Source organism: Sebastes fasciatus, chromosome 8, assembly GCF_043250625.1.
Source record: "Sebastes fasciatus isolate fSebFas1 chromosome 8, fSebFas1.pri, whole genome shotgun sequence".
NCBI lineage: Eukaryota > Metazoa > Chordata > Actinopteri > Perciformes > Sebastidae > Sebastes > Sebastes fasciatus.
In genome coordinates, this window is record NC_133802.1 from 23090337 (window position 1) to 23206226 (window position 115890).

At 41.8% G+C, this 115890-nt stretch overlaps 5 protein-coding genes across 8 annotated transcripts; 3 read left to right on the forward strand and 2 right to left on the reverse strand.

The window, feature by feature from the left end:
* The first annotated feature begins 18723 nt into the window (after positions 1-18723).
* tmem9 (transmembrane protein 9) lies at positions 18724-23219 on the forward strand. Its single transcript, XM_074644397.1, has 6 exons — positions 18724-18876; positions 19008-19152; positions 20760-20851; positions 20944-21052; positions 21389-21520; positions 21644-23219. The coding sequence occupies exons 2-6, from the start codon at positions 19060-19062 to the stop codon at positions 21782-21784; spliced, it is 567 nt and encodes a 188-aa protein (XP_074500498.1). The 5' UTR covers positions 18724-18876; positions 19008-19059; the 3' UTR covers positions 21785-23219.
* A 1477-nt stretch (positions 23220-24696) lies between these two features.
* On the forward strand, positions 24697-48017 carry cacna1sb (calcium channel, voltage-dependent, L type, alpha 1S subunit, b). Its single transcript, XM_074644399.1, has 45 exons — positions 24697-25180; positions 26635-26740; positions 29495-29634; positions 29814-29947; positions 30663-30815; positions 30964-31169; positions 31329-31432; positions 31536-31681; positions 31761-31839; positions 31924-32084; positions 32182-32407; positions 32495-32702; positions 32876-32996; positions 33286-33400; positions 33480-33579; positions 33686-33755; positions 34205-34337; positions 34459-34588; positions 34677-34736; positions 35253-35359; positions 35489-35576; positions 37024-37131; positions 37237-37289; positions 37380-37526; positions 37797-37998; positions 38130-38288; positions 39250-39360; positions 39448-39531; positions 40221-40268; positions 40854-40880; positions 40976-41101; positions 41187-41252; positions 41375-41466; positions 41554-41713; positions 41800-41927; positions 42055-42151; positions 42456-42558; positions 42650-42751; positions 42838-42971; positions 44815-44940; positions 45190-45398; positions 45482-45546; positions 45689-45735; positions 45827-45901; positions 46443-48017. Exons 1-45 carry the CDS (start codon positions 24999-25001, stop codon positions 46743-46745), a joined length of 5541 nt encoding a protein of 1846 aa, XP_074500500.1. The 5' UTR covers positions 24697-24998; the 3' UTR covers positions 46746-48017.
* A 1293-nt stretch (positions 48018-49310) lies between these two features.
* LOC141772909 (structural maintenance of chromosomes protein 1A) lies at positions 49311-64258 on the reverse strand. Its single transcript, XM_074644400.1, has 26 exons — positions 63872-64258; positions 60403-60591; positions 59775-59887; positions 59207-59410; positions 58664-58902; positions 58307-58565; positions 57766-57906; positions 57598-57680; positions 57388-57487; positions 56810-56917; positions 56497-56682; positions 55818-55997; positions 55508-55654; positions 55169-55306; positions 54962-55078; positions 54763-54869; positions 54515-54656; positions 53914-54059; positions 53660-53813; positions 53459-53566; positions 52361-52517; positions 52059-52213; positions 51758-51909; positions 51608-51677; positions 51344-51454; positions 49311-50203 (listed from the first exon to the last, which is right to left on the reverse strand). Exons 1-26 carry the CDS (start codon positions 63978-63980, stop codon positions 50123-50125), a joined length of 3696 nt encoding a protein of 1231 aa, XP_074500501.1. The 5' UTR covers positions 63981-64258; the 3' UTR covers positions 49311-50122.
* A 1339-nt stretch (positions 64259-65597) lies between these two features.
* On the forward strand, positions 65598-70384 carry ribc1 (RIB43A domain with coiled-coils 1). The gene is made up of 8 exons (XM_074644405.1): positions 65598-65809; positions 67076-67294; positions 67441-67658; positions 67734-67848; positions 68122-68240; positions 68870-69106; positions 69828-69994; positions 70173-70384. The coding sequence occupies exons 2-8, from the start codon at positions 67096-67098 to the stop codon at positions 70252-70254; spliced, it is 1137 nt and encodes a 378-aa protein (XP_074500506.1). The 5' UTR covers positions 65598-65809; positions 67076-67095; the 3' UTR covers positions 70255-70384.
* A 1490-nt stretch (positions 70385-71874) lies between these two features.
* Positions 71875-115639, reverse strand: l1cama (L1 cell adhesion molecule, paralog a). 4 transcript variants are annotated; one of them, XM_074644403.1, is made up of 28 exons: positions 115478-115639; positions 94159-94522; positions 92749-92763; positions 90988-91090; positions 90260-90462; positions 88069-88191; positions 87435-87605; positions 85583-85697; positions 85196-85380; positions 84385-84516; positions 84146-84292; positions 83374-83485; positions 82860-83020; positions 82280-82439; positions 81315-81439; positions 81103-81204; positions 80465-80662; positions 80304-80374; positions 79989-80214; positions 79764-79879; positions 78134-78350; positions 77685-77807; positions 77278-77451; positions 77049-77162; positions 76776-76925; positions 76261-76392; positions 75273-75345; positions 71875-73469 (listed from the first exon to the last, which is right to left on the reverse strand). In XM_074644403.1, the coding sequence occupies exons 2-28, from the start codon at positions 94292-94294 to the stop codon at positions 73229-73231; spliced, it is 3825 nt and encodes a 1274-aa protein (XP_074500504.1). In that variant the 5' UTR covers positions 94295-94522; positions 115478-115639; the 3' UTR covers positions 71875-73228. The 4 variants fall into 4 exon arrangements, with proteins under 4 accessions (XP_074500504.1, XP_074500502.1, XP_074500503.1 ...); XM_074644401.1 differs by having other exon boundaries at positions 71875-73459; positions 75251-75345; XM_074644402.1 differs by lacking the exon at positions 115478-115639 and adding an exon at positions 108952-108969 and having other exon boundaries at positions 71875-73459; positions 75251-75345.
* Between the last annotated feature and the right edge of the window lie 251 nt (positions 115640-115890).

The window sequence follows — 115890 nt, forward strand, 5'->3', positions numbered from 1 at the left end:
CTAGAACAGTGCTCAGGGGTCTTGAGCAGCATGGGGCAGATAATCATTGCCAACAGTCAGAGGCAATATGCTCAGGATTGGATTTTTAAAGCCTGTTAAAATATTACTGAGGTGATTAATATTGAAATATGCGCATGTCTTTCAGCTGTCTGTCTCCCTCCCTCCCTCCCTCCCTATTCTCTTCTTGATTTGTTCCCTTTAGTATTCACACTCACCTAAAATTTCAACATTATGCATTATGTTGATGAAATGTTTTTTTTTTTTTAATTCAGTGCAATTGCTTTATTGTGTCACTTGCTCTGACTTCACTTTGACTCACACGGTCTCCACTGTCACCAATAGAAAAAAGGGCCATAGGAGAATCAGTGCTGGGCTGTTTGAATAATTAGTTTGTTTAATAATTAATTTCATATATTATGACACCCCAAGAATAAATCTCTGTCTTTTGTGCACACGCCTGCATAATTCGAGCTTGAGCTTTTCTCTCTTCTGTTCTGTGTAAACAAGTGAGAGAGGAGCAGGAACTTATTTATGGCCACATTACTCATGTTGTATTTCTCTTCTGCTATGGCTGGTTTGTTTCTTAAAGACATACTAATTCTTCAATTCAGCTATTCACAGCAGTATTTAAATAACTCTCTAAGTTTTTTCATTTATGAAATGCATGGCACAAAACAAATGTTTCTTACAAATGGAGGTGTAATCTTCGCCATCTCGGTCGGTGATAGGTATATGTGACATATTGTGTTTTGTTTTGAGATAGTGGCACTGTCACACAATCCACAACGGCACGGGGAGTGTGCCCAAACTGAGCATCAGCTCTGAGGGATGATGACATATCGTCCCCAAGAGGCGAGTCGCTGCCAGAGGGCCGTAGCTCCCAGGGGACCACTGCTCACGTCTTCCACAGTTAACACTGACGGGAATCCGGCTATCAAGCTCCCATTCTTTGCAGTGAGAGATTGCTCTCTTGTAAATCAATTTAGAGGTCATTAGGGACATAAAGAGGTGATTTGGGGCAAGTCTAAAATCAGGGAATTCACCAGAGCTGTACAGCTGAAGAAAAAGACGCTATATTGCTGCGTTTACCGTCATGTCTGTACATGAAGAGTAACATGAAGATACCTGTGATGACCCTTGAAAATAAGGCTGCTGTAGGATATATCATGGAGTAAAAGGAAAAGAGGTCTTCGCAAAAAATATGTCACACTTCTAACAAGAGAACATGAAGTTTGCATGCGTTACATTTTTCTTGCACCCTGACATGGAATGTGCTATGTTCTCCCTGACTTACCTGAGCATGTGTGTTCTACTGTACAGTAGATTTGTAAGCAGGGTGCACGGGTGGTGGATGTGTCTACATCCTGGCGCTGCGCTGTTTCATTAGGCTCTGATTATGGGGCCTGATGCAGAGTGACAGTGTGCAGATTGAGTTGCACAGCCACTCTAATTCTCTCTATTAATAACAACCCTCCACACTGCTGTCCTGAACCACATTTATTAATCACAATTTGTCATCTGTCCTATGCTCCACCCTCTCCTTCTCCCTTTCTCCCACCCTCCCTCTCTTTAGCTGTGTTCTCCTCCCTCCTTCCCTCCCTCCCTCCTTCCCAGCAGGGCCAGTTATCCCCTGCACCTCCCCACCCCCACCTCCTCACCCCAGCTCCGCTCGCCTTCAGCTCAGAGACATGGTCCAGCATACAGAGGGATGTTCTCACTCTCCTCCCTCACGCTCTCCTGCTCGCTCACTTTAACTGCACTCTGGAAGGAGTCTGATTAATCAAAAGCTCTCCAGCTTTAATCGGCCAAATAACAGTTAACAACTTGGATTGTATAGACTGTTTTGTTAACAATCTACTGAAGATTTATTATAATAAATGCTCCTCGCAGCACGAATAAACCTTGTACAGCGTAATGCATCATTATAGAGATGTTCAACTACTCGCTGGGATAGCTTGCAATGGCCTTTTGCAACACATTGATTCTTTTTTTTTTTGCATTAATCCCAGCCATCTGGAATTTCTGTGAGCACAAAACGTTGGCATTTAATCAATAAGTATGCCGGGATATGCACAATGTATTATTGCATTATTGGTGAGAAAATATTCCGATGACTAAAATCACATTTCTGCTCATGTCTCAGTCAAACGGCCCTTGACCCCACTCAGAAAGATGATTTATGAGTCAGCTAGTCCCCTAGGTCCTGCTCTGCCACTCCAAGTTTCAAGCTGCGTTTATGCTCATTATATTGACACTTTTAGGAGATTAATTTACCATAAACTGCAATTTCACCACACGGCAGAACTTTTCTCTTAGTTTGTTTCTTCAGGAGTTTAGTGAGTCGGATTGTTCACTCCTCAGCCGCGCATCTAAAAATTCCTCTGCACCAACCCAGAGTTACCCACCACAACCCAGAGCCCCCATCACACAGAACCAGGGTCCCTCTAATGTTTCCTTTGAGCAGAACGGGTGTTTGGGGGAAACAGAGGCGATTTTCATGTGCAAATGTCAGTCAGTCCGCTCCAAGCAATCACAGGCCCGTCTCCTCCAGAGATCGGGGCTTGAGACACAGCCTGAATAATTTAGCAGCTCTGTGCCACCGTGCTTTAGGGTCGCAACCTTCTAAAGTGATGACAGAAAGACGTTGGCTGACTTCCCCTCCCATTCACTCCCATTACCACTTATTTACCGTTCCTGATTCCAGGCAGACAAAGCAGAAGGGCCACGCTTGGGGGGTAGGAGAAAATCATCGCCGCTGTATAAACTGCGTCAGAAAGCAGAGCACAGCCAAACAATGACATTTTCCGAGCATCCCCAAGTCGGCGGCGATCCCCTCCTGTGCCACGCTGCGAAATAAACACACGATCACCCAAGCCAGCAGTCACAGACAAAAGAAATGATGGACACATACGCAGAGAAAAGGTCGAGAAGTGACACACAGCGGGGACAGATGTCAGAGCGAAAACTCTACCGATGTATGAAAGGTGTGGATTAAGATTCAGATAGTGATGGAAAAAAACATCCAAATCTTCTATTTGAGGGGAGAAGAGATTACAGTGATTTTCAAGGTATGACAAGGGAAAGCACGGAGACATATAGAGGACAGAGTGAAAGAAATTGATCCGTCCTTCAGTACAGACACACTCTACATTTCTGTCATTCAGAGGGAGACAGACAGCGCTTGCTCTGACGCGGGTGGTCATCACTCGTATACAGCGGGGCTTTGACAGCAACATGACGAGGATGAATGGACTGGCCAGCTATCCCAACCAAGAAACATGCTGTTGGGGATAATGATACATTTATCTGCCTCATAATCTCTTTCAGTCATGATTAAGTCCTTCGTTTCCTGCGTTCAATTATCCTTCAGTTCTTTCACACTGGCTAGAAATCATGCAATCAGGAACTTGTTTTTCTGTAACATTTACCCCCATATCGTGTGATATATTGTCATTCTGTAGAATTCATATCCACTGACAAAATTGGCATTGATCTGCGGTCTTATCTCTCTATAAAATAGGTGGGAATCACACAGTTACAGCTGGTTCTGAGTGTCTCCACAGTACAGGAGGATATTATTGGAATGTGAGGAAACTGCAGTGGATTGTGTATTAGTGATGCAGTGGGACGTTCCCATGGAGATGTCAATTGTGATAGCCTCTTAGTCTAGCCGGCGAGATGCAGGATCGCTAAGAAACACAGGGAGGAATGAACAACGCGCCCCGCTTTTTCCCTCCACCCCCTTCCTTCTAACCTGTTGTCATGCACCGCGGCGATACAGTCAGTCGAGTCAAACCCGGTCTGCTCAAACTGCATTTATGAAGAGTGTCAATGGGCATGTGGTTTGACCTTGTGTTATGGGAATGCTTTGCAAGGGCAGGCAGAGGGGAAGGGAGGACACCAGAGATCCCTCTGAATTATTGAGAGTGATTATTTGGTGACTTATGGTTGGTGGCTGTCAGGTGCGGCATGATAAATAGTGCTGAGCAAGAATTACACTTTCTCATTTCTCCTGCTGTCTATTTGTCTGCCTTTCTGTGCCTGACCACCCCCTCTTTCCCGTACACTCATCCCTCTACCGCCTCTGTCCTTGTACTAGTAAGTTCTCAGAATGACTTTTGGAGCATCATGTCCTCAAAAGTCATTCATGGATGGCAACATAGGGCTGTCGGTTGGTTAGTTGGTCCGTTGGTCCACCACTTTGGGCCACACTGAAATATGTCAACATCTATGGGATGGATTGCCATGGAATTTGGTGCAGACATTCATGGTTTCCAGGGGATGCATCCTACTGATAACTTTTTCACTACCGCCCTCCTGAAGTTGACACTTTGAGTGTTTTTTCGACCGCTATTGTGTGGATTGCCATGAAATTTGGTTCAGACATTTACGTCCCCCTTAGGATGAATTGTCATAACTTTTGTCATGATTGATGATGGCATGTTTGAGCTCGGCACGGCTCAGCGTGCTAAAACTGGTAATGGAAACACAAATCAGCACGGCATCGTTTGACTCGGCGTGGCAAAAAGTGCTGTTGGATAAGCTCTAGTTGTCTGTCTGTCCGTCCCTCCTCGCCAGGCACATTTCTAGTTCCCCAAATGAAACCACTGCCATATCCCATCCGTCCACCAGATGCCCTCGGACGTTCCCTCCTTTCCCCATCACCTGACTGCCACACCCGTCCACACACCCGTCCACAACACTGTATTGCTTTGCTCCGGTGTTGATACTCCTGTCTGTTTCTCCAAGCTGGGGGCACACCGACCGTCATCTACTGTAAGTAATACACCTACTATGGATAAGTACCTCATGCAACCCCACTTCAAAACACATGAAGTATCCCTTTAACATCAGCATGTCAGCATTGTCAATGTGATCTGTCCATGCATTTGGCTGACAATCTCATCCAGAGAGAATTCCTTTGCTGCCATCATTACAATGAAAGCAAGAAACGGGACCAATGTGACCTGACAGCACTGTTAAACTTGAAGAGTCACGATACTGTGAGAAAGATATAATATAAGAGCTAAGAAGTGAGATAAAAGCAGTTATTTGCTCTGAAAAAAAATTATTCATTGGGGGTATGGAGATGCTTGAAAACATGACTTTTCAGTAAATGATGGACGACGAGGTGTGATTCTGCTTTTTAGACCAGAGAAGGAAGGTCATTCCACCTTCTGGGACCCAGCAGGGACAAGAGCGGTGACCATGTGTAAAAATGACCGGGAAAAGGAGAGCCAAATGGCTAGCAGTGGCCGGTGCATATAGCCCTGGCCTTGGGGTACGGGAGTGTGGGCTTTAGACCAGCACCAGGTTTTTAATCTAGTTACAAACAGCCTGCGGCAGCGAGTGAATAAACTGCAAGAGGACAGGGACAAGGGTGATTTGGTGAGGATGAAAATGAGGCGGCAGCATCATTCTGAATGAGCAGCGGTGGCTGGAAGAAGTGTTTTGGAGGGAGAAGTTGCAAGGGAAATGATTAAGGCTTGAACATGGAGCTGAGTTGATTCCCCGGTCTGATGCAGTGCGCATTATAGGTGGAGTTCACTTAGCGAATAGATAAACTGATGTGGACGCACGGCACAGGGACCATCTTGACTTTGGTTGAGCCTATTAAAGCTGAGAACTCGGCTTTCGGTAAATAATCTCCCAAGACCATGAAGTTTGGAGTTCTTCAAGACTTTTCCTGGCCTCCTCTTACTTCTCCTTGAGTGGCTTTGTTTTCCTTCTTATTGTGCACATACCAGGAGACCCATTTCCCCATTTCTAATTGACATTCCCTGTTGCATAATGTTTCTAACTGACTGATCAGGTATCAGAGATGGAGTTCTTTGTGTAAATGCAGTCTGAATAATTCATACAGGGCTGTCAGAGAGAGAGAGAGAAGGGGCATTTTGGAAATCAGCGCGCCAGGCCCCTGACCATGAATAATTGATCTGAACTGATTAAAATTTGCCGTGATTACCCCTCACCTCCCCAACAGATAAAACGCCACACCTGTGTTTGCTGTCTCTTTACTCATTCTCCTCTTTCTCCCCTTCCTCTCAGTCAAACATGTTTCAATTAACCACATACGGTCACACACTGTGTGTGGTGGAATGTAAGACACTTCAGTATCGCTGCCGTTTCAAATCGTCAGTTGGATTTCCGGCTACAAGTTGAATTTCCTATCTTTCATGTGCATTCATAGACGTGCTCAAGCTGAATTCGGTTCATTAAATGCCGTGTTTGTATTCAGAAAACAGTATTGTGCAACTGTTCTCCGTGTCCTGATGAAAAATACAATTATGCTCTAACTGCTATTCCAAATATTGATTAGCTGCTGTTGAAGCGCCAAAAAACACATTTCTTCTCCTCCTCTCCCCTCAGGCGGTGGATCCGCAGATAGCCGTGGACTCTCTGTCTCAAATACAACTCTAATTGCAACAGGCATACTGTCTGATACGCTGTAACACCTAAAGATACTGTGCTCCCAGATGAGCCACCTTGATCAACTTGTCTCTATACCTGCTGCACATCTGCACGTCACATCAGACACGCAGACACATGGCGGGCTCATTCTGCACTGGGCTTCTCACTTCTCTTAACCTTCAAAGTCCAACTAAAGATGGCACTTTGATCTGTGTTCCAGAGAAGAAAGAGGCGCATGACAGAGAGCGACTTGAAGGAGGAGAGAGGCAGGGAGCGGGAGGAAGTGTGGGAGAGTGACAGCTAATGACAGTAGCTACAAGCTGTGACCTTTCGAGCGATCACACAAGCATGACGAACCAGGCTCAAGGTGACAGAGAAACGGGGTACTTTGGGAGAGGATGTTAAGGACAACAAAGCTCTGTGTGTCTGTGGTTTAGCAGTCATGGTGCAGCAGTAGTAATGGAGATTATAGGTACACAGGTGATCAATAACACTGTCATTTTTGTCAGAGAACAATGGTTAACTGCATGCAAATGCAGTTAAAGATTAAATGTTCACTGTGTGGGAGGGCAGTAACATTATCCACCTTTTTAACATTTATTTATCCAGGGAAATGTGCACACATGCTTTGCTTCACAATACCGGTAATACAGGCCGCTAGTCACACACAACTTTTTGTGTTTGCAACTGAGCTGCTTGGGAATTGTGTGCAGATGTTTTAACATTCATTTTCACCACCTAAATTTTCCACTGTGTTCTGGAGATTTGAACCAGAAACCCTACATCTTCTAAGGACTATACGAGTGTTTTTGCATTATTACCCCCACAACCGTTGACAATATTGCTGACCATTTTCTACAGATTTTTGGATTGATTTCTGACTTTCCGGGCAGCCTTTGTTTTCCATAAATATCATTGTTCTAAGAAAATATCAATGTGAAGCTTGAGATTTGCATAGGAAATCCATCACTGTTGATCATTCGTCACCTTTCTTTTTGTCAGAAGTATTGTTGTGTAGAGTGCAAGTAGGCCAAGGCCCAATCCCAATGTCCACGCTCAGACATTGAGACGCGTTCCCGCAAAGTGCATTAGAGTTAAGGGCTGTCCCACTGTCACATTGTCAAGTCCTTAAGGGCTCTCTCACAGACATTTTCAGCCCTTTATGAACACTTTCTGTAAGTCTGCATTTCTGCAGACTTTGCCTGAGGGAATTGCCCACAGTCCATAGCATTGTGACGTTAAATACAGGGTTACCACGGTAACCAGGGGAAGCCCTGAGGCATAAGAAAAAAAAAAAGGTAAACAAAGAGGTCGCCACATGGATGTTCAGCCGGGCATATTTAAATTTATACAGAAACATTAACATTAAGGATTTAAGATGGTACATAAAAACACATGAAATCAGAGTATTGTAGGCATTAGACTGTAATACACACCTGGTTTATTCATCAACCACTTCTTTTAACTTTGCTTTATGAAGTTTGACAAAAACAAGTAAATAGATTTTTGGCAGTTACCTCTCGTCTCATAAGGCAAGAGCCTGGAAGTGTATAAATATACAGTAAAAAACTAAAATAAAAACCCACAATTGGCATCATCAAGGTAACGTGATATGTAGCCACAAAGGGCTGTCCCATTCATATTTATACCATTTCAAGCAGCCTCTCACACTCAACCATTGACCAGGTGACATCAGTCAAGTCCCTGAGAGTTCAGGGCTTAAGGCTTTAGGGGGGACATTGGGATTGGGCAGATGTAAAGTTTACCATATTCCCCATCTTAGTTTAGTGTACTGGCCTACTAACATTTGCTAATTAGACCTAAACACAAAGTAGCCTATAGCTGAAGCTGATAGATGTTTTGCATATATGGTAATAAAACCACAGTACTGGTCTACCAACATTTGTTTCTTGGGAGTTGCCAGAGGCAAACTTTTGATGAAGGACATAACCAAATTTACATTTTCCATCACGCAACATCCATGTTTGTTTCTCATTTTCCCCCTAAATTAGATTTTTCTGACACTAACTTTGAAATCTCGTGTGTTGAATGTATACAAGGAGAGCTTTAGAGCTGGTTCCAGCTGCATGTGAAGATAAAATTGTAAAGTTCAGAAATTAGGTTAATTCATATATTTGAATTAATGGTGAGTTATGTTAACACAGTTAATTATTTACATATTTGCATGTTGAAATACTTTCGTCAGTGACTTTAAAACGGTTACTATAATCTGCTGAATCTACCTCTGTGGCTTTTCTCTCATTTACCACGGTCTAAGTCTACTTCTGATTGGCTAGTTCGGTCACATGTGACTTAGGAACAAGGAAGTGTTGTTGGTGAAGCTGATTTAGTGTAAAGAACAGTAAAGTGCTGCTTAAGAAAGTTATCCATTTCCATCCGGCTATTTCTTCTCAATAAGAGTGATCCACCACATACAGTATCGAATCCTCATGTTACATTTGGTGGCAGCAGAAAACCTGCCCAGTGTATTTGGATGATGTCTTCATTTACAGCCTCTCTGTCAGCGAACATCTCCAGCAATCCTCTCCAGATTTCAGTCAAGTGGCCTCAAGCTAAATCCAGATCAGATTTGATTTTTGGGCCATGTTGTATCCAAGAACGGCATTCAGCCAGACCCACGAAATGTGGAAAGTGCTCAAGACTGACTCCACGTTCGGCAACAGAAGTAAGAGCATTCTAGGACTTTGTTCATACCGCAAGTCCATCAGAAACTTTGCACATCGCAGTATTTCGCTACATGCACCCTTCCAATGGACTTCTTAATGTCAGGATGCATTCACTTAACTGAAACATGCACTCTCAAATCTTCCAGTGGTTTCATTCCACGATTTCACATTGCCATTCTCCCTCTACACACATGCTTCAGGCTCTGCTATTGGTGCTGTGCTCGCTCAGAAACAGGGACCTCAGGAGAAAGTAATTGCATATGCTAGCCATGTTCTCACAAAAGCAGAAAGAAAATGGTCAACCTAGAGAGAACTCTAGGCTATTGTCTTGGCGGTACGACATTTTCACCACTACCTCTACAAGCAGCCCTTTGTTATTGTCGCAGACCACAAACCTCTCTTGGGTCTCAGGACGATAAAGCCATTGGCGAAGACAGAACTGGTCGTTGTGCATGCTGGGCTCTTGAGCTTGATCCTTTTGAGTGGACTGTAATTCATAGAGATGGCCACAGTCACCTCAATGCAGATGCAATGTCCTGTTGACCTGCTGACACCAGACCTACAGAGCAAAGCGCCTCCTGCACACCGGCATCCACACCCCGACAAGAGAAACTCCAGTCCTGTGAGTTCATCTTGCCCTGTCAGTTCTGTACATCACCACAGCTCCTGCGATACCAATCCAAAGCCATGTTTCCTGGATTAGACCACAGGCTCCTGGTCCAGACTTAGTGTCTCCTCTTCATGCATGCTTTAACTCACTGAGAATGATCTGAAAAAGGAACAGCAATAATACTCCATCCTATCAGAAGTCATTAGCTGGAAAGCTAAAGGTCAGAAACCACCATACTGACACACAATATAACGCACACCTGCTGAGAAAGCACTTTGGCAAGAGTACCACAGACTTACCTTTCATAAGTTTGCTTTGTTGTAAAGTTTTTAATCCATCCACTAAGTCAGGCAGTTTTTCGGGTTGATTTTTCATACTGTACTGAAAGAACCCAATGGCAACCTGTGAGGTAGGAAATAAATTTGAAAATGGTCCAACATTGATGTACAATAAGCAATCTGTAGTTAATGTGCTGAAACACTGAAACTCACAAAAAACATTGAGCGAATACAAAGAAATGAATACTTCAGACTGAATCAAGAAGACATCTTAATTGTTTGTTTCATCCCAGCGCCCTCCTTGGTCGTCAGTACTCTCAGGTCCAGTCTGAAAATAGGAGGTCCATACAGTATTGACCATTGATCAGGTTTTTGTTTTGTTTTTTTTAAAAGAGGGAGGGGAGAGGAAAGGGAGGTGTAAGGGGAGGATGTGTCCAGTTCAGGTCCCTAGTGGAGGTTTTCAAGTGGCTGGGCGCTCTGTCCGTCCTGTCAGGCCTCAGCAAACACCCCATTCTAAAAATGAAGAAGAGGAAAAAACACCCAGCTAGCATCACACACGGCTGGCCAGGGCCTCACTAGTAGTCCACTTGTCTGCTCTCCCCTCCGCAGAGCCTTCACAAGAGATGGGAGGAATACTAAGAGAGCAGGCATAGATTTTCTGCTGGGGGGGTGGAGGAAGAGAGGGAAGGCTGTTGGAGGGTGGTGGGGTTGACTGCCCACATCAAACTCCCCTCCTTTTGTCTCACCCCTCTCCCTTTCTCCTCCTCTCCTTCTCATCTGCCTGGCTCTGGAGGGACCCTCTGTTTGTCAGCCAGGCAGTGGAGCGTCTCCCTCTAACCCCACCTCCTCCTGGTTTTCTGTCTTTTCCCTTTTCTTTCTCTCTCTCTCTCTCTAAACCTCCACCTCTCTCGCTCTGCTTCCTTTGTCTTTTCACAATCCCTGTTTCTTGCTTTCCTCAGGTCTGTTAAACAGCCTCTTCACTCCTCTTTTAAGGGAGAGTCTATATTGATGGAAGTCAATAAAGTCCAGAGACGGTGAGATACGATAGAATGTGTTAAACAGGGTGGGGTAGCTTTGCTCCACCTAAGTGCAAAGCAGTGGGAGAGATGACTGGAATTAATTTGGTGCAAAGAAATTCTTTGAATTTGGTTGGTAAAAAATGCACTGAATTACTGATAGCGAGCCGGCGAATGAGAGACACTGCGAGTGACTAGTCAATAAACCAATGCAAAGTCTGTGCAGCATTTCAAACATTATAAAAATGTAAATGTAGCTTCATTGCATTAATATGTTGCACTGAAATGCGCTGCAGGTGTGTCCATATGTAGCCTTGTAATCCATATACTACCTTTGACTGTATATAAGAAGTGGACGTAGTCACCATGACGTCACCAATTGGTTTGTGGAAGCCTCGAGTTCGACATTGTGGCCGTCGCCAAAGCATGGATAGCTCAACCCTCTTGTGTCACTTCTGGTTGCAAAAAACCAAGATGACGACGGCCAAAATGCTGAACTTGAGGCTTCAAAACGGCAGTCCACAAACCAAAGGGTGACGTCACGGTGACTACGGCCACTTCTTATATACGGTTTTCACAAGGAAGAAGAATGTATGGAATACAAAAGACAATATCTCCATATGTCAAAATCGATTTTGATCCTTTTTTTAAATAAAACGTCCATCATGACTCTGAGCATTTTATAGAGTGCAATGCTAAATCTGTGGAGTAGTCTTTTAATGGCTCAGATCACCTATATTACAAAAAAAAAAAAAATTATTTACCCTTAGTGATATCTTGCCATGCAGATAGTTTCGGTTTTATTTGCCCATGATTTGAGATATCTGAAGATATCAAAATTTTTTGTTTGTGTTGCTCACAGCATTGGATAAAAATGTAGTGCATTTCCACTCTATTAGGGGAGAGGCAGCAATATCAAAGATCACTATCCAAAATCCTGGACATAAAGAAGAATGGGAGAAAATATGTTTTTATTTTTCTGTAATTTGGGCAAAACTACCCCTTAACTTCAGCCTCTCATTTCACAATCTGAATTGATGAAACGCTCACTCTCTACCCGACAGACGTCCCCTTCCTCGTTCTTTGCGTCTCTTCCTCTCTTCTCTCTGTGCCTGCCTCCTGTACTTCTCTTTCTGCTTCCCTGCGTCCTTTTCAGGCCAGCCTAAGCTCACTCCACACGTGTGCCGAGATTAGAGGGAGAATGTGGGGCTCTATTGATTTCTGAAGCTGTGAGATGACAAGTTGGGTCTCAGATCCCCCTGTTTACATCGGATTCACCACAAGCCACTTGAGGTCTCGGAGAGAGAAAAGGCACCAACATTTCCCTTGTCTAAAGAAGATGGTTACGTTTTATTCTGCCGTGCTGCATGTACTCTATACTATAGAGTCTATAGTATCTATGTCTTACTATTGTCTCGGGTTTGTGAAAGTGCCGGGGGCTAGTCCATTGTGGCACACCACTGAGCTGCCAGGTCAGATTGTAGTAAATGCCGAAACAGAGGAAGGTGAGTCACAGTGGCATTTGGAGGAGGAGGAGGAGGCCCCTGTGGACGAAACCCATCATGCCTGCAGATATGGCCTGCAGCTGGGGCAGGTGGATCCCAAACTGCCACAACAAGGGAATCACTGGAGATAGAGTAAGGGAGAGGCATCGACTAGATCACTACATAACACATAACAACGCCCCCCCCCCCCCCCCCCCCCCCCCCCCCTCAAACAGACGGGAGAAACTATCTCTCTCGGAAGGATTAGACTTGACAACGTTTTCTGATCTGTCACCGTTTTGTCAGACAAACCCCAGACACTGTGTGACCTTTGACCGCTTATAGCTTGTTTCCCCTTATTCTCTGAGGCAGCTGACACAGAAAGAAGTGTCACATATGATTTCTATATGGCTCTGTGTCAGTGAGACATACGTAACAAACCTGCATCTGTTTTGTTTTGTCCGCTGTCTTGATCAGCCAGGTGTGTAGCGTTTCTATCTTTTAAAGATTCTGTGCATCACTGGATGTATAAATCAGTCGCTCACTGGGCGCTGGTGTCACTGAAATGTGGACATTAATGGCTGACAGTCTATTGACTGGCCTGCCAAGCCTTGTTAAAGCAACTGGCAGCTTTTTTCCGAGACCAAAGCCTACATCGCATCCTTTTATACCGACAACAAACTTCCTTCCTCCCCTGCAGTTATTTATCTACCTTTCAATTCATGTCACCTTTCATTTCTCGCTATTGTTTTCAGCTGTCTTCTCCGCTGACCCCTGGTCTCCCTTGAAGGATGCATGTGGATTTCTGGCAGCTTGCTTTTTTCCTACCAACATGCCATGATTCTATGATTGGCCTATAGCTCTCTTTGAAGCTTCCCTGCATCTCTCTAAACATCTTGGGCAGCATCAAAGACCACACATTACAGGGGGTGAGGGTTCAACTGGGAGGCACCGTGATCCAAGCATCATCTCTGCTTTCCCTTTCCCCCCCCTCTTCTTCAGGGGTTTCTGTGCAGCGCTGCGTCTGAAGGAGAGGAATAGCGAGCAGGAGAGGGGGGGAAAAGGGGGAAGGAAGAGGAGGCAGCTTCTCTCCCTGCGTTTGTGTCCATCATGTGTCATGGCCGCTCTTGGCTTTCATGTTCTGTCTGGCTGAGTCTCCTGCTCCAGCAGTCTGTTTCCTTGCTGAAAATCTGTGTCCCTCAGAGGCAGGAGACGCTCTCTCCTCTGCATCCATTTCAGCTCAGCTCAGCGTGGCCGGGCTCTGCTCTCACCTTGCTGACACCGGCTCCTCAGCAGACACCTCTTCCCTGCATGGGCTCAGCTGGCTGACAGGCAGCTGTCCGTACGGATAAAGCAGGAGAGGACACACACTGTACTCTGAATCACCATCACTGCCTACTTTTCTAACACCTTTGCTATTGCCACCTCTTTGATTTAGACACTTGAAGCATCTCATGCTACCTTAAAAAATATCTAAAGTGAAGGTGACACAGGTTATATTTTCATTCTTGTTTTTGTTTTTTTACTTCATGTTCAAAGTAAACAGCGAATACCCTCTTCATCGTTTCATGTTGCTGCTTACATAGAATAATAATGCTCGCTGCATCCCAAGTGTGGCTAATTGTTGAGCCTGATATAGCAGACTTTGACTCAAACACTTGAGAAGTGGTCTGTGTTTGAAGGAAAATTCAGTCGCAGGGGCCCAAAACAAGCCAGTGGCTGATGAAGACAAATGTGCAAACACATGTTGGCAGAATTGCTTTTTGGTTGAGCGTGATCGGCTACGCTCAGGAGGGCGGAACCAGGAGTTGTGATTTATAGTTTTGTGCTGTCCCTGGACCACCACTGTCTGCTGCCTCCCACTACTGTAATTACCATGTGTGTCTATTGGAATAGTCCTGCTGCCCACAATGCATCGCCTCAGCCGAGAGGAAGGAGAGGAGAGTTAACACGCCCATAGATATAGTCTTGTTATTCAAACAGTGTTCTCCACAAAAGCATGATACAGAGGAAGGGTGGAGAGCAAAAAGACACTGCAGATGATGTGATAAAGGTCAAAAAGAACAATGCCGAAAGGCTGAGGGCTGTATTGGAAGTGGGAGAATAAGGACGGACAATCTTCTTTCAGTAGGACATGTATGACTTTATTTTAGGGCTGTCAAAGTTAACGCGATAATAGCTTGTTAACGCAAGTTTGTTTTAACACCACTAATTTCTTTAATGCATTAACGCAACTTGCAATATTGAATTAACCTCTTGAAAGTCCGACGCTCCAAATTTACGCAAAATTTAGGTGAGGAAAAACTGGCATTGCCATATTCAAAGGGATCCCTTGATCTCTGACCTCAGGATATGTGAATGATAATGGGTTCTATAGGTACCCAAGAGTCTCCCCTTTACAGACATGCCCACTTTATGATAATCACATGCAGTTTGGGACAAGTTATAGTCAGGTCAGCACACTGACACACTGACAGCTGATGTTGCCTAGTGGGCTTGAGTTAGTTGTTTTGTGTTGTTAATTGATTTCCAATAATTAACATATACAGCAAGCATATTTGCCCACTCCCATGTTGATAAGAGCATCAAATACTTGACAAATCTTCCTTTAAGGTACATTTAGAACAGATTGAAAAATGTGTGATTCATTTTGTAATTAATAAATATTTTAATCGATTGACAGCCCTACTTTATTTGGATGTAATAAACCCCATACAATTTTAGCTACAGTTCAGTATATATACACAATCATCCACACTAAAAGCTCTTCAGTCACTTTGTATTCTGTAGTGCTACAGACCTGCCTTAATGTAATTTAGCTAAAAATTTAAACATCAATGTTGTTTTTATGTGCTTTTTTTGTAGCTTCACCTGTGGATTTCACAACATATTCAATCTTATTTTACATTACATGTCCTCCTACATCTCATATGCATCCCTCTAGACCACTCCAAAGTCTGCTTAAACCCAAGTCTGCTGGTCTGCATTCAGTTTGCTTTGCCTTGGGCCTTATAGCATCTCCTAGTGGGTAAACTAGCCTGCTGTTTTCAGTCCCATGAAAATTGATACTTTGAATAATGTGATTCAGTCAATAACTTCAGGTACCTTGACAAATAAGAGAACTTGACGTCTTCTGAGCTTGTTTATAAGGTGGATTTCTCTGCAGTGTTTCCATTATGGATCATTTTCCTTTGCTGTTTTATAGTCAGGTTGTGTGCGCAGACCCCACAGACTTTGTCAAAACATTTGTATCCGTCTGCATCAATTACAGGTGTGTTTAGCTAATACACTTATTTTACATAAGGTAACTAGATTTATTTTCTTTCTCAAATGAATAATATTTGTTAAGTCCACCTCCAAACTAAATAAATCACCTTTTTTCTTCTTCATGAGAACTCTGAACCGATAATGAGACCTGGCACTGAGCCCCAGCCACTGTCATTTATGCTGTAATTGGCCTAAGGGTGTAAAGGGCAGCCATGCATCAGAGAAGACAGAGAACTAAGTGGCTTACAATGACAGGACTGAGAGAATGAAATACAAGTAGAGGGCTCGCAAACTGAAGAGAGCTTATGAGCTGGTTTATGAACATACATTATGGCTACAAAAAATACACGTTGATTATTACACAGATTAATAAATGCACGCATTATTGAATGAATGAAAGAACGGTAACCACTGCAGTTGTTTTAAATGGTTGAATCGAGGGTCACATGCATGATTGGGGTTACACAGAGAATTGGGGTTGTGCTGTTCACACTGATATCATAGCTCATTAGAGAAATAACCACGGTCTCAATTGATCTCTGTGACCACAAGCTCAAGTGGTTCAGGCTGAATTTGTGAGCCATTGATTTCTATGGCTTATTAAAGGTGTGAGTATCTTACTATACAGAGAGATATGAACACAGGATTACCAGGAAATAGAGGTATTGATTGGGTCAAGAAGCTCGGGGCTTACATTTCAAATTCCACCAGGGAGACACGGTTTGACATAAAAACAATGTTGACTGAAAGATATGGGAAAATATTCTGATGACTCACAAACTCCCTGGTCATGTGTTTGAAACAGTACAGAATATTATTGTTATCTTATCATAAATGTGATTGATAAACATTATACAGATGATTTCTACTCCATATACTATAAAATAAAATAAAAAATCCCTCGAGGTGTGTTTCTGTGTGCGGAAGAGAAAAACAGTAAAGGTAGTAAAATACCACAATGTACAAATACTCCATGACAAGTAAAAGACCTGCCTTCAAAATGTTAAAGCACTGAAATATCATCATCAAAATGTACATAAAGTATTAAAAGTGCTCATATCGTAGCAGAATGGCCATGGTCAGTGTTATATTATTATGTATTATACCGAGGGGTTCACAAACTTTTTTGGTCAGGGACCCCTTCCAGGCAAGAACATTTCCCAAGGACCCCCTCATAAACGTCACACCGATTAAGCATATGTTCAGTAGCATTTGTTCTCTTAGATACCATTGGAACTATTTGTAGTCTAAAAATGTTCAACCCAAATACTTAAGATCTGTTTTATAGTGATAAAAAGAATCATATTTCAATTTGAATCATATGATTATGAGATGAGATAATCCTTTATTAGTCCCACAGTGGGGAAATTTGCAATGTTATTGAATGTTAATACCACTTATATACCTTTTAAACAGAGGGAGATTTTATTGAAATTGCATTTGGACTCAACTTGACAGCATTTATAGCCCACACTTCAAGTAACTGATCTTAGAAGCTTTCAGAAAATGAACAGTATAGCAAGACTAGCAAAGTCCTAATAAATCCAGATCTTTAAATTTACCAGTCTAAAGCTGACATTCAGTGCTTCAACTTAAAAATAATAAAGTTATTGCTGTGTGTCACAATCATATCAGAGTTTCTACTGGCCCAAAGCTGACGAGGGTGGGATTTATGGACACAAAATGCTTGTTTTATTGGCGCAAATGGTCCCCATCTGTATATGCACTTTTTTATGATGCAACACAGTTTTATAATTTATAGCAAATTATTTTGCGGATTCCCTGACAGAGTTTCACGGACCCCACTATGAGAATCACTGTATTATACTATTGTATTGAATGAAACTCTAGAAACTTAAAGGCAAAATCCATATATACACAAAAAGGGTAGTCCCAGTAGTAAATCAGAGGATTCGAACATGCTGTCAGCTTCAAACTGATTGACTGCTCTTTATACAGGGAGTTTATGACATAAATATTCCTCAGATATGTGTGTTTATATATTAATATATGTTCTTGCCTTCTTCTTTACCATCATCGTTTAGCAACTTCTTTAAATCTAATTTTCAAATTCATTCACATAATACTAGACAGGTTAATCATCTTCACCTGACTTTTTACAAAACAAAACATGGCCAGTACTCCCTCAGATATCGTGGTGTACAAATATGGAACACCAAAAGACACGTTATCAAGAGCTCGAACATTTTAAAAGGAAATTATCATCACATTTAATTAATGATGTCTAATTATCTTATCTTATCTTATGTTTAGATAAATTTTTTTTTCTCTACTGTTTTTTGTATGTATTTAATTGTTTTTATTGGATTGTTTTCCACTGTTTAGGTTTTCTGCACATTTTGTGTACTACTTGTTGTTGTTTAACTTTTGTTGTATTTCTAAAATTATGTTAGTTTAGATCTTTCTTCCTTTTTTGTTATTGTTTTTTTTCTCCTGGGGTTGGGGGGGAGGTCCTTTGTATAAGCCTGTGGCTCCTTGACCTCTCTTGACACATTTCTTGTTTTTTTTTCATTGACTGGATTTTGTGCAGTTTTATATATCCGCAAATAAATACAAAATAATTTTTTTTTAAACAATATATTTATTGAGTTTTTTCCCCTTTTTTCCCCCCACAAACGATAGAACACAATCAATACGGACAGCAATACACATTGATCCCCCCAACCCCCGACGTAAGATAATTGCATGAATAAACTTAGCATACATGATGAAAAAAAACAACAGTAGTCACAATTGTGATAAATACAAGTGAAGAAAATAAAAAAAAGAAATTAAAAAAAAGAAAAAGGAGAAAGTTAAAAGAATAATAGAAAAAAGGAAGAAAGTACATATATATTCATATATATACATATATACATACATACATACATACACATGCAATATTTTTGCATTTGTGACCAGTAGATGGCAGTGTCGCTTCATGGCTCATCCTGACTCACGCATGCGCGTAAGACGATGACGTCATGACGTCAAGAAGCCCAACATTTGATTGAGCGAGCTCGAGCCGAGCGAGCGAGCTTAGCATCTATTGACACAGCAAGCTAGTGCGCAGCTACATCCTGAATGCATAACAATAACAGACAGTCCAGCTACTATTACAACGTGAGTTTACTGTATTACTACTTTTGTTTCATCATTAGATTAGCATTTAACTTCAGTGTTTCCGCAGTGAAGTCCTTTAGTGTCTCTGTGTTTTCCTGCTATCTGCTATCTGCTGTATGTGTTGTTGACAGAGCTCTGCTGCAGCTGCACCGTCGTGCAGAGCGTGCTGCTGCCTGAGGGAACATGTCGCCCAGCAAGGAAGGATACTGGAGCTTTGTTTTACCCGCAGTGGTTACCTTGCTGCTGCTGGATGCTGTTGCTTTTGTACAGGCGAAGGTAAAACATGATGCAGCTCCACACTTGATGCATACTTTCAGAAACGATCAATAGTGAACAGTATGTCCCCTTTCCCCAAGTACGTTTTTAATTTATCTGCACTGTAAGTATTTAGAGAGAGGAGGAATAAAACATCTTGTCATTTCATTTTTATTTTTTATTTCAGTAACCTTCTATGTGTGTCATATTTTCCTGTCTTATTTTCCATTAAACTTAATAGACCCTTTTCACAGCAGACATTTGTACTTGTCCTAACAGGGTAAACACAGGTGTAGTTGATAAGACTAATTATGGTCCCCTTAGTGGGCCACAGCCATTCCAGTGTGCCAGCATGCACAATACCAGGGCCCTGGCCCACCTAAATGGAACAGGGCCATAATTAATATTATCAATTACACCTGTGTTTACCCTGCTATCACATGTTAAAATGGCTGTTGTGAAAAGAGCCCGTTGAGACCGATATAGCAAGTAAAGCAAGTAACCAACAATATAACTACTGTACTGTATATGCATGTACATGTCTTGAAAACCTTGTAAAGCTTTTGGGTGTTAAAGGTCCCATATTATGCTCATTTTCAGGTTCATATTGGGTTTTTTGTTTCTATTAGAACATGTTTACATGCTGTAATGTTCAAAAAAAACTTTATTTTCCTCGTACTGTCTGCTTGAATATGCCTGTATTTACCCTCTGTCTGAAACGCTCCGTTTAAGCGCATTTTGACGGAATGCAACAGAATTGCGTTGCTAGGCAACAGCTTGGTTCCATGTGTACTTCCTGTCAGCTGATAACATTCACATACACTGCAACCAGGAATAAACTGGGACACATTTAGAATGTTTACGTTTAAAATTGTGTAAAGGGTCTAAGTATTGTATATTCGTGACATCACGAATGGGCAGAAATCCTGACAGCTTGTTTCAAATGCAGAGTTTCTGAATACGGGTTGTGTGTATTTCCCTGTGGATTGAGTGTTTCGATACTTTCACAGTATTTATATAGGACTAAAGCCTGATTTATAATAAAAAAACATGAAAATCTCACTTTTTTTAATAATATGGGACCTTTAAAGGTTTTAGCAGTTTTTTCTTGATACATTCAACTATAGATGAAATGTATTGTTTGACATAGATAATAGTTTGGCTTCTTGCTTGTAAATTTGCATTTATGAATATGAAATTTGGTTCAGTTCCTGGAATATTCAAACAATACATTTTTTTTTCTTAAAGTAATGTAAATTGAGGGTCGATAATATCAGAAATAAATTGTGACAGTTTCCACAGTTTTGTACGCAGGCAAGACCAAAAACAATGCACAAGTTTTTCTCTTAGTTCCCCGCGGAAAGTAAAGTTGGCATTGAAGTGTTTTAAGTTTCAGTAAATAATGATTGCTTATGTAAAATCTGTGATATTTTACTTTACCAGGTGCTTCTCTAATCCAATGTAACAATGTCAATTGCTGGAATAATTGGAACTTTTTGTACAACTCATTTTTTTAAATAAGGGATAGAAATGGCTAGTGCTGTAGAGAAAACAGATAGATAGGTGAGCTACAATATTCAAGTAAAAAGTTTGGGCCCACTTTAACCAAATTTTCTTGACAATTACAGAACTTTGAGGATGTTCGCTGCAAGTGCATCTGCCCACCATACAGAAATATCTCTGGCCACATATATAAGGGAAATGGGTCCCAGAAGGATTGGTGAGAGAATCTTTTTATTTAGACTTTCAGTCATTTTGTTTTTGTCCTGTAGAGAAACATGATCCATCCTGACACTTTGATGTGTTTTACAGTAACTGCCTCCATGTAGTGGAGCCCATGCCGGTGCCTGGACATGACGTGGAAGCTTACTGCCTGTTGTGTGAATGCAAGTACGAGGAACGAAGTAGCAACACCATCAAGGTACCACCAGCTTTTTTTGGAGGGGGGGGATTTACTCTGACATTTGTAAACATATACCTCCATTCAATCTGTAATCTTGACTCACTAACCAACAGGGATGGTGGTGTGATAATATAACCTAGTACTTTATTTATCCCAAGTGAAATTGTTGTGCAGTACAAAGTAAGAAAGAGCGCAAATGTATAGTGTGCAAATAAAACAAAATCTAAACAATAAAGATTATTGTATGCCACACAACTTGAGTTATTTAAATCATTATGAAGTCTCGTTTGTCTGCTTATCAAAAATTCAAATTATGTTGGTATTTCTAAATGTTTTCCGTTATGTCTGTCCCAGGTAACCATCATCATTTACCTGTCTGTTGTGGGTGCTCTGCTGCTCTACATGCTGTTCCTGCTGCTGGTTGATCCTCTTATTCGCAAACATGACGCCTACACCCAGCCACTGCACAACGAGGAGGACTCTGAGGTAACCATTCAAACAAATAACACATGTGATCAAACACATACATGCCTTTTATTTCATTTCAGTTGAATGTGAAGTCCTTAATTTTTTAAAATGTATTTTTTGTTTTTGTGGGTGTATGTTCAGGAGATGCGTCCGCCAGTGGACAGTGCCCAGGCCAAAGGAAATACAGTGCTGGAGCGGGTTGAGGGAGCACAGCAGCGCTGGAAAAAGCAGGTCCAGGAACAGCGCAAGACAGTTTTTGACCGCCACAAGATGCTTAGTTAAACCCTATAGCTGACTTCAAAACAGGATTAGAATAGGTAACTTCCCTGGGCTCAGCGCTCTCACACTGTCACCAGGTGCACTATTACTAACATCTTTCGTCATTGCTGTGCACTGCACCCTCCGAATACGTATTTCATCATTAAGAAACATTTTAACACACTGATCTAACAAGCAGATGCTTTTTTTTATTTATTATGTGTAACATTTTAGCCTACGGTGCAGTTGTGAAAAAACTGCATGTTTGCAAAATGCAACAGATTTTTTGAATGTCTTTCTGAAGTAGGAAACTTTTTTTTCTCTATTTTTGCCAAACTGTAAATAGCTTTTAATATTCCTCATGATCATTTTACTTGCTTCTTGTGAATTTGGTGTAATATTAAGCTGTTTTTCTTGTTACATAATGAAATTACCTCAGAAAACAGGTAAGCTTTATGTTTGTAAATGGGCAATTTATTGGGCAAGCTATTTGGGTAGAAAGAGTACCCTACCTATGCTATTGTCTAGCATTGCACATTTCCTAGTTCAGCACTAATAATATTTATTTATTGTAATTATTATCATTTATTAGTCCCCCATTGCTGGGCACAGTAACCTGGGCATATTTAGTATAATTTTCCCTAATAGAGTAATTAAAGAATGGTCAATTTTGGGCTTTGTAATTTTAAAGCTTTGACGTTTGCTACCAATATGGCCCCAGTATGTCCCTTCTGTTTCTCTCCTTGTGTGGGTGAATGTGTTACAGCAAATTCCCGTGCAAAACGTGGCTCTTCATGTTACCATTTCACAGCTTGTAAAACACAACAGATGGTAAGGTCTACCCATACATTTTGGTGGGTATATCGTCCACCAAGTATTAGTTGTTTGTGTAAATTAAATGTGTTATCTTGAATTTACGCGTGGAAACTAATTGGAAAAAGGGTTGTCAGTGAGCTACGCACAAGGCAACAGTTTTGTCTTGTATTTTGCAGTCGAGTTTTCCCATGCAAAGACAGAAATGGAGAACGGAGCATATAACAGAGCTTTAAAGCCATCCTCAGTGTAATCAAATCTCTCCCACTGGAGAATGTCCTAAATCAGTAAAGCTGCTGATAATGCGTTTAAGTGTGGCAGAATCAGGATGCGTCATGGCCCTCATGTGCATCATTATGCGTTAGTGAATTCCCCCTCGCATCCTCCTACTGAAGCTCCCTGGTAGGGAAATTTGAATACGCCACGGTGACTCACATTACCTCATGCGCAATGTGAACTACTGAAGTTTATTTGTGTGTTATGGTTTGTTTTATCTTTGAAGTGTTTTTGATTGATTGATTTTAAGTATAATTTGATATCACTGGTATCAGTGTTTTGTATTTATATTTATCTCCAGTCTAACTGGAGTATTGCACTGCTCATGTCTATACATTCGGCTTGATGTGAAATAAAAAAAACAAAAATATATTCTCTATAAAATAAGTTTTTTTTTCATGTTCCCCTGGGTGTTTGCTATAGAAGTCACTATTGTTGACAATAGGGGGCGACAGAGTGCACAATATGTGGGCTGGCTGCATGTACTGTACACAAACACTGCTATATCATTAAGTTAATCCTCACATTTGACGTGGTGTTCAGCTTTTGGGGAAACTTTGAACAATTTCACCTCTTTTATACATTATGTTGTCAGTTTGCAAAGTCGTAAGCTGTTGTATCCTAAATACTTATTTTTTTTCCAAAATCACATGTAGCACTATCCAAACTCATTTCTTTAGGGCAGGGCGATAGTTTAATATTAGCATTTACTTACTTTAATTTAAATTGTCGTGACGATAAGAGCATATTTTGATATCCTTTTACAAAATCCTGCTGTCAAAATCAGTGATACTGAGCACTTTTTTTTCTTTTTTGGACATTTTGCCTTTATTTGAACGAGGACAGTGTAGAAATGTGGGAGAGAGAAGGGTATGACATGTAACAAAGGTCCCAAGGTCGGTATCGAATCCGGGACTTTACGGGGTTTACTGCTTGCACTGTAACCACTCGGCTACCAATAAGCTCCATTCTGAGCACCTTTTCATTTTAAGTTCTCAAAATTAGGTGTTGAAGTTCTTGATTTAGATCTGGAGGGAGAGCGAGTTGTCCACTAATCGGAAGATCGGCGGTTCGATCCCTGGCTCGTCATGTCTGCCAGTCGAAGTGTCCTTGGGCAAGATACTGATCCCCAAATTTCTCCCGAGACTGTTGCTATGGGTACAATTTTAATGTTGGACTCTGGCGGACCCGTTTTTGTGTCAAATTATTGATTTCTTAAGAAAGTAGCCGTGTAATAAGCGGGATAATGTACAGCTAGCGGGTCGTTGTTGTGAAATAAACCCCTTCAGGGCAATGCAAGACCCCTGTCAGGGATTATTTCACAACAATGACCGGCTCGCTGTACATTATCCCTTACATAATGTAGTTGTACCCAGACATGAGGACATTGTGTTTATTAATGTACAGTATTTATCAGCAATTATAACCTCCATTGAAGGCATTCTTTATATTATTACAACTGTGTTTTCATTCAGTATCTGTTGACACACTAGCCTCCATGTGTGGGTGCCCACAGGAGGAGTTACTGTATAGTTGTTGACAAATAGACAAAAACACTAATGCTTACAACTACATTATAGTGTGTAACATCCATGTGTATTTTCCCTTCCTCTCTGCTCACTATTTTCACATTTTATGGTTCAACACCAGCATCGGAGTCTGTTTTGAAAGGTAGAACAGTTACAAGGTGCTAGTGGTGATATTCTGCTACTGCAAGACCCCCCCAAACTATGTCTCTCCCCTTCTCTGTGCTCTCGTTTGCCACTGCTGCCCTGCCCCAACCCCCCCTTTTGATTCCCCCCCACTCTCTTAACCATCCCCAAGCATGGCCTGTCAGTGGTTCACAGTCTAAATTTAAACTACAGCAGGGCCAACTGCTCCTCCAGCCACTCTGGGCTCCTGTTCGTTTTCCCTGCCGAAGGGGTTTTTTCTGTCAGAGGCCCTCAGCCAGGAGGAGAGACCTGTGGCTCTGTGTGAGGGAGACAGAGTAAGAGGAAGACAGGGCGGCGGAGGAGCGCTCACAGGATCGGCAGGTCTGGAACCCAGGGCCTTCTCAACAGGGAGATATAAAGTGCCTCGGTTTGGGATTATACAGTGAGAAGACACATTTCTACAGGACTGGGAGCTTGTCTCAGGTGAAGGCGTCAAGATGGCGGCCAAAGCAGATGACAAGTTGGTCATCATGAATGAAGAGGAGCTGAAGAGGAAGCAGAGGGAGAAGCTGAAGAAACTACAGGCCACAGGGGGAAACCCTCGACCTGCCAGAACCCTCTTCCTCTTCAACCTCAAAAATCCCTTCCGCAAGGCCTGCACTAGCATTGTGGAGTGGAAGTATCCTTTATATCTTACACACACACACACACACACACACACACCTGCCTACATTATACACAACCCACAGACTTTTGTGTTTGTAATGTTAAGTGGACAATTGACTTTAAATGGAAGTATTTTACTCCTGAATATACTAGTACATATGATACTTCGGGTACTGTATGTAGGGCTCTGGTTAAGAACACTGACAGCTACAGGAATAAGGTGTCAGCAGGCCAGTTAATTATCAGCCACACAGTTCACCTATGGTAAGCACGCCATAGGCCAAGTCTCTTTTAAATCTGTTAAGGCGATCCCTGAAGTGTTAAGACTTTTGTTATGCATCTGGCAGCCCTGTGTCAAAGTCAACTTTGTAGCCTTCGTATTTTCATCTGCAGAGCTTCTTAAGCCAATCCATTTACATCCGGCAGACAGATGTAATTAATGAAGCTGCCCGTTAGTGTCCTGATAGCTGACATTCTGCTTTTAATGTGGAAATATCCGCTCTGACATGTTGGCACTCTGTGAGGCTTGAAGCCTGAACACAAGGCAGACTGCTGAGTGATGTTATGGCCCCTATAGGGGGTTTCCTGCTTTTAGCCTGATGTCCATTCCTGGATAATACATATTTTACATCCAAAATAGAATGCACTAATCATATCTATCCAGGGACAGCCCTGTCGTCACAATCGAACTTACAGAGTTGAATGTGAATAACAATATGGTGTAAATAATTATAATTGTTCTGAAGTTTCACTGAGCTGTGTCTCCATATGCTCAGCCAGATCATTAGTTTTTATTGCAACAGTTTAATCACATTGATATGTGATTCTGTAACACAGAGCATGGGTGCTATTTAGAGCAAAATTACAGAAATAGACTCCACTTAAAACCTTCTTATTGTTCTTTTAAAAAGTATATCAATGCTCACAGATTTTAGAATAAATAAACGCCTCATAGAATAACCACACAGCTTTATTTTCCTGATGAGTAGTCTGTGTTTAAATGGTTTGGTCATATTCTTGGGCTGTGCAGCTGTCCTGCGGCATCACAGGGAGACATGATGCTGACCAGGCAGGGGAATTCTCCTAGAGAGCCACCTATGGGCGAGAATGAAGCAGCACAACAGACAAGATTACATTTACTGTGACCGCTTCGCAGGCTACCCGATGGGCTGTTATAGAGATGATGTTTCAAGCAGCATTTAGAGGCTCTGATCAATGTTACTTTGTAGAGCTGTTTGATTTGGTTACATTAAATCACAAAACATACACAGATTTCTATCAGTGTTTCTTACCCACCCCTTGTTAGTATTTACTGGATATGTACATAGTTAACTGAAATACTATCATCAATCATTATGTTATTCCAAGTAAATTGTATCCCTCTGTTGATATTCCTTTTGGTGTTAACTGGGAGTTTACCAGTCCTCCATGTGTGTTGTTGTTATGATCCTGAGTTTCCCCATCCAGAACCTTTGAGATCATCATCTTACTGACTATCTTTGCAAACTGTATCGCATTGGCTGTGTTCCTGCCCATGCCTGAAGAAGACAGTAATAACACCAACATAAACTTGGTGAGTACGAGTGTGAACACAAATCCTGTCTTCGATGTATGACTCAGGACTCTCTGAGGAGTTTTGGCTTTTTTAGATATGATATATCCAGTATTTTACCATGACCAGTAGACGACTGTGCAGCTGCGTTCATCAAATGAATATGACCGCTTTGAGCCAGCAAAGTTAAGACCCTTCATATCTAACAGTTCCAGCTGGTCACTGATCTGAGTGCCATAAGCCCCATTAGACACAACTCAGTTCTTTATTTGGAATCTCATCAGCGTCTGCAGAGGAACATGTCATCACTCAACGGTGCTATTAGTTGATCCTTCTCTGATCAGAAACTGGCTATGAAAGATCAGATAAGATAACCAGTCACACAGCAGGGGAATTTTGCAGGATTACAGCAGCAAAGGGGTACAGTGCAAACAACAAAAGGCATCCGTAAAAAACAAAGATATAGTCAGTAAGGAAACGGTAAAAAAAAAACACATAAAAAATAAACTGAGTGGGTTCACATTATTGCACATATGAATATGAAATGTTGATATTGCAAATGAACGAGTGATTGAATGAATTGTCAGTTTTTTGGTGTGTGCAGTGTTGGTTGTAGAGTCAATAGTACTAAATCATGAGAGATAACTACTAATATGCGGGATATAATGTGTGTTGAACTTTCACCTGCACGGATACATTTACAGAATACAAAGATAAGTGCCGAAATGTCTCGTGATGTCTGTTTTTATGTATTTATTAATTGAAATACCCTCAAACTGGTTGAAATATAACTCCCTTTAAAACTGTGATTTGATTTGATGATCTGAGTGGATGAGTTTTTACGGTTTGCTTGGCTTTTTTTTTTTTTTTTAAGAAATTAGGAGGCCTAAGAGACTCCTCAAGTCACTCATGTTAAAGTGTATAGTGTTGTCACAACACTGTAATTTCTAACTTTGATACAATACCTTGAAAAATAACGACATCCGAGTGTGTGTCAACTCACTGTCGGAGAGAAGAGGGAGCAGAAAGTGCAGCTGGTACCCGTGTATCGATACTGCAGAAAATGCATATTGAAACCGTTTTAAATATTCATTATCGATATTTTTGACAACACTAGTAGTATAAACTATCGAGTGGCAGGTGTTTGACTGCTGGATGCTGCCGTTGTGTTTCCAGGTGTTATTATATTTCAACCTCATAGATGTGTGTTTACACTGCTGTGAGGATATGGACAGTGTATTAAAGGTGTGCCGACTGAACAAATACAACCCAGGGATGATCAAAGTGTCTATTTGTGGTGTGGTGAGCGAAAGATATGTTTGCTCTTGCACAGTGCACACATCTAGCCAATGTCTGGGAATCTGGGGTTGTATTGACACTGGTGTTATGGTACTGATGAGGTTCGTTGTCAGAGACTTGATATGTGGATCACTGTCTGTGAGGCCTGACATCCAGCTCAAATGTCAGTATTTAGCACCCATAGCCAGCCATCACTAGCTTTCCACCATCCAGTCAATAAACTCCATCACTAGCTATCAATCTTGCTGGTACCTAAATTATTGACAGTGAAATTCATCAAGTCATCAGGTATCTGGACATGTAACTGACCCCACTTCTTAACTATCTTTGCTTTGGCCCACTCACCAGCCTTTTTCCAAATCCTCCTTACTTCTTACTGTGCCATTCCTCAGAGGTGAACGATGTAAGAAGAGCTGGTCAGTTTCACCCCCCTGTCGCTGTTAGAAGTAGGTCGGCCCAGGCAGTGTCACTTCACTGACGCAGGTGGAAAAGGAGAGTCCACAAATGTTGCCTCATGTAACCGCATTTACTGTACACTCATATACTAAATATGATGGCGTGCAACATTGATATACTACAACGTAGATGCACAGCTCTACTTGGGGCCCCTCTCCGTTTAATTTGAGAAACATTTCTTGAGTTTTAGTCTATAAATGTATGTATTATTGTTGTTTCTAATTGATTACGGTCTTGGGGACTGCTGCTGGATGGTTCAGCCAAAAATGAGTGACCTGATTTGTTTAAGATTATCAAAGGGAAATAAACAACATATCATATATCATTTATTTAACGCTGTGACTCAAATGAACTCTCTGATTTTAATGATACATGAAGTTGGGAGCTCTGTCAGACTCTTCTCATATTACAGCTTCTTCTCCTACAACATTTGTATTAACGTCGGCAATAAAGAGGAAAAAAGAAGAATTTCAAGCTGCTTTTGAAAGCAAATATGTGTGATGCAGTGTTTTGGTTGTAATGAGGCTACCCTGATGTTGCGTGAATGTTAGTCTTTGTTTGATGTCAGTGGCTGTCACTACTGAGGAAAACCATACTCAGCTCTGTGTCCGTCTGCTGTTTGTCAAACAGCTGATTTTATCCAACCCCTCTGATGTTTATCTGTTTACCACATCTGAACCAAGCATTTAAAATCTCTGGCAACAGTGCGTTTCATGTTAAACCGTCAAACAAAGCTTGTTAAATTGTGTCTTGTTTCATTAATCACAATGTGACTCAAGGGCCACCCATCTGTTAAACCGTCTGAGGTCGTTTTTAATCTGCGTCAACATTAGCTAAGAGGTTATGAAAGCTTATGAGTTCATCTATTACCAGCAACGTCTACTGTTATTCCCCCTAGCAGGTGCTTAAATGCCAAAGTTGTCATTTACTCCAATCATCCTATATTTACTAGAGAATTGAACCTGGAGGTTGTGAGCTTTATTAAATGTAATTTCCTGGTTTGTGTTTGTCTCGCTGCAGGAGAGTTTGGAGTACATCTTCCTGATCATATTCACGTTAGAGTGCTTTCTGAAGATAGTGGCGTATGGGCTCGTGTTCCATGAAGGCGCCTATTTACGGAACTGTTGGAACATATTGGACTTTGTCATCGTCTTCATGGGGTAAGATGAGCTCTGAGCTGCAGGTGGATATCTCTGCCGCAGCTTCCCTTTGACCACATTGGCACTTCAATTTGAATAGTTGAACATTTTATATCTCATCGTAAAATCAAAACTGGAATATTGTTCTGCTGAATCATTTTGTTTCTAGGCACTTATGGTTGTATAATCTTCTCCTACAGTCTCTTCACCTTTGCCTTGGATACCATCAATAAGATAGCAGGTGTGCCTATGGAGAAGGGTGGTGGGTTTGACATGAAGGCACTGAGAGCCTTCAGAGTGCTACGACCCTTACGTCTCGTCTCTGGAGTCCCCAGTAAGAACCTCCTCTATAATCCAAAAATACTGCAGAAAAACCCTGCGTCCACGTCACACTGTGTGATTAAACAGGACTTATTATGCTTTTGTGCTTCTTTCCCTTTCCTTTAGTGTGTTATATAGTTGTTTATGCATGTAAAAGGTCTGCAAAGCAACAATGCCCAAAGTCCACGCCAAAGGAGTTACTCTCTCCCACAGAAACACTGCTCCTGAACTGCCTGAAACGCCTTGTTTGAAGTCCCGCCTTTTCTTCCGTAATGTGGTGATGTCACCATGTAACACATTTGCATAATACCTGCCTAGTGGCTAGTTTGGCACGCCCTCAAACAAAGCTAGTTAGAGAGGAGCTGAAGCAATGTCCAAAGAGTTTGGTTTGTTGGTTGACCAATCACAACAGTGGGCCAGCTGACCAATCAGAGCAGACTGGGTTTTTTGGGAGGGGCGTGGGGGGGCAGGAGATCAAACAGAGCGTTTCAGACAGAGGGTGAAAAGAGGTGCTACAACACAGCCTGTATGAGAAAATTAAAGCGTTTTTGAATATTAAAGCATGTAAACATGTCGTGGTAGAAACCCCAAATACAAGTATGCACCTGAAAATAAGCATAATAGGTCCTCTTTAATGTGGAAATACTGTTTATGTGAAGAAAGCTTTCTGGAGACGCTGCTGAGAATTTGTGCTGTTATAATGTTTTGATTTCACTGTTCCCGTTCAGGCCTGCAGGTGGTGATGAACTCCATCCTCAAAGCCATGCTGCCTCTACTGCACATCGCCCTGCTGGTCTTTTTACTGGTCACTATCTATGCCATCATGGGACTGGAGCTCTTCAAGTGCAAAATGCATAAAACCTGCTATTACACTGGCACAAGTATGTATAAGAAAGGGCACAATCAGACACTATTTCACCTAGACTTTTCTATATTTTGTCATTTATAGTCAAAGCTGATGTATTACCAGTTATAACTCCCTGAAGCTACAGTTAAAAATGATATGCATCTCTTCTCTTTTGCCCGCAGATATCTATTCTACAGCAGAAGGCGAGCTACCTGCACCCTGCGCTCAGGCTGGTAACGGACGTCGCTGCATGATCAACGGCTCTGAGTGTCGGCCAGGCTGGGAGGGTCCCAACAACGGCATCACCCACTTTGATAACATCGGCTTTGCCATGCTTACAGTCTACCAGTGTATCACCATGGAGGGATGGACCAAAGTGCTCTACTGGGTCAGTGACTGCTTGAACATCGTCTAGGTTGTTTTTCTGTTTCAGTGTTGGGGAATTTGAGCTCTTGCCAACAAAGCCTTTACATTTGTCTACATTTCAGGTATTTATTGTGTTAAAACAGAATATATTGTTTGTGGCTGACCTGGAGTTGTCTTTCAGATTAATGATGCCATGGGAAATGAATGGCCCTTCGTCTACTTTGTTCCCCTCATTCTGCTGGGTTCCTTCTTTGTGCTCAATCTGGTTCTGGGCGTGCTCAGTGGGTAAGACAACTATTATCTTCTATCCTTTCTACTGTCTGCATCTAGTCTCAAACAAAAAATAACCACATGTGCTGTTTTACTTTTCTTTTGTCTTTCCACTCAGAGAGTTTACCAAAGAGCGAGAGAAGGCCAGGTCACGTGGGGAGTTCCAGAAGTTGCGAGAGCGTCAGCAGCTGGATGAAGACGTGCATGGCTACATGGAGTGGATCACTCACGCTGAAGTCCTGGATGCCGACCGAGAGGGCAAAGGTCAGCTCTATAAACCGCCACAGCAGCACCCATCCCGTGTAGAGATACTGTTGAATTACAACTGTTCTTCTCTTGACAGGACTCCTGCCTTTAACTAGTGACCCTGACAAAGACAGTCTGTATGACCTGGAAGGCAAGAGTCGAATCGTCTACTTTTAGTGAGTTTGCAGTCATGTAAATGCATAAACATGCAATATTCACAGAGACTCGGCACAGTAAGCCAGGGTTATTTTTGTGTTTAGCCGCCTGGCCCGTCGCTGGAACCGTTTCTTCAGGATGAAGTGCCTGCTGTATGTGAAAACCAAGGGCTTTTACTGGCTAGTGATGTTCCTCGTCGGCCTCAACACCCTGACCATAGCAACAGAGTACCACCACCAGCCTGAGTCGCTCAGTTCCCTACAAGGTTGGTTATTATTATTATATTTATTATTGTGATTTTGTTATAAATTCTATTGCTCCCAGCTTCATCCAATCGTCTCTCTCCTCTCTTATCTCAACAGATGTGGCCAGTCGTATACTGCTGGTGCTGTTTGTCATCGAGATGTTTGTGAAGATGTATGCTCTCGGTCCCAGATTATATTTCATGTCCCTGTTTAACCGTTTTGACTTCTTCGTGGTGCTATGCGGCATCCTGGAGATGATCATGTTCTCTGCAGGAGCCGTGGCACCGCTGGGTTTCTCTGTACTCAGGTGCATCCGACTGCTGAGGGTCCTTAAAGTCACAAAGTAAGTAAAGTCCCCTCAAAGGATCGTGTTACATTACATTAATTGTGATTGTCATTTGACACCTCTCTTCTTCCAACTGTTTTGCAGGTACTGGACCCCTTTGAGTAATCTCGTGGCATCTCTCCTCAACTCTGTACGCTCCATCGCCTCCCTGCTCCTTCTTCTCTTCCTCTTCATCGTCATTTTCTCACTCCTGGGCATGCAGGTGTTTGGAGGGAAATTCAACTTTACCGACCACAGATCCAGTCGCAGTAACTTTGACAACTTCCCGCAGGCCCTCATCAGTGTGTTTCAGGTGAGGCTAGACACTGATTCATCGATGCTCTGCTTTAAAGTCTTAACAATTTCAGCTTTTATTTTGTTAAACCTTTCTTGCCTGATTTTGATGATCCATGGTGTAAATTAAGTGTTTTCACAGTAGCAGAATACCTCATTTTCTACCTGTTTTAACACATTGCTATCTCTCAGATTCTAACAGGAGAGGAGTGGACCACCATAATGTACAATGGTATTATGGCCTATGGAGGGCCCGAGATTCCTGGCATCCTGGTCGCCATCTACTTTATCATCCTCTTTGTCATTGGAAACTGTATCCTTCACAATCACTCACTTTTTTTATACTTTATTGCAGACTGCAGAAGTTAACATACATTTACACTTGCTTACATATGATGTTATTCATACTTATATCATTCCTATAATATTTTTTATATTTCATACTGAAAAAGTAAAATTGATTGTAAATAAGAACAATAAAAACAAGGTAAAAAATTAAAGAATGAAAAAAAATCAAACAGAAAAAATCAAAACAAGAAAAGAAATCAAATTAAATAAAAAATTAAAAAAAAATTTTGTTTTCCTGAACTCAGCATAATCAGATATCCTCCTCAATGTCTTCTTGGCCATCGCCGTCGACAACCTGGCAGAGGCTGAGAGTCTAACTTCAGCTCAGAAAGAAAAGGCAGAGGAGAAGATGAGGAGAAAGCTACTAAGGTGAATAAAAGAATAGCTAACCTAAGTGTGATGATCTGCTCTGTCTGGTCATAGCTAATCTCTACTCCATTCCCATCAGGTCCAAAATGCCTGAGAAGACTGATGAGGACAGGGAAAGGATAGCTAAGAAACTGGCAGAGCAGAGATCCAAGATAGAGGGCATGCCCACCACAGCCAAGGTTAGTATTATTTCTGGTATCATATTACATATTTACTATTGGCAATGATGTATTAATCTGGAGCATACGTAGCTATAATACACATATGTTTTGGTTTTTTTTACAGCTCAAAATTGATGAGTTTGAGTCCAATGTCAATGAAGTGAAAGATCCATTCCCACCTGATGACTTCCCAGGTAACAGGTCTACTTTTCTTACATCTCGAACTCTTAAACCTCTACCATTTCTCAGCGATAGTTGTGGCAGAAGGAGGTCACTGATCACAGGAATTCATATTCATTACACTGGCTGTTTACCAGTGCTGCTCTCTTGGCTATGTTACAGTATAAGTATAGTAACCCCTGTCATTATAATTAGACTCAGCCGAGTTTATAGCAGTGTCTAAAGTTAGGCTTTTTTCACGCTACTCTGGTGACGACCATATAAAGTCTATAACATTATTCAGAGTAGAGAGATTTCCTTTATTCCAAAAATATTAGTTTGATTTAATTTGCTGGATCTTTGCTTTGTTTTTTCTCTTGTTCTCGCTTAATGCTGCAACACGATTACCACCAACCAATCAGTTAAGTGAGTTAATTTGTCATTGAACTATAGAATTTGGAGTCTGTTTTCTTCCACATGGTAGGTGATGATGAGGAGATAGAGCCTCAAATCCCCATCAGCCCTCGGCCCCGACCGATGGCCGACCTGCAGCTGAAGGAAGAAGCCGTTCCATTGCCTCAAGCCAGCTCCTTTTTCATTTTTGGCCCTCAGAACAAGTAGGAACCAGACATACTAACCTCAGAATAACAGAGTTGTTATATTTCAGTGTTTTTCTCATCATGAAAACTCATCAATTGACTGATGACCGCATGTCTTTGCGTATTCGTTGATGTCCAGGATCCGTAAGCTGTGCTACAAGATCATCAACGCCTCTGCCTTCACCAACTTAATCCTCCTGTTCATCCTGCTCTCCTCCATCTCCCTGGCAGCTGAGGACCCCATCGATCCCAAATCCTACAGAAACAAGGTAACAACCAGATCTACCACTACACTTCGGACATTATCTATTGAAAGAAGGACAAATTTGATAGCAACCCTTTGTGCTTTTCCTCCAGATCTTGGCCTATGCTGACATTGTCTTCACAACTGTGTTCACCATTGAAATTGTACTGAAGGTAATATGCTGTGTATTTTATGCTCTGCCCTATTTGGGCTTGACTGATGTGATTCTTTGAAGTCAAGATACCAGAAAACGTATATACCATATACTGTATACCATATATATTTTGGCTCTGAAGCTGATCATATTCTATGTGTATAAATTTGAGCATTTTGTGCTAGAAATGACAAAAAAACGAAACAATACAAACTCTAATTTTATTCTTGGCAGAGAAATAGCATTACATGTATCACTGGCCACTTGAATCATAATAATGAAATTGTTTTATGAGGGGGAGAAGCATGTCGGACCAGGGTGAGACTGGTTTCTTTGCAGGTCTTACATGTTTCCCAATTCACAATCATGGTATATATTGCCGTACTGAATTGCAAACAATAAAGTCAGTGATCTGTGTGTCAGTTCTATTTGACGTTCAATGCGACACATGTTCCTCCGACTAAAAGACGAGCTTAAACACAAATCAGTTTTTGATTCAGTATTCTGGGTGTGACTGTATGTGTCTGACTGACAGATGACCGTATATGGAGCATTCATGCACGAGGGCTCCTTCTGCCGTAACTCCTTCAACATCCTGGATCTGATTGTGGTCACAGTCTCTCTGCTTTCCATGGGGATGGAGTGAGTAATCATTTTTGAGATTGCCATATTAGATATAAAACATCCCTATTGTTTTTGTTTTCTTTCCTCAATTACACATTTAAGTATTCCCTCCTATCAAGCCTGTTTTTTGTCATGTGTTGTGTGCAGATCCAGTGCTATTTCCGTGGTGAAGATTCTCAGGGTGCTGAGGGTGCTGAGGCCTCTCAGGGCCATCAATAGAGCCAAGGGGTTAAAGGTACAACACGTGCATAAATACAGTAATTCCCCCTGGGGAAATGTCTATGTTTCCAGTGGTGGAAGAAGTAATCAGATCCTTTACTATAATAAAATCAATCAATACAACAATATGAAATACTCCCTTATAAGTAAAAGTCCTGCAAAATTCCTACTTAAGTAAAAGTATCAAAAGTAAATAACTTGTTCTGCAGAAAACTGGCCTCTGTGACTCATATATTTGTCATTGGATTGTTAATACTGTTGCATTCATGTAGTGGTTCCCAACCTATTTTCTATGAAGCCCCCCCCCCCCCGTACTTGTATCTGAGAAAAGCTGAGCCCCCCAACCCCATATTTTCTGATGACAAAATCTTCAATTTGAATAAGGTGATTCAGTTTATTAAATTAGCTAATCTTTTTTTTTTTATTAAATCAACTTTCTTTAATGAATATAACTCGTCAGTTTCGTCAACATAAATAAAGTGGTGGCGTCTTGATGGATTCCCCAAGCGAATGCAGATACATAATATGACCTTTTTTTGTAACGACTTAATGAATTTACTATAATAGTGTTGGAGCCAAAATAGATTTTTTTTTAATTTTGATTAAATACATGGTGTTGTTAGATTTGTGTGCGGCAAGCACCAAATAGTTTATTTACCTCAGTGAAAATGTTGTTTTTGAAATGCCAACAAAAATGGATTGAAGCTCAATATTTCGTTAGATGGAAACATGTTGTGAATTATTTAAATTATTGCATCTATCTCTTTAAAAAAAAAACACATATTTTTAAATAGTTTTATATACATACTATTTTATAAAACTATTTAAAAATGTATCCAGTAAGTGTGTTATTAACCTCAGAGCAGACAAATCCTGGCACACCCTCTGTGATCCTTGGTGCACCTTAAGGTTGCCATAGTTGGAAACCACTTCATTAATGTATAAGTAGCATTTTACTGTTGTAGTTTGTCGAGGTGTGGTGGGTTTACCTACTTTTAGTTTGGAAATTTAGTCAAGCGTTTCCCAACTATAGCAGTCGGGCCCCTCCATATGTTCAAAAGTTAAATCTGAGGGGTCGTAAGATGATTAATGGTAGCGGGAAGAAGAAAACTACACAAATTAATTTTTCAGACTTTTCTCTAATCTTCTTGTTTTTTTGTGAAATATTTGATACTTTCACTTCTATGGGCCTGGGACAAGATTTTTCAATTAGAAACCACTGGTATCTTTAGCAATGCATTAATTTTATAAGCTCATCAAATGTTTTTCTATAAAATCGTAATCTGAATACTTACTTGAAATTATAAGTGTTTAAAATTTCCTTCTGTTGTATGTAGTGGAGTAAAAGTATAAAGTAGCTTAAAATGGAAATAATCAAGTAAAGTACAAGACTTCAAAACTGTACTTTAGTATAGTACATGTATTAACAGTATTAAGTGGTTATTGTTTGTCTCTAATGACAGCATGTGGTCCAATGCGTGTTTGTGGCCATCAAAACCATCGGCAACATCGTCCTAGTCACCATGCTGCTGAATTTCGTGTTTGCCTGTATCGGAGTACAACTCTTCAAGGTAACTTTTTTTTCTGTAAAGGTCATATTTCCAGATGAATCTAGTATAACTATAGATGCCTGGCTGCTTATGTATTAAATGTGTCCCTAATCCTTTCCCTCCAAGGGTAAATTCTACAGCTGCACAGACCAGTCGAAAACGACAGGGGAGGAATGCCAGTAAGGCAAACATCTTTCACACATCGTAGATTTCATCTATCAAATGTGAAATGCTATTTAAGAGTCACCGTTCTCTGTGTCTGCTCTCAGGGGATACTTTGTGAAGCACATGGATAATTCCCTACAAGATGAAGTGTTGGCTAAGAGAGAATGGCTCAACAATGACTTCAACTTTGACAACGTGCTCAATGGCATGCTGGCTCTCTTCACTGTTTCCACATTTGAAGGCTGGCCAAAGTAAGCACGGCATCAATTTTGATTTGATGAATTGCATTTTCTTTTTTTCATCATATCTGTTTGATTGAGTTAGAAGACAGAATATCTTATTACGTTGATATTGAGTTGGAAGTAATTTGATTTCCTGGAACCAGAGATGGTAACAGAGGCAATATATCCTTTTTAATCTGCTGAATTATACATTTCATCTGTACAAATTAGCCTTGTGATCTTTGATCTCTGTCCTGCCGGTTTCCCCTCGTCTCTCAATGTCACTCCATTTGTTCCCAGACTGTTATACAGAGCCATTGATTCAGACACAGAAGATATGGGTCCTGTCTTCAACAACCGCGTGGATGTGTCCATCTTCTTCATCATCTACATCATCCTCATCGCCTTCTTCATGATGAACATCTTTGTGGGCTTCGTCATTGTCACTTTCCAGGAGCAGGGTGAGCAGGAGTATAAGGACTGTGAGCTGGACAAGAACCAGGTACGCTAAGACACCTCAGAGATGAAACTTAGGACAGTGAGAGAGTCCCATCATTTCCAGTAATATCTAAAATATATTACTCAAGTGTCAAATTATGTTTTCTTCAAACCCACCTTCTGCCTCTCCTTCAGCGTCAATGTGTGCAGTACGCCCTGAAGGCTCGACCTCTGAGGTGCTACATCCCCAAAAACCCCTACCAGTACAGAGTCTGGTACATCGTCACCTCCTGCTACTTTGAATACCTCATGTTCTTCCTAATTATGCTCAACACCTTGTGTCTGGGGATGCAGGTATGTCATGCTGCAAGCTAAAAACATTGAGATTGTATCAAGGCTGCTGAAAGATGATATTCAGTGTCTTGAGATTAACTTTATTTAAAAAATATTGGACATTACAAGTTTCCAGTGAAATCCTTGACTAATTATTTTTTTGGGGTGGATTAGGTTTGCATTAATGCAGGGTGACATCTTTTTTGTCAATTAATTTACACAACCTTACTTTGCATGTCAATATTCAAAAAAACACTTTTTTTTATTCTAACAATGGTAAGAGAGGAACAGACGAAACACTGAGGTTGAGATCCCATTGTTAAAGGTCCCATATTGTAGAAAGTGAGATTTCCAGTTTATTTCAGGCTGCCGTGTATGTGAACCATAGATATAAAACATTTTATAGTTTTATTTTTATTTTTTTATTTATAAAACTGTTTTATATCTATGATGTGAACAACATCAGCTGACAGGAAGTAAACATGGTCCCAAGCTGTTGCCTAGCAACACAACTCCATTGCAATTCCGTTGAAATGCGCTAAAACAGAGCGTTTCAGAGGGTAAATACAGGCTTATTGAGCCAGACAGTATCAGGAAAATAAAGGGGTTTTTGAACATGTTCTAGTAGAAACATAAAATACAAGTATGAACCTGAAAATGAGCATGATATGGGACCTTTAAAGTTTCACTATAGGCCTAATTTATTTAATATTAAAGGCCAATTCAATTTTATTACAACTTTAATCTTATTTTTTGTAGGTTTTTCCATGATTTCTTTTGTTTATGATAACATGGTACTCACCAAAAAGATGTACAGCATGTAATGTAGGGCTGGAGGTGCTGATGAACACATAATCAGAAATAACTAACCTCAATTGTTTGTGGTATAAACCGCACGCCCAGCAAAACTATAATCAAGGATCTCCTTTTAACGCTGTCAAGAGAAATGCCTAAAGATATATTTGCTTTCCACTTTGAACAGCACTGTAACCAGTCGAACCATGTGACCAAGCTGTCAGACACCCTGAACGTGATCTTCACCGTGCTCTTCACTGTGGAGATGATTCTCAAGCTCATGGCCTTCAAAGCGAGGGTAACGACTTCACACTTTGTGGTTCAAATGGTTATCCTACCTATCCGATGTCCTACTGTGTCAGCAATGCTTTATCTGTCTGTGCAGGGCTACTTTGGAGACCCCTGGAACGTCTTTGACTTCGTCATTGTTATCGGCAGTGTCGTTGATGTGGTCCTAAGTGAAGTCGATGTGAGTATTGACCGATAGAAATTATATATTTTCATGTCTATTCTAATGATTTCCACAGATTTCAGATTCTCATTGCAAGTGCTGTGTATGAAAGTCCCTGGTGTTGTCTTAATGAGACATTCCCAGTCAATAGTGTGATTCGATTTGAAATGGCTGAATGTATTTATAAGATGCTCTGACACAGAAGCATATAAAGGTGGCCCATCAGCTGATTGTTTTCAGCAGAACTAGCTCACAGGATGTGGTCAGTACTGTCGTTGGCCATTCCCGCCCCGCCTTGTGCAACCTCAGAAGCATCGCCATTTCCATCACCAAACCACCAAACATTATTCCCACAATTATGCATTACAATATATCTTCAATGATTCGATGTTTGTGTGTTGTCTGAGCACTTAAAATTAGAAAAGCACAATATCAGTAAAGGGTTTTATTGATCTTGTATGTGGTTATGCTACACAAACACAGTGTTCCTTTTCTGGCAAGTCACTGTTGTTTCTCTCCACTGTTTCACTGCATTGTCCTCACCTTTTTCATCCACAAAACACAAGCTTGTATCAATTTCTGTTTTCTCCATCTAATTTTCATATCCTCTCCTATTTCTTCTTTATCTCCTATTCTCTTCTTTTTTTTTGCTTATTTTCCTTCTCAATCCCTCTGTCCTCCACGCACCTCACTCCTCATCTCCACAGAGCGCCCTGGCCGCCAGTGGAGGACTGTACTGTCTCCATGGTTGTGCTGTAAATATCTTCACTTCACTTCACTGCACTGCACTGCTGCATGAGCGTTTGCTGTGTGAGCACCCCACTATGTTCTCGACTAAACTGTAGTACTACTGTACTGAACCGTGTGTGGCTCAAACTGCTGGTGAAACATCTGTGTTTCTACTGTCTGTCTGTCTAATCTTACAGAGCAAATGTAAGAGAAGACCTCAACGTGTTTGATATATCGTGTTCCAGTATGCCTCGAATACTTTATACACAGGGCTCAACACTACTTTATACACACAATATATCAATACAACTACTAATGGTCGTTGGATTGACTGAAAACTGTTAATCCTTTGACAATAAAGTGTGTATATAGTTTATTTTGCATGAGTTAGAAATTACAGTTCTTCTAGACCTGGAGGCTTTGTAACTCATCATAGGTGGAAACACTGCTCTCTAATATTAACCCTGATTTATGATTATAAATCACACCATAATAATATTTAACAGGTCAGTGCTATGTCTGCTATGTGCCTCTTATTAATGACATTATAACTTCCAGTCAACATAACTCGCGTAACTACAGTATGTCATCTTTTCATCTTCTTTGTGCAGGACACAAATCCAATGCAAGCAATTGCGGTAAGCCTAAACTTCCCCAATATCAAAAACCAGCAATGTTTTTCTCTTTTTTAAGTTTGCTTTTCCTGAAATCCTCTGGATCTTTTTGTCTATAGGCGTCTGAAAATGCCTCAGTTTCCATCACGTTCTTCCGACTCTTCCGTGTCATGCGTCTGGTCAAGCTGCTGAACCGTTCGGAGGGCATCCGCAACCTGCTGTGGACCTTCATCAAGTCCTTCCAGGTCTGTCATGCTGTGGTCATCAGTTTTTATCTCCACTTTTAACGTGCTTTTTTTATGACCTAACTGTTTGTGTTTGTGTCTACAGGCTCTCCCTCATGTAGCTCTGCTCATCATAATGCTCTTCTTTATCTACGCTGTCATCGGGATGCAGGTACCCCGAGTCTTCACTTTTTATTTTCTGGATGGAAACATTGTAAACCTCCGTAGATTGTTTTCTAAGACAAGTTTCTGTTTTTGTCACCGATTTTGACTGTGATTTTAACAACCCTTCAGATCTTTGGAAAGGTATCCTTAGCGGATGGCACTCACATCAACCGCAACAACAACTTCCAGACATTCCCGCAGGCCGTTCTGATGTTATTCAGGTGAGTCTCCAAGTCTCATTGGTTAAAAGCTCATTGGCTGCGAGGTCAAAAAGTGAGCCAAGATCTCGTTGTTGTTTACGTATCCAGGTGTGCTACTGGAGAGGCTTGGCAGGAGGTCATGATGGCTTCAATGTACGGGAAGAAGTGTGACCCCAAGTCTGACTTCCTGCCAGGAGAGGAGTACACCTGCGGGTCCAACTTCGCCGTCTTCTACTTCCTCAGCTTCTACTGTCTCTGTGCCTTCCTGGTGAGCAGCAACATTTAGCTGCATTAGTATCTGTTATATTTCAACAATCATTTTATAATTTGTGTCTTTTTTCATACCTACTTCAGATCCTCAACCTGTTTGTAGCTGTCATCATGGACAACTTTGACTACCTGACCCGTGATTGGTCTCTTCTTGGTCCGCACCATCTGGACGAGTTTAAGAAGACCTGGGCTGAATATGACCCTGAAGCCACGTAAGCCCGAACACCACTCATGACACTTTACCCTTAAATTTATTTATGCTCAGTCAGCACAAGAAATAGGCCAGATTCCAGTTGGTGTTTCTTAAAATAATTCTAAGATGTTTCTCTGGTCTAACAGGGGGAGAATTAAACATCTGGACGTGGTGACGCTGCTGCGTAGCCTCCAACCTCCACTGGGCTTTGGCAAGTTCTGTCCTCATCGTGCTGCATGCAAGGTACATACAGTATAATCATGAACAGGGTCAAAGACCATGTGGTGCATGCTTATATATATAACTCATCAGACGGGCAGTTAGAAGGGTTTTATGTATGTTGAATGATAACATGAACAATAGATGGATGTTACTATAATAGCATACAAAGACAAAATACACAAAAGAGAGACCATAATAACATATTTAATATATCCCAAGTAAAACTATTAAGAATGTACAGGTCTTAAAATGTAATTTGGAATATTTTAGAAAAGATTATGTTATGCTCTCTGTTGCCCAAATTCTCTCAACTTCCCGCCCACAGCGCTTGATTGGCATGAACATGCCTCTCAACAGTGATGGCACCGTCACCTTCAATGCCACCCTGTTTGCTTTGGTCAGGACTGCACTCAAGATCAAAACAGAAGGTACAGAGCATCAAAAATTGCATTTGTGTTTGCTTCAACTTGATATACATACCGTAGTTCCATTTAATGTTTTATGGATTGTTCTGAACAGGTAACTTTGAGCAGGCCAATGAGGAGCTGAGAGCCATTATAAAATCAATCTGGAAACGCACCAGTATGAAACTGTTAGACCAAGTCATCCCTCCTATAGGAGGTGAGTCTATCAAGTTAAACAATTTCACCTTTACAAAAAAGTCCACTATTTCTCACACTGAAACACTGTGACTTGTTTGGTTACAGATGATGAGGTAACTGTGGGAAAATTCTACTCCACCTTCCTGCTCCAGGACCATTTCCGTAAGTTCTTGAAGCGTCAGGAGGAGTACTACGGCTACCGGCCCTCTAAGAAGAACGCCTCAGGCCCAGAGATCCAGGTGAGCGGTCATTATGGGGTCAAAATCACATCATTATTATCATGTTAAAAATACAAATTACTGCATAACAACGCAAAAACATTTTTCAGAATAGCATGCTTTGCAAAATTGTTATGCATATTGTTTCTCTAAAGCAATGTGTCCGTGGGGTCTTAAAAAGTATATAAGAGTTGATGAATTAATTTAGCAACAATAAAGGCCCTTAAAAAGTATTAAATGTCAGCTTCGGGGTTGTGAAATTTTGTAGGTTGTTTTCAATATGTATATTTCTCTGAAGAGGTCGTATGCTGAAAGATGTGTGAATTAAATCATTACGTATGATCATTTTTATGACATACTATACTACAACGTTTTTTGACATTTTTAAACATACTATGGCTTTTTATTACATTTTTTATAGCATAATATAACACGACTTATTGTGAAATTTTTTTTTTTACTTCTTTTGACATACTATCCTATGTCTTTTTTATCACTTTTTTTGACATACTATACCATGACTTTTTCATAATTTTTTTCCGAGATACTATATGTTGACTTTTTTTTATCTCTTTTTTCAACATAGTATGTTGTGACTTTTTATAAGGACATTTTTTGACATACTATACAATGACTTTTTTTCAGGAAATTTTTCGACACTCTATACTATGACTTTTTTTCAGGAAATTTTTCGACATACTTTACTATGACTTTTTTCACGAAATTCTTCGACATACTGTACTATGACTTTATTTACAGGACATTTTTCAATATACTGTACTATGACTTTATTTCATGAAATTTTTCGACACACTGTACTATGACTTTATTTACAGGACATTTTTCAATATACTGTACTATGACTTTTTTTACAGGACATTTTTCAATATACTGTACTATGACTTTATTTCATGAAATTTTTCGACACACTGTACTATGACTTTTTTTACAGGAAATTTTTCGACATACTATGACTTTTTTCACGAAATTCTTCAACATACTATACTACGACTTTTTTTTCAGGAAATCTTTCGACATATTATACTATGACTTTTTTTCACAAAATTCTTCGAAAAAAATTCTTCGAAAAATGTCCTGAAAAAAAGTCATAGTATAGTATGTCGAAAAAAAGGTCATAGTATCGTATGTCGAAAAAGGTCATAGTATAGTATGTCAAAGAAAGTAAAAAAAGTGATAGTATAGTATATCGAAGAAAGTGAAAAAAAAGTCATAGTATGTCGAAAAAAGTGATAAAAAAGTCTTAGTGTAGTATGTTGAAAAAGGTCATAGTATCGTATGTCGAAAAAGGTCATAGTATAGTATATCGAAGAAAGTGAAAAAAAGTCATTGTATAGTATGTCGAAATAAGTCATAGTATAGTACGTTGAAAAAAGTGATAAAAAAAATTCATAGTATAGAATGTCAAAAAAATGTATAAAAAAAGTCATGGTATAGTATGTAAAAAAAAGTCATAGTATAGTATGTCGAAAAAGGTGATGAAAAAGTCATAGTGTACGAAAGTCGAAAAAAGTGATAAAAAGTCTTAATATAGTATGACGAAAAAAGTGATAAAAAAAAAACATAGTATAGTATGTCGAAAAAAAGAAAAAAAAAGTCATAGTGTAGTATGTGGAAAAAAGTGATAAAAAAGTCTTAGTATAGAATGTCGAAAAAAATTACAAAAAAAAGTCATGGTATAGTATGTGAAAAAAAGTCATAGTATCGTATGTCGAAAAAGGTGATGAAAAAGTCTTAGTAAAGTATGTCGGAAAAAGTGATAAAAAAGTCATAGTATAGTATGTCAAAAAAAGTCGTAGTATAGTACGTCGAAAAAATATTTTGCACATCCTCCATGTTTTTCTAGGCGGGCTTGAGGAGTATAGATGAAGAGGTGGCTCCAGAGATGCACAGGGCCATTTCAGGAGACCTGCAGAATGAGGAAGAGATGGACAGAGCTATGGAGGAGGCTGGAGAAGAAGGCATCTACCTGGTGAGAAACACTGACAAAACAGATATACAGGCAAAATTGCAGTTTGTTTGTTGATCTCTAAATTTTTGCCATTACTACTACTGCTGCTATTACTTACTGTTGTTTGTATTCATCTGATCTTGTTTTGTTGACCACTTTAGGCTGTGTCTTTGCATGAAATGTGCTATACAAATAAAGTTATTACTATTATTATTAAAATACAGTGTATTCGGAGTGACTGGTCAATTCCATTATCTGTGTAATTTCCAGCGCACACACGGTCTGTTTGGTAACCGGGTGGACCCATTCTCCGAAGAGCCCGTTAACATTCAGCCCCAGCAGTTGACCAACCAGCGGCCCCTCAAGTTCTCGGAGAGCCAGACCGAGTCTCCACCAAACTCTGCTGACTTCGTGCCCACTAACCAATTTTTCCCCACAAACGCCCCGACAAGCAACACTAACAACAACGCCTTTGCAGAGTGAGTACCAAACACACGCAGACTAGATGACATATGCTCGGGGTAAACATGTCTAATGGCTGACAATTTTTTTTGTCTTTCAGATTTTCATTTGATAGAGAAGGCAGTCCCGAAGAGTTTTACAATCCCAGTGAGGATGCAGATCCAGGTAATTCAAAGTTCTTTACAGGTGACCAACTTAACTCTAAAATCTGGTAAAGAAGTAGGAACCGTGCAGACTGAAAACGGGAAGGATTTATTGGTTTCTCATAAATATTCATTATGTTTTTTCTATATTCTTCCTTGTTTAGTTAACCTGCGCTCCTGGAATGCCAAAGTGAGAACTGACAAAACGCAGGTAATATGTTATCTAAGGATGACTCAACCAGTGTGAATGATGATGAACAGCTTATATAGACAAAATATGGATGCATATCTTGTCTTCACAGTTCCCTTATGACCCTAATTATGGTGACAGTCACAGTCAGAGCTCCCATACTGCAGCCGACCAGCTAGTCCAGGAGGTAAGTGAGAAAAGCTCTCCGACTGTCCGCCTCTTTTATCACACACTAAGTAATTAGCACCTATATCAGCAGGAAATGTCCTGATCCACTGTCAGATCTGTCGCCAAGCTCATTTCCTGGACACAAATTAAGCCTGTCCTGGATTGAACTAAATTTACTTCTCCTTAAAAGGTCAACCGTTAAGATTTAGTTTTGTGTCATAAAAAAGTCATAGTATAGTGTGTCAAAAGAAAAGTCTTAGTATGTCGTGAAAAAAGTCATAGTATAGTATAGTGTGTCCAAAAAAAGTCATAGTAAAGTGTCAAAAAAAAGTCTTGGTATAGTATGTTAAAAAGAGAGTAAAAAAAGTCTTGGTATAGTATGCCGAAAAAAAAGTCATAGCATAATGTGTAAAAAAAAAAGTCATTATAGTATGTCGAAAAATGTTGTGAAAAAAATCCTCATAATCTGAAATTGCTGCATAATAGCAATATAACTTACCTGTGGGTTTATGGTGTTACCGTTTGTAAGCAAGGACACTACATGTTGTTTTCTTTTCCAGGCTCTAGTAAAGGGCGGTCTGGCCTCCCTCGCCAGAGACCCGGGCTTTGTCTCTGTGACTAAGAAGGAGATGGCTGATGCCATGCACACGACAGTCGATGACATGGAAAACGTGGCTCAGGGCATCCTCAGCGAACGAGCCGGCAGCGTCATGTCTGTCAAAAAGAGACGCCCCATCCCTGTCCCTCGTCCTGCCCTTGCCGTGGCAGCACAGGAAATGGACCAGCCAGATCCGTCTGTGAGGAGGAAGAGGCGTCCAATCCCTTTGATTCCCTCCGTACAGGAGGCCGACTCCAACGTTTAGAGGATGTCACTTGAGTTTACGTGGTTATCTTGTGATTTTTTTACACTAGCAGGTGGCTCCACCTCACCTCGCTTTACCAAGCTTGTTGCCCCTGTAACAGTCTGGATCTACTAGCCTGGCTCAAGGCCTAAAGGCAGGTTGGCTCAGGTTTAATTTATTGTCAAGTGGGGTTGAAACTTAACCAAGGAGACACAATATATCTGATGATGAAACATCTTCTTAATTTTTCAGATTTATTGAAAGTAATAAAAATACTAACTTATCTCAGAGCGGACAGATTGACGCACTTCTTTCTTTGTAGCGTTTGTTGAGGTTATCCATTCCATACCACTTATGGGACAACCATGTGAGTGAGCTGAGTGTCTTATTAAAGTCTCACTGAAGACTAAAACAACTCACTGAATAAAGGGAGCAGGCAGCCGACTTTAGTGTGCTGCAGTTCAGTGAGGACGGTGGGAACGGACTCCACTTTGGGGGGGAAACGAAGACTGAGTTTCTGTGCATCCAGACCCAGAAAAGTTCAAGTTCATGCTTTTAAAAGGGCTCTGGTGCTACTATGACAATGCAAGTTAAAGCATTTTTTCTTTGTTGGTAAAGCAGCGTCCTCTGATCAGGATTTGCTCTCTTTTAATCTTTTACTACTGAGTTTTCTCCTGCTCACCACTGTTCTTGTGTACGGTTGGTATTAGCAGATTTTATAGAGGAAACTTTTTTTAAATTTTGGACATAGAGGTACATTTAATCTCTTAAATAATTATCCAAAGATGTATTAAAGTATTTGTTCAATTTAAAGCCATGTTGTAGTCAAGCAGTGCGTGTGATTTTTTTCCAAGTCACTTTAAGTCACTCTGCTGCTACAGGCTGTGTTTAATATACATGAATATGTCAAACCTTTGAGTAGGGACACTTAGTTTGACCCATACAGATAATGTATCTTCAGCATACCTGGAGTATGGTGGATTTAGCTTTACAGCTCACCAGGGCTTACAACAAATTGTCTTCATAATTGCATGGGCATAATTTATTGCACTTCTTACATGTTTTGTGCCTCAATGCAAAACAGTGACGGGCCCTACAGAGGACTTTCTTTTTCTACATTATCTTCTGATCAGCCTGTGTTTTGCTGTCATACATACACGATGTTACACTATTTTGGAGGTAGTTTGAGTTAACTTTATAGCTCAACCTCGAGTCTCTTTCACTTATGTCATTATGGTTGATGTCACTTTGGTTGTTTTCACCACAGCAAAAGAAATAAATCATCCAAACTTTAATTTCTGTGTTAGTTTTCTTTCTACAAACAAACCAAAGCCAGACATCTGACTAGGGCTGGCACAATAACCGCAATATTGACAAGCCAAACGCGGGGGATGGCAAGCAACTGCCACAACTGCTATGTTCACATCTTTCCTTTTTTGAATTCTTTGCAATGCGAGTGCCGTTTCTGGCCCATTTTTTTCTGGTCGTCGAGAGTTGAAAAATGTTCCACAAAGACCAACCATCACATCCTACATGTGGGCTACAAGTGCTGGACAACAACAGTGGAGGAGAAATTAATACACAGACCAGCGGGTCCGTCCTCTCTCCCTACATGCTTCAGCCTTCCCTTCATCCAGAGCAAGTACTCTACCTTGTACCGACGTTTTGATATTCTGTATCATAGCAACCAGAACCGCCCTTCTTTATTCTGCATTTAACAATAAACAAGTATTTTATCTTTTTTATTTAAAACTGTCATCTTTATTATTTAAAAAGCAACAATATACCTAATTATAGCCTAACAATAAGGCTCATTTATATAGCGCTAAAATCAGGATAAATTAAGTAATTTGCAAAAGAAAAGTTGCAATAATACCGCATATCAAGCAGGGGGAATTATTTCACCACAACAGCCCTACATCTGACAACACAAGGTTGTTAATGGAGAAGGAATGAACCCTCTCACACAACAGGTGAGTTTGCTGCATTAAATAATAATCAAACTAATGATAGAACTGCCCTGAACGGAGCCATGACGTTTTGGACGCTGCCCCGCAGCAGAAGTTACAGTATGAAAACTGAGACCCTCTAAAAATAGTCTTGCCCTAGCAAAGCACAGACTCCCCGTCATGGAGTGGAAACTAATGCAGCAAGATGCATTCTGCACTATAGGTTCAAATAGGTTCTGTGGCTCAGAGGGTAGAGCAGGTTGTCCACCAATCGGAAGGTCGGTGGTTCGATCCCCGGCTGCTCCGGGTCACATGTCGATGTGTCCTTGAGCAAGACACTTAACCCCAAATTGCTCCCGGAGGCATAGCCATCGGTGTGTGAATGAGTATTTAGATTAAATCCTGATGGGCAAAGTTGGCACCTTAGTAGCCTCTGCCATCAGTGTATGAATGTGTGTGTGAATGGGTGAATACTGACATGTAGTGTAAAGCGCTTTGAGTGGTCGGAAGACTAGAAAAGCGCTATATAAGTAAAAAAAGAAAAAAAAGAAAAAGAAAAAAAAACAGATGCATAAATCGGTCAAAAGCAGCACCTGTTGCATGTTTGCATTAAAAAAAAAAGTAAACCAAAAAGAGCTTAAATAATTCAAATTTTATTTATTGAAGCAAATCAATCAATAAAACAGACCTGACAGAATAGTCTCCTTTCCGTTTTCCTAAAGCTGATTCAGAATATCACTCAAGGAATATAATATAAAGAGACGTCAGCATATTTCCTTTGACATAATTTTCTGTTTTGACAAAGCTGCATGATCTCATTATAGCACTGCCAGGTGCAGCTCACTAGGGGGTTTCTTTAGCTATCACACACGGGAATGTATCCACCATACTGCAACAACAGTTTCCTGATTAAGCTTTAAAAAACAATGTAGCACATGGAAATGCAAATACATGTACTTTGAGTACACACGACAGATGACAGGCAAAGTATTTGAAGCACACCATTAAAAAGAGAGATCAGTAAACGGTATAAAAGCTCTGAGAACAAAGACTTGCTTCAGGTAAAGTCGACACATTTTACCACGCGATACAAACTCTACAGCCGGTTAAAAAGGTTTGATTCCCTCTCATTTTCACTGGATTATAATTCATTTTATAGAATATTATAACCACTCTTGTATGGCCAAATTGAGAAAGGGTGGGGCTTTTATAAATGTACATACATCCTGGTTGTCGCCGTCTATAAAGAACAACCCTCCACAACTCAAAAACAAACCTCACTAATTCACTACTCTAGCATATCCAAAAAGATACATAAAAAAACAATAGGAAATAACATGTGGGACCTAATGAATACAAGATCTGTGACTACAGTATACGTTAGCAACCCAGAGTGAGAAGCAAATGAATGTCCAACTTGACAGAATGCCGGTGTTGGGAGTGCTCGTCCTATTCATTCGGATTTGGGTTGGCATCAGGATACTGGGAGAGGTCGAAGGTAAGCACTTTACTGATGACACAATCTCCTTGCTGTGGATGGAAGAGAAAGAAAAGCAGTTAATACTTAAATCATATGTACTGTGACGGCCCCTTTGTTTGGATCCTCTGTTTTCTACCTGCAGGGATGCAGACATGTGGAGTGTAATCAGCGGCACCTGGGCCCGGCATGCTTAACAGCCTGAGCATGCAGCAGTCTGCTGCTGGCAGATCTCCTCTCACCACACATCACTGTGCTCTGGCTTTTGGTTGCTTTTCCTTGTTTTTACAGCACAACAACCATGCAGCACATTTCCACGCATCCACTTCCTACACTACTGACTTTACAGATTCCTCCAATACATTAATTTGATTTATTTTAACGTACTTTTGGTGAATAAATCACTTTATTTGTTAAGCTTATCTGTGACAGTACAGCAGACGTTTCCAATGTGCATTTTGCAACAACAGCTCAAGACGCTTTTTTTATTTTAGCAGGTTTCTGCTGGATTCTGGACAGGATCAGGCATATGTTTTAATGATGCCATGTTTGAAACTGTACATACCAGATATTACTATATGACAGATATGACTATTATTCCAAATATATAATACACATTTTCTGCAGTATTTACCAAAATTCATTTTAAGACTTTTTAATACCACATAGAATGCAATTTAATACCTTTCTCAAGGTCATACAGGTCAAAACCATTAAAAAAATAGTAGGGACAATAAGGCGTATTATTTATTATGTACATTCATTTATTAAAAATGTTCAACACTTTTGTCATTACTTCCTAGCTGTATATAACAATTTCTAGTTATATAATTAATAAATTAACTTGACTTGGACCCAAAGAAGTCCACAATTGATGGATGGATTAACCAATTAAAAAATCATTAATTTGCTTTTGTTAATTTAAGTTTTTTGCTAAATTGACCTGCATGCACAATCCACTGTCGTACCAATCTCACTTGTGGTTATAGATCATCATCTCTCAACAGCCTGTGACCACATGAAAACATATTATACCGAATGTATGAAAAAAATATTCAAGACCTTTGTAAATAAAAGGGAACTGAATTCAGTGCTTTTTAAGACTTTCCACGACCAGCAGATCTAAGCTTAATGGTTGTGCTTTATTTTGCAGTTTGCACTGTATTTTGTTTAGACAGTATGGAAAAACCCACCTCTGGATAAACACCGATGAGTGAGTCTGCCTTGGTGTAGAATTCCTCTTTCAGGGAAATGACGATGGCCTGGAAGTTCAGCACCGACTGGTCTTTGATATAATTTGCAACCTTGAGGGTACAGAGGGAGATTAAGAGTTGTAGTTTGTATTTAATGTGATGAGTGGCATTAATATATATATATATATATGTATATATATACAAAAAAGAAACCAACATTGATGAAAGGCTGAAGTCACTGAAACAAAATATAATTTTACAGACCTTGCCGATGTTAGTGTTGTCCAGAGCAGCGTCGATCTCATCCAGGACAAAGAAGGGGGCGGGTTTGTAGCTGGAGACAAGCAGGAGAGACGTTAACAATATTCCAACAGGGCAATGCAAATAAATCAAACATTTATTAAGACTCTGTACCTGTGAATAGCAAAGAGCAGAGCCAGGGCAGCAACAGTCTTCTCTCCTCCAGACAGGTTGTCCATGGGTCGGAACCTCTTTCCTGGAGCCACACAGTTATAGTTGATGCCATCTAGATACGGCTCCTCAGGGTTTTCTGGGCCCAGGAAAGCCTGCAGGAGAGGGACACACTCATTGTAAAACATACCAAATACAAAGTACATGATCTGTGACTTGTGTTTTACTGTCATAGCATAAACCACATTTTGTACAAAGACATTGAATTTATGTAGGTCATTGTAAAAACTAAATTGAGTCATACCTGGGCACTGCTGTTGCGTGAGAGGGCCTTGTAGATCTCATCAATGTTGGTGGCCACTGACTCAAAGCACTGATTGAAACGATCATACCTTTCCTTCTTGATCTGCTCAAAGGCTTGCTTGGCCTTCTTGGCTCTCTTACGAGCAGCCTCAAACTCTGAAGGAAAGACAAAAAACAAAACCGTGAGATCCCACAAAGGGATAACCTTAGCAAGAGCTCTAGAAAGGTACTGTAGCCTGCATCACTTCCTTTCTCTCTCTCTCATTTAATCCCATCCTCTCTAACATTATCATCCCATCTCACCGTCACTGGTCTCTTGGAACTTGTCCCTGACACTCTCGAGCTTCTCCATGGCCTTCATGTTGGGCGCACTGATCCTCTGCAGGATACTCTGCTGCTCGTTCAGACGCTGCTGCAGTGTGTTCGTCTCCGCCTTGATCTCTTCCTCTGACAATGCATCCTGCAGAACGTCAAACAGGACTAAATAAGTACACCTTAAACTATAGATGTCACACCTCTTTACATTTCCTCTTTTGTGTATTGTTAAGCACTTTTTAACTGTGTAGAGAAAAGTGCTATATTATTATTATCACCGTCAACCAGAAAACCAAATAACACAAATCCAGAGAGCTGACGTCACATTTAAATAAAATGAGGTGAGGAGGTCCAGTTGGACTGTTTCTTTCCTGAATCCTTTGAACTCTGCGATAAAGATGGTCCGCTAGTGCCTATATTGGTATTTTTGCTTATTGTGATGTCATTTCTTAGAGTATCTTTAAATTCTTCATATCCCTAAAATCTGTACAGCATAAGCTAAAAGGTTGTGACAGTCAATAAACCATAATAATTGACAAAACTGTTGAAATTGTGTCATAAATACAAAAAAAAAAAAAAGTTTTTTTCATAAAATGTTACTAAATAAACATACGAAACGTATTGATCCGAAAGATTTCTAAATGTAGAAACATGAACAAAATATTTCTTAATGCTTGATAAATTATTTGAACTAAGCACATTTTTTAGTTTTTGAGATATACTCATTTTAATGAGCAGAACAAATGCAAAGGTGTTTTGATAGTTGTTGCGTTCCGCACGTAACGTAACTACGTCATAACAAGCGTACATTTTTCCGTGATGACGGGAGAGACAGCTACCTTGGCTTTCTTCTGCAAAAAGAATGAATGCTCTGGCTATTATGGTTTTTATTTTACATCACTTTAAACAGGATTATGTAAACAGCAATCTTCCGCTGGGAAATTTTGTCACTACGTTTTGTACCGTACGTAACGTGATGACGGAAAGACAGATGCCTTGGCTTTCCACTGCAAAAAGAGTGAATGCTCTCGCTATTACTGTTTTATTTCACATCAACGTTTTGTAACTAAATCTAAACTTTACTACCTTAAGGTCTTCAGTCAGGTTGCTGTAGTCGATCTCTATGAGAGCCTCTTTAGCGAGAACAGTGCTGGACGTCCTCTGGCTGCTGGTCTCCTCTGGCTGGGAGCTCCCCTGGATCATCAAAACAAAAACAAAAGGATCTCATTTTCTGTTTCACTCTCAATAGTAAAAAGTTAGCGCCTGTAGGAGTGTGTTTGTGAGTACCTCTCCCTGGCTGATATCATCCATAGTTCCAGAACGAAGAGGCAGCCTGATGTCCTGCATTTTGCAGGCTTGCAGCAGGTTGTGACGGTCGCTGCGCTTCTGCTCCAGTTTGGTCTCAATGGCTGTGACCTCCTTCTGGAGCTGAGTCAACTCCCTGGAAAATGCAAAAACAACATTTTTAGCACAACGGGTAATATTTATATCATATGACGTGAAAAATATAAATGTTTATGTGTGTGTTTGCAGCCACTGACTTGTTGGCTCCACCCAGTTTCTTGCGGATGTCCTCCATGTCGTGGTTCTTATCATTGACTTCAGATTTCTTGGTGAGGTGCTGGTTCTTTAGGTCCTGCAGTTGGGCCATCGTCTCATCAATGATCTTCATGTGTCTGTGCTCCTCCTGCAGAAAGATGACAAAAAGACAGTGTGTCAGTGTGCTGACTTGACTATGACTTGCCCCAAAACTGCATGTGATTATCATAAAGTGGGCATGTCTGTAAAGGGGAGACTCGTGGGTACCCATAGAACCCATTTTCATTCACATATCATGAGGTCAGAGGTCAAGGGACCCCTTTGAAAATGGCCATGCCAGTTTTTCCTCGCCAACATTTAGCGCAAGTTTGGAGCGTTATTTATTTATTCCTGACATGGTTGGTACCAATGGATTCCTTAGGTTTTCCAATTTCATATGATGCCAGTATCTTCCCTGTAGCTTTAAAACTGAGCCTGCTACAACCTCAAAGTCGCAAGTTGCGTTAAAGAAATTAGCAGCGTTAAAACAAATTTGCGTTATCGTGTTAACTTTGACAGCCCTTATTATAAGTCAAGTTTTCATCCTTCTCTTTCTGTTTTTACCTTCTTTAGTCGCTCTATTTCAGCCTCGTCCTTCTTGACGGTCTGCTCCCACATCATGACTTTCTCCTGGTCCTCCTTCAGCTGATTCTTCTCATAGTCTACCTGGATACCCAGACGGGTCTTCTGGGTCTCAAACTCAAGACTGAAGCGAAAGGTTGCGTTTCAGGTTAGACAACATAGGAAACAGGACAGCTTAACTAACAATGTGGAAAGAACTGACACTTAAACGGACTCAATACTAAACTCACCGCTTCTTTGCGATCTCATTCTGCCTCTTCACCTTCTCCTCCTCGAACTCTCTGATGTTCCTCACTCCAATCTCCTTACAGAACTCAATAAACACCTCATCCTCCACCTGGAAAAGAAGAACATTTATATTGACGTTACAGCAATGCCACATATTCATAGACAGGCTTGTAAATGGACCTCACTGTGTGTCAGTCTCACCAGGTTCATGCGGTCTCGCAGGTCGGTGATCTCCTTCTCACGGGAGTTGATGATCCTCTTGATGTCGTTGATGCGAGGACCAAAGTTTGCCAATTCACTCTCGAGCTTAGACTTCTCCTGCATGACACAAATGAAGCAAGTTTTAATACAACAGTCACTATAGCAATAACAGGAAGAGGGAAATACTGAGGTGTGACCAGGCTGTACCTGCATGTTGAGGGAGAGGTGACGGGTTTTTGTCTGTTCCAGATCACTCTGGGAATACTTGAGTCTCATCTGCAGACCGTGGGCCTGAGACTGCACCTGACGCAGCTCGGCCTCCTTCCTCTTGGCCTTCATTTGCTCCTACAAAGAAAAACATTGTTTTGTGTTGTGAATTTACTTCCAATTCACAATCCATCAAACTCCAGTCAAAAATTCACATTTTGAAGTTATCCAGGGGTTTCAACTGCAGTCCAACAAATATTTTGACTCAAAAAACTTTTCAAGATATCCTGATAACTAACTAACAGACAGACAGAGAAGACCAGTAATGATCAAAGTTACCTTGAGCTCTTCAGTGAGTTTTTCTTTCTTCTCCTTGAGCTTGTCCACCGCCTTCTCATCCCAGCGCCTGGCCTTGGCCTTCAGGTCGCTGGCTCCTCCAGAGATGACTCCAGACTTCTGGAACAGAGTTCCGTCCAGGGCTACCGTCTGGACACGGGGGACAAGTGGAGGTTAGGAACAAGAATAGACTAAATTCACATCTACCAAATCATTAGGTGGACATCCTAGCTTTCACAACCCTTCCATATTCATGACACATATATGTTGATAATATATGTAAAAGTTAGTGTTCCTAAATGAAGTAAAATACCTTGTGTCTGTACGGCCCTCCGAAAGCGATCCTTCGTGCATCCTCTACGTTCTCGCAGACCAGGGCGTTGCCACAAGCATACTGGAGGGCTTTCTTGATGTGGGGGGGCTCATAGCGAATCACATCAATCACCAGTTTGGCTCCTCGCAGCTCTCTCAGTTTCTCATCTGTTGGTTTCACCTTTGATAAGACAAGAGAAAAGCACATTTAAAATTCCCATCAAGTCTTTTTTTGAGGGCCATTTCCAGTAGGAAACTGGAGTCTGAGTTTAAGCAAGAAATGAATAACCTGATATAGCCATCTGTAAAAGTGTAGCTTGTAAACTATGCACACAAATTAATGATGTTTCAATTAGTAGCTTTGAAATGAACAAAAGGCTACAAATTAGGTGGATGTTCATAAGCACCGTCAGAGTGGTAAAAGATGCTTTATGGTCAATTAAATCTTGTTTTTTTCATTTGACAACAGTAGGATTTTCAGTTGAGATTTGTCTAGAGCTGTAACGGTCTGTGTATTCGTACCAAACTGTCAAAGTACAGCAGTCACACTATGTAGATAGATGCAGTGTAATGTGGAACCAAAATTCACAAGCGCGAGTTCCAACCGGATACTTTTAGCTGTAGGGCGTTAGCAACATATGCAAAATGTAGAGCTACCATCTGTACTTTCTAGTATTCACCTCAAGGTAGTCGAGAGGCAGGAAGGTCTCGGGTTCTCCTCTCTGCTCCTTGATGTACTGAATACAATCTCTGCCAGTCTTCTCTGAGTCAACAATGATGGCGTCCATGTTCTTGCCCAACACTTTGGTCACAGCAATCTGATACTTCTTCTGAGTGGGCTGGCACAGGTCGATTAGACGACCATACTGCAGAGAGAAAGCTTATATTTACCAATCTGAATATATTCAACGCTTAAATAAATGAAGTAGAGAAGCACAAAACTGTAGACTTGCATGCAGGAGATCAGTAGATAACATTGTGCTGAATACTTACCACAGAGCCAGGGTAGAGTCTTTTGATACTCTCCATGATCTCAGCCTTGCGCTGCTGGCGACTGTTCTCCTGCCTGTCGATTCTGGCGTCTCCCAGTTGCTCCATTACCTACAGCAAAATCCAATAATAATGGGATTCATTATAGACTTTTTCATTTGTCAAACACGGGAATAACTAATAACATTATCAACAGGAGTGTCAGTGTCAGTGCCAGGCCCCGGGATTGTGCATGCTGGCGCACCGGCTTGGATTACTGGCACACCTAGCCGTCATTTATGTTTTATTGGTCACACTTGTGCTTTTCCCTGTGGAAATGTCTGCAGTGAGAAACATCTATTGATTCACAGGGAGAAATTTAGTTTTCTCCTGCTCACTTCCAGGGCACAGGTTAGTTACACAGAAGATGCAGCTTGAAGTATTGCTTCAAAACACTGTTACAGGGCATGCAGTCATGAACTCAAGTTCTTCCAGAGAATGATCTCTAACAACTACAGCACACTGAAATCATTGACAGTAAGCTAAGATGACAACATTTGAAGTCCTTCGCTGTTCTTTCCCTGTGTGGATGTATTAAGCACCTGGTTGAGCTCCGTGTTGATCTCATCGATTCTCCTCTTGGCCATCTCCACCTCCTCCGTCAGCTCCTCCTCCATGCGCTTCTGCTCATCCAGCGACTGCCTGAGAGGTAACAGGACAAAAGCGTGAATATGAAAAAAACCTGGGAAATCAATAAGCTGAACATATACAGTATCACTGGTCGAACACTACAAAAAATGAGAACAACATACCTGCTGGTGGTAATGTAATCCTCTAATTTCTCAATACGTTTCTGGTTTTCCTCAATTTCACGGATCTTTTGTTTGATTTTGGCCTGGAGAGAAGCAGCGAAATATATGGTATATTTAAAAATCCATCTAGTCTGGCGAAGTCAAAGCTGCCATCATTATCTTATTTACCTCCGTCTCCACTTTCTTCCTCTCCTCCAAGTCGAGGCGGTCCTGGTCGGCCTTCTGGTCGCGGTTGAACTTCTCCAGCTCCTGTGCCAGGGTGGCAGCACGTTTACTGGCCTCCTCCTTCAGACGATGGTACTGCTTGACCTGGGGGGAGAGAGAAACAGTGGGTCGTATAAAGCCATCTATAATTTAAGATCGATCTGATTTAATAACATCATCACAAAAATTGGAGTTTCACACCGAAAACCTGTGATTTGTATGTTTTAGCTTTCAAATTGTACCATAATCTTAATGTGAAACCAAACCATGAAATTCATTTTAAGAAGCCAAGAGTGCCTGTGCAAAAAATACATAGTTGTATTGAACACTATACAGTCAGTTAGGATGTTAGTCAGATATTTTTACTTTAATCTTAATACAGTTTAAATGACTCCCTGAAGAATTAGTACCAGCGTACCAGTACTTCAGTTGTATCTACTAAATAAAATCCAGTAAATAATAAATGACTGATTCTTAATATATTATGAATCGAGGGGCCTCAGACCTGGTTTTCCTCCAGGGTGAGGTCCTGGCCCTGGCTCTGTGCCTCCTCCTCCATGCGCTCCTCAAAGTCTTGCTTGGCCAGCTCCACCGCCTTCATCTCTTTATCCAGCTCATCCATGTCCCCCTTGCGTTTCTTGTACATCTTCTGGGCATTTTGCAGTGACTTGCGCGCCGCCTCGAGCTTCTTGATCTTGTGTGAGGTGTTCTCTTTGGCCTTGATGTACATCGGCCTCTTTTGGTTCAGCTCAGAGTCTTTCTCTCTGTGGGCAGAGTCGAGTGATTAACCAACAGCCCTGGGTTTTAAAAGGCTTTAGTCATACAGTAGGTCATCTGAGAAGTACATGTCATCGTCACTTACTTGATTTCTTTCTCAATGGTCTGCTGCTCCCTCATCAGTCTGCCCAGCTCTTTCTTCTTGTCCTTCAGCTCCTCCTCCACGTGGTCCATCTTTTTACGATCCTTATCGATCTCCTTGTTCCGCTGGGCCAGCTCTTTGTTCAGCTTCTCAATCTCAGTCTCGTTGTGGTACAACTTGAAAAGCTGCATTTGGACACTAGCCCTGGCCACTTCGTCTTTCAGACGTTGGTAACGCTCAGCCTGGTGGAATGATGGGAAGACAGACAGACAGTGTGATATGCTATATTATAGGTGTTTTGCAACACTGAGTTTAAAACCTCCATGTCAAGAGTGTCATGGCGAAAATAGGCAGCAATAACATAAGACAAACAACACTAACTATGCAGCAAATCAACATGGGTAATCAAATTGTAAAACTAATCAGAAGCATATCTTAGCAACTAACCCTAACTGCGAGTCAAGGGGCAAAAGTTACATGAAGCATTTCATTTCCAATCCGAGCAGGACACAATCACATAGAAGTAAATGTAACTCGAGTACATACCTCCTCTTTCTCTTGCTTGGCTTCTTTTCGCTCAGCGGCAATATTCTTCTTACGATGGTAATTAAACTGTGTGTCCTCCTCTGCTTTCACCATTTCCTTCTTCCTGCGGTCGTACTCCTGGGCCAGCTCTCCAGAACGAGAGATTTCCTCAAACAGAGCTGTACGCTCCTTTGGGTTCTTCATGGCAATAGACTCCACAGCCCCCTGGAGGCAGAATAAACAGGGAACAACGGTTAACACAAGACATTTATATTTTGGGTCTCTCCTCTAATTGGCCGAGTCACATTCAAAGCTGTGATACCCAGTGAAGGTGCCTGTATGGCATAAAAGAAAACAAAGCTAACCTGCTACCAGGGTTGTTTATCAATTACTTTTAATCATCAGTGATCCAATATTATTTATGCAATCTTCATCTTACATATGCAAATGCAATAAGCAACTTCAACTGATTCTTAACCGTACTGAAATCACTGTAACAATTGTCTGATTGCAGACCTGTGGCTTAGTACAGAAGAATTATGAAATTGTAAAATTATCTTGGAAAAGATTTTTAGGATTCCAGTCTCACCTGGAAGACCAGGAAGTTCCTAGCCTTGATCAGAATGCCAAGTTTTTCCAGCTCTTCGCTGTATTCAGGCAGGCCCACCACCTTGCTGTTGATGCGGTACTCAGATGAGGAACCTGATGCATGCACACACCACACACACATTAAAGGGGATAAAACATCAGAAACATTAGCTCGTCATAGCAAATACAAGACGGCTGCTTTCATTAAAGTTGTCCAATTGACAATCTTACAATAAACATATACAGTATATACATAATAAAATGTGTTGCCTAACTAGCTTTGATAATGTAATGACAAAAATAAAGTTCTGCAAAGCAAAGTGTGACATCTCAGACTGAATAATTGAACACGAGGTGCTTTTATATGCAAAGAGTACTGGCAGGATTTTAAGGCAATGCTTCAAAATGTTAAAACTCATGGTTGTGCGGCTGTGCCCGGATATATGGGCGTATAGAAGCACTGATGCAACAATACACTATTTATTTTAATGATGCACAGTTCATGCCTTCTAATTTCAGGCAAAAGTTACAGAAGAAAGTTATTAGACCGGCGTTTTTCATTTCACACATATAAGCATTAATGAAACTGAAGCATTCATTCTAACATGAGTGTCAATAGCGTTTCATACCAATGATGGCCCTTGTGAAGGAGCGTTCCTCTCCGTTATCCTCCTGGTACACCATGCTGACAAAAGCTCTGTTGGCAGCTGGCTTCCCTACTGGTGCTCCATGGATCAGATCCTTCAGCGTCTTCACACGCAGGTTGCTGGTCTTCTCTGCCAACACGAAGCTGATGGCATCCATGAGGTTGGACTTACCTACAACAACAGCAAGCAGATTTTTAGTAATAACCTATACAAACCTGTTTCAAGCTTTGTTTATTCTTTAGAAAACAGCATTTTATCAACTCAAGGCCACCTTAACCCCTGCAAGAGATGATTACAGTAGCCTGTAACTACAACATTGCATGCATTTACTGTACTTTTGGAATGAGCTGTGTGCAAAAAGCACCAAAGTCGAGGGGGAGTGCAACAGAAAGTGATTGTTTCTTCCTCTTGGAATGTGCAAAATGATGTTAAAAATCAAGGATTGAGAGTCACGCTGGACATAACCTATATGTGTATCACAAAGATGAGAAACTATAACTTTGCAAAAAAAGAAAATGTGATAATATTAAACATTTACACAGAGGAAAAACAAAGATTGATCACGTACACAACAAATGAATTACTATGCACACATGCAGCATTGTTCATGTTGATAAATCACAGATTGTAACACCAAAAAAACATTGAAATAAACAAAAACAGAGTGCAGAATGGTAACGTTAGGTGGTAGGATAATTGGTACGACATGTAGTCAAACTGTTACCAGATAATCTAACACAAGAAAATTTATATTTTGGGTCACTGCTCTAATTGGCTGAGTCACATTCAAAGCTGTGATACCCAGTGAAGCTGCATCTATGTATGGCTGTAATGGAAAATTACATTGTATGTAATGATGACTCTTTATGCAACAGTGGAAAGTTACTGTCTGTGTGCTCTTCCCTCATGTAGTGGGAAAGTACTGAGTGTTTACTTTTACTGGGACACTGTCTGTGCAAAACAACTCCTTTTCTCACAGTCCCTGTTGTAGATTTCTATATATATATATATATATATATCACATTGTAATAATCTCCTGCAGTGCACTCTTCTGCAGACTTTGTGCAACTCTGTATAACCAGTGCCTCTTCTTGCAAGAATAAAATACAACAAAGACATTTCATCTGTTTGAGATCCTTATTTCAACGTTCATTAAGACGCATCCTGGAATATTGACAGAATTTCCATTACAATTGCATAAAAGAAAACAAAGCTAACCCACTACCAGGGTTGTTTATCTATTACTTTTAATCATCAGTGATCCAATATTATATGTGCAATCTTCATATTAGAATAGAATAGAAAGCTTTATTGTCATTGTATTAAATACAACGAGATTTCACAGTTTGCCACTTCTGGTCAGTGCTTTAAAAACAAATACTTGACAAGACTAAACGAGGCAGATAAAACATATAACAGGTAAAACACATAGTTAACATAAAATAAATAAAATAGGTAAAGTTGATGTAATAAATAAATATAAAAAGAAGTGTTACACTAGAAGAATAAAATATATAAAATAAATGTAATGTAAACAGACTTGCACTTGTAAAACTACATATGCAAATGCAATAAGCAACTTCAATTGATTCTTAACCGTACTGAAATCTTGCTGTCCAGCCAGTCAGACATATATAACTCTATATAAGATAAGATAAGATGAACCTTTATTAATCCCCAAAGCAGCAACATCAGCAAACAGAGTGAAACACAGGAGAGGTAAAAGGTATACAACAATTATAAAAACAATAATAGAGATATAAAAGATAGAGTGAATGGGTGAACATAGTGTGTACAGTCCTTCAATAAATACATGTAGCATGTGCAATAAATAAATGTAATATGTACAGTGCAGTCTATAAAGTGGTATATAGGATGTATAGTGTAAAGTAAGTGTAAAGTGTGCCAGTGGTTAGAGTCCAAGAGGGTTGCAGATATAGTGCACGTTTAAAGGTAGATATGGTGCACGTTTAAAGGCAGATATGGTGCACGTTTAAAGGCGGATATAGTGCATGTTTAAAGGTAGATATAGTGCGTGTTTAAAGGTAGATATAGTGCGTGTTTAAAGGTAGATATAGTGCGTGTTTAAAGGTAGATATAGTGCGTGTTTAAAGGTAGATATAGTGCGTGTTTAAAGGTAGATATAGTGCGTGTTTAACGGTAGATATAGTGCATGTTTAAAGGTAGATATAGTGCATGTTTAAGGGTAGATATAGTGCATGTTTAAAGGCAGATATAGTGCATGTTTAAAGGTAGATATAGTGCATGTTTAAGGGTAGATATAGTGCATGTTTAAAGGCAGATATAGTGCATGTTTAAAGGCAGATATAGTGCATGTTTAAAGGCAGATATAGTGCGTGTTTAAAGGCAGATATAGTGCGTGTTTAAAGGCAGATATAGTGCATGTTTAAAGGTAGATATAATGCATGTTTAAAGATAGATATAATGCATGTTTAAAGATAGATATAATGCATGTTTAAAGATAGATATAATGCATGTTTAAAGGTAGATATAATGCATGTTTAAAGGTAGATATAATGCATGTTTAAAGATAGATATAATGCATGTTTAAAGATAGATATAATGCATGTTTAAAGATAGATATAATGCATGTTTAAAGGTAGATATAATGCATGTTTAAAGATAGATATAATGCATGTTTAAAGATAGATATAATGCATGTTTAAAGATAGATATAATGCATGTTTAAAGGTAGATATAATGCATGTTTAAAGCTAGATATAATGCATGTTTAAAGGTAGATATAATGCATGTTTAAAGATAGATATAATGCATGTTTAAAGGTAGATATAGTGCACGTTTAAAGGTAGATATAATGCATGTTTAAAGGTAGATATAGTGCACGTTTAAAGGTAGATAGTGCGTGTTTAAAGGTAGATATAATGCATGTTTAAAGATAGATATAATGCATGTTTAAAGGTAGATATAATGCATGTTTAAAGATAGATATAATGCATGTTTAAAGGTAGATATAGTGCACGTTTAAAGGTAGATATAATGCATGTTTAAAGGTAGATATAGTGCACGTTTAAAGGTAGATAGTGCGTGTTTAAAGGTAGATATAATGCATGTTTAAAGATAGATATAATGCATGTTTAAAGGTAGATATAGTGCACGTTTAAAGGTAGATATAGTGCATGTTTAAAGGTAGATATAGTGCACGTTTAAAGGTAGATATAATGCATGTTTAAAGGCAGTGATCCAATATTATATGTGCAATCTTCATCTTACATATGCAAATGCAATAAGCAACTTCAATTGATTCCTAACCGTAGTGGAATCTTGCTGTCCAGCCAGTCAGACATGCCTGAACCAGAGATGAACCAGAGATGAACCAGAGGTTGTGCTCTCTAAAGACAGCAGAGCAGCGCTGCACTGTGTTTACCGTTAGCCGGTGCTAGCTTAGCATTAGTGAACAATCATAACATACCAGATCCGTTGGGTCCGATGATCGCAGTGAACTTGTGGAAAGGTCCAATGATCTGTCTGCCTTTATACGACTTGAAGTTCTCGATCTCTATGAGCTTTAAATAACCCATCTTCGTGATATTAGTGTCGCTGTTCTGCAGTGAATGTGAGCTAGTACGATGCTAGCTGGCTAATGCTAACAAACTGATGTTTACCCGAGCAAAGAAGTCAAAGACGATACGTGAAGTGAATGACGCTCTCTGTTCTGTGTTGTTCTGTTAGGCCCTGTGCATGTGTCACATTATGACGTGCATGTTTAGTTTAATCGTCTAACTAGCTTCATAAGCTTCGTCGCGGCGGTGACAACAATGCGCCATTTTACAATCCGACAGGAAGAAGACTCGAGCGCGCGAGACACGAAATCTCGGAAAAGATATCGCGAGATTTAACGGAGTTTTGTTCTCACTGTAGTAGATGGGAATTCCGGCTCTTTGTTAGTGAGCCAGATCATTTGGCTCAGCTCACCGAGAAGATAGATAGATAGATAGATAGATAGATAGATAGATAGATAGATAGATAGATAGATAGATAGATAGATAGATAGATAGATAGATAGATAGATAGATAGATAGATAGATAGATAGATAGATAGTAACTTTATTAATCCCGAGGGAAATTCAAGTTTCCAGCATCACAGTTCCATAGTGCAAAACATGTTAGTAAAAAGGCAGTAAAAAAAAAGTTAGAAGTGCAAAGTACAAAAAAATATACCAGATATAAAAATACAAGGAGATGAAGAAAACTGTTAAAACTGAATATAGTGCAGGGTAACAGCTGTGATACACGACTATTAAAAATGTGAATATAGTGCAGAGCCGGTTCTTTCTTTTTTGTTTCCAACTGTCACTCATCTTGTCTGCTATTTGCGCACCGCACTCCTCTCTCTTTCTCTCCTCCTCTCCCTCCTTCTCTGTAACTGTAGACCGTCACCTCCGCCCCTCCCTGCTTGATGGTATGATCCTTGTCTGTCATCACCTGATTGGTCGCACGGACGTCATCAACACAACATTCTAGCCTCCGTGCTTTCCACGCTCCCCATTCATTGTCTATGTAAGCAGCCGTGCAATGCATTCGATGTAGCGTGGCATCGCGCTTCGAGAAACGGAGCGTCACGACGCCCGCTCCTCATTTGCATAAAGTTGAGGGCTAGTCTACTTTATGCAAATGACGGGCGTCCGACGCGACTCGCCGCCTCTCGAAACTCCCGAGAATCTTTTAAAATAAACGTTGTCGATTCAAAATAAAGACAGATTTAGCAACTGCATGGCTTATTTCTCGCCTCAAATGTTTTCAGAAACACATTTCCGTGAACTATTTTCGTGAAATAAGAGAAGAAAGTTTCCAAACGAGCCTCCATACTGGTTCCGGTTTGAAAGCTGGGAGCAGCAGCCCACGGAGGGAAAGCGTTCATCCAATCAGGCGGGGAGAGCCTTGTGTCTAGAGACAGCCCACCAAGCCTCCAATGCTGGGAAGCGGGGCGTGCCCTCGCGATAAAAAACGCCCCTGTGGACACGTACCATTAACGTTCACTTAAAAGAGCCGGCTCTTTGAACCGGCTCGTTCTTGACCGACACATCACTAGTTCTCACGAGTCACGACTTCAGGATTAATTGTGCCCCTTTTATTCATTCCACCACTATAATGTTAAAGTAATCTGAGTTACACACTACATTATGTTAGTTTCAGAGAGCCTTAATGTTCTGGGTCTTTTATGATTTATGTCAAACAAAACACAAACTGTGCATCTGTAAAATAATACCATGAGTTGCCATGGTTACTAAGGGGATCCAAACACAAACAGGATCCTACCAAAGGAAACAGCTTCATCCACTGAGGTGTTAAAGGGGTCTAAAAAGTCCACAACTGCTGCAATAATTTAACCAAATCTGTAAAGTCAGAGGTAAGTGCTACTTTAGATCTGTGATCACTGTCTTATCTTTAAAGAAAATAAGTTGTGATATTCATACTGTGCAATATTTTCAGGTGGAATTTAATTTTATTCTCACTGTGCAATATCATTTTCCACTTGTGCAATTTTGTTAATAGTCTGTTTATTGTCAATACTGTATATACTGCTCCAATTTTTATACTTCTATTTAAATGGTTCATATTTTGTTACACTTTGTTTAGCTCTTTTTTTTTACTGTGTTAGCTGATGCATCTTGTTTTTTGCACTATCCCCTTTGCTGTTGTACACTGCAAATTTCCCCACTGCAGGACTAATAAAGGAATATCTTATCTTATCTTATCTTATCTTATCTTAAAATACAACTGAACTGAAAAAACATCCAATACAGTCAACAAAGCCTCTACAGGTTTTGGTGTGATGTTGTCAGATCATGATAGGATCAAATCTGGCAAGAAGATGAATGCATTAGGGTCTGATAGTTCATTTAAAGGTTCCATATTTTGCTAATTTTCAGGTTCATACTTGTATTTTGTGTTTCTACTAGAACATGTTTACATGCTGTAATGTTCAAAAAAAACTTTATTTTCCTCATACTGTCGGCCTGAATATGCCTGTATTCACCCTCTGTCTAAAACGCTCCGTTTTAGCGCATTTTGACAGAATTGCGACAGAATTGCGTTGCTAGGCAACAGCTTGGGTCCATGTGTACTTACTGTCAGCTGATGACATTTACATTCACTGCAACCAGGAAATAAACTGGGACACATTTAGAATGTTTATGTTTAATTCTGTGTAAAGGGTCTAAATATTGTATATTTGTGACATCACAAATGGGCAGAAATCCTGACAGCTTGTTTCAAATGCAGAGTTTCTGAATACGGGCTGTGTGTATTTCCCTGTGGATTGAGTGTTTCGATACTTTCACAGTATTTATATAGGACTTAAGCCTGCTTTATAATAAAAAAACATGAAAATCTCACTTTTTTATAATATGGGACCTTTAAGACAATAATTCCTTTCCAGCAAAGATATCAGCAGTGGTGTAGTGGTCATTGATGAGGTGGGTGTACTATTAGGTAGATGGGTAGATACTCTCCTATGATATTCCAATGGCTTTTTGGCTGATGTGTGGGTATACTGTAAACCACCAGAAAAAGAGGTGAGTATACTCCGTATTCCTGCGTATACCCTCCACTACACCACTATAGATATCAGCCACAATACTCAGCGTTGTAATGCTGTGTCTCTTCCCTGCAGGCTCATTAGAAACTGAGAAAATGTACAAAGTGGATTTGCCTGTAGACCAGTCCATAGAAAAGGCTGCGGAGAGGCGAAGGTCTGCAGAAACAGCACGCAAGGCCCGGATCTACAACACCCGGCACCGTGTGATGGGCCTCGACCTTGATGCTCTCAACAAACAGGTCCAGGAGAAAAAACATCAGCAAAACATGGAGCTGCAACGCGACAAAGCTTTCGGTAAACTATGGGCATGATGAGAGCCAGGGAGGGGTCAGAAAATACTGAGTCCAAGAATACTGCCTTAGGCCATCTCCCTTTATGAAATAACCTTTCACCAAGAATGAGCATTGATCGCAGGTGTCTTTATGTTTATTGCACTGCAGACAAGCTGAGAGAGTATCAGGATGAAGCACTACTGCAGCAAGACAATGATGAAAGAGAGAAGCGAGCAGCTTTGCACACTGACCTGACCCAGTATTGGGCCACTCATCAACGTGTAGAGGACTCACATGATGCTGATCTCAAGTGTGGCCTGAAGGGGGCATTTGAGATCACCATTCCAGAGGCCGAGCTGGGGCCTGCCAGTATGAAAATCTTTCAGGTAGGTGTGGATCAAAGACCAGGTGGAACAAAATCCAGCAATAAATAATCCCGTTATACTGTGTTTCATGTGTAGGGGGAGGATATCGGAGAGGAACAAAGGAGGCGAGAACAAATGAAAAAGAGAGACAGAGATCTGCGAGCACAGAAGGAGGACAATGAGAGAAAGCACGTGGGAGACAAGCACAGAGGTGAAAAGAGACTCACTGTAATCACTGATGAGCTAACATGGTAAAGCCTCTGTAAATCACACACATGCTTCATGCTTTCCTGCACAAACAATCACACTCCTACGCACAGCCCTTATTGCCAGGTGGCATTGATTGATGCTCATCCCACAGAGCCTTTATATGTGTGTGTGTGTGTGTGTGTGTGTGTGTGTGTCGTTGAAGAGCTTTGCACAATGGGTAATGCAGGTGTGAGAAACACACTGTATTTCCAACTTGTGTGTGTGTGTGTCACAGAGATGCTCGTGAGCAGAGAGCTGGTGCATCAGGACCTAAGGGGGGTTCAGCTACGTGCACTAGAGGAGGAGCGTAAGAAAGCTGCCCGCGTCACACTCAACAACTACAATCAAGCTCTGGTACAGTACACGCATGTGCACACACACAGATGGACACACAGATGCACACACACACCTCCTGCTGATGTGGATGCTCAAAGAGAAATCCACTGGGGGTTTTGAGCCTTGACACGGTGTTCTCAGGTGGGATCTTGATATTAAAAATTGCTAATTGAAAATGTTAAGTGATGCGTACACACACACTTGCTGCAGGAAGACGGCCATCATATTAGTTGGTACCCAGCAACGTGGATGGTTAAACTGCTCTGATGTATGCGTGGGCCCTGTCTGTTTTTTAAAAGCCTCCGCTTAGCTCTCCCCTCATTTGCCTGAACGCACTCGGCTGAATCCTCCATTGGGAGGCATCATTATAAATCCTTCAGGTCACGGTATTTTTCATGACAATTATGTGGTTTCTCTAATAACCACTCACATGCACGATGCACAAGCAAACACAACTGACTGAGTGGCTCTCTCAGGAGGACGTTCACCATATGGCTCACTCTTGGCTCCATGCGAGAGAAGTAACCACATATTTAGAGGTTGGGTTTCGTGAAGCTCACTGCTATTCTAACCATCAAGGGAATGATCAATCATAGCTGTCCCTTGGATCGGCGGTGAGGCCTCACCATGTCCTGCTCTCCCAACAGGCTGCAGAGCGCACAGAGACACTGAGGGAGCAGCACAGGAGAGAGGAGAGGGAGAATCTGGCAGAGATGCGGCACACCCTGACATCCGACATGATGACAGAGTGCGCCGAGGCAGCGGATAGCATGATGGGGGGAGGGAGGCCGCCACGGGTCCTGATAGACAGGTGGAAGGGGATGAGCCCTGAGCAGCTGAACGCCTTCCACAGGGAGAGAGAGGAACAATGTCTTCAGAAACAGGTACTGGAGTCACTCTAAAACACAATGCAACTCTATAATACACACAGTAGGGCACCAGGAGCAATTTACGGTCAAATCATATCCTCTTCTGTTCTGCAAAATTCACTTAAAACTGTGTTTCAAAACCTTTTGACTTGAAATTAAACCACAGATGGGTGACACCTTGAAGGAAAGCCATTCTTCCAAAATGTATTCCCTGTGTTTAACATGCTGGTCTAAAATGGCAAAACCAGCAAACCATTCAGTGACCCTTTGTGCCCTGTATGGATCTAAGTTCATTGTATTTCTCTACTAATTTATTTAGTTTTTTTCCTCTAATTTGTCGTTCATCTCTTTGTCTACTTGTACACCTCTCTTCACAGGTTGCATATGTCTAAAGGTTGTGACCAAAGAAGTATAATTTCTTCTCAGAAAAGTATTTCTAAAAAATGAAAATACCTTTTGGATGCCTTAAGCGAAAAAATCCTCCAGTGCTTCAAAAAAGAAGAAAGTCTAAAAATAAACCTAATTTTGCATAGCAGAAATCTGCTTTCTAATCCTATATGAACCAACTTGGAACCCCTCAGATTTATCTTGCAGACTTTGGTCATGTCCTAACCTCCAGGTTAGGAACCACTCCTTCATAAGAAAGCATAAGAAAGAAAGTTTTTTAACCCAGTATCTCACATAACAGTTCCTCTCAGGTTCAGCATTTATTACCTTTATTTATTACCATCTTTAGAGACAGCGTGACGCTGAGAAGATTCAGGACGCAGCCTGGGATCTTCAGCTCCTGAAGATGTCCAGAGCAGCGGAGGAGGAGCAGAGGAAAGCAGAAGAGCTGAGGAGAGAGAAGAGGATTCAGACAGAGCGTTACAACATGCAGCTGGCCGAAGAGCAGCAGGCACAGTGAGCACGGCACACACACACACACACACACGCACACACACACACACACACACACACACACTGACTATTCAGCAAATATATTTTGGGTGTAGGTGATGAAGTACTCTAATGTAGGATAAATAACCATTTTTGGAAACAGTTAGTCACTGTTGTGTTTGTGTGTCTCTGTGTGTCCCAGTCAGGAGTACCTGAACAAGAAGCTGTACACCAACAAGCCCAGCAAGGACTACTTCTATCAATTCAATACCAGCTCCCGCTGACCCCCACACACCTCCCCTGTGACAGTGATCTATTGATTGTTATACTTGATTGTGAAATGAATCCAGTGGTGGAATGTAACTAAGTACCTTTACTAATAAATAAACTAATAAATTCTGATGTATTATTATGGATTTAGCTACCCAGCAGTATTTAAAATGAGCTCCACCTTTACCAGCTGCAACATTAGTGATACTAATTATAACCCAGTGATATGATGTTTCTTTCTGAAATGGGAAATTCTAGATAATGAGTACTTTTACTTTTGATACTTTATGTATATTTTGATGCTAATACTTATGTACTTTTACTTAAGTACAGTTTTGAATGCAGAACTTTTACTTGTAACAGTATTTATATACTGTGGTATTGCTACTTTTACTGCATTGATTTTCTTGGTAGATACTGATGACAAAAAAGGGACCCTTTTTTTGGTACAGATTATTCCACGTATTTTATTCTTCAGTCATAAATCCAGTTACAGTGGTAGATTCATAATGCAGTTACAGTTATTTTAGCCCCCATGTGTGGTACACGTCCCCCCACCTCCTGTTGTTCACCCACATAGATACCATCAGTCCCATAGTGCACCCCACACACCACAAAGAGGCCCATGGACACACACTCCCTACTCCTATACTTCCTCCCCTCTTCCCTCCCACTCAGGCATTGTTGTTTAAAATCTGTCTGCTTTTTTTCTGAAGCTAAAACCAATTCACTTTTTTTTTTTGTATCTTTTTAAATATTAAAAAAGGGGGAAAACAACAGTGGAAAAGCAAAAGGCCAGCTTTCCCCTTGACACATGAAAAGCAAAGAGTGAGTGGCAGTCGAGTGAGTATCTGTGTGTGTACACTCATTCTTCATTCAAAGCTAACATTTGCCACCAACACTGACAAACACAGATGTTTAGCAGCAGATAGTCAAGTTAGAATATTGGCATATTTTTGCGTCATTCATCTCTCCTGTATGAAAATAGATTTTTATTTTTTTAAAAGCTTTATTTGTCCTGAGTGTGTCAACAGGGAGCTCACACACACCTCCTTCAGTGCCACTGGCCTGTTTAGACATCCCACATAGCTACTTTACCTCAGGGACCGTCAGGTGGTGTTTGGCCAGTGTCAAGCTTTTATTTGAATAGGGAGAACTGAGGCAGCAACGTTGCATATAGTAGGTACTCCCTGTGGTATGCACAAACCGGCTCGCTTTCAGAACTGCATCAGACAAAAACTCCACAGATATTCACTGCGCTGCAATGCATTGCAAGATGGTTGTAGGCATGAACGCAATCTTAGCTTTCATTGTAATGGAACTACTACTATCACTAAATGACACTAATGTACTTTTTTTTTTTTTAATTTTGAAATGTTTGCAAACATCTACAGATTTTTTCCCCTTTTAATTTTTACCCCAAAACTATTTTTAGTCAAAAAATGGAAAGTTTGAATTTATAGCAATAGTACAAACAACTTGCAACACTTTAAAATTAAGTGGTTTCAAACCTGCACATTTTTCACATTTTTATATCAAACATGGTTGGGTTCATCAAAACAATCTTTAAAGGTTGTATTTACATTCTGTGGAGAAAAAAAAAAACAAGTTAGTCTCATAACCACTCCAGTACCTTGTAGCTCAGATTTTTTTTAATCAGTAGCATGTAAATACAATGTCTGCCCAGCTCTGAAAAGAATACATTCTCTGTGTTTGATGTAAATACCAACTGCTTGCATTTATTTTACATCAACTGGCAATCATTCCGCCTGTCTGCAATATCAACTTGCATTGATGAGGGTCTGAAAATAAAACATGAGTGTTTGCTCCACTCTCTGATCTGTAAATATACATAAATACTGCTCCTCAAACAGTTTTGCGAAGTATGGAGATGGACAGGTATGAAAAGGTTGTTAATTAGAGACAACAATGTTTTTTAATACAGTGTAGAAAGAGACAAAGACAGATACAGAAAGCTACACGTAGGTCTCGACACGAAAAAATTACATTATCATTTCCAATAATGACATTACACTTCTGGTGGGAAGGCGAGAGAGTAATGACATCAATCTGGTGCTCTATGCAGACCCAGCAGGCACAGGAACTTATAAGGAGCATGTACATATCTATAATACTGTATTATGGCTAAATAGATAGATGTAGATGCAGCTATATACACCAGATGCTACTCAGCATGTTCACAGCAAGTTCCCCTTATGCATCCAATGTTATTTATAGTAAGAAACTTGGCTTCGCTTAGTTTCAATGAAAGCATCTTGATCTGTGAAATATGTCAATAAAGAGAATATAAATAGTGTAGAAAACAATATGAAAAAGTGATGATATAAATAAAAAATGGCAGATAACGAAAAAAGAAAGTTTTGTATTCAAACACATTTGTAAAAAAAAAAAAAAAAAATGTCACTGGCAAGTACAATCTGAGACATCAAATGGCATTAAACATACAAATGTGCGAAATAATATAAGGCATGATAAATATCTAAGACGTTTAACAGCAACATGTGCTGTCTGTTTCCCAAAACTAGGCTCTACCTTCATCCTCCTCTTTCAATCCATCTCTAAAGAACCGCACCTACAATCCCTCGGATAGTTCTACCTGTACAACATTCTGTCTTTATCTTTCTATAGAGCTGTTTGCGGAGAGAAAGAAAGAGAAGAAAGGGAGATGAATGAATGTTAGTCGTTAAGATATGTTGTAAACTACACACAGTTAAAAGGAGGGGGAAGGGAGGGTCAAAAGACATCTTCAGGTCAGTCAAACTTGTATCACATTGTCCACTACTTTGGACACTCCTTTGGTCAAAACAGTCCAGTCGATCAGATGACTGCCAGGGGCATCTCAATAGTCAATATATTGATTGTATATTAGTCGTTAAACAGATCAGCAAGTCAGTGGGGAACAGGAGCGTATGGGCACATATGCGTTGACATGTTTTGGTCTGATGGCCCCCGGTGGACGTGTAGGGGTTAATCGAGGATGGTGACTGAGTTGGGCATGCCGTTGGTTGCCGGGGAGACGGAGGGAGGGTTGAACGGGGAGTTGTCCGGCAGGCCCTCGCTGGGCCGACTGTACTGGCTGACCAGAGACTCGTCCATGAGCTCGGTGGTTATGGCGCTGCTGCCGTTGAAGTCCAGGTTGTCCTCGCTGCACAGCTTGCTCTCCTCGCCCAGCGACGGCAGGCTGGCGGTGCGCTTCTCCTCGAGGTCACTGCAATTCAAATCAAACGTTATTTCAGACTCACAGGAAGGTCCATAGCAATAAAAGAAAATAAAACATACGAGATAAAACCACAGCAATTCATCATTTCACCTGCCCCTCACTACAGTGTGCAAGAGCCCAGAAGAGGTCAAAAGCAAGACACATTATCATAAGGCATAATAAACAAAGAATTATTCAGCAAGCGTTTTCTCAAAAAACATCCCACTATATGCCAACATGCAAGCTGAACATACATAATACTAGAACTGAAACCATATGTTGATTCATCGGTTAGTTAATTGACTATTTTGATAAACGACTATTTTTTAAAGGTCATATTGATAAAAAAATTTTGTGGACCAATATATTTTTTTAAATAATACATTCACAGAGTTTTTAGAATAAAAGTATGGCTTTTCCTTAAAAAAAATTAAATATGATTGTGAGTTAATCATTTAAAAAATGTTACTGGTCCAAAATGAATGATTTGTTTATCTCTGTGGAAGATATCTGACGTTCGGTTCCCACTTCTAACCAGGCTTGTGAGCCAAAAGTATAACGACGTTGGTATCATGAGGTATCTCTGTGTCGTCAGTGATCAAGTTGCCAGTTAGTGTGGAAAAAACTTAGTTGTGTCTCCATCGGGCTGCAGAATACGTGGATATTTACTGTGACAACAAGTGACAACTTGTCTTATCATAACTGTCCGAACAACAATAACCCATCAAATTACAATTTGGCATATTCAAACAACTAGCAACAGCCATAGTCCTTACAACCTTAACTAATGTGTTGTTACCGGTTAGATTGTCAAAATGAGAAAAATTACAGCTTCAATCCCTGAGGAGCTACGTTAGCATCTTAGCATTAGCGACGGTTACGTCCAGTTATAGTTCCCTTAAAACAATGTATAATGAAGAAGCGCATCAGAGGGGATTTAGAAGTGGGTGACTGAACCAGAGTTGGTGATTGTTGGAAAGACTAACCAAGACGGGTTTTGGTGAGTGTTATTTTGTTTCTGTGGAGTTTGAATGAAGTGTGTTTTACAATACTCCGCCGCTACATGTTCCAAAATTACTTCATTACTGTACCACAAAAAGATTCATCGCTTGACATTACGGTCTGTCTGAGTCTCACTCCTCTCGACCATAAAATATGCAGGTTGTGCAACGAACTGGCAACCACTTGTTATGAGGTGAATGGAACGGGGGAGGGAGAGTGTGACATCTAGAGACTGAATGTTATCAATAGCACCTTTAAGTTAGCAAAATGCCAAAAAAATGATAGTTCTAGGTAAGTACGGTAAGGAATATAAGGTAAGTACATTTTGTATTTTGGGGTTTTGGACTGTTATACGGACAAAACAGACCTTTCATGAGGTCACTCTAGGATATTGTAACAGGCTTTTTCCCTGCTTTCCAATGTTTTGCAGACCAAATGATTAATCGATTAATAGAGAAAATAATCAGCAGATTAATTAATTAATTATTTGATAAGGAAAATAAATTGCAGTCAATATGTACAACATAATACATTATACCAAATGTTACAGGGAAGTCAGTAGGTGAGTAAGGCATTGGCAGGGGATTATGAATAAGTGGGTTTGGGAAATCACATCACAGCATACCTTTCTAGAGATCTGCATAGCGGGGGCAGGCATTAGGGAGAAGAGGGACAATGAAAGGAACACACAGGGTTAGGAAAAGCAAACAGTGACGAGGGAATCAGGGCTGCGTTAGGAGTTAGAATTTAAATGATCTACAGAAACATACTGTAACATCCAAAGAGACGACGTGCATGCAGATGACAAACCTATACTCTCCAAAAGTCTCATCCTTCATGGGCCGCGCTTCGGAGTCCATCGGACCCTCTTCTTTATCTTTCACTGTGAAGGAGATTATCGGATTTTATTATCATTACGATCTCAACCATGTTTCTCTCTGAGCCACTGTCTCAGACATCGATAATGACATTCTGTCACACAACAAGATAACACTTGAGTGTCTGCGGAGCGAAAAGATTTGGACTATCTGTAGACAGAATCTGTTTATTTATGTGTGTTTGACTTAATTTCTCAGCGTGATAGAAACCACTCTGAATATTACTGTTAAAATTCAAAATAATTTAAATAATAAAGAAAAGACAAGGACGGCACTCCAATTAGATTTTTTTTTATATTGCCACAATTTAAATAATTAATAATAAAAAAAAAAATTTAAATAATTAATCCTCATAAGTATAATGCCAGTGGGTAAGGTCGGATGTATTATTCAATTAGACCTTGCTTTTAGCACAGACAATTAGGTCTACTTTAAAAGGAGCCGGACACTTGTTTCTCCCTCGTGTGGGAAGGGGATGAAAGGCCGGAGCTTTTCTCTGACCAGTCAGACAGAGGCCTGCAGGTTGCAGTTACTCTCGCGGTTTGAGATTATTATTTCACAGTCCTTTTCAGGGCGGAGGCTCTTACTGTCACAGTAAGGAAGTGTAGGCTCAGAGGTTTGTTTCACTACGTGTTGGATGTGAAGGCTGCGGGGGGAGAAGCTTGGCCAAGTGAGAACTGGTCAGTTCTCTGTAAGGATCACACACACACTGAATGTTAAACATGGTGCCGCCTTATTTCTTCTTTCCGGTAAGAATGACCTTGTTTACTGTGGTGCGTTCCCGTAACTGCTTGGCTTCGTGTCATTTTCATTATCAGACAGCTTTATGGCTCCAGACTGTCTGGTGTCGCCCGCAACGCTCCCGTAGACCGTGACACAGTGATGAATGCTTAACACTTATCATGACGGGCTGCACTTGCCTGAGTACTTCCCCCCTTTACTCCTCTTGATGAAGCAGAGGATGAGCAGTATCAGCAGCAGCAGCACGATGGCGCTCACGACGCCGATGAACCAGCCCTGCGTTGCAAAGCTCGGCTGCACCTCCGTCACTCCTTCAGAGGGGAAAGAAGAGGGAGGTGGGGAGAAGACAGCGTTTTTTTTTGTAATGGGGATGAAAGTACAAGAGGAGTGGAAAGGATGAAAAAGGTAGGAGAAACGAGATAAAAGAATCTAGAGCGAAAGAGACAGGGTGGCATTGCACTTGGGAACCAAAGACTACAGAACACTACGCCAAACAAACACAAGTAATGGATCATTTCATATGGCTAACCAAGCTCTCTTTTCACAGGAGTCTTTGAAAGCACTTCACATGCAGTGGAGAGAACTGCAAGACTCTCTCTGCAGGATCAGGCTTCATATTTAGATGTGGGAAGCCCAGAGGAGAGAGCAGAGAAGATGAAAGAGGATGAATGAAGGCAGAGTGCTCATAAAGTACCTGTTCCTTCTGTATCGATGTCATCCTTCCAGAAGGTGGTGTTGCTGTAGATGAATTCTACATGATAATGAGAGCCAGGACTCAGGCCCTGGAGCTGGTAGAAAGACTGAGAGGAGTTCACCTTCTCTGTTTTCTTCCAGTTATCGCCATCTGCAGAGACATGACATAAACCTAGGATTGTGGAAACTATTCCCAAGATGGACTAATGGCTTTAAAAGGTTGAATATAATGAGGTTTTCCTTCCTTATGCACTTATTAGTGTAGATATTATACCATTTTTTTTGAGGTAGCGGATCTGGAAGCTAACGTTCCTCTGTCTCTTCTTGGTCACCCAGCTGAAGTTAACAAACTTCTCCCCAGCAGAATGGTCGATTTGGTCAGGAGGCTCTGCAACACATTCAGACAGAGGACTCAAAAAGTTTGATCTGATTATACAATCTGACCCTGTCTGTGTCAGATCTGTGATGGCGAAGATTAAGAGCGCTGCGAATCGGCTTCGTACCTCCATCCAGCGTGGTGGCACCCTCCCTCATTATGGGCTCTCCCTCTCCTGCGACGGTGCGACCCCTCAGGAGGAAGCGGTAGTGGCTGTGGCGGTCCAGCTTCAGAGTGATTTGGGCGACTGAGAAGTCGTCTATTCTCTCTACCTGCATGGGGCTTTCATCACTCTCCACAACTGGTACAGCAGAAAAAACACTCAATCACAGCTTGATCTTCAACACGTCGTTATGTGTGACACACTGACTGACTGATGAGCGTCATTAGGACGCTATGCTTTGACCTTTTTTTTTGTGGTATTGATTTAGCTGGAAATGTATCGTGTGGTGTCACTCACGATGTTTTACTTATGTCTCAGAAAAATGTATGTGCCTGATGTTGGTTGTTTTTTGTGGGATAAATGATGCTCACTCTGTTGGTACTGCAGTAGATATCCAATGAGGGGTCCATTGGGCTGGTCAGGTGGCGTCCAGCGGAGGGTCATTTCTGTCTCTGATGGGCTGTCCAGCATCAGGGACATGGGAGGACCAGGAACTAGCAGCAACATAAAACAGGCCTGATTAAGATGCACTTGGTTTAAAAGGAATTATTAAACTATTTTGATCTACGGTCACCTATTCCCCCCCGCCCCCTCCAACAGCTCAATAATATCTATCAATTTCACCCTGCTTCTCCTCACTGCCCTCCACCCACTCAGTCTCTGGATATCATCTCCTCTGTTGTAATCCACAATCCATCCCTCCCATCTTTGTCCCCCCTTGTCTGTAATTAAACCCACTTTATCTATCACCTTCCCCCATTTCAGCTCTGTCGCCCGTCCCTCTTCCGACCCCGATTTTTCCTCCCTTTCTCATTCTCACCTCCCTCACGAGTCTTGAAGGGCACCGGCTCAGAGGGGGGTCCCTCTCCCTTGCTGTTGAATACGGTGACGGCCAGGGTGTAGTGGGAGTACGGTCTGAGATCGCTGATCACCTTCTTCTCCTCGCCGGCCCCGGTCTCCACCACCACAGTGCTCTCTGGCTCCCTGGACCTCCGGCCCCGGTGGTGGTGCCTGGGGCCGGTTCTGGTCAAGTAGACCTGCAGCCACAAAATCAATCAGTCATGATGAAATGACTAACTAATAGTTATCAAAAAAATGACTTGCTCCCGCACACACTTTTCTCTTGCTTTATTATTTATTAACTAATAGTTATCACCATAAAGCTTCCCAAGTTGATTACTTATATTAAGACAATTATTTTTTGTATTAAGATAAGATAAGATAATCCTTTATTAGTCCCCAGCGGGGGACATTTGCAGTGTTACAGCAGCAAAGGGGGGACAGTGCAAACAGCAAGAGGCATCAGTGAAAAAACAGAACAAGATATACAAAAAAAAGTAAGTAAACAATAAAGATAGTAGACAGACATTATTGCACATGAAATATGAAATGTTGCTATTGTACAGGATATGGATATTGAATACATTGGTATACATTACATGTTTTCTGAAATGTTATGTTTAAGTATGCAAATAGGGCATTATCTTAAAATTCTTGTTTCATTTTGTTGATATATTAGTCAAATGTTTTTACAGAGGGAATTTTGGATATCTCTTTTTATTACTCCATAAATCAGAAAAAACAGCCATAAAAAGAAAATCCATTTTCACCATGTTTTTAGGAATAAAATGTTCTATAAATCAGGCTATGAATGATATATGAACAAACCCTTCTGTAAAGACCTTCAGAATATAGATATGAATGAAACTGAAACATTTGGTTTATGTAAGTGCTACTGAAGTGGAGATTTCTGACTCAGAGTCTGAGAAAAACAGCCTTTAAAGAGGTATTATACTTGACAATTGACACTGCAGGTTTAACTAATATATATCACCATGAAACTTGTTGATTACTCACATTAAGACAATTACTTTTTGTATTACAGGTTTTCTGAAATGTTATGTTGTATTATGCAAATGAGGCATTAACTAATGTTAACTTTGGGTGAATTTAGGAGAAATCTACAGACGTAAATTGACAAAGTGGTAAAATAAACACCTAAATGTGTATTTTGGAGGTTTTCTTTTCACAAGTCTGAAAGAAGACATGACAAGCAAAATAGCCCAAAATCTCAAAATTGGCCAGTGCATGAAACAATTCATACACTTCTTATAATTAATTCATTTCATATCAAGAGACATTTTCTTATGGCATTAAAACTGGGTTTTCTTAAAGCAGTTTTAAAAGGATAAAGTATGAATGATGCATCAAAGACCTAAAAGAGAGAAAGGGAAGCAGTGCGACTAGAGTGTGATTCATTCTGAAGGTGAGATCATCTAAAGTACTAAAAAAAAAAAAGGCTCTTCTCATCACAACCTTGAAACTAAAGAGACCTCTGCAGCCTTTGCCAAGCTAAGATCTGGCTGCCTCCGCTGTAAACCCCAAATATGTTTTATTCATGAGGACAGGGGCTGAATATGTTAGAGGCCAAACGACAGAGGAGACAGTACCTTGTATCCCAGCAGGTGTCCTCTGACTGTGTTTTTGTCTATTGCTGCCCAGTTCACCCTGATGGTAGTGCTGTTGATTGGTTCAACAGCCACATTCATTGGAGCCTCCAATGGAACTGAGAGACAATGACAGACAGGAGGGTGATAGGTGAGAAAGAATATTGAGTAGAAATATTCCCAGTAAAAGAAAAGCTGCTGAAAAACAACCGTTTTAAAATATTTTACCATCTTCTCCTGAGTAGCCAATGACGGGGTCTGCTTCAGGTCCCTCCCCTTTCTCATTGACAGCCTGAACTTTGATCTCGAAGGCAGAAAAGTTGCCAATGTCGTTGATGGTGAAAGGCGGTGTGGTGGTGTAGTTAATGTGCCAGTTGGGCCCGCTGCCCACCACTCGCCTCCACAGCACCTGATACTTGAAGTCAGGTCCGTTGAAGTTACGTCTGTCCATTTCCTGCAGTGACAGCAACAGCAACCGTTAAATGCACAAACCCTTTTTCAAATTAGCTTCAGATAATTAGTACATTCAGGTAACAGATGTACCTCCCAGGTGATGACCAGAGTGTCTGGGTCGTTGGACTCACTCCTAACATCTTCAGGGTTATTGTCTGGAGCTGTAATTGGGGGGGGGGAAAGTAAATTGTCGTCAATTCCGGGTTCACTTGGAGAATGAATGTTTGTGGTTACAAAACACCGGCTCAAACCTTCAGCAGGTGTGTTGTGGATCTCAGATGGCTTGCTGGGGCCGCTCTTCCCCACATAATTGATGGCAATGACCCGGAAACGGTAGGACACGTAGGGCCACAGAGGGAGGCTGACACGCTCCTTGCTTCCTGTTACTCTCTTCAGCTCTTCCCAACCCCTCTCCTTTGAACCTTGATCCTCAAACTCAATCACATAATCTGCAGAAAGAGAGAGAGAGTCAAGAAGTGATGGAGAAGGAAGCAATAGACACATAAATAAACACTCTGTGGCGATAAAGTCATACCGAGACACTTTGAGCTTCACAATAGTCTGATGCTGCAGATCAAAAAATAATCCTGTCCAAGTAATGAAAACAGAGCAGCCTTTCATTTTGCCAGGGGGAGATGAGTGATATGGGTTTGTTGCTCTGAGTATTGGAGTTACACAAGATGAAAAGTTTTATATTTGCATTTTTGTGTGTGTATGTGTCTGAGTCAGTGCATATCCTCACTTGGTGGCACTATTACAAAACACAAAAATCAAATCACTATCCATACAAAAGCAGTTTTAGCATTGAGAAGAAAAACAGAGGACCAAAGAGACAGGTGTGTGCAGATGTGAATGTGTCTAAGTTTGAGTATGTGTGTCTGTACTAAACCTAGCACAGGGCTGTTGTGGTCGTCTCCAGGAGTCCAGCTGAGGGTGACTGCACGACGCTTCGCATCAGAGATCTGGAGGAGGACGGGAGGGTCTGGACGATCTGAGGGGGACAACGATAATATCATCACCACAACTACCTGCACACTGCACGTTTTAACAAATAGGGAAAAAGATAATGAGCATCATACAGTATATAATCAGTGATCTTACCCCATAAAGTGAGGGTGCCGCTGGCTTCAGCCATGTCGAGCTTAGTGATGACCTGACAGGTGTACACGCCCTCGTCATCTGTATCCACATTAGTTATTTTCAGGTCTGGTCCATCAAATGTGTATCTGAGGAAATATGGTCATAATTGTTATCCTCATCTTCCTCACACTTTTTAATATGACTACCTCCCTTTATTAATGATCATTTCTCCCCTTGTCTACTATTTTTTTTTCCACCATGGTAAGGCCCCAATCAGACAGAGTGTGTTTAAGCAGCCTGTGGTGGCTTTTTGTAATTGTTTTCAATGAGTTTGAAGCGATTTGCATGCTGCTTTTGCATTGCTGAGCACCTTGTGTTTTTACAGGAGCGCCCTGAATGCTTTGAGTTGAAAAAAATTCAGCTCAGAGAAGTGCGCGACATCATTAGCATTTTTTTCTCATTGTGGTGACTTTTGACTGGATACCCGGAGTTTTATGACTTTACCAACTGTAGTTACCATGATCTGAACACAAAACAGCAGGAGGCAACTTGAAATTTCAGGTAAGTTGTTTTCATTTATTTAAACTGTAACTATTAACTATTTTAACTATTAACTAACTATTTACAGTTCATGGTTTGTAATAAGGTACCGTTAGCACTCATTTGGTGGTTGCCTAGCAACATGTAATATAAAAAGATGCAGTGAACAGCAAAAAACACTGTCTGATTGGGCAACAGAAAGGCAGTGCGGTGCGCCAAACGCACTCTGTCTGATCAGGGCCATGATCAAGTCATTTATTTGTTTGTTTAAGCAACAGGAACAATACACATTCTCATTACATGGACAAAAGAAATGTAATGTATATAGGGTATCTACCTCCTGATTAGGCTTAAAACAACTAAACAAACAAATGGATAACCATCCTGTTATTTCTAATGTTATCCTCACTTTTGCCAGTTCTCTAATGCATAGAATTTAGTCTTACTTCTCGTCACTGTGGGACTCAAAGATCTTTTGATCGTCCTTTCTCCACTGAATGAGGGGAGAGCCGAGTTTGGGGTCAACGAGGGCCAGACAAGTGAAGATGGTTGTGTTTCCACGCTGCGCCTTCAGAGCCTGTGGAGGCGACAGGATCACTGTCCTGTCTGGAGGAGAGAGAAAGCAGACACACAATGCTGAGACTAGCTGCATGAGGTGCAACTAACATCAGCTGCTAAGGGACACAGTGTGGGGGTTTGTGTGTACCAACCACTCCTAAATACCATCTCAGAGCTTGGTTATAGGTGCAGACTACTTGTTTTCATATTTGGCAGCCTGGGACACACTCACAAGTTGGTTGTTAGAGGGCTTCAAAAACTTGGGGTGCCCAAAAAGGGGGCTAAACTTACTTGCAAAGTACTGCGCTGTCTCTGTTATCAATGGCAGCCGCCATATGAGAACTGAGTAGGCCTTTTGTGAATGTATTCTATGGCACCTTTAGTATTTGTGTCCTTGTATCATTCTTCTCTATGCGGACATAAATAAATTGTTTAAATGTGTGTGTGTGTGTGTGTGTGTTCACTCACTGAGTACTTCCAGCTCGGCACTGACAGACAAGTTGGTGGTCTGTACGGAGCATGTGTAGAAGCCTGTGTCATCGTGGGTGACGTTAAAGATCTCGAGCATCCCGTTGGTAAGCGGGTTCACTCTGGGATCCGCCAGAAGGGAGGAGGTGCTGGTGCTCTCCCTGAGAAAGACACACACATGCACCCAAAAACATTAAACATTAGAAACTTGGCAAGCAGACTAAGAAATAAACCTTTTCAGCTACTGCAGGGGCTAATGAATTCACCAGTTCAATTGCCTATTTCTCCAAAAAGAGTCTGAGCTGAGCAGAGCCTGGTTGGACGCCTGCCACGCTGACAAAATTCACAGTCACAGCCCAGATATAACAGTGTTTGGCTGTTAATTTATGCACATGAAGAGCTACCTACGCAATTATATCACATCTGTGAAATTTGTTAAAATGAAAATCTGCCCAATACACTAGAATACATAATGCAATACAATGGAATAGAATAAGGTGGTTATATGCCTCACCATATGACTTTAGGTTTAGGAGAGCCAAAGGTCTCACACTCCAGTACCGCCTTCTGGCCCTCTGTGAATGTGTAAGTGAGCCCATCCTCAGTAAGAATTTGGGGAGGCAGCTCTGAAACAACACACACACACAAACAGCAATGAGACACACACAGACCTACACACACCAGTGTTAATTTCGTCAATGAAAACTATGACGAAATATGTTCGTCAACGACTTTTTTTCCATGACAAAGACAGGACGATGACACCTCAATCCTGACAATTGTGCTACTATAATGCATTAAGTTGGCAGTTTGCGGGTCGGGTTCGGGTGGTTGAGTTACGCATATTTTTACATGTTGGGCGGGCGGATCGGCTCTCATAACGGACCTGTGGGTGCAACTGAACCGTGCATCATTAATGAGCAGTCAGGAGGACTCTAACTAACTGCAAAGCTTCATTCTTAATCATTCAATCTGTGTTTTTCATCAGATAATGATAAGATAAAATTTTATGTGAAATATGTTTGACTAAAATGACAAAAATGTTCAATATAATCTGATGACTAAACAGGACTAAGATTAAATAAAAAAAAAAAAAGCTAACAAAATTACGAGTAAAACATTTTGACTAAAATCGAGTTACTCCTCGGTGACTAAAACTGGACTAAAAATATGGAGGATAAAAATGACTAAAATGTGACTGAAACTAATAAGCACTTTCATTTTAAAACTAAGACTAAATCTAAAATAGCTGCCAAAATTAACTCTGTTTAATAAGTGACATTCACCAATGACATAGACGTTGGTGTTGGTGAGGATGTTCCCATGCTTGTTGGAGGCCTGGCACTGGTAAATGGCAGTGTCTCCAAAGTTGACATCTCTTAGGATCAGAGATCCGCTCGCTGTCAGAGAACGTCTGGGGTCATTGTCGGTTTCTGTTAAAAAAACAAAAAAAACATGCAGTCAGATCATGCACAGTGCCCGAGGCTGTGTGTTGAGGTATTTGCAGTTGGGTGTATGCACTGACCTGAGAGAGGGATCCCGTTGATGGTCCAACTGATGGTGGGAGAGGGGATGCCGTCTGCCTGGCAGTCCAGCCTGACAGTCTCACCTGGGGCGTATAACTGACTGGGTGGCTCCTTGATCCAGTAGGGAGCCGCTACAAGGGTCAGGATATATTAATTACACACAGTACTAGTAAAACAGTACCAAACCTTTACATAAGACAGTACTCAGTGAGGCTGAGGGGTTGAGATTGATAGGTCACACCCTACAAGTTGTCAAATACTTTATAAACCTTTTTCTAATAACAAAGCTAACAGGTGACTGATAATGATTTTGCATTAGTTGCTAATTGTGAAGCAGGTTATATACCTGGCACCTGGCTAAACTTAATGAATACAAGATACAGTAATGTTATCAACTGTGAATGTGGATTACTGTAGTTACATTATATAGGAAAATCACAATGAATGCTCAAATCATCCTTATTTCACATGCAAACTGCTAGGGCTGCCCCATCTTAGTCGATTAGTCGACTAGTCGGTCGTTTTGGTCTTAGTCGACTAAGATTTCTTTAGTTGATTAGTCTTTTTTTATGCATATTTCATGCTGAATGACTTATTTCCAAGAAACTTATAAGCACATCTCTGGTAAACACAAGATGTAAAGTGGTGCTTTTGTGTGATTCTTTGTGGAGAAACTCATCTTCACAGATCGATTAGTCGACAAAATTGTATGAGTGTTAGTCAACTAAGAATCTTTTGGTCGAGGACAGCGCTACAAACTATTGTATGTATGTATGTGTGTGTGTGTGTATATGAGTGGGGGTGACATACCTTCCACAGTCACGGTGTAAGTGTGTGTGGCCTTCCCTTGGGAGTTCTCAGCTATACACTGGTACTCGCCCCCGTCGCTCTCGGAGATATTACTGAAGCGCAGGCGGCGGTTGAACATGTCTTGAATAACCCGTATTTCAGACATCTCGCCGTCCTTCCTCACCCACGAAACTGTGGGAGTTGGACTGAAGAGGAGGAGGAGAGAGGAGAGGAAGAGGTACAGCAGGGATGGGAAGGACGGAGGGATGCAACAGAAGAGAACAGAGAGAGGTGGGAGGTAAGAAGAGGGGAGAGAGATGGATGAGAGGCAGATAAGATTGATTAAAAGGTGCGGCTCAAGTTTTCTGATTGATGGGGGCAGGAACATGTGTGCACGCAGACACTCACAGGCCTTGGACGATGCACTCAAGCTCCATGGTCTCGCCCTTGAGGGTTTGGTAAATGCTGTGGCTTCCAGTAGGTCTCATCATGTGGGGCCTCCTGTTCCGCAGTACGGAGTTGGCTGGAGAAAGAGCGAAGGAAACACAAAGACGGAGGAGAGAGAGATTCATACATATGTATGGGTAATTTTCAAATTGCCGTGCTGCTGACACAGCAGCCACTTTAGAGACTCTGACACACACACACACACACACACACACACACACACACACACACACACACACACACAGATGCAGGGTGTGGAATCATGTGGAGAAGACTTTACCTTTCTAACAACACATCATCGTACAGATTCTCTACACACACAGAGGTCTCATGTTAACATGTGCTCGTGTTTCTGACCTCTAGTTGAGCCACAGATGCTGGGAGCCACATCTCAGTGTGAGCTGCATCTCATTACCGCTGGGCTGAGGAGGTGATGGGCCCCCCGTCGGCTCCGTGGCCGTCTACTGGAGACGGTAGTGCTTTGGTCAGCACAACATGCCACCACATGGGGGGAGTTGACTTTGGTTTAACTATGAGGCCTCAGGGGTACTCAACTAATTTTCATGCTGACTATTTGTCATACTGTCTGTGCCAATTTGATATACAGACCTATAAAGTGTTTTCTGTAACAGATTTCTCTTATATAAAGAAAACAAGTGACAAGACAGATTTTTAAAGGATGTTACTGTCAATCCATACAGGCCATCTTCCAAAATGAATGTGCTAAACAAAACAAAATGCATGTATCAAGGACAGTGTAAACCTGATCTTAAAGTAGGGCTGGGCGATAATTCAATATGATTATTGATATCATTTATCGTCTTTCAACGGAATCATATCATGATGAAATCATATATCGAGATATCGTGATGCACAATTACGTTGTCTAAATTGATGATAACAAGCATGTTAACTCAAATTTCAATCTGAATTGATAAGAATTTTGCTCATGGGAATACCCCAGTGTAGTTGAATCAATCGTGATTTATTACACAACTTTGTTGAATACCCGATTCTGATTGGTGAATCACGGCGTTTTACGGTCTTCCATTTCTTTATAGCAGACCGTTGCTATGTATAACAGACCGTTGCTATGGGCGCAGTTCTGATGTCGGACTCTGGCGGACCGTTTTTGTGTCAAATAATTGATTTCTTAAGTAAGTAGCCGTGTAATACACGGGATAATGTACAGCTAAGGGATCATTGTCGTGAAATAAACCCTTTCAGGGCGATGCAAAACCGTCCACAATGCAGCATCGCCCTGTCTGGGATTATTTCACAACAATGACCGGCTGGCTGTACATTATCCCTTACATATATCGTTACCGAGATATGAAATGACCTATATCGAGATAGAAGGTTTTGTTAATATCGCCCAGCCCTATCTTAAAGTTTCGGTTCACCCAAATGACAAAGATGATATAAATAACCATGCAGGCAGCAGCATGGCTCTAGGGATGGCAATGCTTGTCTGTCGGATGGTTGGCCTATCCACCACTTTGGTTCAGACTGAAATATCTCAACAACTTTTGAATGAATTGCCATGACATTTTGTACATACAGCCCTGGTTCCCAGATAATGAATCCTAAAGTCTTTGGTGATCCTTTGACTTTTCTTCTAGTGGCACCATGTAGTTTGAGAGAAATGGTTCAAAAGCTATTTGATGGATTGCTATGAAAATTTGCCCATCGCATTTTATTGCTTTAAAATCTGAATAAAAGCAGTCGTAGCCTAAAGATGCATCTCTGGAACTCAGATCAGTCTACTGTCAGTCTACTGTGAGCCAATCAGTTGATCCGGAGTAAAACTCACAGGGGTTTACAGTCAGAGTGATGGGCTCCTTTGCCAGAATGGTGCGTGTCGCCAGGTACTGGACATTGCAGGTGTAGTCAACCCTGCTGTCCTCAGTCGTCAAATGGGCAAAGTACAGGTTACCATCCTTCCCCACCACCACCCGATCACTCAGCTGGATATGGCGTAGCTCTGTAGAGAGAGGGAGAGAGGAAATGAGAGAGACATTGATGATAGATAGAAGCTGTGGGAAAATGAGAAACAAGGGAGAGAGACTGAGGAGCTTAACAAGAGGAGAGGAAATAGAAGAGGGAGGCATAGAGATACAATAGGATGAGAGAAATAGAAAAATGATGATAAAGAGATATCGGTGAATAGGGGTATGAATAGACTCTGCTCAGCCTACAAAAGGTACTGAAGACATTTAAAAAAAAAAAAAACTAAAAAACATCCAGGACAGATAAATGCATGAAAGGATATTCTGTACATTGAGAAAGAAAGAAAGATAACTCAGACAATAAATAATCAACTACCTCACTGGGATGTGAGTGGACAATAAAAGGATAGATAGATAGATAGATAGTCTAAGTAGCAGATTCATCAAGGAGACAGGAAGGATGTAATGGAAGGAGAGATGGAAAGGTAATGTACTCACTCCAGTCCATCCAGTGGATGATGGGCTCCATAGAGCTCTGCGGGGGGTTACACTCCAGAACGATACTGTGTCCCTCTTCAGACTTCGCAATAACCTTCTTCTCTTTCTGTTGGGATGGGAGAACTAAAGGGAGGCAAGTGAGGAAAAACACACAGCTGTGAGTCTGCGTAGACACTAGGGGTGTAAGAAAATATTGAAAATATTGAGTATTGCGATATTATGTTTTGTGATACTGTATTGATTCTCTAAAACACTGAATCGATTGTTAACTAATAGTTTACATGCAAAGATGAACTCAGTCAATACTTTATTTCATATGCAAAGATATGCACCATCTCAGTGTATGTGTCCTCTCTACATAGTGCTATGATGTTGGATGTTACAGGGAGTGGGATAAATGCAAATGCAGATCCAACTGTTCTGATTGCATTAGAAAGTGAACTTTTTTTACTCTGATTTTATGCAACTGGCGGTGTGTTCTTTATGACAGTTTTTCCTAAAATTTGTTTTTAAAAATCGCAGTATATCGCCTTGCTTAAAGCATCGCAATATATCGCAATTAGGGCTATCAACTTTTACACGATAATAACATATTAATGCAAATTCGTTTTTTTAACGCATTAATGCAGTTTTAAAGCTAGAGTGAAGATACTGGCATCATATGAAACTAGAAAAACCTAAGGAATCCATTGGCAAAGGGGGCTAATTAACACATCAAAATTACGCTAAATTTGGGTGAGGAAAAACTGGCCTTTTTCAAAGGGGTCTCTTGACCTCTGACCTCAAGATATGTGAAGGGAAATGGGTTCTATGGGTATCCATGAGTCTTCTCTTTACAGACATGCCGACTTTATGATAATCACATGCAGCTTTAGGCAAGTCATAGTCAAGTCAGCACACTGACACACTGACAGCTGTTGTTGCCTGTTGGGCTGCAGTTTACCATGTTATGATTTGAGCATATTTTTATGCTAAATGCAGTACCTGTGAGGGTTTCTGGACAATGATTGTGCATTTGCATAAAGCAGCATATTTGCCCACTCCCATGTTGATAAGTTTTAAATGCTTGACAAATCTCCCTTCAAGGTACATTTTGAACAGATAAAAAATGTGTGATTAATTTGCGATTAATCACGATTAACTACGGACAATCGTGCGATTAAATATTTGAATCAACTGATAGCCCTAATCGATATATATATAATTGTAACCCCTGTATCATGATACGTATCATATCTCCAGATTCTTGCCAATACACAGCCGTAGTAGATACACACACGTGTATACAAACATGTACACAACCTGTGCACACATTTACGGTGTCATGTAAAGATTTCCTGAGGCAATCCGCATCACAAGTCAACTTAAACACACAATGCAGTGAACAGGGAGTTTGTAAATCCCCATTTGAGGAACTTTAAGCGTGTGAGAAGGCGCCAGGTTGTCTTTTGCCTCGCAGAAGTAGAATGATATGATTTGTGATTCATATGTGCCCCCCCCCCCCCCTCCTCCCCTCTGCCCATTGTTGATAACCCCACAGGAGCTACTGAAGAGTGCTTCACATGACATCAACTCAAGAGCGTTTCTGGGGAAACCGTTGTCAGGGAAACTGTGAAGGAAGGAGGTCGCCCAGGAGAGCGCCAGTCACACAGGTGGATGGATACACAGAGGTGCTCTTTACTTTTGCCCAGGGGCCCCTGTGTGTGTGTCTGCATGTGTGTATATGCTGATTATCATGTTATTGCATGTAATTATGTTTGGTGGCGGTTCTCGGAGCTCTCGGTGTGAGCCTCCATCTGCTAACAAATGAGCTCTCTATAAAGAAGGGCAAAGGAAAGGTTTATACGCCGGCTCCGCTCACAGCTTTGTAACTGCTCTGTTATTGCTGATAAAAAGCAACAACAACACAGCTCGCTTCTAATCTGGACCTTGAAGGCATTCACAGGAGCTCTAACAGCGACACTGACATCTATAAAAGACGCATAACTCCTCTGATGTGGTGCAATTTATTTGAAAACATATCAGAGGAGGTTTGATTAGTTTGATACGATTTAAAATGGTGTGATTCGCCTCTCAAGGCTAAAGCAAAATGATTACCAATCAGCAAATGCTCACTGAGCATGACGGAATTTGAATATTCAAATTAGCTGTCTCAGTAACTGGTCAGTGGCTGTCGTCAGCGTGTTCTTACCATCAGTGTTGAGTTTGGCCTCGTTAGAGACGGCCGTCCCCAGCTCGTTGGATGCGTAGCAGACATATTTGGCTTGGTACTGCTTCAGGTTGTCCATAGTGTTACTGAGTGTGTAGAATGCGAATGAGCCAGAGCGCTCAGAAACCTTCAGCTCTGGGTCACTGCCTGGGTCAAACTCCTCTCCATCCTTTGTCCATCGGAAACTTGAGCGAAGAAAAAAAAAGAAACAGTAACGCTGATGGGAGAGTGTTCACTCAAATATTATCAAAGTAAAAAAAATAAAATCATTTCCATGCCTTTGAAGAAGCAGGTTTCTTTAACCCACACAAGATGTCCTTACATGTCACTGGATTTGAGGCCGCACATGAATTGATGCAAAATGTACACGAGATGCCCCAGTGGGACTCATAAGCTTGTGCTGTGTAATTGCGATATTCATCTTTTCCTTGGCAATTGGAGCAGTTTTCCACTTCAGAGCCGCTAAGACACTCTGAAAAGATTGCTCGAGGGCTTAATGACATTCATCCCTTGTTGAAATGAGAACTCTGACTGGGAGAAGCTGTGCTCTCATGTAATACTAATGTGTAGATGTCAGCTGAACAAGGAGAGGGAAGGTCACCGTCTAAAAAGATAACCAGTGGCGAGGCTCCTCCCTGACTAATATAGCATCCTCAGACTGGATGTGTTTGTGTGTGTGTGTGCGAGTGTGTGTGTGTGTGCTGACTAACATGGGTAGAGGGTTGCCGGTGGCTTCACAGCTCATGACGAGGTCTTCAACGCTAAACACGGTGACAGACTCCGGCTGTGTGATGATCATCGGAGGCCTCTTGACTGCAAAAGGACCAAAAACAGAGTCAGTGCTGTCACAACAAATCAGAGGTGCATGTTCTCTAACATTCCTATATGGTTTAAATAGACAGAGACACACTCAGAATAGCGCTGCAGTCTTCACATGACCTGCTTTCATGCTGCTGTAATAACTCCAGCTGTGACACACACACATATATCATCCCATTGTAACACACACATCTCTACGGCTCTCAGCAAAGAGCACGGAATAACCAGAGATACAACTCATTTAAATAGTTTAACAGCTGCCGATAAGTATATTCAGTCAATATCACTTAAAAAGACTCCCCAGAGAAAGAGATGAAATGTAGGCCGAGGGAAAGAGTGAGAGTAAGAGAGCGGGCAGAGACAATGGGCTGAGATGAGAGGAAATTGATATAGAATAATGTAAGAGGGAGAGTTCATGTAAAAGAGATATATGGCACAGTGAGACAGAGAGATAGGCCGAGGGAGGGAAAGAGTCTGTGGGAAAATGAAGCAGGGATTTCGAAAGGAAAAAAAGTAATGACCACCAGACGAGGTTTCACCCTCTCTGTCGCCACTGTCCATAACAGCCATAAAGCAATGCCTCGATAGCAGACTCATAAAAGCCGACACGCTGGGATTCGCTGTGAATACTAGTATTGAACCAGCATGTTTGATTTTCCCATTCTTTACGGCCCATGTCGTATTTTTATGTTCTGTTTTACAATAGTTATAGACAGAAGTATAAATCCTTTTTCTCCACATGGCTTCAGTGACTCTGTTTGCGGTGGAATAGAGGTCACAGCTTGATACTTGTTGGTAGAGTCTTTACATAATTTGACTTTGAGGGAAAGAGACAGAGCCCGAGATGAATTTACATTATGTAGGTGAATGGGTAAAGGAGGACACAGGATGGGCGGAGGGGGGGCTGGGGTAGATGAGGAGAAGGCGGTGGAGGTGGAGAGCTGAGCGGACAAGGGGAGATGGATGGAAGTGCAGCAAAGAGAGAGCACATGCAGAGCGCCAGAGAAAGGGAGACAGAGGTAGAAGGGGGAAAAAAACAAACAAGGGGTAGATTCACGGAGATTTAGAAAGAGACCGATAGGAAGAGTGAGGGAATTTAATGAAAGAATTCCCACTGATACAGGAAATAAGCCCATTTCCGCAGCTGATCAAATTGGAGTTTGGGCTTGCGGGCGCAGCTCCATTATTGGCAGAGGAGGAGGAGAGGAGCCGGTGCTTAGTGCCTTAACTCCTCTTTATTTCCCCGCGTCTTTGATCTGACAGCCCTGCTGCCTCCGTACAGACAGCAGCTCCTCACACTTCCTCCTCCCTGCTCCTACAGGGATCTCACCTACTGGGAGCCGATGAGGCTGAACACACATACAGAAACGTGTTCACAACATAACACACACACACACACACACACACACACACACACACTCACGTGCATGACACTGAGACAGACGCATAAACACGGACACACACATGCAAGCATAATAACACTGCAAATGCACACTAATGCTTGATTCACTAAAGTGCAGCACAGTGCGACGGGACTTTTAATGTGCGCTGGATGGAAAATAACCTCTCTGTCATAATGAAAGTGTTTACAACAAGCTTTGCCAGCACCTGCATTAAGACGGATAGAAGTCAATAAAGTTAAAAGCACTTACGATCACTTATGTGGTCTGTTAGTCCACAGGGGAGGCCAGAGAAAAGGCAATGAGGGAAAAAATATTTTAGTTACAGTAAACAAGAAGGAGAAAAGATAGTTAATATATAGACAGGCTGATAGATAGATACAGTAGATAGATAGATAGATAGATAGATAGATAGATAGATAGATAGATAGATAGATAGATAGATAGATAGATAGATAGATAGATAGATAGATAGATAGATAGATAGATAGATAGATAGATAGATAGATAGATAGATAGATAGATAGACAGACAACCAGACAGACAGATAGACAGATAGACAGACAGATAGACAGATAGATAGATAGGTAGATAGATAGATGTTTCACTGATAATTGAACAACAAGTATGATTCATGGACGATAAAGCAGTGTAATGTCTCCCGTAATGGAGCTTAGCTTTTAACCCTGGCCTCCTTGACACAGATTCTAACGCACATCTCCTGTATTGATCCTGATCACTGTCCCGGTTCCTCTCATTGACAGGGCAGAGGCTCGCTAATTGAAAGGCAGGGGACACCTTGACCTTTTACATCTGTGACCTACTCCCCCTTCCTTACTCCTCCTCATCATCCTCCCTTCATCCTCCTCGGCCCTCTCTCACCTCTGTGTCACCTCCCTCCCTTTGGGAATTAGACTGGGCGATTTACTGCATTTCATCAACATTTACAGGTCATGCATGTGTGTGCGTGCATGAGCGATATCTTGTTTGTACACACACTTTTGAAGTGTGTGTGGGTGGTGAAGGACTGTGACTCACTGCGAGTGCTCTTAGATAAAGAGTGAACAACAAAAGCAGCAGTGGAAACAATATTCCCTCTCTCTCTATTGGAGCTCTGTGGGCAGGCCGGCAGCAGCCGAGGAGATGAAGATCAATTTCCCTGCAGGGCCACGAGCTCAGCTGTATTTCTAATGCCCACATATTGCATCGAGGAGGAGGAGGAGGAGGGAGAAATGAGAGAGAGTGAGGAAAAACCTTGCTGGATTTTTTTTGTTGTATAACTGGATTGTTGATTAAATTACTCCCCAATCAGATTCTGGTTTGCACCAAGGAAACCAGATCAATAGTGGGACTAATCAATGCAGTATGAGGGGATCAATTACAAAGTAATTAGACACACCACAGGCACAGATGAGCGCTAACCAAAGGAACCTCAGACAGCGTAGTATTTCAAGCATAATGGCGCAATCCAACCCTGAATATTGAGGTTACTGAAAGAGAAACACGTGTTCATTCAGCTCATTTGCACTAATTAATCATGATGAAAGATCATTATTAGCGTGCTTTGATGAATCAACAATGTAATTAACACAACAAATAGATCTTTGAACCTGATGGAAGCATTCAGCTATCGTGACTGGTGCGATATGAATCCGTACTCACAGTTGGCGGGTATGTGTATGGCTGCTTGGCTGGGCTGGGCAGCGAGGGAGAGGAGGATGAGGAGTGGGAAGAGGAGGAGGAGGCGAGAGGAGCACTGCCCCCTACTGCCAACCTGCTGTCGCTGCGTGTGAGGCATTGCTCACTGTCCCATCAAAGTCCCACCTGCTCACACACACGTACAGTAAAACGCACGCAGAGGGCAACCTCACACACACACACACACTTGTGCAGAGGCTTTGTTTGTTTTCCAGGAGGCCTCGGCTTTGCCTCGTACGTCCCTTCTTGTCTTCTCTCTTTTTTTTTCCTCTCTCTCCTTTCGCTCTCCTCTATAAGTCAGGTCCACGCCCTCCTGCTGGTCTCCTCTCTGAAACATAAAAGAGAGGGGGGAGGTGAGGGGAGGAGAAGTGAGAGGGAGGGGCAGAGAGGGGCCATGTGTCAGAATGGAAGAAAAATTACCCTGCACCATGTGGTCAGACCTATACACAGACTGAGACATGGAGTTAACACACCAATCAAGGGTCATCCCAACAAAAAGCACCAACAATGCCTATCACTGAACCTGTTCCTGCAGAAAAAAATCTCCATTTGGTTAATTACATGACTGGTGGCCCATATGGAAGGGCCAGTCAGCAGGACAGATGGACAGAATACCACAACAAGAAGCTGAACAGAGCCTCGCAGCACCCAGATGGGCTCTGGACAGACGAATGCAGATGGATGAAGTGTCAAATCAGATAATACGCAAGACAGACAGACAAATAGTTGATAATTAGGTTGACTGCGTTGCACGAAACTGCACAGTCCGCGGTGTTCTTGGGTGATAGTGCAGCGATAAGTGTGCGATAAAGATGCTATCAGTCATGGCGAGCGAGGCGAACCACCCCTGCTAGGAGTCTATCCGTTCTCCATCTGTACCCTTGGATCTGGTCCTCGCCACAACGCGCAGGCTGTCCTCCCCCGCGGCACCACGTGGCGCAGCCCGCTGACTGTTTACACTACTCAAGTATCACACGCAAAGAACTGTTTTAGCACGCCGTGATCAAGACGTACATGTGAGACAAAAGAAAGTGGCGATAATAGAGAGAGAGGAGGCTTATATTTGGCAGCTCTGCGGTAAATGGCAGCCCTGATTGAAAGAGTTCTGGCTCTGCGCGCCGCTGTTTGTTGGCATTGCCACAACGGAGTGACCTTGGAGAGAGGAGGAGGAGGTCAGAGAGGAGATGGAGATGATGGAGAAAAGTGGAAGCTGAGAGGAGAATGGAGCGATGTCATTATCATTCGTTTTCTGTCATCGAGTGGGTGGCCAGTTAATTACGGGGGATATTTCCATGTCACTCAGTGAAAAACAATATCTTAGAAAGACAAACAGGGATATGGGATTTGTGCACATCCACAGAGCCGACTTAGATTAAATTAAAGACCAAACAAGAGCTGAGCGCTTAATAACGCAGTTTAAACTAACAGCATTAGGATTAAATGAGCCACTACATTAACTTGCTGGCTTTGTCAGAAGAATGGCACAACAAGCACATAAAGATGGAGGAGAAGGAGGGGTGAAGTGGGTGGAGGACTTAATGGGGACATGAAGAGGAAAAGTGGGTTTCGAAGAGGAGGTGGAGGTGAGGGAGGAGAGGCAGAGAGGAGGAGGTGATGGGTGGAGTGGAGGGATATGGAAGGAGAAGAGGAGGAGGAGGAGGAGGAGGGGATGACAAAGGGTGACAGCTGTGACGCTAATCCCATCCATCCACTTGCACACATACACACACATGTGCAAGCTCTTCCAATCAGTGTGCATCATTTGTTCACTTTCCTCTTCTTCTGTTCCTCTCCTTTTATCAGCAGCGTTAGTGGTTGTTGTTCTCTGGAGACAGGCGGCCAATTACGAGTGATCCGGTTCTTAAAACCGGCCTCTCCAAAATGCCATTAGAGTCAGATGAATGAAGCGAGGCTAGTCGGGGTATTAGTACTTGTGTTAATGTGATCTAAGGTGGGAGCTTGCCTATCAGCGCCCCCCCCCCCCCCCCCTCCAACGAGACGGTGAGGGAGAGCGGAGCGGAGCAAAGCAGGACGCTGATTAACGATGTGGCGCGCCGTCGCTTGTCACGGCGCCAATCACAATTCACCGAGGGAGTGTGCTGCGCGTGCACACACAGGTACACACTCATAGGGAAGCAACAGTCATACAAAGAAGCGTACGATGCATGGATAGACGGACAGAAAGGAAGACAGACAGACACCTCGAGTGGTCTGACAGAAGAGATCAGACTGATAAAAGGGCATGGTCCAGTGGGCTCCAGTCAGGAGGTAGACCTTGCCAAAGAATATTCCAGTCATGTTGAGTAGGAGCAGTAAAGGGGAACACTATAATGGGTTGGGAGGGGAGTGTCGAGGAGGAGACTGAGACAGACACAAAGAGAGAAGTGGCATGGAAGGTTGCCATGTAATGAGGCTAAGCCAGCCACCCAAACATGCTGAGAGCACAGACTGATGTGGCCTGACACTCTAGCACACACATGCACACACACTTCCAAGCTGTGTGTGCACGGCATGGAGCTCCCATTATCACAGGGGCGAGAGTCACTGACATCGAGGCAGATGCCCGATTTCACTTCTTCAGGGTGTCCGCTGTGCAGCTGTCAGCGATCCAATCCCAGCCCTGTTACCTGCTTCATTGGACAGGGTCAGAGGTCGCGCCTGGGAAGTCTGCTTGCAGCTGGGCTTGAGATGACCCGACGCGATGTTTCTGAGTGCCTTTAAAAACTATTATCATCACTGAAACGTCAACGGGCGCCATCAAAAGTCGTTCGATCACGGGGAGATTATAGAGTGAGCAACGCCATGTTGAGATTTCAGGGCGTGGTCGTTTTTTTTTTTCTCACAAGAAAGCCCGACTGCAGAAAATCAGCCGCCAAGAGGCCTTGTATCAAACGAGCCAAATCGACCAAGTCAATTTTGCAACTCCTTCAATTATTCATGAATTCCTGCTTTGAGGCGTTTTGCTTACAAAAACACAAACATGTTGTACTATGCTGTTAGTGTTGCTATCATTAGTAGAACTTAATTGCTGCACGCCATTGTGGCGCGTACCCCCCTTGTCATCCATTAGATAGAAAATTGCACCCTTCCTTCCTCTGCAAAATGTAGTAATTAGCATTAAGTAGACATGTTGGGTGTTGCCAAGGACTTTGAATGCTGAATAGGCTCTCTTATCAGTAGAGGAGCAACACACACAAGATCAAACCTCAAGAGTCAAATCATGTTTTGAGTTTCACACATATTCTAATCCCCATCGTGCCAACCACCCACATATAAAGTACATGAGAGACTTTTTCGGTTTGCTTCATATCCTCACGTATCCGCGTGAGGAGCTGCTATGTTGATGAATGCAGCCTGGTAGATTTTTCTCTCAACGCAGTGAGTCAGGCAAAATATGAATTCAGAAAGCGTCTCTGTGCTTTGATCAGATGCTCTACTGGACTCGTGTGTGTGTGTTTGTGCATGTTCAAACATGTGTGCAGGTCTTGTGTCCTGTCATGCCTTTGCTTTTAAATATTAACAACCTCCAGCTGTGAAGATGTGTAGGGGGGAGAGGATGCGGGGACGGAAGGAGGGAGGGAGAAAAATAAATGAATACATGCCCCCCCTTTACTCCCTACTCTTCCCCCAGGGTTCGTCTGTCTGAAGAAACATCGGGCTGAAAAGAGACGGACGGAGGGACAGGAGGGAAGATGGAGGGATTTAGACATAAAAACAAAGAGAGCACTCACTGAGAGAAATGGCATTACAGTGAGAGATTATAAGGGTCAACGGATGGTAAAAGTGAGAGAGGGGGGTCTGAGAAACAAGGTGATGCCGGTGGGGGGTAGATGATGAGGCCCCCCACCGAGTGAATTATTCATAGCAATCCCCTTCCTGTCGGCACAATTTGCCCTAAATTCACCCAAATTCATAATTCATTCCCAGCCCTCGCCATACATTTGCTTTGGTCCCAGTGTGATGCTGTCCATCTATACCTGGCGTCTTTGGTGAGGCTGTCTGGTTCTCTCCTCCACCCCCCCCTCCCCTCTTCCTCTCTCTAGCAGGGTCATACTTAATGCATGAGCCTGTTGCAGTGAGACAAGTCTCAGATCCACTTTGTCGCCACGGCAGAAAAATACCACAAATCATGTGAAATAATCCTGGCTACCTGTTTCTGCTCCGCTCCACAATTCACTTCGCAACACCGACATGTCTTTCATCATTCGTCCGCAGCGAAGGTTGCATTTCTTACAAGCCTTTCTCACGTTTTCTACTTAGGAGCCAAACCCTATAATAGGAGCTGTCCAAGAACGATGAGTGCCCATTTTTCCTGTCACCTTTTTATCAGTCTTCTTCTTCTTTTCCCCTCCGAGCCCCCTCGGTAGCTGACACTAAAAGCTTTCTTCAATTCCCCTCCGATCACTTTTCACAGCACATTTTCAGAAGTCCCTCTTCCTCCCCTTCTCCTTCTCTTCTTACTGTATTCAACACCTTTCACTCTTGGCTTGGACAAAATGCGGCTGATTAATTAAATATTTTGCTTCTTTAATGGAAAAGGGGCTTTACAGCACAGCACAGCGGGAAACCAATATCTCCCTCATGCCGGTACTCTTTTTGTAAAAGGCCAAGTAACATGTGTTTCAAGACCGATGATCCATGGTCAACTCTAAATGGAAATTTACCAGCGGAAAAAAGCTGCAGAGCTACAGCTTATCTGGAATCAGGGTACACAGACAGCACATTTATCAATACCACTATTAGCATAAGCTTGGCCGTTAGATGCTCAGCTACTCCCACTAGTGTCAAACGCGGCGATAGAATGCACGCCGGACGCCATATTTCTTCATTTTCCAAATGCACCCCCCCCCCCCCACTCCCCACCCTCCTCCGTTCTGTCAAGGGTTAGGGGTTAATATCGGAGTGACACAAAGCTGGAGAAAATAAAGGTTGTCAGAGGAGCCGTGAGGGCAACCGCCCACTCTCTCTCTCTCTCTCTCTCTCTCTCTCTCGTTCTCTCTATCCTGGTTGCCATGACAACAAGGTCTCCACACAGCATCCCCCCCTTGTACATACAAATTCAGTTATTCACACACATGGACACTAACGGGTTTGCGGTATCACTTACATATGCACACGCACGTACGCACGCTCACTCATCGGTTGCCGCACACTGACAGGCCCTACCTCAAACACACACACACACACATGTTGTGTTTCCATCACTTTAGAGGACATTACATTGATTTACATTCATTTCCTGGAGACTTACACTAATCCTAACCATAACCGCTACTTGCCTAAACCTAACCCCTACCCTAACCTTAACCTAAACCTAACCTCACCCTAAACTTAAACCAAGTCTTCACCCTAAAATGTAATGATTCACGTTATGGGGACGGGCATTTCGTCCCCAAAAGGAAGGCAACTACCCAAAATGTGACTGTGTAAACAGATATATGTCCCTAACAACATGAGTAATACATGTCCACACACACACACACACACACACACACACACACACACACACACACACACATTCACACGCATGCATTCACATTCATGTATAAGTACACATACTGGATATCTTCACCTCTATACTATGTACAGACCTGTGGACACACATAGCACCTTGACTTTGCAGAATGTGTTTAAGTTACTCAAAGATTTATAAGGTGAAATCATTTACAGAGTCATCCAAGTGAAAGTTAAAATACAAAACAGAAGTACAAGATTCCCAAAGTCCCATACAAACCTCTACTCTCCCTCTCTCACTCTCTCTCCTTTGTACACCAATAAACACGTACACAGTCCTCCCTCCTATTGCTAAGACTACAAAAGCAGCTACCTCTGGCCGTGATTTATTTATTGATGTTTTTCCCCTTAAGACACGGTGGGAATAGTAGAATAAAAGAAGTGGTGAATAATTGAAGTAGAAAGGAGTGGACTCATTAAGACATCCGTGAGGACGAGGAGGAGAGGTGGATGGAGGGATGGAAAACTGACAAAGAGAAAGAAGGGCAACACCGGCGGGAGATCAAAGGGGGGATTGACAATAATGTCAACAACAAAAAAAGTCTGAAAAATTCATAAGGTGTGAAAACAAAGAGAGAAAAATGTGGGATGGAAAGAAGAAAAAAGATTTTTAAAAAATGACAGATGTGAAAAGGGAGAGATCTGGTTATGGGATCACTGACCAGTAAAAGCTCTGTAACGATCAAAAACTGGGGTGTTACCCCTAATGTAATGTATCAGATTTCCCTGCATGTGTGTTTGCGTGCACATGAGTCCATGTGTGTGTTGCAGTGTGTATCAGTAGAGATCAGCCCTGTGTGTCAGCAGGTCAGCTAATCTCTCTTGTCAGCTAATGGAGCTGGTCTTGCAGATGGAGTGCCGCCTCTGGCTCTCTCTCTCTCTCTGCTTGTAGCATGTTAGCTGCTGCTCACTTAGGCCCACAACTGATAAGCTAATTTGCTTATGGCTTGCCTGTCAGTCAGTTAGTCACGGGAAACGGAGATGTATGGTATGAATGAACAAAAAAAAGGAAAAATAAACAGAATGGAGCAGAATGGTAGGTTTGTGTGTTTGGGTAGATAAAATCTGACTTGGATAAATGGACAACATGTGGGCGGTGCTGCGATATTGAATCTCTTTTTTCCTTTCAATTCACCTTTAATCTCAGTAAATACAGAAAGAAAACAGACTCATTGCAAAAATAAAGAAACAAATTGAATCGTTTTCTGTACGCTAAATGACAAACATATGTATTCTGTATGTACATACATTCACACATAACGTATGCACACACACACACAAGCATAAAGTCTCCTCATACTGCTGCACTGTAGCCTGTGGGAGTCATTTGCTTCATTAGCGGCAGCATCAGTCAGATTCTGTGCCTGCAGCACAAAGCGCGGTAATTGCGGACACACCCTCCGTGTCATGCAGAAGATATAAGATGCGATGCATGCAAGCGCCCCCCATGCACGCCGCACACACCCTCACAGGCGCATTGTTATGCACTCTGTGTGCAGCAGCAACATGCAATGACGAACACATACAGCTTACGAAGATACTTTTTAGTGTATACAGTAGATAGTTAATGGCGTTAGCTCGAGCAAATAGGGGCAATTATGACATTATGAAATTACGTGGTGGAGCTATTAGGAGTGACCTTCTCTCTTTCCCCTCCCTGCTTCCTTTTATGTCTCCTGCTCTGTCCTACAGCCCCGGCTTTCTCTCTCTCTCTCTCTCTTTATCTCTCGCAGTCAGCCTCTCCCCTTTTCTCCTCTTCCTCTGGAGCCAACAGCCTCGCTTGTGTTTTTTTTTTTCTTATTTGACGTGCATTTTGACCTTCACTGCCACTTTCTTTCTTTTTCTTCTCTACCTTTGTGACGACATGCGCTGTTTGTGCGAAGCGAAGCTCAGTGGAGATCCTTCAGTAAACGCGTTTGTGTGCCGACATTCATCCCTTGGAGAGAAAAATTAGAGGGAGATCAGACGGGTGAAAGGGAAATTTTTATGTGTGTGCGCGCTAGTAAAGCCTTTGGGGATCAAGCTGGAGCCAGGCGGGCCGGTAAAAAAGAAGCTGACATCAGTATAGTATCTATCAGTGTTAGCCCTGAAACCAGACGTAGCAGCTTAACACTGTTGGAGATGACAAACCAGCTACAACAACACAAACAGTATGCAACAGCGCCGGAGGGAAATAAGCCACTGACGCACATGCTTGAATAACTATACCATGGCATATGTGTGAGGGCGCAAAACATAAGCATTTACATGACTGTATTTTTCCAGTCAGCCATGCATAAATACAGTATAGAGCAGCAGAAGAGAAAGCTGTATGAGCCTCAAAGAGAAGGCTGCAGCGCTACGGTTATCTGGTGTGAATGGGAGCATATGTGTGTGTGTGTGTGTGTGTGTGTGTGTGTGTGTGTGTCTGGGTTGCAGGTGGGGGCAGGTTTGTGTTGGTTGCTGCAGGTCGTGAAGTCTGAGGAGGGGCTGTGCAGTCAGTCACTCAGCAGACAGAGAGGAGGAGGAGGAGGAGGAGGAGGAGGAGGGAGTGGTCCCTCGGGTTAGGTGATAAGTGGCCCGTATAGCACTGGAGGACTCAGTTGCCAGCGCCAGTGTGACACGCAAGGACACGTGGCCGCCTCCACAGGGACCATCGGCACGCCACGCCCCGAGGAGAGAGGCGGAGTGTGTATACGTGACCTACGACCTCCATCACAACAGGTTAGGCATTTATGTCTCAGAGGAAAAAAAAGCACGCTTACTGAAGAAAAAAGAAAAAATTTACCTAACGCGAAATTGTGACATTTCTGTTCAGGTGCTTAACCGCCGGTACGTTTTCATAACATTTCAACAAGGTAATTTTGAGCCCTTCGCTTCCCTGCAGACAGCTCATTGCCACGATTTAGACGTTGCCAGAAACAATAGTCAAGGTCTCCTTAGGTTGGATGTAATCCTGTCTTTTCCACCACTTCAGGGAAATGAGCTGCTGGCAGGGCAAGGTCACACATAGTGCTTTGCTAACACATTTGCATGGAAGTGCCCCAGTGGCTCAACGACTGTGGGAAAGTGGCTGAATCTTTTTTTTTTTTTTTCTAGGCTCATGCTGAACTTGTGGAGATATGAATTCATACATGGAATTACAGAAAGTCTGTGCATGAAAACATACATCAGACATGCTTATTTACCCATGCACAGACTGTACAAACACGCGCCAGCACTGCTACATCAAATCAAAGCAATACAAAATAGAGAAACATAAGCAATTGCAAATTCTCTACAACAAAAGCAAACCAAAACAGCTCTTGAAACAGCACTAGCACAACCAGTCAGACGTCACAAGTTAACCGACTACAGGAGAGATGGAGGAAAACAGCTCACAGCTACCAGGTGATTCATATCTTAACCAGGTCAAACAAAAGCTTCTTGGCAATCCCATTAACTTTGTTAAAAGTTGCAAAAGCAGCACTTCCCCTTAAGTGCTCCTCATCTAATCAAATACAAGGTCTTCTGGGGATGAGGCAGGAGATGTAACGCGCCTCAACAGCTAGTAAATGTCTATCGAGTGGAATCAGAGAGGAAAGAGAAGAGGACGATGTGTGAGGATGAGAAGGAACAAGAGAAAGAGTGAAAAGGAAATACCGTAGCTCTCTTCAAACTGTCTAGTGTCTTATATTTCTTTATAAAATGATCACATTCTCATAAACCGTGGGGGAATTTAACCTAACTCCACCTCGTCAGCACCCTGTCTGCTGTTAGGACGCAACTAAAACCACATTTTATATAAGTGCTAACATTCTGAGTGAGCAATTGTATTGATTTGTTTGTTGTTCAGGATGGAACTCTTTTTTTTTCTTCCTGCTGTGTTTGCACTTTGCTGTATTTCTTTTATGCTTCACAGTCTCTCGCCTCACTGCAATAATCAATCTTTCAGATTTATCTGTACCAATTCAAGATGTTTTCAGTCAGACTTGCGGAACTTCTAACGTCAGTAAAGTTCACATGAATCAAGTCATCTTAGTAAAAAGCTATTCTCTATAAAGGCGCTCTAATAGGTCACAGTAATGAACCTCTATTCAGTCCGTATTCTGTAAACCTTGACATCAAATCCTCTGATGCAAGGAAGTGAGAAGCTTTTCTTTCAGCAGTAACTGCAGTTTGGAGATGTGCTTATTTTACTGCAGTTTTGTTCTGCACAAGTTTTGTGTTTTAAAAAAAAAAAACAATATACAAATACGAATCATTATTATATAAGTGTGTGCACTGGCTCAGAAAACTGTGCCCCACTGGAGCTGCTTCTTGTCTCTACATCAGCTTGTTTCTGCCTCTCTCATCTCTCTGTGTCATCAACACACAGGAAAACCACGAATATGTGAAGACTCACACACACCGTCGTTCAAACCCAGCACACACACAAACATGCACGCAGCAGCAGACTGACGGTTGGTTTAGGTAATTGTCTGGCAAGACAAGTCAGTTTAAGGGGATTTGCCTGCCATTCAAATAAGGCTGAGTGAGGATGAAAGACAGCAGAGAGACACGGGAAACAGAGTTTGCATGGTGATATGGCTGCTGGGCTTCATAAATGGTCTCAGTGTATTTGTACGCACCACCTGTGTGTGCGCCTTGTTGGAGAAAGTGTGTTTACTTAGGGTGTGACAGGTCAGTATTGTTATGCGTGACTCATTTTGTTTGTTGTAGTGTGTGTCCGTGTGTGTGTGTGTATGTGTGTGTGCAGCGTCTAGGGATAGGTGTCAATACCCCTGCCTCCCTTTCCTGTTCTCACCCCGCTATCACCATGACAACCTCCTGACTCCAGCTCAGCCGCACACAGAAAATATTTCTCTCCCCTCCCCCTCCAACATGTTCATCCTCCTCACCCTACCTCCCCCCCAACCCTCCATACCCTCTCCCCTCTCTCATCTATCTGTACTTTATACTCTCTACCTTCATCTCTCGTCTCCTGTGTCTCCATCTCTTGCTCTTTCCCCATCTCTGTCTTTCTCCAGAACCCCTGTTATGTCTACATGCTACCCACACTTGAAAGAGTTCCTCCTTCCTGACTGCCGTCTTTGCTGAAAGTCTGTCTTTTATTTGCGTCTTCTATCTCTTTTACTTCTGTTCTCTATTCTGTGCTCCCTGCTGATTGCCTCTCGCTCCTTATATCAGTATGAAACTCCCCATCTCCTCTTCCTGAACTCCTTTACCCCACCCCTCCCTCCCTCCCAGTCATCCCTATAGAAAGCAGCTTATGGAGCACTGTCTTCCATCTGTGCTGCACTACATCTTCATTACAACCTCCCAGCCAACATCATACACAATGCAATTACAGGTAGCGTTCTATCAACCTCTGCCATCAACTTTTATCCAGCCTGAGAGAGACCGGTCCAGTCTGAGGGGAAATTTGCAGGCTGGCACAGCGTCGATACAATCCCTCGACCCTAAGTGGCTGACTAACTCCCATCGCATCTGTTATCATTATCATCAGCAAACCATTTCTGCTCTGTAACTAAATCCAATCATTACCAATGGAGTCGGCGGCGGAGATCTATTTGAGGCGGAGCGGCTTGTGCTCTCCAACAGAGGAAGGGCCAAGCTCCATCAAAGGCTGCGGCGTTATCTGAGGCGCACAGACCCTGTCTCTGCTGCAGACCCCTGTCTCTGCAAATCCCCCCCCTCCCCACTCTCTACATAGCTCCAGCCCCTCCACGCACCAGTGTGTAGTGGTGCAAAGAGATCAAGGACGTGACATTTTTCCGGAACGAGCGTCAATTTCCAGCAAGGCGCAAATATGAAAGAGAGTAAACAGACAACCTGTTCCATCCCGCCATCAGTGTGTGTGTGTGTGTGTGTGTGTGTGCGTCATCTCCCGTCAGACGGTTAAAGGGAGTGACAAGTATATCTGGCTTTCTATTGTCTATTCAAGGAGAGTGAATAAGCAAAAAGGAAGCGGTTTCATCTCCTCTCTATTTATATTGTTTTGTCACTGCGTCTCTCCTTCCTCGCTCCCCTCCTCCGGCAACATCTTTTCTTTCCCCCTCCGCTTCCTCCTGGGGTACAGCCTCGTACACAGAAGCCCCAGCTGTGGCCACAACTCCACCGCACACTCTCATCTCTCTTTCCCTCCCGTTTTGCTTCAGTTATGAGAGATGACAGAAAGGGTTCGGCCTCAATTCCAGCGAGAGAGAGAGAGAGACAGAGAGAGAGAGAGGGAGAAGAAAACCAGATAGAAACTGAGAGTGGCCACAGGGATGCATAGGAAGCTGTGGTGACCTTTCCCTGCGGCTGAACAACCAGTTGATGAGCTTCTCATAGAGAGTTAGGCCAACAAGGTCTGACAATCCAAATCTATACTGTAGATACACGCAAAACAAAGATGCTCGCGCCAAGCTGTTGATTCTCTTGTGAATACTCCCATAGTCAAATATATACACACCTTCTCATGGAGAAACTAAACCAGTGGCATTATTCTAGCACACTAAACCCCCTGCTATAGTGGCATGTATCTTAATCATCTCCATCCCATGATAGCAGGGCTTAAAAACATGCTGATCGTGCTGGTTCCTATATAGGACAACCACACAGCACGTCAGCAACTCCTGCCAGCGAGCGCCAGCCAAACAAACACACAGCTTTCGCATGACAACATTTCTCGAACACCTCAGAGTCTCTTTTTCTTTTATTCAAACTGAAAGGAGAAAACCGGCTTTTCTGACACTTGTGGAGGCGGACGGGGGGGGCCCCCCCCGCGGGCAGGTTGAGGGGCCGAAAACACAGCGTGCATGACGGCCGCACGGCTAGAAACAGGCCCTGTCGCTAACGTTTACTGTTGGATTGTTTGTCCCCCCTCTGAACCACGGGCTGGTCAAAGCAGCGTTCACTACACAGTCGTAAATAAAACACAAACTGTCTGGACTACTGGATGAGGGAGGGACAGACATAAAAGACGGAAGGGATGGTGGGAGCGAAGGAGAGAATGAGTTATGAGGACGTTTAAAGATGGATGGCACCCAACGAGAATGAAGTCATCCCGGCTGATTTGATCTTGTCTGTAGGCAGTTTGTACTATTTGTGTTTGGGGTTGAGCTCCTTATTATATAATAAGAGTCACGGAGTCACTCTGTACACAGCCTGAGAAGATGCAGGTGAGCTGCATATGTGTGTGTGTGTGCTTGGCAGGTGTGCATCTGCCTCTGCATGCCGTTGACATTTTAATCACCACAGGATCTCTGTCCTTTACCCTCCCACCTCTCTCTGTGCTCCCTGTAGCCTCTTCTCTTTATCTTCCCACATTGTCCTCCTATCTTAACCTCCACGCTCTCACACTTCCTGCTCGTCGCCCTGAGCTGGATCACACTCTAACGGCGCAATCAACATTATTAAAATGTTACTGATAATAAAACGTCCTTTTCCGTTCTCTCCCAGTACTCCACCTTGTCTCCTGCTTCCCCTGCCCCACTCGTCTGTGTAAGGCCTGGAGGATGAGCTCTTTCCTTATGTGTATAATTACCTCGTTAATCTCGTTAATAATGTCCGGGCCCTCTGTCTATACTCTCCTCTTTCTCTCTTTATCGCCATGTGGTTTGTTGTTTCTGCTCTTCGTCTCTTTCTCTCTCATCTCCCTCCCTCCCCCCGATGTGACATCTGCACCCTTGAATAAATCTATTTTTCCGTCTTGTTGCTCCTGTGTTCTCTCATGGGGATTGCGTCTTTTATCTTTTCCTCGTATTAACAAGAAGGCTCACCCCGTGTCTCCTTATCGCTTCCTGCTACATCAGTCAGTCCTCTCTTCGGCACAGATTTCAACAAATGATTTACAAAAAAAAAAAAGAAAATTGCTACACCAAAGCACGCCCTGCAAGTTTGGCCACAAAAACATTCAATTCTTCCCGCTGTGCAACAGAGCGTGATGTCTGATGTAAACAGACAGTTTTATAGCTAAATATAGAGGCTCATTATTGCAGCTCGGGCACTGTGCGAGGCTCTCTGTAGCGCCATGCCCAATTACCCCTGATCAATTCAGGGAGTAAACTCAAACAACTCCAACACCAACCTGATTTAAAAGTCTGCATTCAGAAGAGGATAACAAGAACAGATCCACTGTCAGACACCTCTTCAGGTAGAGGGAGCAGGTTAGCATGGCCTGATTTATTCCGGCTATGAGCAGATAAGGAGGGATGATGAGAGGGATGTAGGTCATAAATAGTAAAGAAAACAACAGAATAAGTTATATAAACCCTTACTTCGCTGTCTCCCTGACGTGCAAATTATTTGCAACTTGGGCCAAATAAGTTTAATGAGATGGGGAGGCATCCCAAAATATACTAAGCACAAGACCCACCGGACAGGTTTCATCTTTTTCAACCCAATGATGGTGAATAAGTGGGATACAGGGCGCAGACTGAGTAATAACATACAAAACAGGTGAAATAAAACACACTACATGTAATGCCAATAATTATGATTATGATGGTGTTAATGAGAAAGCAAGAGGCGATAATAATCTGTGTTTCGTCGACAGCTGAGGCATTCTACAGTCCCGCATCGGTTGAGAAAATTACATTGATCTTTAGGGTCATGAAAATGTTTTCCCCCTCTCTCTCTCTCCACATGTTTCCTGTCAATCTCTACCGTCACTCTTAATACATGCTAAAATGCCAAAAGAAAAAATCAACAATGTGACATTTTAGAGATACCCAGTTTCTTGGGTTTAGATTCTACATGCAAGAAAAGACGAGGCTGCCCACTCAGACGGGAGAGAAGCAACACGACTGTTACTCATGAAAACACACTTAAAGAGCACACCTCTCTAAATCCGTCTCCACTTTTGTCTCTGACATTTCTTTACTCCTTGACATTTACTGGTTCTTTCTCTGTACTTGAATCTCTCTCCTGCTGCTCATAATCAATTTCCCTCCTCTGTGGCTCTTTTCTCACAATCCTCCCTCTTTGTCTCCGGGCCTCCTCTTGTCTGACATTACCCTGTTTTAACCTTGCCTGCTCTCCTCCAGCCAGCGCCATGCGCGCATGTGGTGGGCGTAGTGTGTAATAGGATGGCACAGTAGGTGAGATTAAATTAGGGCCAGTGTATGGGGATTACAACCCACTCAAAACCTGATCCCCTCCCACTCTCTGTAATCCAACCCTAATGAATATATCATGGCTGACACAGCAGATAAAGGGGCTCGCGAGAAAACTACAGTCACAACATCATCGAAACACGCAGAGGAGACAAACACAGACAGCCTGTTTCCTTTACATCACCTGCAGTACTTGAGGCCGCTGCGTCTGTTCAAGTGTGTATGGATGCTCGTGTTTCATGCCCCATCTATTTCAGTTATGGTTGATTCAAATGAAGTGTAGGCATGGAGTGGGGGAAGAGACAAGTGAAACAAAATCAATATACTTAAACGTAAACACTCCAAATAAATAAGCCTTTAGATGGATTCACAACATTATCAAACCACCACACTGTTTCATGTGATGTGTGCCACTCAGTCAATGTCTGGCAGTCACATTCAATTCAGCACACTAACTCTTAATGCTTCAAAAAACACAGTTGTTGTATGTTTGCTCTCCTGACTATGTGTCTCTTGGCTGCTACACACCAAACACTGTTTCCCATCTTCTCAGCGCAATTTAAAGACCGCATTTGAAGCAAACTTCCGCAGTGGACAAACGGTGGAATTCCAACTTCTGAGTCCGTCACGTGATGCCATTGGGCCCAAAAAGACTTTTTTACCATAGACTTACATTGGGAAAGAGACCTCTGTAACTCAGAGGATAATTTTTTTAGGTAAATCAACGAACACTTGAATAGCACTTTATTAAATCATTAAGTCCTAAAAGTTGTAAAATGCACTAATAGCCAAATACAGCGTTATATTCCTCCCTCCGTTCATGTGAATGAGACCCAGACTGAGGCTGGAGCGAGGGCTGGGAGGCGGAGTTAAAGGAAACACTACTGCGCTTTCTCTATGGGCCCAATGGATTTGGAAGACCACCGGAAGATCCGGGTACTTTTATACTCGGAAGTCAAGCTTTTTTTGCTTCATGCGCCACCGAGCAACTTTCATAGGAATGAATGGGGCCCCGCCTCGAACGCTTTATCCAGTTCTCTTTATACATCCATGATAGTGCATCAGTGCCAGAATGTAAACGTGTTTCAAGAGAACTTCCTCATTATTGGTGACTTGCAGCCTCCATACAAAACATTCAGTATTGACCGTCTAGGCCTACCGGTGCAATAGTAAGTATCAGAATAAACCGCTTTTTGGCAAAGGAAGAAAACTGAGCTCAGAATCAAAGTCATGCCAAAGACATTGAGGAACATTGTCAAGGGGAAAGCAGAGAACAGGTGAAGAATAAATTCCAACAGTGTTGAAAAAAGAAAGCTTAGTAGAGCAGTATGATGTAACTTAGAGCAAAGCAACGGTGCTGAAGTATCCTACGGCCCGGAGATACATCGTGCCCCCAAGTTTCATTAAAAATGCAGCTGGCCTCTCAGCAACAAATCAATAAATTAGTAAACCAATGCTGTCATGTCCCCTTAAAATAAACAGCCTGCAATGTAATCAAAGCCAGAATGGTATACTACCATAATATGGTCACAGTTCTCTCAGATATTGTCCTTAACAAATAAACCAGCTAATATAACAGTTAAGCGTATTAGCTTATATGTGCTAAATTTGCTATACTGGAATTTCCAAAAGTCCTCAAAGGCAGAATAATGGAGGTTGATCGATAACTTAGCGACTTTTAACCTACATCTGTTGTCCTGACACACAGCTAATGTTAGAAAAAATTGAGGGTACAAATGATAATAATAATTCAATTCAATAGGCTTTATTGTCTTAACAACAAAAACAATAAAGATAATATTTTTTATTTTATTTATTTTTTTAAATTAGTGTCTAATTTAGTTTCTGATCAAATCTTTAGGGACAAAGTCATAAATCGTTACAAGGATTTTGAAAAAGATGAGCATTAACTAAAAGCTTCTGTATTAAATTAAATGAGGACGAGCTTTATAGAGGAAATAATGAGAAGCAAAAATAAAAGCATTAAGCTATTTTACCCAGAAGCCATTATTAAACTTAGACTTACTTACTGTGTCTCATCGATGTGGCCATCAGACACGTGACTTTATCTTTCAATAATGAAAGGCAATAACCCAACATTGGTATTTCATGTATAGTTAATTCATTCATGAGATCATCTAATGCTGGCCACTGTTAATGGTGAGTCATGCACGCACACAAATGCTCAGAGAAGCATCTCTGACAATCAACAGACTACTTCATAGACGCAGTCGGGAAACACACTGGACAGAGGGTCAATTTAGTCCAATTATAGTCACTGATGTGCACAATAAAGCCTTTCTGACGGAGCTGACTGGGGTCCAGATGGACTGACGCTTAGGGGAATTCTGTGTTTCGCAGAGACAAAGACATAATTTTGTCGGAGACAGAAAAAAGCAAGAGGACAGCATCAAGGAGGCAAAGAGAAGGTCAGACAAGGAGCTTCGTATCTCCCCTCATTCATATTCAGTCTTATGTGTAGATTTATTGCTTTGCTGCTTTCCAGTCTGGTTCTTTATTTTTAAACAATGTGGACTGAAGGAATTAGAATTAGACATTTCTTTGCACAATAATAATAAAAAAGTGATACTGCTTTTTTAATTCCCTCATTTTGAGATATTGTCTACAACATCTGGGGCCTCCAATTTCGTTATTGGTTTTGGCAGTAATTAATTTCTCTCCTGGTTTCAAGCAATATCCACTATGGGGTTCCAGTTTTGTAATTTTAAACGCCAATATCATATTTGTCACCCGGGGGAATTCTTCAATTTCTCTTCTCTCATACCATCACATCTGAAAGCTGTAATAAGGTAATTCACTCTGCCAAATTGAAATTCATTTCCATACATGACGCCTCTATTTGTGCCCTATTCTCCATCACAGCTTCAATCGTATAATAGGGCTGGATTTATGAGTCTTTGTCTTTTTCTGGGAAGGCTAACAAGAGTCTCAGTCATTAGTTTGATTAAGACCCCCATGTGGGCATCTCTGTCCACCTCTGCGTAAATACTGATACGACAAGTGATACCACAACACTGCATGGCGGGAAAAGGAGGGGGAAGAATAGAGATACAGGCAGGAAAAGAAAAATGTAGGTTTAAAGATTTGCTCTATCTGTCTAAGAAGAGAGAACAGGACTCTTAAATGATGACTGGAACAAGGTGGCTCAGAGAAATTGCCACGACAGTCTTCTTCCACTTTGTCTCATCTTCTATTGCAGCCTTTATCTTTTCACCATCTCTGTGCCATCCTGCTGCCTTTTAAATCAATCCTTTCCATCTTCAGGTTTTCCTACCTGCCTGCCTCATTTCACCTCTGCAAATTTCATTCTCCCCTTTTGCTGCCCTCCTTCCCTCCTCCTCAATTCTCTATAATCATTTACCCGTGGCTGGCCTGTCAATCCATCTGACCCTTAGCTCCCTAAATCACCACAATGTATTCTCCACCATACCCTGACAGCATGTCTACACGATCCCCCACTTGACACCCAGTGGGCTGACTCCCATCTGCACCGTCTAAATCAAACAGCCTCCGAGCTGCAGCCAGGGAGGGGCGGGGAGGGGACCGACTCTCCATCTTGACAGCATCCTGAAGGTGCGCACACACATGTACGGCATCAAAAAGGCGCACGCACGCTGGAAAAGATAAGTCGAGGGAGTTCGCCTCGCAAGCCTTTGAATGTGCGATTTTGAGTTTGTAACTTTACAACTGTTATTCTCAAAGGAGGATAAAAAGGAAACCAGAGATGAGACGGTTATTGTTGACACTTCAGTCCAAGAGATAGCTCTCTCTCTTAACCCTTATTTTACCCCGTCGCTGCTTTAATGGCTGAATCCCCAGAAAGTGGTGAGCGCGCTCTTTGATCAGTAGCAGACGCTTAAGTAATCAGGCCAGGGAGGCAACATTAGAGAATCGTTAATTTGGCGCACTGCAACAGGATCTCTGCAGCGTGTGTTTGCAGAGCGTTTGTTTGTGTGTGTTGCAGAAGTTGTGCCTGTGCAGATGTGTTTATGTGTGCGAGCAGGATGATGACTAGCAAAGGTGCCCTGAGGCAATAACAGGTGGCTTAGGAGCGTAGGGCCAGCGCAGCACTGCTCTTCCCCGGAGTTGCTCCTAACACTCCTCTCCTCCCACACAACACCAGCTCTCCACTTCAACTGCAGGACTGAAGGCATTTGGAAACAGGCCAGCCTCTGACGTTATCATCCCATAAAAATTCAAAAGCATAAATATCCGACCACACATTGCAGGGCTTTTCTCTCATAATCTTCGTCAACCGTAATCAGAATCCTCCTTTTAATCTTTCGTTTCTATGGTTTCCTTCTTGCTACTGCCCATCCTCCCGTGTGACCTTGCCCTTTTCTATATCCTACTTGATCCCCCCCTTCTCTCTCTCTCTACTCTCTTCAATACCTATAGCAGTGAACATGCATTAAAGGATGCAAAGTGCTTTGTGTTTCAAAAGGAAGTCCACCTTCTTCTCTTTCCTATGTTGCTGCCTCTTTTCATTCCAGATCCCTGTCCCTCTCTCCTCACATAAATCCCCGTTTCCATCCATCTCTTTGTGGAACAGCTCAATTAACCAGCCCGTGTCCGAGGGGAGATTACATTCTGCACCATACTGTAGCGGGGGTAATCATACACTCCGAGTCTATCCAGCTACTCCGACATCAACAACATCCCTGCTACACACTAGCAGCTCCCAACGTCGTCTATAGAGAGATCCGGCTGCCGCTGCCATACAAACCCCACTGCATTAAATAGTATGATAATGTGACCAGCAGTGGGTCTCTGGGGCCTTGCTGCCACGGAGAGGATGCACACACGCACATACTCATTCACTCCAACACGCCCTCTTCAGCAGCAGCTGCATCTTGATCTATTGTGTGAATGTGTGCAGTGCAGTATGTTTATGGATGTTGTACAGATGGTAACAAGTCATTGTCAGGCGCAATGCCGTCCCTCCCCTCCAGTCCCCTGACTGGGTTCATCTGGGACAAGCTGCAGGCTACTGAGGCATAGAGCGAGGGAGGGAGGGAGCAGGTTCAGTACATCACTACCACACACATGCACTCACATGATATGAGCCACCGTACATATCTTTGTACATCTGATCATATCTTTGTGAATCTGGTCAAATCTTTAGGATAGGAGTGCGTGTTATGAGCAGATGCACAAAGATATACTCATCATCAAAACACCATAAACAACCTGCAGACCAAACCTTCAGCCTTCAGCTGCTGCTTTTGGCCGTACAGTTTTCTACATGATTAACACAACTGGAGGAACATTGTCTTTTTCCTGCCGTTGGGTAGAACAGATGTGTAACAGGCCGCAGAGGCTGACAGCAGGCAGCTGTGTGGCATACAGCCAGGTGAGTGCCTCCTTTCTCATGGGCACACCTCCACATAGTCTGCTGCGAGCGCTGCCCCACCCTTTTTTCCACTTCCCCTGATATCTCCATCCGGATAAATATCTCCCTCGCTCTCTGTCTCCTGTTGATATCTGAATCTTTCTTTCCCTCCTCCAGTTCTTTTTTAGATTCCTTCTCTTTCTTCCCTCCAAGGTCTGTAGTTTCAGGTTACCCTGCTCTGGCAAAAAAAACACAGACCCAATGCAGCTGCAGGAGATAAGATTGGTAGACTAGAAAATTGTTGTAGTCTGCTCCGCTGTGCTGTTCACCGTGCAGCTGAGTTTCATCCTCCACATCAATGAATATCGTAGCAGCACATTGCAATCATGGGCAGTACTTAACATTAAGCCACTCGGCTATTAGCTGGGGGAGGGGAACCGAATATTCATATTTAAGTAGCAAAGCAGAAGGAGAGGCAAAGCATTCAATCTGCCTGAGAAATTACCCCCGGTTTGCAGAAAAATGCACAATGCAAAATGAAATGCAAAGCAGCAGATTTAAAGTATATTTGCATTATATATTTTTCACATTTGGTAGGGAATTGTAAAGCAACAGATGTATAGTAATGCAACAGATTTAAGGTGCAGTTCAATACACTTTTCAGTTATTCAAAAAAACACAAACTAAAAATCATATTTTTTTTTTAGACAAGTAATCCAAATTACATTTAGTTTTTCTATAAACATAGATAACAACACATTGTAAAATAATCTGGCCAATAAAGTGTTCAGCGAGGCGGTACAATGGCCCACAGAGCTGCTGTGTATTCAATATTAATGTCAGAGGAGACCCTGTTGCATGCAATGCAACTGAATGCTCAATCGACAAGATAAATACACAGAAGCGGAAGAAAAAACATTTCCTCTAAAAGTAATCTGCACCAACAGGTTATCCACGACACCTGGCTTCAACATTTCTTTTCACAGTTCAAAGTAATGCGGTGTTACAGTGGAGCATAATCAACCACAGACCCCCACTACCCCTTGAAATAAAGACGTGTTTTGAAATTTGTCTAATTAGTGTTTTTTTTCAAATTTCATAGTTTTCCTAAACATCAACACACCGGATGGGAACAAGACAAATTCCCAAAGGGAAGATATTAAAAAAATTAGCTGTTAAAGTGATTTACATAAACCAGACTGTCGTGTTTTACTGCCAGTTGTAGATGAGGCAAAGGTGCGATTCCATAACAAGCCACCTCCACCTAACCGCCTAATTAATATGCTCACCAGCTCTCTCACGCTCTCATTCTATTTAATGACAAACTGTCTGTCTCATCACGAAAACATCCTCTTACCTTCTCAGTGATGTCCCTTTCCTCTGGCAACTCCCTGCGTCTTTTTTTTTTCTTCCCTCCTCTCTTCCTTATCTACTTGTGCCTTTTCTTGCTCTTCTCTGTGAAATTGATTGTGCACCTCTCCTCTCTGCTGATGCTGCAGTGATAGAAAAACACACCCTCCTCCGGCCGCTCTCTCTCTCCCACCCTGACTCTCATTGGCTGCCTGTTAGAGGTGACATCACCCTTCTTCTCTGCCTCCTCCTCTGTTCCCTCCCTCGCTCTCTCTTCACCTCACTCTCTGTGGATTCTGACCATTCCTTTATTGTACCCCCTTCCTCTCCTTCCTGTCCTCTCTGTCCTCCTCTTCCTCCCTGTATACAGTGTGGATTAGTAGGTCCAGCTGCTCTTATTACTGCTCTTATATTCAGCCA

Excerpts from the sequence above, each read along its gene's own strand:
- ribc1 (XM_074644405.1), top strand. The coding sequence starts at position 67,096 with ATGTACAAAGTGGATTTGCCTGTAGACCAGTCCATAGAAAAGGCTGCG. Across the intron at positions 67,849-68,121 it reads CGTGGGAGACAAGCACAGAG|AGATGCTCGTGAGCAGAGAG; the intron begins GTGAAAAGAGAC and ends TGTGTGTCACAG. Across the intron at positions 69,995-70,172 it reads GCCGAAGAGCAGCAGGCACA|TCAGGAGTACCTGAACAAGA; the intron begins GTGAGCACGGCA and ends TGTGTGTCCCAG.
- cacna1sb (XM_074644399.1), top strand. The coding sequence starts at position 24,999 with ATGGCGGCCAAAGCAGATGACAAGTTGGTCATCATGAATGAAGAGGAG. Across the intron at positions 41,714-41,799 it reads ACTGTCTCTGTGCCTTCCTG|ATCCTCAACCTGTTTGTAGC; the intron begins GTGAGCAGCAAC and ends TACCTACTTCAG. Across the intron at positions 42,972-44,814 it reads CCTCAGGCCCAGAGATCCAG|GCGGGCTTGAGGAGTATAGA; the intron begins GTGAGCGGTCAT and ends ATGTTTTTCTAG.
- tmem9 (XM_074644397.1), top strand. The coding sequence starts at position 19,060 with ATGTCGCCCAGCAAGGAAGGATACTGGAGCTTTGTTTTACCCGCAGTG. Across the intron at positions 20,852-20,943 it reads AATGGGTCCCAGAAGGATTG|TAACTGCCTCCATGTAGTGG; the intron begins GTGAGAGAATCT and ends TGTGTTTTACAG. Across the intron at positions 21,053-21,388 it reads GAAGTAGCAACACCATCAAG|GTAACCATCATCATTTACCT; the intron begins GTACCACCAGCT and ends TGTCTGTCCCAG.
- l1cama (XM_074644401.1), bottom strand. The coding sequence starts at position 94,294 with ATGCCTCACACGCAGCGACAGCAGGTTGGCAGTAGGGGGCAGTGCTCC. Across the intron at positions 77,808-78,133 it reads CTTCAAGACTCGTGAGGGAG|TTCCTGGTCCTCCCATGTCC; the intron begins GTGAGAATGAGA and ends TGTTGCTGCTAG. Across the intron at positions 76,393-76,775 it reads CATCGATACAGAAGGAACAG|GAGTGACGGAGGTGCAGCCG; the intron begins GTACTTTATGAG and ends TCCCCTCTGAAG.
- LOC141772909 (XM_074644400.1), bottom strand. The coding sequence starts at position 63,980 with ATGGGTTATTTAAAGCTCATAGAGATCGAGAACTTCAAGTCGTATAAA. Across the intron at positions 60,592-63,871 it reads CATCGGACCCAACGGATCTG|GTAAGTCCAACCTCATGGAT; the intron begins GTATGTTATGAT and ends CTGTTGTTGTAG. Across the intron at positions 56,683-56,809 it reads GACTCTACCCTGGCTCTGTG|TATGGTCGTCTAATCGACCT; the intron begins GTAAGTATTCAG and ends TTCTCTCTGCAG.